Source organism: Phocoena phocoena, chromosome 19, assembly GCF_963924675.1.
Source record: "Phocoena phocoena chromosome 19, mPhoPho1.1, whole genome shotgun sequence".
NCBI classification, from domain to species: domain Eukaryota; kingdom Metazoa; phylum Chordata; class Mammalia; order Artiodactyla; family Phocoenidae; genus Phocoena; species Phocoena phocoena.
The window spans coordinates 21,274,386-21,414,521 of record NC_089237.1 but is presented as its reverse complement, the minus strand read 5'-3'; the positions used below and the strand labels follow the sequence as shown (position 1 = coordinate 21,414,521).

General features: G+C 52.0%; 5 protein-coding genes and 2 non-coding genes across 9 annotated transcripts; 1 reads left to right on the top strand and 6 right to left on the bottom strand.

Annotated features, from left to right (window-relative positions):
• Positions 1–19,293: 19,293 nt before the first annotated feature.
• On the bottom strand, positions 19,294–80,241 carry PLXDC1 (plexin domain containing 1). Its single transcript, XM_065896938.1, has 14 exons — positions 80,166–80,241; positions 71,779–71,960; positions 50,523–50,666; positions 50,193–50,262; positions 49,462–49,584; positions 48,738–48,856; positions 47,701–47,800; positions 38,473–38,568; positions 34,283–34,364; positions 30,964–31,024; positions 29,652–29,787; positions 23,251–23,286; positions 20,959–21,119; positions 19,294–19,413 (listed from the first exon to the last, which is right to left on the bottom strand). Exons 1-14 carry the CDS (start codon positions 80,239–80,241, stop codon positions 19,294–19,296), a joined length of 1,506 nt encoding a protein of 501 aa, XP_065753010.1.
• A 2,010-nt stretch (positions 80,242–82,251) lies between these two features.
• TRNAC-GCA (transfer RNA cysteine (anticodon GCA)) lies at positions 82,252–82,323 on the bottom strand. The gene has a single exon. It is a non-coding gene; the product is annotated as a tRNA-Cys (tRNA).
• A 659-nt stretch (positions 82,324–82,982) lies between these two features.
• On the bottom strand, positions 82,983–83,054 carry TRNAC-GCA (transfer RNA cysteine (anticodon GCA)). Its single transcript has one exon. It is a non-coding gene; the product is annotated as a tRNA-Cys (tRNA).
• Positions 83,055–84,471: 1,417 nt separating this feature from the next.
• ARL5C (ADP ribosylation factor like GTPase 5C) lies at positions 84,472–89,854 on the bottom strand. The gene is given in 7 exon segments (XM_065897751.1): positions 84,472–84,520; positions 86,367–86,410; positions 86,412–86,525; positions 87,045–87,128; positions 87,839–87,986; positions 89,130–89,190; positions 89,809–89,854. Coding segments are annotated over 7 exon segments (546 nt in total).
• A 5,035-nt stretch (positions 89,855–94,889) lies between these two features.
• Positions 94,890–113,831, bottom strand: CACNB1 (calcium voltage-gated channel auxiliary subunit beta 1). Of its 3 annotated transcripts, none has more exons than XM_065896554.1 (14): positions 113,590–113,831; positions 111,067–111,153; positions 107,930–108,049; positions 106,684–106,806; positions 105,978–106,114; positions 105,675–105,751; positions 104,263–104,282; positions 103,926–104,006; positions 103,430–103,488; positions 103,134–103,243; positions 102,833–102,984; positions 99,216–99,311; positions 98,618–98,803; positions 94,890–96,776 (listed from the first exon to the last, which is right to left on the bottom strand). In XM_065896554.1, the coding sequence occupies exons 1-14, from the start codon at positions 113,671–113,673 to the stop codon at positions 96,315–96,317; spliced, it is 1,794 nt and encodes a 597-aa protein (XP_065752626.1). In that variant the 5' UTR covers positions 113,674–113,831; the 3' UTR covers positions 94,890–96,314. The 3 variants fall into 3 exon arrangements, with proteins under 3 accessions (XP_065752626.1, XP_065752625.1, XP_065752627.1); XM_065896553.1 differs by lacking the exon at positions 104,263–104,282 and adding an exon at positions 105,112–105,266 and having other exon boundaries at positions 96,315–96,776; positions 113,590–113,673; XM_065896555.1 differs by lacking the exons at positions 94,890–96,776; positions 104,263–104,282 and adding an exon at positions 105,112–105,266 and having other exon boundaries at positions 98,401–98,803.
• A 2,902-nt stretch (positions 113,832–116,733) lies between these two features.
• On the top strand, positions 116,734–120,909 carry RPL19 (ribosomal protein L19). Its single transcript, XM_065896660.1, has 6 exons — positions 116,734–116,765; positions 117,645–117,751; positions 119,091–119,213; positions 119,836–119,956; positions 120,330–120,440; positions 120,700–120,909. The coding sequence occupies exons 1-6, from the start codon at positions 116,761–116,763 to the stop codon at positions 120,821–120,823; spliced, it is 591 nt and encodes a 196-aa protein (XP_065752732.1). The 5' UTR covers positions 116,734–116,760; the 3' UTR covers positions 120,824–120,909.
• Positions 120,910–126,926: 6,017 nt separating this feature from the next.
• Positions 126,927–138,978, bottom strand: STAC2 (SH3 and cysteine rich domain 2). The gene is made up of 11 exons (XM_065897676.1): positions 138,889–138,978; positions 131,773–132,079; positions 131,338–131,435; positions 131,069–131,159; positions 129,545–129,657; positions 129,378–129,449; positions 129,223–129,294; positions 128,659–128,756; positions 128,219–128,270; positions 127,736–127,873; positions 126,927–127,031 (listed from the first exon to the last, which is right to left on the bottom strand). The coding sequence occupies exons 1-11, from the start codon at positions 138,976–138,978 to the stop codon at positions 126,927–126,929; spliced, it is 1,236 nt and encodes a 411-aa protein (XP_065753748.1).
• Between the last annotated feature and the right edge of the window lie 1,158 nt (positions 138,979–140,136).

Sequence of the window (140,136 nt, the reverse complement as noted above, 5' to 3'; positions counted from 1 at the left end):
GGTTTAAATGAGATCACACTTGCAATGCGCTTGGCTCATAACATATGACACTCAATAAATATTACCTCCTTTTTCTACCCACTCCGGGGCACTCAGAGGTGGAGAAGCTGGGTACTTCCATTAACGGGGCTGCCAGGTAAAATACAGGACACCCAGTTAAATTTTAATTTCAGGTAAATGACAAGTAATTTTTTAGTATGTGTATGTCCCATGCAAAATCTGGGATGTACATACACTAAAAAAGTGTCCGTTTTTGCATGGGACATACTCATACTAAAAATTACTTGTTGTTTATCTGAAATTAAAATTAAACTGGGTATCCTGTATTTTTCTTTGCTAAACCTGGCAGCCCTAATTTTTAAAGGCTTCTGATTTATTACAAAATGAAGAAACACCAAAGCAGTGTTATACAATTAGTGGTAAATTTTAACATATTTACATTTAATAAGTTAGAATGCTAAACCAAGAAATATATTGCAATATAACTGCTAGTCAGAAGATAATGGTGGGACTTATAATAAATATCAACTCACAGGGCACTACAGGAATCATGGTCTGGTATTGGGACATGCACTTCAAACTACATAACAAATGTCTTTTAAAAATCTTTTTTGTGTGCCTTTGTGACTGTATTGTAATCTCATTTGGAGATGAGGTCAAAGATCTAAATTTGGGGTTCTTTGTGGCTATGAGGGCTCTGCCAAACAGCCCTCTGAGCCCCCATAATTAGCCTTACTCACTTTCTAATATAATAGTAGAGATGCTTCGTACTTTATCCTGGAAAAATGTTTCCTTTGTCAAAAATGACAGGATCTTTTATGTGGTTGTATTTTATATATTATTCCTTTGTTGATGCTGGGGAAAAAGGCAGAGAAAGCTAATGGGATGAATGCAGCCAAGGGACATAGTGGCCCAATTTCTACCCTGCAAGGAACTGGAGGAGCTGCAGCAAAATTTTAATATACCCCAAAGGAGGGCACGTTCTCCTGTTAACCACTTGCATAAAGGAGACTTATGGTTTATTATATACTAAAGTTGTCTGTTCAACACATCACAAGTACTTCTTTAGACCACGGAACCACAAAGGTATTAGGAAAGAAGTAGCCTAGACAAATCTAGCTAAGTAGCTGGCCTCGGTGTTTGACACTGTGCCAAACTTACAAATAAAGCCAAAACTCTAAAATATATATTGTTAGGGATCTCGGTAAAAATTACATTTATTAAACACTGAATAAATTTAAAAGAATATTTGAAAAATATGTGTGAGGATAAAAGAATCGTGATGCAACAGACTCCTGTGTATACTTCACCACTCAGTTTTAGGAAACAAAACAAAACATCATCATGACCTCTGAAGTCCCCTAGGGTCCCCTCCCAGATCCCTGTCCTTCCCTCTCCCTCAGAGGGAACCATTATCTTGAATTGGTGTTTATAAATTCCCTTGCTTTTCATTACAGGTTTACCACATACATTTATTTTCCTCATATTTATATGTATATATGCGCTTAAAATTTTAAGAGAAATATGGCATGCATACAAAATCAGGTGTGAAAAGATATATGTGTAGTTTAAACAACAACAATGAATACCTGTGAATCTATTACCAGGCCCAGATAGAACACTGTCAAGACCCATGCCTACTTCTCTCCAACTGCATCTCCTCTCTTCCTCCCAGAGATGAATATTGTCTGGAATTTTAGATTAACCGTTTTTTGTTGCGGTAAAATACACATGATAGTTCCCATTCTAACTACCCTTATGTGTACGGCGCAGTGGCATCAAGGGCGTTACTGTTGTCATGCAACGTCACCACCATCCATCTCCAGAACTCTTTTATCTTCCAACTGAAACTCTGTACTCATTAATACTAACTCTTCATTCCCTCATCCCCCCAAGATCCTGAAAGCCATGATTCCACTTCCTCTGAGAATTTTACTACCCTAGTGCCTTATGTAAGTGGAATCATACATTATTTGTCCTCTTGTGTCTGGCTTATTTAATTTAACATAAAGTCTTTGAGCTTCATCCATGCTGTAACATATGTTACAATTTCCTTCTTCTTAAAAAAAGGTTTAAATTCATCTGTGGAATGGGATTGCATTGAATCTATAGATCTATTTGAGGACATCTGACATTTTTATTAATGCAAATCTTACAGTCTATGAACATAGCAAAGCCCTCTGTTTATTTTGGTATTCTTTAATATCTCTTAATAAAGCTTTATAATTTTTCCCGATAGAGATCTGGTGCACCTTTTGCTAGATTTATTCCTGGGTATTTCATATTTTTAATCTATTAGTAGCTGGTGTATAGAAATGCGCTTGATTTTCATTTATTGATTTGGTTTCTAATACACTTGCTTGCTAAATTCTTTCTTTTTTAAATATAAATTTATTTATTTTTGGCTGCGTTGGGTCTTCATTGCCGCACACAGGCTTTCTCTAGTTGTGGCAAGCTAGGGCTACTCTTCGTTGCGGTACTCGGGCTTTGCATTGTGGTAGCTTCTCTTGTTGCGGAGCATGGGCTGTAGGTGTACGGGCTTCAGTAGTTGTGGCACGCGGGCTCAGTAGTTGTGGCTCGCAGGCTTAGTTGCTCCGCGGCATGTGGGATCTTCCCAAGGGCTTGAACCCATGTATCCTGAATTGGCAAAAGGATTTTTTTTTTTTTTTTTTTTTTTTTGCAGTATGCAGGCCTCTTACTGTTGTGGCCTCTCCCGTTGCGGAACACAGGCTCCGGACGCGCAGGCTCAGCGGCCATGGCTCACGGGCCCAGCCGCTCCGCGGCATGTGGGATCTTCCCGGACCGGGGCACGAACCCGTGTCCCCTGCATCGGCAGGCGGACTCTCAACCACTGCGCCACCAGGGAAGCCCTGTCCTGCCCTTTTATATGTTTGTAGGCAGCCAGCATTTCACAGGCTGTCCTGGGACTTGGGGTTCTGTCTACCTGGGCACATTTTCAGGCTCTGGCTGGCAAAGCAGCCCCATCAATTTTTGCAGAGGGACCTGCGCTGGAAGAAGAAAAGTGAGATCACAAGGAATTCATTAGCATCCCAAATTCTTCTTCTTCTTCCCTCTCTGTGCCTACTCCCACCCCCAACCTCTACCCCAGCAATTTCTTTTCTTCCCTTTAGAGTAGCTGAGGGAAGCTGCCAAAGCCAGGACAGGAGCTTGCCGTTTCTTGTGTCTTTTCTAAAGACCCAGCATTCAGCCCTCACCCGATGAGAACCTGTCACAGCAGCAGGCAGATGATCATCCTTTCAGCGGATGGAGGCTCTACCGTGAATGGAAATTCAGGTGTTCGCTGCATCTGTGGTCCCACATCAGGGAGGCGGTGCACACCAAGCAGGCATGTTTTACCTGGGTCAGTCTGCAGGAAGTGCTGGGCCTCGGAGGTGTGAGGAGGGGTGTAGCCAGGTTTGGGCTCCCTTCCCTGTGAAGCAGTGGGTAACCTGCTGGACCCTTTCCTGAGGTCTCTCCTTAGAGACCAGTGCAAACCAGCCCATCCTTTCAGCCTAGCTCAAGGAGGCCACCTCCACTAAGAGGATCCCAAACTAAAGGACAGAGCTTAGGATGAACAGATTCCTCCTCATTTAATGGAGGAAAATCTTAATAACCATGTAGCCAACAATAGGGCATGCTGCCTAGCAAGGTAATGAACTCCCCATTACTATAGCTATTCAAGCAGGCACTACTTAGCTGCTTTCCAGGAATATTACAGAGAGAAGACCTGTCATGGGTGGGAGTTTAGCTACTCTGCCCTCCAAAGCCTTTTTACCTCTACGAGTTCTCATGGGGATAAGAGCATGAACTTGGAGTCATCCCAGGCCCAGGATTCAAGTCCTGGTCCTGCAATTAGATGGCCATGGGCAAGTCACTTAATGTCTTATTTAAAATAAGTGATATAAGCATATTTTATTTTTCTGATAATGGTTGATCACTGTTTAAAAGAAAAAGCAAACACAATTTATTGTGGACACTTTCCATTGAAATACATTTAGTTTTTTTGTTTTGTTTTAAATATTTATTTATTTAATTCATTTATTTGGCTGTACCGGGTCTTAGTTGCGGCACGCAGGATCTTCGTTGCGCCATGTGGGATTTTTAGTTGCAGCAGTTGCGGCATGCGGGATCTAATTCCTTTTTTTTTTTTTTTTCGGGATCTAATTTCTTGACCAGGGATTGAAGTTGGGCCCCCTGCATTGGGAGCACAGAGTCTTAGCCACTGGACCAGCAGGGAAGTCCCACATTTAGTTTTAACTTACCCTTTTTCATAGTTATATACTTAACTCCTTTAAGCCATGGCTTCCTCCTCTGTAAAATATTCAATAGAATAACAATGAAATTGTGGAGATGATGAAAAGATTAAATAAGGAATGCACATAAAATGCTTAGCATTTAGTTAGGCATCTAAAACATGAGGACTAATCATTGTTTGAAACCAGCGCTGTCCCATAGAATATAATGTGAAGCTCCACACAAAAACTAGTAGAACTGATAAACGAATTCAGTAAGGTAGCAGAATACAAGATTAGCATACAGAAATCTGTTGCATTTCTTTCCACTAACAACGAAATATCAGAAACGGAAAGTATAAAAACAATCCTTTTTTAAATCGCATCAAAAAGAATACAATACTTAGGAATAAGCCTGACCAAAGAGGTGAAAGACTTATATGCTGAGAACTATAAAACATTGATAACAGAAATTGAAGATGATTTAAAGAAATAGAAAGATATACCATGCTCTTGGATTGGAAGAATTAATATCGTTAAAATGGCCATACTACCCAAAGCAATCTACAGATTTAATGTGATCCCTATCAAATTACCCATGACATTTTCAACAGAACTAGAACAAATAATCCTAAAATGTATATGGAACCAAAAAAGACCTAGAATTGCCAAAGCGATCCTGAGGAAAAAAAACCAAAGCTGGAGGCATAACACTCCCAGACTTCAGACAATACTACAAAACTACAGTAATCAAATCAGTGTGGTATTGGCACAAAAACAAACATATGGATCAGAAGAGAGAGCTTGAAAGTAAACCCACACACCAACAGTCAATTAACTTTCAACAAAGGAGGCAAGAATATATTCAATACAATGGAGAAAAGATAGTCTCTTTGGCAAGTGGTGTTGGGAAATCTGGACAGCCTCATGTAAACCAATGAAGTTAAAACACTCCCTCACACCATACACAAAAATAAACTCAAAATGGCTTAACGACTTAAATATAGACAGAACACCATAAAACTCCTGGAAGAGAACATAGGCAAAACACTCTCTGACATAAATTGTAGCAATGTTTTCTTAGGTCAGTCTCCCAAGGCAATAGAAATAAAAGCAAAAATAAACAAATGGGACCTGGGCATATATCCAGAGAAAACTCTAATTCAAAAAGATACAGGCAGGGGCTTCCCTGGTGGCGCAGTGATTGAGAATCTGCCTGCCAATGCAGGGGACACGGGTTCGAGCCCTGGTCTGGGAAGGTCCCACATGCTATGGAGCAACTAGGCCCGTGAGCCACAACTACTGAGCCTGCATGTCAGGGGCTTTCGCTCCACAACAAGAGAGGCCGCGTCAGTGAGAGGCCCGCACACCGTGATGAAGAGTGTTTCCCGCTCGCCACAACTAGAGAAAGCCCTCGCACAGAAACGAAGACCCAACACAGCCAAAAATAAATAAATAAATAAATTTACAAAAAAAAAAAAAAAAAGATACAGGCAGGACTTCCGTGGTGGTACAGTGGTTAAGGATCCACCTGCCAATGTAAGGGACACGGGTTTGATCCCTAGTCCGGGAAGATCCCACATGCCGCAGAGCAACTAAGCCCGTGCACCACAACTACTGAGCCTGCACTAGAGCCTGTGAGCCACAACTACTGAGCCCACGTGCCACAACTACTGAAGCCCAAGTGCCTAGAACCCGTGCTCTGCAACAAGAGAAGCTACCTCAATGAGAAGCACACGCACCACAATGAAGAGTAACCCCTGCTAGCTGTAACTAGAGAAAGCCCACGCACAGCAACAAAGACCCAATGCAGCCAAATATAAATAAATAAAAGATAAATAAATTAATTAAAAAAAAAGATACAGGCACCTCAATGTTTATAACAGCACTGTTTACAATAGCCAAGACACGGAACCTAAGTGTCATTGACATTTAGATAAGTGGATAAAGAAGATGTGGTATATATATATATATATATATATTCTATTGTGTGTGTGTGTATAGCTATACACACACAATGGAATACTACTCAGCCATAAAAAGAATAAAATAATGCTGTTTGCAGCAACATGGATAGACCTAGACATGATCATACTAAGTGAAGTAAGTCAGAGAGAAAGACAAATATCATATGATATCTCTTATATATGGACTCTAAAATATGACACAATGTTACAGAACAGAAACAGACTCACAGACTAGAAAACAAACTTATGGGAGGGATAAATTTGGAGTTTGGGATTAGCAGATACAAACTACTATATATAGAATAGATAAACAGGGCCTTACTATACAGCATTATATTCAATATCTTGTAATAACCTGTAATGGAAAAGAATATGTATATATAATGTATAACTGAATCACTTTGCTGTACACCAGAAGCTAACAGAATGTTGTAAATCAACGCTACTTGAATTAAAAAAAGAGAATATAATGCATGTCTCATATGTAATTTTAAATTTTCTAGTAGTCACATTTAAAAAGTGAAATTAATTTTACTAATTTATTTAATCCAACATACACAAAACATTATAATGTTGATGTGTAATCCTAAAAACTATTAATGCGATATATTTACAATAATTTTTTTGGTACTAAATTTTTAAGATCCAGAGTGCAGACTGAATTTATAGTACATCTCAGTTTGGACCAGCTACATTTTAAGTGCTCAACAGTAGCATGTAGCTAGTGGCTACCAGACTGAATAGTGCAGCTCTAAATCTTCCATCTTAGTTCTCCTTTGAGCTACTGTAACTTTGAGAGTTTAGTCAGCTTACCAATTTAGGTCATAAATATGGATTAGATTTTATTGTTTTCTGTCTGGAAGGATCTTATCTTGTCTGACTGACTCTACCATGGGTACCATAAAGGCAACTATCTCCTATGCTCTGTTTTTTTTTGTGGCTGCACCACACAGCTTGTGGGATCTTAGCTCCCTGACTAGGTATTGAACCCCGGCCCCTGGCAGTGAGAGCACTGAGTCCTAACAACTGGACCTCCAGGGAATTCCCTATATTCTGTATTTCTAAAGCTCCTGCTTTGCTGGGCCCAGGTTGATGCCTAAAAAGTGAAGTTTGATTGATGTCCTTGGGAATCCAGCAGTGAGTGAAGGTCACACTGCCTTCCTTTCCACTTTCTGGCTGAAATGCCTATGAGATGCTTAGTAGTGCTTGGACTACGAAAGATGCTCCATAAACTTTAGCTGTCACTGGTATATTATTAGTGGTGGGTGGAGTTGAAGTTCTGATGTGATCTCCTGGTCCGAGGCAGTGGGGCCTGGGAAAATCACTCAGTGCTCTGAGCTTCAGTTTCCTTTATCCTTAGTATGAGATGTAGGTTTCCACCCTGTTAATCTCAAAGGAGAACTAGTATGCTCAGATGAGATACCATATTGAGAAAGTGTTTTGAACACTAAGAAGATCTATCAATATAAAGTATGGTTATTCTAGTACTGAACTCGGCATCTTGTTTGGCATTGGGCTGGGGGGAGGAATGGCATCAGGAGGTCCCAACGCCCCCGTGGCATGACTTGAACAAGTGAAAGTGTTTTGAGAGCTGTAAAGCCCTAAAGGAGCGATCCTTTCATTACGAGTGAGAGTGGAGGCGGGAGAGGGAGCCCCTTGTATGTCAAACTGGTGAGGAACTTTGTTTTATTAGAGCATAGGGAAATACAAGTGTTGTGAGAGCTGTAGTCATTTAGGTTCTTGTAATTGCTGGTTGTCAAATCTACAGCCTGAAAAGAAGGAACTCATGGAACTAACAGAAATCACTGTGGTGGATATATCTTCAACCATCACTTCCAAGTAGAAGAACTAGGAGAAAACTTATAGAAGGCCCATGGGAGCTTTTCTGCTTCTCTGAGCTCTGAGAGGCAGAATGACTTCCTCAAAGGGACTTTTCAGTAAATCTTCATAAACACAGAAAAGGGGATATTCCTTTGTAGCCCTTCGGTACTTGATTCTGACCCGCCCGGGGCCATGAACCCTTCCATGCCTCCCACTCTGCTAGGGGGTTTCCAAAGCAGAAAGCGATTTTCCCCAGAAATTGAAAATCTGGATTAGGAAGACCTGGGCAGGAAGGAGTTTGTTCCAGAAACGTCTCTGACACTTTGCATTTCCTCATTTTGTGTCCTTTCTTTATGCAGCAGGCTGCCTATGAGTCATATATTTGGGTGCTGAGGTCTGAGAGTTAATGTGTGCCTTTTCCCCCCAAATAACCAGAAACTGGCAGACCCAGCCCTGGGGCCTGTGTGAGTGGGAAATGCTTCCATGTCCACTGACCCATTGTCCTGCTTCCAGGGTTGCCGGGAACTTAACAGTCTCCCCTCGTGAAGGAGAGGAAGCAAGCAAGAGGAGAAATGAGAAGTGTGGGTTTTCTGGTTGTTCCGTGGGCCTAGAGATCAAAGGCTCCCTCTTCAGCCAGGCGTGGGGATTCATCCCACCCTTCCTCAGGCCTGTTACCCATCCGCACGCACAAGCCTGCAGGAGAGCCACATCTGGGCTTGTCTTGGCCTCGTGTGACAAGGCTTTGAAATAATGTGGAAGTCTTTTCACCTTTTTCCTTTCCATCAAAATATCCCTGAGAGGGATTTCTCAGGTGAGGAAAAGAAGAGTTTCCAGATAAGAGCCATGCGTCTTGTTCTACATGTATCTTTTCTACAAATATGCAAAGTACCTGTTAGTATTCATTGTAGGTGCTCTATTAACCTGTTTTTAAAAAGGAATTGCAACAATTAATCTAATTTAAGTTTAAAAGGAAATAGAAAAGTTAAAAAAAAAAAAAAGGAAATGGAAAAGTCAACCCAGTGCCTCAACTGGTCCACTTAAAAAAACAGTCAGCCTTGAGTACTGAGACCTTCCTTCAGAATTAATCGCTGAGGGAAGTTTCCAGGGTTTGATTTCTGCAATACCCCTTTCTCATATTCCTTTTTTCCCTTAAAGGACATAAAAATGAGCTAGTGTTTTTTTTTTTTCAACTTAAAGATGTATGTCTTCTTTGGGTTTTTAAAATTTTATTTATTTATTTATTTATTTTTGGCTGTGTTCGGTCTTCATTTCTGTACAAGGGTTTTCTCTAGTTGCGGCGAGTGGGGGCCACTCTTCATTGCGGTGCGTGGGCCTCTCACTGTCATGGCCTCTCGTAGCGGAGCACAGGCTCCAGACGTGCAGGCTCAGTAGTTGTGGCTCATGGGCCTATTTGCTCCGCAGCATGTGAGATCTTCCCAGACCAGGGCTCAAACCCGTGTCCCCTGCATTGGCAGGCAGATTCTCAACCACTGCACCACCAGGGAAGCCTGAGCTAGTGTTTTGAAGATAATTATAGAAAGCTAAGAATGCAATGCAATCCCTATCAAACTACCAATGGCATTTTTCACAGAACTAGAACAAAAACATTTCACAATTTGTATGGAAACACAAAAGACCCTGAATAGCCAAAGCAAGCAATCTTGAGAAAGAAAAATGGAGCTGGAGGAATCAGGCTCCCTGACTTCAGACTATACTACGAAGCTACAGTAATCAAGACAGTATGGTACTGGCACAGAAACAGAAATATAGCTCAATGGAATAGGATAGAAAGCCCAGAGATAAACCCACGCACGTATGGTCACCTTATCTTTGATAAAGGAGGCAAGAATATACAATGGAGAAAGACATCCTCTTCAATAAGTGGTGCTGGGAAAACTGGACAGCTACATGTAAAAGAATCAAATTAGAACACTTCCTAAAACCATACACAAAAATAAACTCAAAATGGATTAAAGACCTAAGTGTAGGGCAAGACACTATAAAACTCTTAGAGGAAAACATAGGCAGAACACTTTATGAAATAAATCACAGCAAGATCCTTTTTGACCCACCTCCTAGAGAAATGGAAATAAAAACAAAAATAAAAAAATACGACCTAATGAAACTTAAAATCTTTTGCACAGCAAAGGAAACCATAAACAAGATGAAAAGGCAGCCTTCAGAACAGGAGAAAATATTTGCAAAAGAAGCAACTGACAAAGGATTAATCTCCAAAATATACAAGCAGCTCATGCAGCTCAATATCAAAAAAACAAACAACCCAATCCCAAAATGGGCAGAAGACCTAAATAGACATTTCTCCAAAGAAGATACACAGATTGCTAACAAACACATGAAAGGATGCTCAACATCACTAATCATTAGAGAAATGCAAGTCAAAACCACAATGAGGTATCACTTCACACTGGTCAGAATGTCCATCATCAAAAAATCTACAAATAATAATTGCTGGAGAGGGTGTGGAGAAAAGGGAACCCTCTTGCACTGTTGGTGGGAATGTAAATTGATACAGCCACTATGGAGAACAGTATGGTGGTTCCTTAAGAAACTAAAAATAGAACTACCATATGACCCAGCAATACTACTCCTGGGCATATACCCTGAGAAAACCATAATTCAAAAAGCAACATATACCACAATGTTCATAGCAGTACTGTTTACAATAGCCAGGACATGGAAGCAACCTAAGTGTCCATCGACAGATGAATGGATAAAGAAGATGTGGCACATACATACAATGGAATATTACTCAGCCATAAAAAGAAACAAAATTGAGTTATTTGTAGTGAGGTGGATGGACCTAGAGTCTGTCAAACAGAATGAAGTAAGTCAGAAAGAGAAAAACAAATACCATATGCTAACACATATATATGGAATCTAAAAAAAAAATGGTTCTGATGAACCTAGGGGCAGGACAGGAATAAAGACGCAGATGTAGAGAATGGACTTGAGGACACGGGGAGGGGGAACGTAAGCTGGGACGAAGTGAGAGAGCAGCATGGACATATATACACTATCAAATGTAAAATAGATAGCTAGTGGGAAGCAGCCGCATAGCACAGGGGGATCAGCTCAATGCTATGTGTCCACCTAGAGGGGTGGGATAGGGAGGGTGGGAGGGAGATGCAAGAAGGAGGGGATATGGGGATATGTGTACGTATAGCTGATTCACTTTGTTATACAACAGAAACTAACACATTGTAAAGCAATTATACTCCAATAAAGATGTTAAAAAAGAAAAAGAAAGCTAAGAATGAAGAATTTCAGTGCCTTTCTGTTTCTTTCAGAGTACCGAGAGCCACCCCGTTGCAGGGATGTCTGTCGGTGTCTGTCCCCATCCCAGGGAAAGTGGGAGGCATTCTGAGAGGGATGCTTTCTGAGCAGGTCACTCAGCAGAGTGTCTCCTTCTGGTAGATGTGATGCTCAAACATAAAGACAGCAGGAAGCACCAGAAAAGCTGTTCACTGCCCTGGGTAATAGGTGGTGTTGCATTCAGTAACTAACAAGTAAAGAAGAAGCCAAGACTTCCGGAGCACTTAGTGCTATGCTTGGCTAAACACTGGAATATTTCATCCTCATGAAGCTTGAGGAGGCAGGTGCTATTCCTTTCATCACTTCCATTTAACTGAAGTGGAAAGTACATAGGGACATTGAGTAATTTTGTAAGGTCACAGAGGTGGTATGCGGCATCACCAGGAATCAACTCAGGCCTGGTGGCATCAGAGCCCATGCACTTACCCACCACGCATGCTGGAGAAACAGCAGGGGCGGCTCTCTCACTTCCTGTGTGGTCTTGGGCGTGGTTCTTGGCTTTCCTGGGGCTTCCGTTTCCTATCTGTAAAACTAAGGGATTGGGGGACTGGACAAGGGACCGATTCTTTTTTCTTTAATTAATTAATTTATTTTGGCTGTGCCAGGTCTTAGTTGCGGCACGCTGGATCTTCATTGCGGCATGCGGGATCTTTTTTTTTTTCACTTGTGACATGCGGGCTTCTTAGTTGCAGCATGTGGACTCTTAGTTGCAGCACGTATGCGGGATCTAGCTTTCCGATCAGGGGTCAAACTTGGGCTCTCTGCATTGGGAGCGTGGAGTCTTACCCACTGACCACCAGGGAAGTCCCAAGAGAGCCATTCTCATAAACTGGGCTCTTACAGATGAGAAAACATCCGGTAAGAGTCTCTTAAGATGTGTGGCCCAAAGGATGGGAGGAGCACCCCCAAGAAGGTTCATTCCTACAGGGTTAAAGCCTAGTGAACTGGAGGTCACCCCATCTGTGGGGCCTCAGAGATTTAAAACTTCTACTTGAAACTAGGTCAGTGATGCCTCTTCCCACCCAATTTCACTTCCTGGCTGGGAAGTGTGTCTTCCACAGAGGACAGGGTCCATAGTGCCTTTGACAGAAGACGGGTCGAGGTGTTGAGGGTAGGAGAGTGGGCACGCTTTGGCCTCAGGAACCAAAGCTGAGGGCCAAAGTCCATCTGACTTCTAGTTACCTTTGCCGAGTTCTAGTTACATTTCCTGAGTGACCTTGCTGGTGACCTTGAGCAAATTCCCTCTCGCTCTGACCCTCAGTGGCCTCCTCTGTAAAGTAGAGATAACAGTAGCATCTGCCCCATAGGTGATAATACAAATAACTCTCATAAAACAGTGCCTGGAACACAGTCAGCGCTTAGCAAATGTGAGCTGCCACGCCCCCACCGTCATCATGTCAGAGGACAAAAATAAGTAGGTCGGGGCCTTTGTAAGTAAGCATTGCTAATGCCCAAAGTTGTGAGCACAGAGGCCTTGGGGGAGAAGGGCCCTGTATGGTTGGGCCACTTAAGATGGCTGTTCTCTTGCTCTCTGTACATCCCCAGCCCGACCAGTGCCTATGCTTCGCCTATATCTTACACGCATGACTGACCTTCCTAGGTTCTTGGCCCAGGCCCCAGCTAGTGATTGTTCTAGTTAAAGGCATAGTGAGGGGCGTGCCCTTCTACTGGTGACTAATGAGCCCACCTGATGTCAGTTTCCCTGTTAACTGGCAACTCCTTCCCCCTGGGAGCAAAGACTGCCACCATGGCCTGCCCGTCTGCTGTACATGGGGGGATGTCGCTCCAGGACCCTGCTTCAGACGTGTAAGCTCCCACATCCATTAAACCATTGATGTCTCTGCTGCTGACTCCGGGCTCTTTCTTTGGTCTTGAATCTGGGCAAGCACAGGCCTTGTAGGCCTGTGGGGTGCAACCCAACCAAACCCAAGGAACAGAGAGGGGTGTCTGCAGCTCTGGCCACTGGAGACTGTGGGCCCTGGAGCAGGCTGCCCTTTTGACCTTGAGGGAGGCTCTTGGAATTACTTACTGCTCCTTGGGAGAGGGGAGTAAAGGCAAAACAATCACCATTAGGCACTGGACCCACTGCGTCCAAGTTTGTTGAGAGCAGCAAAACTGTGTATTCAAAATGGGGTCTAAACTGAGGGGAATGTAAGGCGGATCCGTGGAGAAGAGATGGGATCTGTTATTTTTATTTATTTATTTATTTATTTTGGGGGGATCTGTTATTTTTTGAGGCTTTTCAGACTTTCTCAGCTGGACACGATGAGACATACATTTTGGCTACTCCATCTGAACCCCTGGTGGTGACAGTCAGTTTCTGAATAGAAAAATTTGAAGAGGAAACACTGAAGCTGGAAGGAAAGGTTCTCACCCAAGCCTGGGAGTGTATGATGAGATTTTATTGGCTTATATTTAGATGTTTCCTTTTCCATGCTTTTAGCTTTGTGGAAAACTGTGGGTATGATTTAGCTATCTCTAGGGACCAAATGTAAAAATGTTTTATGAACATCAGAAAAATCGTCCCCAGAAGAATTTCTCTTTGGTGTTAGCAGTTCAAGTAAGGATTCTCCCTCCCCTCCCCATCTTCCTTCTCTCCAGCCCCATGGGAAAAATGAAGTAATCAGTTGCCGTCCATTCAAGAAAATAAGCACCGAGGGGTGCCTTGGTGTTCTGTAAAGCCTTACGGAGAGTGTTTCCAAATCTTCACGTCGGAGGGTCACTGGAGTGGGGGATCCGGGTGAGAAGGAAGCAGTAAAAATGAGGATATTTTTAAGCTCTTGGGCTGTGTAAATAAATAGGTGATAAGCTCACGGTTTCAGGACCCAAAAGTACATACTGTGCCGCATGGCAGGCAGGATCTTAGTTCCCCAACCAGGGATCGAACCCGTGTCCACTGCTTTGGAAGCGCCAAGTCTTAACCACTTGACCGCCAAGAAAGTCCCTAGAGTATGTATTTGACGTCGTTGTTCTACATCTTCTTGAGACTCTCTACAGGCCTGGAAGGGCTCTGTTTAATCTACAATCAGCTTCCCTGTTACACTGTGGCCACGTGGTTCTGGCGTCACCCCACAGTACCCGGGGAACAACCCCGGATGGGAATCCAAAGTCCTGGGTTTGGGGACTGTCTCAGCTACTCACTAGCCGTGTGACCTTGGGCAAGTCACTTAATGATGCCTGGCACACAGTATGAGCTTAATGAGTATTGATCAAATGAATAAATAAATAAGTAAACCACCTGAGCCTCAGTTTCCTCATCTGAGAAATGGGGGAATAATTCTGCCCCCCCCCCCTCACCTGACAGGCTGTGATCATGTCAGTAAAATTGTTGCCTAGAAATGCTTCTCAAACGTTCATGCATTTCACTTCAGTCACCTGGGGAGTTGCTCAAATGCAGATTCTGACTCAGTAGGTCTGGGTTGGGTGGGCCTGAGTTCTGCATTTCCAGCTGACCCCCAGGGGATTCCTGTGTGGACCACACTTTGAATAGGTAAGTCCAAGACTCTGATGCTCTACAAGTACTTGAGCTTGTTAACATCTCTTCAGCCAATGGGGTCGGGATAGACTCCAAGGATAGACTAACCAATTGTCCCAGCGGGCTCTCGACTAGGGGGTTTCCTGGGACACAGGGCTCTCAGTGTTAGAGCCAGGGAAGTCCCGGGCAGACAAAGTTGATCACTTCACCAAGATAATGGAAGCGAAAGGGATGCTGCCATCTGAGCTGCTTGTGAACTAGAAAAAAACAAAACAAAACAGAAACAGATAGGCGTATTTGCTAAGGAGAGGAAAACATCCCCTCCTTCGATCAATTAGTCCTTCCACTCCCTGATTTCGCAGAGGCCCAGAGAAGTGGGGTGACTTGGCCGACAACACACAGCTCCTCAGGGGCAGGGCTGGGGCTGCAGCTCCGCCTCCTGACGCACTGTGGAGCAGCTGGGGGGCTTTCTCACCAATCCACATGGCCTTCTCCAACACATTCCTCTTTATTTGGCAAACACAGCATGTTTATTTATAAATTGGCTTTTTTTCGGAGCCTGAAATTTGGCATAGCTGATTTTGGCTGTAAGAAGTTCAAATTTTTCCTCTTTTTGTTTTGGTTTGCTTAACCATGTTTTGTGAGCAAAATATGCAAAGTAATAAAAACGACGAGGCTACTAAAGTGGTCCAAATGCAAAGCCTCCAGAAATGTGGCAGTGTCAACTTAGCACATTTATTCTGTATTTCTAGATAGTAGATTAGAAACCCATGAGGTTTACTTCCAGGGACTTACAAACCACGAATAAATAGCTGGAGTCTCTTTCCAGGCTGCTTCTCTTGAGGTGGGACAGGAGTTTGGGAAGAGCACCCCTGGTGGGCAGATTGCTGGAGGCTGTTCCTCTGCTCCTTAGCTCGGTCCTTAGAGAAGCTGGCAGTCATCAGGACTAAAGTCTGTGCGAGGATTTGTAGAATGTCACACAAAATCCTTTGCATTTAATTTTGCACACGGCAGAAGTCGTAAATGAACGTTGCCTTTTATTAACACTGAAATCCGTGCAAGGAATTTTCACGCTAAATATGTGAATACGTTGCATTTAGAACAGCTAGTGTGCCCTCAGATCCCAGATCCTTCGAACTGTGCTGTAAGTTCAGGTGGCTTTTCGTTGGGGGTGGGGTAGGGTGGAGATGGTGAGAGAGAGAGGCTGCTTTTATTTGTGACTCCACCTGGTGTAGGGAGTCTGGGTGTGGCCCCTGATCAGTGCTTCATGCAAATCTCTTATCTGTCCCTGTACCCAGAGAACAGAGTCCTAGCTCTGCCCACAACGAAATAAGCGTTCAGCTCTGGTGGTGAACACTCTTCTTTTCACATAGTGTGGTTGGCTGGCAGCTTTCGCCACTGTCTTAATACAATACAACAAGCTACAGGCTGAGCACAGCTACAAGCCTCATCCAATGTTTTTAGCAATAATCTATCTATCTATCTATAAATATAGATAGACACCTAAATATATACATACAAGAACACATGGCACAGGCAAGCCCTGGCAAAACACACAAATTTTAAAGGTTGTTTCCATAGGCCCACCGAGAACCTCTAACAGGGACAAAAGGACATTTTCAACCTCAGGCTCCAGGCTGAGACCTGAAGAGGCAGTTTCCAGAGTCAGGGGCCAGCTGGGGTGAGTGGCTGGTGATACCTAATTATGGTGGAAGGGAGATGGCCAGTTAGTCAAGCTTGAAAAACCCCATCTGCTCTTCCTGAGGCATTTCTGGGTACTGGGGTTGGTGGCTGGGCTTATATGCACCCATGTTCTAGAATCAGAAACCCCAGGGACCTGACTGGACAGATCCACAAATCTAGGGGCAGCTGATTAAAGGGGAACTAAGTTGTGCTCACAGCCTGATCCAGGGGTCTCCTCTCACACTTGGCCTCTGCATTCTTCTTCTTCTTCTCATTTTCTTGTTGGCTCTCTTAAGAGTTCTGGTGTAAAACAGAGCCTCCCCGAGAGCTTCTGATTTCTGGGTACAACACAGACAGCTGTTTCAAGGGGTTGAAGCTTCCGGTCACAGTAATTGTATCTGCCCGTGGGGTGGAGGGGACCGGAAGTTTGCAAGCTCTCTGTGGTCGATTGTGCTCAGCTGGTTGACCATGAAACCCCTGTCTCCTTCTGGTCACCCACTGTGCAGGTGAGTCACTCTCTATAGTTACCCAAAGAACCCGCTCTAAACCTTGGAGTAAAACTCCTGGGTCTAAGAGATGCTTGATCTTGTGAGAGATCCTAAGGATATCCGGGAACCAGTGTTCACTCTGCGAGTTGCTGGCTGTTTCCTAGGAGCACTTTGTTGTGGCTTGAGGGACTCTTAGTGTCCAGGGACCTCCCTTAGGGACACATCTTTAGTTCTTTTTTGCTGTTAACAAACGAGGCTACCTGCTGCCAAACAGCTCCACTGCCCTCACCACTGTCATCCCAGGCGCCAGCTAGGCTTGCTGTGACTGGTCTGAGCTATCTCATGCTTTCTCTCTCTACCTGCAGTGTTACCGGCAGAGACCTCAGGACATCACCACCCGTTTCTTCACTCTTGTGTTCTTCCCCTCCAGGAATCAGAACAATCGGAAGAGCTCCCATTGGGAAGAAGTGTGCTGGAGTTTGGGAGTGGGATCCATGGAGCTATGCACTGCATTTGGCCACAGTGGGGACTGCCCCACTGGCCATTTTAGACACACAAAGGTCATAGATGCTCTGCTGGTCCGGCAAGGGCAAAAATCACCCTCCTGCCAGCCAGCAGTGCTGGGAGCCTAGAGTATTTCAGTGCCTGGCTGCAGTTTTCCCATTAAGAGAGTTCTGTTTCAGACCTTTCTGTCCTTCAGAAGTTTGAAAAGAATCCTATTCTCTTTGCTGTATTATCTTTTTACTTTTGCAAATTCTGATACGATTTCTCAAAACCATAGCTATTCCTTTGCCTGGTTTATGAAGAATACATATAGATAGCCGAGGTCCAGCATGTTTCCCACTCTGATTGTTACCATCCTCACCAAGGATAAACCACGAAACATCTGGAAAACCTTCAGCCCAGTGTTTGGATGTGCCTGGTTATTGGCAGACTCCCTACCCCCGCCTCAGGAGGCCTTGTATTTAAACTAACTTCTCTCTTTGGCAGCATCCCGGTGACATGCGTAAAAGGATATGACTAAGTGGAGACTGTGATTTAATATTTATTTGCTGATGATGTTTTTTTACTTTGAATGAGGGTAAACTATAGGTTTTCACTTGAAATGCTCTTCAGAAGCAACCCCAACTCATCCCTGGGACAGAACTCCCTTAAAACCAGGTTAAGTTTAGGAGCCTAAACTCTCTGCCCCAAGAACTTCCGGCAGAGTTGGGGAGATGCAAGCAACTTTCCAGGTCAAGGTCTTACGTATAAAGTCCCTCTTTCCCACACCAGCTTCCGCTATCCCAATCCCTCTGGAGGCTTTGCTTTTCAACAGAATCCAACTGAAGCTCCCTGCTGGGTATGTTTCAAGAAGCCCTCTCTCCACCTTGTTTCTCTTTAATGGCTATAAAATTCCAGCTCAGAGGAGGAAAAATATTAATCAGGCAGGCCCTGCCTTTGGAGGTACTTACTGGCACTGACAGAAGACCAGGCCAGTGAATACAGTGGACACCAAACGTACCATTGGAATGAAGAGCCCGCAGGGTAGACGCGGCCGTGCACAGCACGGCTTGCCAGGCCCGGGCTGGGCTGCAGTTGGATAAAGCCCGCAACACAAGCAACACACATGTTTGTTGCAGAAGTACTGGTTCTCAGCAGAAAGGTCAAGCTGGGGTAGTGAAGCCTAAAAATACGATCTTCCCACAAGTTCTTTCTTCTCTCATTTGGCTTTCTTCTGATGCCAGCATGCCGGTCAGTGGCTTGCCAAAAGGGCTGGGAGCAGCCATACCTGTGTTTTAACAGATGGAGAGAACTCCTTCTTCAGACTTCCAGAGCACAGAAGCTGGAGCAAAATATGCTGCATCCGTAGCCTTGAGGACCAGCTCTTGAGTCTATGGACCCTGGAATACAGCGGCCCCAGTCTAGAGCTGGGTTCTCTCGTGTCATATGTAGGGGCGTTAGGTGACCGGAGCAGGGCATCTGGCTGTCTCCAGGTGGGAGGGGACCTCTGAGGCAGCTACAGAGTAGACCATTGAGAGACTCAGAAGGGGAGACCCCTGGCATCAAAACAGGCTGAAATTAGGTTACTGTTCCTTAAAAATTCAATGTGGTTGCTTTTCTGCCTCCTGCTTCAATAGTTGGGGTGTGATGGCCAAACTATAGCTCTGGCACCACAGACCATGGGCTCATCTTCCCAGCCAGGGTGTGTTCACAGGAGGCCAAGGAAAGTCACTTCTCTGCTTTGCTTTGACTCACGTTTGCTGAGGTCCCCGGGTCTTCCTTCCTACCCTTCCAAGGGAGACCTGGCGCTCTCAGCACTGCTCGGCCTCCACGAAGCCCTCCTTCTCGTGGCCTGAGGGCTCAACTTCTGTGTAGGTGGAGTGGTTAAGGTGGCTGCGGAACTTCATGGCCGGCCAGCGGCGAGGTCTCCGCTGCGAGAACACAGGCACAGAGTCAGCGGCGCGATCCCTCCCCTGGGACCCTCCCCCCCTCCCCCTTCCCCCGGGGACGGCTCTGAGCACTTCTCAAAGGTGCTGGCGGAGGGTGAAGTTTAGGGCCCTCTCCCCCAGAAGGCTCCCAGCTGTGATCCTTCGCGCCCCTGGGAAACCTGCTGGGAGCCCCAGGAGTTGGGAAGGAAGAGGTCATTTTATTCCTCGCCGTGTAGACTACAGGACGCAAGGTGAAAAGCTCAGCGGCACAGAGTGGAGTCCTGAGACTGTGGAAAGTGAGGGAGTGGGTAAGAGATGGAATGATCTGGGAGGCTCTGGAAACGCTAAGATAACCCTCCAGACAGTACAGGGCCTGCATCGGAGCTGGGGAGCTGAAGGAAATGCAGATTCCCAGTCCTCCATCAGACCTCTCGTCAGCATCCCTGTGGCTGGGGATCTGCAGGTTCCCCAGGTGAAACAAGGTTGGCCTTAGACTCAGTAGGTCTTAATCTTAACCTAAGAATGACTGGTTAGAATTCATAAGAAACAAGGGGGCATCTAAACAGAGAGGAGGGGGCTTCCCTGGTGGCCCAGTGGTTGGGATTCCGCCTGCCGATGCAGGGGACGCGGGTTCGTGCCCCGGTCCGGGAAGATCCCGCGTGCCGTGGAGCATCTGGGCCCGTGGGCCGTGGCCGCTGGGCCTGTGTGTCCGGAGCTCTGCAGTGGGAGAGGCCACAGCAGTGAGAGGCCCGAGTGCCACACAAAAAAAAAACAAAACAGAGAGGAGGGAAAGACCTAGGCCTCTGGGTGATGAGGTTGGGGGCTTGTGACCCATGTGGAGGATTGCAGTCCCAGAGGCCCCATCACTGTAGGATTCAGAGAGCTGGTCAGATGCCGAGAGTGGGGGGCTGGGGCTGGGGCAGGGGCTGCTGAGCTCTGTGGCCCAGAGTGAAGGGGCGCAGGCCTTACTTCCCATGCTGCACCTCACCTCAGGCTGACTCTTCTGAAGCCTGAGATGTTGCAAACTGCAGCATCCTCAACAAAAGCTCCCAGACAGAGCAACTCTTATGATTACTATGGCCTGTCAAATCTAATCGAAAATCGCACACAGCAGGCCAAGAGGCAGAGACCTCAGTTCCATTATGGCTTTGAATAAGCACCAGGCCTGGAATTTGGGTGTGAGAGACCATAAATCATTAGGGATGGTTGCACAACACTCAAGGGGCATGTGAGGCATTTTTGGCCTCTTTCTTTCTTCTGGGGACTGTTCTGATTTCACAAACGGGAGCGCAAAAGCAGAGGCTGTTCAACAGGACAAGAGGGCCGGAGGAGTCCTGAGGGGTCAAGCCCTGGGGGAGTTAGGGACTCAGAGGGTGGCCGCCAGTGCAAGATGTGCCTGGATGGAGTCAATGAAGTCCCTCAGGTGGAAACAGGAGGCCGGCACGTGGCGGGTGAGGGATGAGATGGGGAGAGGCAGGTATTGAAAGGCTGGGGATACACTGACGCAGATGCAGACGCCAGAGAGAGGCGGCCCAGTCCTGCACTGACCTCGATGAAGAAGAGCGCAGTGTTGGAGGTGGGGTGGCCATTGATATAGATCCCGGCCAGGATGACGGCCGCCAAGAGGAGGACGGCCAGCACGATGCCCACGATGGTGCCCAGGTGCAAGGGGGGGCCCTTTGTCTTGGGGGACAGGTTGTTCTGAAGGCCTGTGGAGAGACCATTAGGTCAGGGGAGCAAGGAAGGTGGGGTCATGGGGTCCTGGGTTCTGACAAAGTCCCAGAGATGAAAGCCGACTGAACCTTCAGGTCTACTTATCAAATACATGAAAAGGTGGAGTCGGTGGAACCATTATGAGTATGACATGAACTTTGTTCTTGGCACGGTTCAGGTCGTTTTCCAAAATCACTTAAAAGTTGCCCAAATGTCTACTAAGGATCATAAAATTTCTCTCCAGTACCCATCCCATATAAGTTCTTTTAAGGAATTCACAAAGGGCATGTGATGGTTAAGACTTGGGATCTGGAGCCTGGCTGCCTGGATTCAAATCCAGGCTCTGCTACTTACGAGCTGTGTGACCTTGGGCAAATTATTTAACTTCTCTGTGTCTCGGTTATCATCTCTGTAGCACAAGGATAATAATGTTAAGTACCTGGTAGGGTTATTGAGAGGGTGAAAATGAGATAAATCGTGTCAACTGCTGAGGATCACGGCAGGTATCTTGGACAACTTTAAAAAGTGTTAGCTATTATGATAGCAAAATGACCACATCTTTACCTGTCACTGTCCACTACCAGATTGTGACCTCCTGTAGGGCAAGGACAGTGTCTTAGTCATCTCTGTGTTTTCAACTCTTAGAAGAATCGGCAGACCCATCAGAGGAACTCAATAAAAGAAATGAACTAGACACTCGGAGGGCTAATAAACCAGCAGACACTCTTTGTGAACATTCCAAGCATTTGAAATACATTCCCCAGGAGAAGACTGGGTATTTTCCATAGACTATCGAACTGGAAGCTCATCCAGTCCAACCCCTTTCTCATATGGCTGAAGGAATGGAAATACAGAGAGATGAAGGGATTTGTCCAAGGACACAGTGCCAGCCACCAAGAAACCTAGTTCCCTGATATTACCTGGGGTGGGCTTTTGCTCCTTCTCTCTACCCTAAAAGGATGTGGAGATAACGACACAGAGAAGACAGATAAGCATGTAAGCAACACAAATGTTGAATCCACTTTACATCGCTGGTGGGTGGAATGGGAGTCAACAGGGTGTAGAGATTTTTAATAAGATATTGTGTGCATCCAAAATCATTATGTTCCCCATCCCCTTTTCTCTGTCAGCAGAAAAAAAAACCCAGGAGAGAAACTATCCTGGGGCACTCCTGTGCGTGGTTCGTGCCTCTATCTGCCAAGAGCTGGGGGAGCTGCGATGACATGCCCCAAGCTGGCCTCTCCTGAGCTGGCCGTCAGACCTCAGCCTTCAGTGACCCTATGATCTGAGGGGCAGAGCTTGGGCTGATGAGCACATGGTGCAGAGTAAGGGGAACGTGGCCCAGGGCCCCCTGCTTCCCCACAGCCCCACAGACACACGTGTACACTCACACCCACAGCCCACAGAGCAGCAATGGGAGACCCCATCAAGATGTGCTGCGTTAACAGCCCCTCCTCTCCTGCTGGAGCCCAGGTAACAGTCTCCCAGCCCCTGGGGCTGGAAGGCTCTTCCATCTCCCCTTTGTGGTAGTTGCAGCAAGGGCTTGAGCTGGCTCTGGGCAAAGGGTGGGGGTGGGGTGGGGTGGGGTCACCCCATGTCCCCAGAGAGGAGGTTATCCCCCAGGCAGTCCTGGGGAAAGGGGACCCCCACCTTCTGGCACCCTGTAAAAGTTGTGGTGGGCAACGTTTATGTACTCTCTGCCAAGCCACTTGAGTGAGAGAAGCTGCTCTCCACCCCTCATTGGCTGGGAGGCCCCTGGGGACAGAAGCCAGGGCCACAGGCCCACACAGCCATGCCTGCCCTAGCTTAGCCCTCACTTCCTCCTCTCACTCCTATCAGGGAAGCGGATACTCAAGGGCACAGAGGCCGGGAGAAGAACCACAGGAGGTTAGCGGCTGAGATGAGAAATGTCTAGATGTAGATTTGCTCCTTCAGTCTAGGGGGTCTGTTCCCAGAAGCCCCCTGCCTTCCCACCCAGCAGGAAGTCTGGGAAGCGCAGGCTGCTGTTGTTTCCCCCTCCCCCACTCAGAGTAAAAGCAAAGAGGCCAGGTGACGGCTGCACCCTCTTCCAGGGTGGGTCCAAGAGGCAGTGGTGTGTTGAAGAGGGGCAGGCAGTTCTGTACTCACCCTCTCCTTCTGCATAGGGATTCAACTTGGTGTCATCTTCAAAGGGAAAGGAGAGAAGGCACAAGATTAGTGGAATCATGATGGCCTCTGTCACTAGGTCTGGATGAGACTTTAGGGAGGTTCAAGTCCAACCCTTCATTTTGAAGGCTGGGAAACTGAAGCACAGAGAGGGGAGGTGACTTGCTCAAAGTCACACAGCAGTGTAAAGGTAGAAGGCCACAGACGAGGCAACTTTTCGTAGTGTTCATACATTCAACAGATATTTACTGAGTGTTTACTAGGAGTTCACTCCGACTGGGGCCCTTGCCCAGACAAAGGGAGTCAAGAAGGAGGGATGAGCTATGGGGCTGGGAGAAAGGGTCCCAGACAAAGGAGGGAGCGGGGGCAAAGGCTGGAGTCAGCAAGAACTTGGCCATCTGAGACAAAAAAAGCAGTTCAGTGCAGCTGGAGGGTAGCGAGGATGTGAATGAAGGGTGGTGAGAGTGAAGCGGGGGCATGGGGGGATCAGCTGTCTGGAAAGCTAAGTTGAGGGCCTAAGGGGCAGTCTCCTAAGGGGCAGCGGGAAGCTGAGGAAGGATTTGAGGAGAGGTGTGTGTGTCACAAGATCAAATCTGCTTGGAGACTTCCCAGGGTACAACACACTCCCTCTACACCTCAAGGAGTGTATCTTGCAGCCTCCTAAATAAGTTCCAGTGGTTGACCCTTCCTGTGGCTCTTCCCCACAGATTCCTATGGGGAAAGGCCAGTAAGAATTCCACGTCAGGAGAATGTTCTAGATGACTGGAGCTTACTGCTTCAAGCATCAAAACGTTAAACCAGCAGAATCTTCCACAATGTAGGGCCTGCAACGTGCACTTCGTTCCTCCTTCCCCTCTAGCACCCCCACCATCCTCCTAATCTTAAAGGATTTCACTGGCTCCCCTTTGTTCATAGATGTTCAAGGCCCTTCTCAGTGTGTCCTAATCTTCTTTTCTCCTACCACTGGCCACAGCTCAACAGCATGTCAGTGTCTGTGACAAGCTACCCAAGGCTCTCCAGACCTTGGAGCCCTCTCAGATCTCTGAGCCGCTGTATGTACTGTTCCTCCTGCAGGGGATGCCCTTCCTCCCCTTCTCTTTCAAAAGTCCCAACCCTGAAATGTCCCCTGCAGGACTGGGGCTAGGGTGGTACATGTGACACAGGGTCTGATCCTGTCTGCTCCGGACGCGCAGGCTCCGCGGCCATGGCTCACGGGCCCAGCCGCTCCGCGGCATGTGGGATCTTCCCGGACCGGGGCACAAACCCGTGCCCCCTGCATCGGCAGGAGGACTCCCAGCCACTGCGCCACCAGGGAAGCCCCTGATCCTGTCTTTTTAGAATTTTTTGAAATTTTGTTTATTATGGAATTTTTGGCATTAATTTTGATTTTTACAAATATTGCAAGAAAAGATTATTATCTTAATTATTGCTTTTTTTTTTTTTTGGTGTCTCCTTAAACTTGATACCTGCACTGAATGCCTCACTTGCCTCACCCTAGTCCTGGTCCAGGCCCGTCACTTCCCAGAGGACAGATGGGTGTGTCCTCCCCTGTGTCCCATTGCATTTGGTATCTGTTTCTGTGGCATCTTGGGTCCCACTGATTCCACAGACTGTGAGCCTCTCAATACCCAGCTGTTTACATTCCCAGTGCCTGGACGTGGCATACTGCTCTGCTATACATTTCCAATAAATCTTCAAATATCAAAAAATCACATTAGATAATGAAAGAATAAACCATAAGAAAAATTTTAAATGGTCCCTCATAGAGGAAAGAGGGAATAGGGCGGAGGGGAGAAAACTAGAAACTAAACTTCTTTGAATATAGCTACTTTTGTAGATTTGACTTTGGAACCATGTTAATTATTATTTAACCGTTGCATAACTTATAAAAAAGTTAAATTTAAAAAGCACCCCTCGGGACTTCCCTGGTGGCGCAGTGGTTAAGCATCCGCCTGCCAATTCAGGGCACACGGGTTCAAGCCCTGGTCTGGGAAGATCCCACATGCTGCGGAGCAACTAACCCCGTGAGCCACAACTACTGAGCCTGCGCTCTAGAGCCCACAAGCCCGCGTGCCACAGCTACTGAAGACGGCGCGCCTAGGGCCCATGCTCTGCAACAAGAGAAGCCACCACAATGAGAAGCCCACGCACCGCAACGTGGAGTAGCCCCTGCTCACTGCAACTAGACAAAGCCTGCACACAGCAGCGAAGACCCAGCACAGCCAAAAATAAAGAAATAAATTAAAAAATAATAATAAAATAAAATGATAAAAAGCACCCCTAAAAATTCAAAGTAAAACAAAACAAATAGAGAGTTGTAGGCGTATAATAGAAAGATACGTTTTCTTCAGGAATTGCAATACACGAGGTATTTATGTATGCCTCGGAGTCTATTTTGTTACTACAAGTTGAAATGATGAATTGGTTACTCAACACTAACCAAAGTAACCCTAAACATCATTGGACAAATTAACTTGATTGGAATCAACTTGTTTTGAATCTAGACCATTGGAAATCCATTGTAGCCCAGTCCACATCTACCCTTGGCAGACAAAAGGACACCCACAGCCAGTCCCTCCCACAAGGTGACTGAAGGTGACCACCCTGTGCTCACAACAGCTTTTCTCCCACTCACCGAGGGCTGGTTACCACCTGCCACCTTGTTGGGGGTCCACAGAACGCAAACTGATTCCCTCATTAATGGACTGTGGCCCAGGCCCATGAAAACTCACAGAGAGAAGAAGTGTGTGTAATGTCTAGTGAATGAGTGGTCATTTTCTGTAGTTAGTGGTCACTTCTGGCTGCTGCCAACATGTTCTGTTCAGCTGCCCATCAGATGAGCCCTTACGTTGCACACAGTTCTTCCGGGTCAGTGCCTGTCTGTCCTTATAATAAAATGCATGGGCTTTGTGGCAGCTGCTTGCCACTCTGAGGTCATTCTGGTTCACATAAGTGGGCAGCATTTAAGCAAGTGAACAACTCCTAAATCCAGCCCTCATACCTCCTGCTCCCCTGGTCCTCTCCATTCCTCTGGATGGCTGGTGACAGAAGGGCTCCACACGCCCTCCGGCAGCTGCTCTCACTAAGTTCTCTGCTCTCCAACTCTGCTCTGACCAGGTGGGTCCCCCTGGCTGAAGTGCTGTATCCCCTTCATTCACAACGTCTTCCTGGACCCCGAGATATACTCTGCCTCCGGTAATTCTCCCTGTGTGGGTTATAATTGCACAGGCAGGGGGTGACCCAAACCTGTCCCTCCAGACACCTTGAGAGTTTGGGGTGGGGGGAAGTCTTTATCAATTTTTCTTTTTTTTTTGGCTGTACCACATGGCTTGCAGGATCTTAGTTCCCTGATAGGGATCGAACCTGCGCCCCCTGCAGTGGAAGCGTGGAGTCCTAACCACTGGACCACCAGGGAAGTCCCCCCAATTTTTTTTCTTATAGAGGTAACCTAACAATCTCTACCACCCGCTTCAGGACTGGAAGGACATATATTTTTCTTTTGGGGACTATTACACAGCAAACAGAAATGACACATTCCTGGGCTGATAGAAGACACACACATGATAAAACTGATAAACAGAACACACTGCCTCTATGTAGGGACGACAGCTCATCAGGGCAATAACCCGGGGGAAATGGAGAATACTTCCAAGTCAGGATTTGAATCCAGCCCCCAGATGCCATGCGCTGGGCTCTCCACGCCCACACAGCCACCCTTCTGGCCTCAGGCACTGGGCCTCACGCAGACGTAAACCTCTGAGGGAAAGGCTGCGTTCTGATCTGGAGGATGGGGTGTGCAGCCCCCAGCCCAGCTCTGGGCTCAGACCGTGCCCTCAGTAGCACACAGGGTTAACTCAGGAGTGACTGGCCATGGGTTCTTCTTTTTAAGTAGAGTTTCCTTTAACTGGAAGGTCACCCCTGGACTCAGTTATTAACTCCCTGAGGGCAAGATCTCCTCCTGTGTCATTTTTCATTTGATTTATTGAATCCCTCACAGCACTAGCACAGTCTCTGCTCTCAATACCTGAGCTTTAACCAGTTACTCGTTATTCCTGGGCAAGTTCAGAGTGTTGGGACCTGTCTGAATCTGCCCACTTGTTCACCCTTCCCTATTTTTCCACCCATTGAATCCATGAAGACCCTTTTCTATTTTTTTTTCAGCACTGAGAAAGGCAGTGGGGTCGAGGGGCAAGATTGCTGCTTTTGGAGCTAGATGAGACCTGACTCCACCTCTTCCTGGCTGTGTGACCTTGGGCAAGCCATCAACCTCTCTGAGCCATACTGTCTCCTCTGTAAAATGGGGATCAAACAGCATCAACATACAGGATTGTTAGGAAGACTAAGTGAGTGCACAATGTTACCACCCTACGTGGCACATGGTCAGTCCCCTTAAATATTTGCTCTTTCTATCAACTGTTCACTTCCCTCCAGCCAGATCCATGGGTTCCTGCTCTCCAGTCCTCTAGGCTGCATTTAAAAAGTCAGGGGGGCACCACGAAAAGAACATTCCACCACTGAGCAAACTACTTTGCTCCTTATGAGCCCATTTCCTTGCCTATAAAATGGGATTGTGGATGAATAATGTTTAAAAATATTGACTTTTTTCTCCTTTCCTGCTTTCCATTTGCCCCTTTCAAACAGGTAATCTCGCTCAGGGGAAGCGGTAAGAGCCCGTAAGTCTTTCAGTCTTAGACTTAGGGCAAGGGGCTAAAACCTAGATGCCACGTATTGAAAAAGGATGAGGGAGGAATTTCTCAGAGATAGCCAAAGAATCCGAGCAGTCTGCACGGGGTTCCCCACAGGGTGGCTGGATCTCTAGCAGCTTCAATAAGACCTCAGGCCTGGGTGAAACGGAGCAGGACCTTACGGTCCTTGCCCCCCATGTCCTCAGCCTACCTTTTGTCTGTGGAAAAACTTTAGCCAAAGAGTAAGTTTAATCAGAGATGTGAGAAGATGCAGAAACAAGGGAAAATAGTCCAATAAGACTGAATAATAATAGTCTAGGCATTAAGCATAGTCAAGGACCTTAGTTCCTCTTCAAGGGCTATAGATAATATTCTGAGCCATATCATTTGAGCTGTCTTATAGATACTGAAACCCCCATCAGGTGGAAGAAGTTAACTACATGATGACCAGACTGTAGCCATGACATAAGCTGCCACAATTCTGAGAACTGGCCTCAAAGAAATGGGAAGAAACGGACCGTGGAACTAAAGACCGTGTTAGGTAGCTAGTCAGACGTGAGTGGGTCCCGCCCCATCCTGGATGGGGTCATCTCTCCCTCCCCACCTGGACACTGGTGACCAGAACATGCCCAGAGATCCTCCCTTTTTGTGGTTAAGGACCGCTAAGTTTCCGGCCTTATGAGGACCAAGCAAGATATTGAAAACCCAACAGGGTTTTCCGAACCATCAGCACCCAGACCTAAGAGGTGACTCAGACTAACCTGGGGCTCATTATGCGGTATTTATAATAAATTAGCATTGTGGTTCCCCACCCCCACCCCCATTTCCGATTGGGTGCTTATGGGTAAGTGCCTGCATACAAGGAGAAAAGTTATATAACCTAAAGCTGTCAATCAACTTGTCAATCCAATGATGCAGGACACAGGGAGGGACTTGCCACGATTTTGAAAACCCAGCCCTACCCTCACTGCGGGGCTGCTTCTGGTGCCCAGACAGCTCACCGTCCTCCCTTCATGAGGGTGCACTTTTGCTTTGCTGAATAAGACTGCTGCTGCTTAAAACTACTCTATGTCTCTCAGTTGAATTCTTTCCCTCGAGAGGACCAGAACCCAGGAGTCACCGTTCCACCGGTAACATGCGGGTGGCAGAGGAGGCCCAGGGACAACCAGGCCTGAAGAAGCAGAGATGGATCAGCAGCAACCCAAGGTGGTCAGAGCTGCCCACCTACCCTCCACCCACTGGACGCCACAGGACCGCGTAGCCAAGCCCCAGGACGGCAGGGGTGGAACTCCCCACCAGGCCAGCTCGGCGAGGGCTGGGAGCCAGAAGGGAAGTCAGAAAAATCAGGCAACCTTTCCCTGACGTCTGAGTGTGCGGACTGAGTTCATACCTGCTACAGGGATGCTAAGACCTCACAGGTTCTCTAAGGATCGCTATTAAGATGAACCGCGATATTATAATAAAATACCTGGCAGTGTGCTGGGACAGTAATTTTCCCCCTCGCCACAGTGAATTCCGTCCCACAGCCCTGATATGGGTGTGGAGTCTACTCCCTCTAAACCTGGCTTCTGCCTCTCACCAGCAAGTGCCCCCACTCTTGGAGCCTCAGGTGTGAAAGGATGGAGCAACCCTCTTCCCTGAGATAATCCCCATCCGGGACAGTGATGCTCCAGGGCGGTGGCTCCGCCCCACTCTTACCTTCCGTGGTGAGGCTGTCGACGAAGACGGAAGAGGAGGTGGTGGTGAGGTCTCCGTCAAAGGGGCTGAAGGAGCTGTCGGGCGAGGACGAGGAGGAGTCCTCGTCCTGGAAGTCCTCACACGTCCCGCCCTCTGCCTGCAAGAGAGAGCCTGTGGGGCTCTGGACAGAGGCCTCGCCGGCGGCCATGCTGCACACAGGAGGATGGTGGGGCGCTCGCATCCCTCAGCGGCCAGAAGATTTAAGATTCCGGTGCGTGGCCCAAGCATGGTAATCTCACCAAAGCTGGGCTCTGAATGCATTTAAGCTTTCCACTTTATCCTGAAAGCGTCTTATCTTACAGGGCAGTTTATCTGTCAGCTGCCTCGAATCCCTCCTGAAAGAAGGAGCTGAGATGCCAATCTTAAATAAAGCGAATCTGTACGTTCACCCACAGCCAGCGTCAGCAGTAGGCTTCTGGATGGACAAAGTTTGTTTTTTTTCTAAGGCCAGAAACGTCTCACCCAGCCTTACTGATAAAACAGATGGTGGTGAGCACATAGCAGTAATCCTGGGGGTTCACATTTAAATGCTGGGCCTGGCACCTTCACCATCTCACCGGCTGTGAGCTGCAGGCCAAATCACTAAACCTCTCTGAGCCTCAGTTTCCCGCTCCGGTAAGTGGGGGCACTGGCCCCCAGCTCCCGGAGACCGTGTTAGGATTAAATCAGGGCAAGTGCGGGGCAGCACGCGGTGAAGTGCTGGGCGCATGCGCTGTGCTTGCACTGCAACGGAGGGAGGAAGGGAGGGGGAAAGGATGCGTGGATGAAAGGGTCTGTGTCAGTATAAGGTGTGAGAAGTGGAGGCTCCCCACCCAAAGTGTTGAGCATTCATGGAAAATTCCAGCAGTGAGAAGGAACCTGCATGGGATTCTAAATGGGAGGTGCCAGGAACAACCCTCCTCGTTCCCAGAACCACTGCCTTCCTCAAATGCCGGAGGGCTGGAGCGGGGTAGTCGCTTTTTGAACATCACCAGGTGCACAGCCTCCCGGAGGATCCCGCTGTGGCCAAGGCCACGCCCAACGTACCCTCTGTAAGGACCAAAAGAGCCCCTGGAGAGCTGCCGCTCCAGGCTAAGTCACCAGAAGTGCTTGTCTCAGGGACCCATCGAGCCCTCGGAAACCTCCCATGTGGGTCTAATTGGCTCAGAGCAGACAGGGAGACAAGCCCCAGGTGGAGGGAAGAATTTCACCAAGAGCCAGAGATGCCTTGAGAAGAGCTACCCGAGCTAGTAGCCCTGCTCCTCCCCACACCTGGCTCACTTAAGCCTCTCACCTCCTGGGCACAGCCATAGGACAGCCACTCCTGGCGGTAGCGGTCAAAGCCACTGGAGCATCTGCAGGGGAAACCAAAAGGCCAGAGGTGTGATGGGATTGACAGAGAAGCCCTCCTCTTCACCTCCCCCTCTGTGGTAACAGCTCTCCAATGATAGCAAGGAGGGGGTGAACCTCCCCAAGACCACTGGGCAGGTGCCGTGGGAGCGAGAGTCAGACCGTCCTGTCCCTCTACTCCTTTCCCCAAAGGAGGGGAAGCTATTTGTGGCATCTTCTCCCTCCTCCTGACCAAGCTCCCCAGGACCAAGGCCACATCTGCCCAGATGTGGTGTGTAGGGAGCTGACAAATTGCATGACCTCTAATGACCTTTAAGGCCCTCCTGACTCTGGGCGGCCACGAAATTGCTGAGAATCCAGGGAATTCACACACATGTTCTCATCTGGGGAAAGTCTTACTCATTCACCGAGCCCCACTTCTTCACGGAGGAGCCTAAACTTGTCAAGGAGGGGCAGGGCTGAGGGTGGCCATCAGCCAATCTGGCCGACACCCCCTGTGTGATCATTGAAGGGCAGAAGTCAGGGTCCTGCCAGAGTCTGGGAGAGATTAAACACTGGTTGACAAGGGTTCCTGGAGGACAATGAGAGCTCAGCTGGGCTGGAAGTTGTCCAGTGCTTCCCTAGGGAGCGGGTGTGGTGCGAGGATGAACCAGAGAATGTTCTTCATGGCGTCATACTCAAAGTTCCGTTCTTCACTCTTTGGTGCTAGGAGAATCCACCAAGCCCTACTTAAGCTCAGGAACCACCGCATGGGAAGATAATATCCCAAGCCACCAGTGCTGCAAAAGGATTCATGGCTGGTTAACTCTGCACCGGCAACTGCCTGCCCATCGACCCGAGACCTGGTGAGGCTGAGGCTTCCAGGCGCTGTCAGCCTTTCCTTCTGAAGATGCCTCTGAGCTGCTCCTCCTGCAGCAGCCGCAGCTGAGCTGAGCCATCCCCACCCCCTCTGTCAGGTCCTCCGTGCCCCCTCCCTTGAGGGATGGAAGATTAAGGGCATTGTTGGGGGCTGGGGACTAAAGTTTCTTTTAGGCCAAACTAACTGGTTCTTTCAAGGACTGAGCCTTTGATAAATGTCTAAGAGCACCCCTTTCCAAGCTCGGGGCCAACCAACCCAGATGCAAAGGAGAAGGGCATGAGAAATGGCCACTGTTCGAGTGCCACGCTGCTCCGGCACTATCTCATGGGACCCTCATGACAACGCTGTAAGACAAGGGTCATGTATGACCCTCATTTTCAGAGCCAAATCCTGGAGTCAAAGTCACCCATTGACTTCAGAGTGGGTCACTGGGGGGGCAATAGGGATGAAAGGAAAATACCTGCATGATAAGTGAAATAATCTAAATCAGATCTGGCCCCAGCATGGGGAGGGGAAGCTCTGGGAGGCTGCAGAGGGCAGAGTAGGTGGAGGGCAAGCCGAGAACCCACGTGACGGTTTCAAGCAGCTGTTGGTGGGAGAGACCATGGTGGCCGGCCCCCTGCACCAGCTCTGACCTCTGGCTTTTTAGGAACCTGGAGTCAGCTCTCAGTTGAAGCTGAGGCTCCAGAGATCTGTCAAGAAGGGGCCGTGCTCAGTGAGCCCAGGCTCACGGACATCCAGGGACAGGATCCCTGATGGAGCTTCTTTGTCCCGTAGTTGACATAACCCAGCAAAGGCAGTATCCACACCCAAGGCCCTGCCCTCCCCCTGACCAACCCTCATTAAACTGTCATAGTTTTCTGGGTTTGGGCGTATGCATTAAGTGGGGGTGTATCAAGCCAGGGTTTTGCTTTCATGTGAGCCATTTTGCAGTTCTCCTGGCTCAGCTGTTGGTGGACACTGAGTCATGCGGTGGCAGCCAGCCCCGGCGTTCCAGGCTCCTCTGCAGTCATCTGGATGATCTCCCTGTGCTCAGACAGTGACTCTCAAACTTGAAAGTGCACAAGATGGACCACACCGCAAAGCTCCACGCCAGGAAGAACCAGCCTGGGGTGTGCCCTGTGTACTCTCTCTGAGGCTCTGTGCCTTTCATGTGAAGGGCCCTGAACACTTTGCAAAAATACTATCTGGTATTTGAGGAGTTAAAATAACAGGCATGTTCCTCACCCACATCCCCCCGAATCACGTAACCCCAGCCCATTTTACAGGGAAAACAAACTGAGGCCCCAAGACAGTGAATAAGAGCACAGCTGTTGGGAAGAACACCTGGGAGGCCAGATGAGCACCCCTTTCTCCTCCCGGCCCAGAGCTGTGTCTTGTGTGCTGGGCCGGCGACCTATAAAGGCAATGGCTTCTATTTCTGCACCAGGATACTGGAAAGGAGCAAAGGAAACACTGACAGATTCAGGACAGCTGCAGAGAACTCAGAGCCTCTATAATTTGCAGTTTTTCAAGATTGCCTTAAAGGCTCTTGTAGTTCATAGCTTTTCCCGCTCTCATGGGAGCCCTAGTCCCCAAAGAAATTCTTTTTTTTCCCCCTGCCATTTATTTCTCTTGGACAGGAGAACAGGGCTCAGATTCTGAGTCTAATCCGTGAGGGAATGATTTCAGAACAAGGAGAGGAAGACGACTTGGATTTAAGAACGTTATGCCTGAGCCTGAATCTCATCCAGAATCTTCCCTGCTTCCAAAACCAAGCAAACACAGCTTGGTCACTTGCTCCAGCTTTCCACAGACGCCTGCAATTTCCACACCCATGGTTTTCAGGAAACCCTTCTGCAGCCTGAGAAAGATCTTGAGGTGCTGATTTGGGGTCATGGGGCTCTCCTCCAATGGCGATGGGTCTTAAGCTCATCCCGTCCCTGAGCCGGCGGATCTCACGCTTGTTTGCAGATGAGGTACCGTGTTAAAATGCAGGTTCTTGGGCTTCTCTCCCAGAGACCTGATGCAGGGGGCCAGGGGTGGGCCCTGAGAATCTGCATGTTTACCGCAAGCCCTAGGTGATTCTGGGATGCTCACAGCTGTGGACCACTCTTTGAGAAGGCCTGCCAGAGGATGAACCAACCCTCCCAGGTGCGAGGAGGGAGCTGCAGTAGCTGGAATCTCTGAATGGTCTTCCAGAAGTCTAGTGTCACCACAGGGTGACATATAGTCACCTTGATGGGTCACAAGCCTCAGGGAGACACTCACTTTCATGATATTCTTGTCCTAAGTGTCACAGGAGCGCTGGCCAGAGATACCCTCATGTTGGTAATGAGGCCCGAGGCAGGGAGTGGGGCCGTGCCACCATCTGCCCCCCTGCACAGTCTGCCTGTGGGAATAAGAGGGTGAGCCTGGTACAAACCTCTGGAGGACATGACACCAGCTGCAGTTGAAGATCAGGTCTGAGGACATGCAGGTGTCGCAGCTCCGATGCTGCAGGCAGGCTGCAAGAGAGAAGGCAGCGGCCCCTCAGTACCAGCCCCTCCACAGGCCTCCAAAAGGTGCAACTTTCCTGAACGCTGGGTCCTTACACAACTCTGGAGGCTCTGACTAGCAGGGACCCTAGAAGTTTTTAATGCCACCCTCACTTGAGTCCAGCCTTGATTCTCTAATTCTCCCTCTCTACCCTCCCTGCCTCCCTCCCTCCCTTCCTTCCTCCTTCCCTCCCTCCCTCCCTCCCTCCCTTCCTTCCTTCCTTCCTTCCTTCCCTCCTTCCTTCCTTCTTTCCTTCCCTCCATCCTTCCTTCCTTTTGTCACCAGGGGGTCAGGCCCTGAGCTGGTACTGGTGATTCAGCAGTAAGACCTGGTATTTCTTGGGCCTTACAGTCATATGGAAAGACAGACCCTAAGCAGATCATCAAACAAAAATAACTACATAATTATCATTGTGATGAGGTTTACGTAGGAAAATTACAGGGCGCCATAAGCACGTACAAAGGGATTGCACCTAGTCTGGAAAGTTATACTTCTGGCCTATTCCCTACAATTACAGGGTTGCAAAGGATTTTTTTAAATCGACGTATATTTGACATATAACGTCATGTAAGTTTAAGGTGTACAACATATGGATTTGATCCATTTATATCGCTGTATGATCGCCACTGTAGCACTTGCTAACGCCACCAGTATCATTTCTTCCAGTGCTGGGAACAATTAAGATCGAGTCTCTCGACAAATTTAGTCTTTACTGTTGTGCTGTCTACAATCACTGGAAAGGATTTAAGATGTCCTGGTTTGACCAGCTAGCACTCCCTGCTCCTAGGGACTGTTTGTGTGGCTGGATTGCCGTCAGAGGCCCGCTCCTCCCAGGGAAGTCTGGGGGCTGAGTTTTTGAGAGTAAACCAGGCCAGGCATACGGAATTCCATTCCCTTCCTCTCCCTCTCCTCTTGGAAGTGAGCTATTCCCAGGGGGTATGCTGACCTCTGCTCATCCAGGCTTAAATCTTCCCGGGAGAGTCACCTGACCTCTTGGTGCCTTGGTACCTCACTTGTAAAAGAGGGATCAGGATGCTGTCTGTGTGGGAGGCCAGCTGTGAGAGGGTTTATAACAGTGCTGGCCACACGGTGAGCCAGTGAATGCTATTTGTTATCGACTCTGGTCCCTCATTCCCCTCAATATACCTATCAGGTGCTCATTCAATCATTTATTCTTTCAACAAATATTTATTGAGCGTCTACCCCAGGCCCGGCACTGTCCCAATGCTGGAGATGCAGCGTGAACAGGAAAAGACAGAAGCACTGCCCACATGGAACCTGCAGTCCAGTGGAGGAGACAGCCAACAAATACACAGACAAATAGATCCACCCTAGGGTTGCCAGTGGTGAGAAGGGCTGGGAGAAAAGCGGATCAGAACAGGGAGGTGGAATGACGGTGGGGGATGTGTTTTACTCAGGGAGGTTGGGGAAGGCCTCTGAGGAGACTGAGAGAGCGAGGAAGCCAGCCTGGCAGCTCTCCTGGGAGAGAAGTCCAAGCAGAGGGGCCTCTGTGTGCAGAGGCCCGGGAGGAACACATCCCAGGGATGCTCCCGACAGCAGCCAGCACGCTGGCCGGCTCAGCAGAGTGGAGAGCTGGAAGGTGGTAGGAATGGGGAGGAGGGGCAGCTGGGGCCTAGCCGGGCAGGGCAAGGGTGGAAAGCAGGCAAGTTCGTGGGAGCAGCTGCTGGAGGGTGCGTGGACCCCCAGCAGAGAGGGCCCAGGGAGCAGGAGGTATGAGGGTTGGATTTAAGAGTTGTTCACTTGCTTAAATGTTGCCCACTTATGTGAACCAGAATGACCTCAGAGTGGCAAGCAGCTGCCACAAAGCCCATGCATTTTATTATAAGGACAGACAGGCACTGACCCGGAAGAACTGTGTGCAACGTAAGGGCTCATCTGATGGGCAGCTGAACAGAACATGTTGGCAGCAGCCAGAAGTGACCACTAACTACAGAAAATGACCACTCATTCACTAGACATTACACACATTTCTTCTCTCTGTGAGTTTTCATGGGCCTGGGCCACAGTCCATTAATGAGGGAATCAGTTTGTGTTCTGTGGACCCCCAACAAGGTGGCAGGTGGTAACCAGCCCTTGGTGAGTGGGAGAAAAGCTGCTGTGGGCACAGCGTGGTCACCTTCAGTCACCTTGTGGGAGGGACGAGCTGTAGGTGGCACTGTGTCCTTTTGTCTACCAGGGCTCTGCAGGCTTTGGAAGGGTGGAGGAAAAGCCATCAGCAGAAAATAAGCAAGGACCGACTTGGCCCAAGAACAAGAGAGCTCTGGCTGTTTTGTTCTCTGGTGCGTCCAGAGGGTCTAGAACAGCGCCCAGCACGTGGTAGGCAGTTAACAAAAGTTTATGGAATAGATGAATAGTTGCTTTTGTTATCCCCATTTTACAGAGGAGGAAACTGAGGCTTGGAGAGAGTCACAGAGCTAAGAGTGGCAGGTCTGGATTTGAACCAAGGTCTGTCTGAGCCGAGAGCCTGAGCTCCTAGTCTCGAGGTCCTGCTGTGGGAATACCCCTCCCCAGCTCCCAACTTCACCCCAGGCCACCTTTTCATGAGTCTCTTCTAGAAGAGGGACCAGCCATGGAGTGCTATGGCTTAAAAACAGTCCAGCCACACCTCTGGAAGAATTTTGGCTAAAAGTCCTCCGCTACCCAAAGGTAAGGGAGAAAGCCTGGGGCTGTGGGGTGCAGAGTTTTCTGAGGACAAAGCAAACCTGCCTCCCAGAGGTTCAAATCACAGCCTTGGTGGCACTGTCCCTTCCCCTACATGGGAGCCCATGATCATTCCCAAGGACTCTGGAGACCCCTTAAATGGCTCCAGTCAAACTGAGAAAAAACCCTGGGAGCCTCGTGGGATATTCATAAAACCCACTGACCTTTATTTCTCATCTGCATTTCAGATGTCCTGTGTGCTATTAAATGCTCACAGAATTCACTGGAGGGGTGGGAATTGGCTTCAATGTACAGAATGTCCCAGAAACGCGTTCCCAGGATGTTTCACGTCTTCCGCCCCAGCAGTTAGCCCTGCCCTTGGATGTCCTTGTTCCCAAATGCAGTGTATTCACTCCTGGGTTTGCTCTCACCAGTCTTTGAGGAAGCCCTGCCTAGGGGGAGGGCCACTAGGGTGGGGGCGGGGCTGGAACCGCAGGTGTCCTTGTCCTGTGACTAGGTGTCAGGGACCGGCCTCTTTTCCAGGGGAGGACACCTGCTGGGACATGGCCTGGCATTCTAGAAGACCCTTCCTCCTCCTCTTCTTTCTTCAACCTCTGCTCCCAGAACCTCCAGGGAAGAGGAAGAGGGGGAAAGAGAGGTAAGAAATGCCCCAGAAGGCAGGGAGAAGGCCGCGGCTTCAGAGGGAAGCTGAGAGGTACCATGAAACAGGAGAGATGAAAACTTTCTTTAAAATTAGAACGAGAGCGCCGTCCTTCCCTCACTCTCCCCTGCCGCCCTGACCACATCCTGAAGAACATCCCATCCCGATCCTGCGGGGTCCGCAGCAGCGGCTGGGGCCCCAGCCATGGTGTGCCTTCAATGGCAGGTGAGTGGGGTACAGAAGAGGGACAGGACCAGGCCCCCTGGATCTTGGGGGGGCTACTGGCTAAATCCCTCTACTGCCTCCTGCCTGTGGATGCCAGCATCACGCCTCCTCTAAGGAAAATACAATGATAAACTTACGGACCCATTCAGTTCCTGGATTATCTTTTCTGGGAGCTCAGTCTAAGTTCTCAGAGGTACCTCTCTCCTGGGTTTCAATTATGTGTTAATAACAATAGCTGTCATGTATCAAGCACAAGCCACGCCCTGGGCCTGGGATGTGCCAGTTAATGTCTGAGCTTTCATTTACAACCTCAGCTCTACCTACTGTAGTTCTAACCCTTACTGTAGCCCTGGGAGGGAGATGGTGTTAGGCCCATGTTACAAATGAGAAATGGAGGCCCAGAGAAGTTAGGTGGTGGTACCCAGACAGGGGACAGTGGTGGGCCTGGGATGGAACTCAGTCTGACTCCAAAGCTCTTTCCAAGATGGTGGAATGCCTCCCCCCCATCAGTGGGAACAACCCCTAATTACTTGGTAATGGGGTGAACTCCACAGCAGATGTGCTGGTGACCTTGCTGGGGTCCAGCTCCACACGGTGGTATTCGAAGATGGTCCTTCGCCGAGATTCTGAAACATAGGCAGAGCCTGTCATCAGGAGCAGCTCATGGCCAGAGGGCTTCAGGGCCTGGACCTGGAGCCTGACAGGTGGGTTAGAGATTGTAGTGAGTGGAACCGGGAGTTAGTATGCAGCCTCTGAGGGCAGGAAGTAAACCCATCATCCTGGGATAATGGTGTTGAAACTGTGGGGAGACAGGAGGACAGGAGTTGGCCTTGAGGGGAGAGCTTTTTGTTATAAGCAGGTTAATAACGCAGAGGCCCGGCTGTTCCTGGGATCAGGACACAGGGGGTCCACACTTTCCCATGCCTCTGTGACTTTACAGCTGCTGTTCCCTTGATCCATAATGCTCTTCCACCCTTTCTCTTCTTCTCCAGCTCACCCCTCCAGATCCAGCTCAGAGCCACTTCCTCTGAGCACCCACTCTAGACCAGCTGCCTCTTACCACCCCCTCTGCCCTGTGCCTTCCTCTCACTGCACTTACATTGTGTGGTCATTAGGGTTGATTTGGAGGGTGGGGACCATTCGACTATGGTCACCTGGTCCCGAACCTGACCCACAGTGAGCACTCTGCAAATGTCTGCAGATGGACAGGCTGACCTTGGAGAACCTCTCCCCTCCTTGATGCAGGGGAGAGCAAGTTTCAGGGCCTGGAGCCAGGCTTATGTCCTGCCTTGCTCCCTGCAGAAACTTCCTACAGGACCTCAGAGTCAAGAGCCCTGAGTTCTGAGTCAAGTTCTGCTCCTGACAAGCAGGATAACCTTAGGGCCTCGGTTTTTTGTCTGTGAAGTGCATCTTCTCTCACGACCCTGCCTCCCTGGCCACACAGTGATTGGTCCAGGGCCGGGCATCTGATGAAGTCAGACCAATCAGAGACCTTCCCTGGGACTTTTAAACTACAACCAGAAGGCCCTTTGCTCTCCAGTAATACAGCTAAGAAGATGCAAGCTCGGCGTCCATGAATGGCCATGGCCCCAGTCTCAAGGGGAAAGCCAGAGGATGAAGCCACTTCGTGGAGAGAAACTGGTGGCATTCCAGGCTCTGGAGTCCCCAGACCTGCCCTGGTCCTATCTTCCCAGTTGTTGGCTCTTCCTTTGGTTCTTTGGGCTACTTTAGTATCCCCAGTGCACTCCTTTTCTCACTCAGCTGAAGGTGATTTGGAGAAAAGTTTCCCGAGGTGGTAGCAACACTCAGTGGGGGCATCCGTGAAAAACAGGGTGTCCTGTGCAACCGCTGGGTGGCCCATCCTGAATGAAGGATCTAGGGGAGCATCCACTGCTCAAAAGAACATCTCAGCTACGTTTCTGTAATTTATTTATCCTCAATTTTGGAACCGTTCCCTCCTACTTAACCCAGGATTGAACCCCAGGTGGTCTGACCCAAAGCGTGCTCTCTTCACACCACACCCCACTGTCCTGCTGCAGAGCCTGGAGACACCTCAGCCCCTGAAGCATCCGCGACCACAAAATACCCTTGAAACATTCTGTGCAATGAAAAGGAAACTGCTCCGGCGCTGGTGGCCGCAGCACTACCCCGGAACTAAACAGGAATCTGTAGTCCACCTCAGAGGCCTGTGCTTGAAATGCAAGCACTACCCACTCACAGGTGCGCGCGCGCACACACACACACACACACACACACACACACAGATTTTCTCTAATACAAGAAAGGCCCTTTGCCAAGCAGGGGTGGGTCTGAAGGAGACTGGGGTGAGGAAGGGCACTTTTCCGTAATTCAGCTGCCCAGAAGAGGCACCAATTTTCAATTCACCAAAGGCCCACATGTGCTGCAGGGCCCTCCCTGTGTGACACCAACTGCTCTGCGAAGGTGGACTGGGCTTTGGGTGAGCCTGCAGGATGTGAGACATTGGGTGGAGGATGGGGAAGTTCCAGGCAGCCTTTCACAGCTCCATCCCACCCACTACCCCCAGAAACCATCTCTCCTAAAGAATTACCCCTTTTAACACTGAAATGAAGTAAGATAAAAAATAAAGGTGAAACTTCAGGTCTTCCGAGGTGCCTGAGGCCATGGGGTCTAGACTCTGCGTAAACATTGCTTTCTTAATCTGCCTCGTCTTTCCAGGCTGAGTTCAAATGACAGGCCCCCCCTTGAAGACGTCCCCCACCCTTGGGTGCAGTTAGTGGCCCCTCCTCTGAGCTCCACAGCCTCCTGTGCACTGTCCAGTGTCACCTGTTTCACAAACATTTACTTTGCTGGCCACCTCCCCCAAGGCTATGAGCTCCCCAAGAGCAGAGCCTATAAGTTATATGTCTCTGTCCCCCAGCCCCTCGCACCTGCACAGAACAGGGTCTCAAGAGATGACTGTGAATGAATGAATGGCTTACAAATAGTCAGGAAAACCCCAGCAACTTATTATAACTTCAGCCCGCAGCACAAAGGAAGAATGCCCTTCCTCCTCGGCCCACCACAGATCATGGCCTTTCTCAAAAGGGCAGCCGCCAACGGGCCACAAAAAGCCAGACCCTCCCGATGTTAGAGCTCAAAGGAGGAGGAGAATTGGCTTTCAGGATTTCTCCACCTGCAAGGATACAGGGGAGAGCCTGCCCTCGGTCAGAAGGCAGGTGAAATAGGAGGACACACGGGGTCAGGGTTGGGGCATGATAGAGACACGGACTTGTCAAGGGAGTTGAATTCATGGATAGAGACACACGAACAGCAGCTGGGGAAGGCGGGTCTCCCAGCAAACCCCACACCAGAATCTCGGAATGGGTCTCCCCACCAGCCTACTGGGGAGCAGAGGTGGGGACGTGCCTCAAGTGAGGGTACGGCCAGAGATGATCAGATATCCTCCAAAAAGCAACACAGCCCTACCAGCAAGGGTGGAGGAGATGTGGGTGGTAGGAAGTGGGAGGAGGGTGGGTGGGCCGAAACATATCTCTGATTAAAAATAGTTGCTCACGGGCTTCCCTGGTGGTGCAGTGGTTAAGAATCCGCCTGCCAATGCAGGGGACATGGGTTCAAGCCCTGGGCCGGGAAGATCCCACATGCCCCGGAGCAACTAAGCCCGTGCGCCACAACTACTGAGCCTGTGCTCTAGAGCCTGAGTGCCACAACTACTGAGCCCACGTGCCACAACTACTGAAGCCTGCACGCCTAGAGCCCGTGCTCTGCAACAAGAGAAGCCACCACAATGAGAAGCCCGCGCACTGCAACGAAGAGTAGCCCCCGCTCGCTACCACTAAAAAGAAAGCCCATATGCAGCAACAAAGACCCAAGGCAGCCAAAAATAAATAAATAGATAAATAAGTTTATTTAAAAAAAATAGTTGCTCACTTCAACTGCCCACCTGTACTTTTTTTTTAAGTGTCTGGTTTGGCAATACTTTTATTTCTTGATAAACAGATCCCTTAATATCCCAGCCTGTGTTATTTGTTTTTGGATTATCTCGCCAACGTCTAGGGCTTGCCCAAGGACGATGACGTCCATCTGCCTGACCAACAGATCCCTGCCGGAACCAAGACGGCGGCCACCCCGGCGCCACAGTTCTGGCAGTTTGAGATGTTTCTGTTTTATCTCTGCTTCCATTCATCAAAGATTCAGAAACACTAAGGTCCAGACACAGAAAGCCCTGTCACGCAATCAAGAGATGTTCACGGCTCAAAAGCGAGGTTGGCATGTCCTGTTCTGTTTCCACACCAGACACCAGCAGGGAGAGGGCTGGTTTGGTCAGAAGAAATCAGACTGACAGGTCCAGCCGCAAACTTCCCTCCAAAACAGTGGTTACGATATACAAAAATCTAAGATGTCACATCTTCCTTTGCTCATTTGGTTATTCTTTTAATAAGCGTCAATTGAGCCCCATCAGGGGACCCCAGAGATAAACACAATGAGGGTCCTATATCCCAAGGAGCTTTCAGCCCAGGAGGGGAGGGAGGAGAGACCTCCTCGGCACAGATGCAACGTAGAAAAGGGCAGAGGGAGGAGAGGAGGTGAGAAACGGCAAGGCTCAGGGAGCAGAGTAGAGGGAAAAACAGAAAAGAAAAAAAAAAAAGAAAAGTGAAAAACGGGGGTGGGGTGGGGGTGGGGATGGGGAGGGGGAGGGGGAGGGGGAGGGGGATGGGGGAGGGGGAGGGCCCCAGGATGGATAAAAAGCTACAGTGACAAGCACTGTAAAGGATCCTTTATCAGGAGCAGGGAGAAGACAAACTGGGCCAGATCTGGTGATGACCTCCCTCCCCCCCACCCCGCACCACCACTTGGCTTCTCCTTCGCACTCCTCTGCAGCCAGTTCTGGGGCCTCCCCGTTCCCCACCCAGCTGCCCAGCACCAAGGTACAGCCCAGGCCTCTGCCACATTTCTCAAGCCTGCTTTTGAAAGGAAAGGAAAGTTCTGGTAAAGGAGAAGGCCCAAGTGTTCACGCCGTCCAAGGCCATTCTGGGGTCAGCCAAGGGGTGGGCTACAATTAATGAATGAATGAATACAATTCCATTAATTCAGAATCTCTATCAGTTTTGACGCTGGCTACCCTAAAGTTGCTTTTATACTGTCCATGAAAGAAAGGGTTTCCTAAACAAATGAATAGAGGAAATTATATTGACTTCTGGGGGCCCCTCCAGTCAAATAAAGAGTGTATCAGCTACCCTCTATGTTTTGCATGCTTCTTCAAACAGACGCTGCTAATCTGAATCTTTTCTCTGCATCAAAGCGTGCTCTGCAGACTCTGCTCCAAAGCCTGCGGAGCAGTTTCTGCGACAAAGTAATGGTAAGAGAAACTCTGGCTGTTTTCAGCATTTCTTCCCTCAACCGCAGGAATGAGACTGTGCAGAATTCCCTCCACCCTCAGACAGACACCCTTTCCTTCGAGTTTTCATCACGAAGGAAAAAAATCTATTTTTTTCTGTCTTTAATTTTGCATCTATATGAGGAAAGTGTTTGGAGCCTGTGGGGAGGAGAGAGTCCCCCAGACAGGGTTCAGGGACTGGGGGATTCTTGAATAGTGGGGAGTAAACTCCACTCCTCACAGGGCCCCAGGCAGGGAGGAACCGAGCTTGGGTACAAGGGCAGTGACATCACTCATTCTGTAGGACAGGTGGGTTGGGACAACGGGAATATTCGAGGTGAATATCCCGGTGATAGGGTCTGTGGACCAGAGGCCTCTACCTGAACTTCTATCATGTTTTTTTGGGATTTATTGTTATTTGCAGCTCAACCAAATTCAAACGAATTCCCTGCTTGCTGGGTTGAATATCAGACCCAGAGGAATCTGATCTCTCAGCCACATAAAAGCCATCACTCCGAAAAGCAGAGGTTGTAGCCCTTTTTTTTTTTTTTTTTTTTTTTTTTTTTTTTTTTTTTTGCGGTACGTGGGCCTCTCACCGCTGCGGCCTCTCCCACCACGGAGCACAGGTGCCGGGCGCGCAGGCCCAGCGGCCACGGCCCACGGGCCCAGCCACTCCGCGGCACGCAAGACCCTCCCGGACCGGGACACGAACCCGCGCCCTCTGCGTGAGCAGGCGGACCCCCAACCACTGCGCCACCAGGGAAGCCCTGTAGCCCATTTTAAAACCCAATGAAGGCCATGGATACTGCCCCAGAAAAATGCATGCACGTGACATGCTCCACCCGTACCTTTATGTTCCTTCTAAAGTCCCTGCCTGCACCCCCAAGCTAAAAAATATCTGACAAAAAGAGATGCGATTATCAAAGCACTCACCCCCCCAAACTCAGATGTCAGGTCCTGTTCTCACTTAGTGTCACCACAGGGCAGGGGACAGGGTCTCTGCTCCACCCATTCCCGTCAGCACTCACTCTCGAGCTGCTACGCGTTTTTTGAGCACCTGCCCTGCTGCAGGCACTGGGCTAAGTGCTGGGGCCACGGCCAGCCCCCAAGGAGCTCACAGCCAGTTGGGGAGAAGATGGATGAGCCGGACAGTGTCATGAGTTCTATATTAAAGCTTTTAACAAAGTGCCGAGGGGATGGAGGAGGAAGCCGTGAATTCTGCTGCATGGAGAAGGCAACATCTGAGCTGGACCAGTGAATGAGTAGGATTTGCCAAGTGGTAAAAAGACTTCGGGCGGGGGGCATTTCATACGAGGAACTGCATCAGAAAGATGCAGATAGCCCTTGGCATGTTTGGGGAACCCAGGGCATGCAGACCAGTGCTGCCTGGACAGAGTGGTGGGTGACAGGAGAGTCTGGAGATGAGCCTATAAAGGTGGGCTGTGACCACAACATACATGAGAAATATAATGAACACTGTTGTCTGTTACATGCAGAAGTTGTTAAGAGAGTAAATCCTAAGAGTTTTCATCGCGAAGGAAAAAATCTATTTTTTTCTGTCTTTAATTTTGCATCTGTATGAGGTGGTGGATGTTAACTAAGCTTATTGTAATCATTCCGGGACTATGTAAGTCAAATCATTATGCTGGACTCCTGAAAGTTACACAGTGCTGTATGTCAATTACATCTCAATAAAACTGAAAGGAAAAAGAAAAAAAAAAGTGGGCTGTGCCCAGAATCAAAGGACTTTGAACTGATGCTTTGGGCAACAAGGAGCCAGAGAATGACGTGACCAGATCTGTCTGGCAGTGACAAGAAGGAATGGGGGACAGAGGGCAGGGAGACTGGAGCCCGGGAGCCGCTGGGCAGAGTTTGGGGTGGACCCAGCACCTCTGAGAACAGCAGCTGGAGTCACCGAATCCAGCGGCTCTCACAACAGAGCCCTTGCGTCTCCTTCTGGTCTCACAGGACAGGCGCAGCTGCCCGCCTGTTATTTCAGGTGGGCTCTGCTTCCTCCTCCACCCCTCGTTACCCCACCTCCTCACATCTCCCTGGCTTGCTCTAAAACAGCCTTTCATTCCAGAATCACAGAGGAGCCTCAGATGCACACACTCCTGGGGGATCTGACTTCCTCTAATCCACCCTCATTCAACAGCTGGATCCAACACAGATTTCCTGAGACTCTCCCACTGGGCACAGAGAGAGCCCTGTGAGCTGTGAGGGAGGCACAGACCCCGCCCTGATGATGCATTAATGCATGGGGAGGAGGGTGGCATGGACACCAAGAATGGTCCTTCCTGCAAAGCAGCCTGGGTGTGTGCACAGCCTGGGTGTGTGTGGGTGTTTGGGGAACTGAGGAGGAAAGGAGTCACCCCTCTGGGTGGAATGGGAGTGGGTCAGATTTACAAAGTTTCAATAGTGGACCCCAGGGTTTAAAAAACAGAAGATGGGTTTCAGTTCTACCTTTCATAGCTGTGTGAAAGCAAGTCATGCCACCTCTCTTAGCCCCCGTGTTCTCATTTAGAAAGAAACAAATGTACAGACTTCATTTACAATGCTGCAAGGATGATCCAATAAGATACTGTAAAGCTCAGTGTCTAGGGATGGGATTGTAATCGTGTGGTAAGCAGCCTCTAAAATGACCCCTAAGGCTTCCCTGGTGGCGCAGTGGTTAAGAACCCACGTGCCAATGCAGGAGACACAGGTTCGAGCCCCAGTCCGGGAAGATCCCACATGCCGCAGAGCAACTAAGCCCGTGCGCCACAACTACTGAGCCTGTGCTCTAGAGCCCGTGAGCCACAACTACTGAAGCCCAGGCGCCTACAGCCCGTGCTCCACGAGAAGAGAAGCCACCGCAATGAGAAGCCCACTCACCGCAACAAAGAGTAGCCCCCGCTCGTCGCAACTAGAGAAAGCCCGTGTGCAGCAACGAAGACCCAACACAGCCAAAAATAAATAAATAAATAATTTTAAAAAATAAAATGGCCCCCAATGATCCCTGCCTCCTGGTGTTCACACCCTGTGTAATCCTATCCTGGGTGTGGGTTGGACCTAGTGACTTGCTTCCAACCAGAAGAATGTGGCAAAAGCAATAGGACCGCACTTCTAAGATGAGGTTACAAAAAGACTCCGGCTTCCATCTTGCTCACACTCTACCGCTGTCTTCCTTGCCTGCTCTGATGGAAGCCAGCTGCCACGTTGTGAGCCGTCCTATGCGGAGGTCCACGTGGCAGGAACTGAAGGGGGACACTGAATCTTGCCACAACCACACAAAAGCTCTTAAAAATGGATCTCCCCCCAGCAGTGGCTGAGGTAACCCTGGGAAACACCTTGAGAACAGCCTGTGAAAGACTCTGAACCAGAGGACCCAGTTAAGTCACGCTTTGCTTCCTGATCCACAGAAACCCTGAGATAATGTGTTTGCTGTTTTAAGCCTCTAAGTTTTGGCATAATTTGTTATGCAGCAGTAGCTAACTAATACAATCAGGGTGATACTGAAACTGTTTAGTAACCAGCTCAGTACAGGCGTTAACCAATCAGAGCAGATGCTGACTGCAGCAACGGAGCAGGGTCTGAGCCACTTGCTAGAGCACTGGGAGTTCAGGGTGGGGACAGTGGAGGGGCAAGTGAAGTGGTGGGAATTAATCTTATGGAAATAGTCACACAAGGGCATAAAAGTAGCTATTTGCAAGAATATTCACTGCAGTTGTTGTAGTGAAAGATTGAAACAACTGAAGTCTATGCACAGGGGACTGGTTCAATTAAGGTACATCCACACAATGGGATATCACACAGCCATTAGGAAGAATGAGACGTGTGGTGATGCAGAATGATGGGCAAGATATACTTTGTTCAGGAGCAGAACAGAGGACGTCATATGACATCTTTGGTGTTAAATATACGTACGTATACTTACCTGAAGGCTTGTAGCCCTAGAAATACCCTGGTAGCCCTGGTTGCCTCCAGGAAGGGGAATTGGAAGATGGGATCAGGGACAGGAGAGAAACCTAATTTTCCTGTCTCCTGAAACCCCCTGGGATGCTCCTTCTATCAACTGGGGGTGGGGAAGCAATTATGGCTATGTTCTGGGAGGACTCATAAACCCTAATTTGGTGTCTTTGGAGATTTTCTAAATAGAGGGTGTGCTGAGTGGAAGGGCCCTGGCTCTCCCCCTCCACCACCAGAGCAGTCCCTCCCCCTGGAGATTTTATTGGAAAAACCGGTTCCTCTCCTTGAACGAAGAAAAGTTGGAACTCATTCTGCCCCTTTCCTTCCCTCAGTTCCCACTCAACTCTCCACCACCCCTCCACTCCCTGCCCCTGCCATTGCCCCTGCCAACCTGGCTCAATCTGAGCTGAGTCCAGCCCCATCCAGGGATCTCTGTGGGTCCCTGGGGACTCACCTGGGATGTCCGGGGATGGATTGAGAATCATGAAGGCATCTGACAGGCCTGCTTTGACGGGGTGCTGGGACGAGCTGATTTCCAGGACGGGCATAGGGATCTGCAGTGGGAAGAAGAGGCTCTGTCTACCCCCCAAACGCTCTTGGGCCAGCCTAGACTTCCCCTCCGAGCTCCAGACCCATCTGCCTGCTGGGCCTTGCCTCTTGGAGGACTCAGACATCTCAAACCCAATGGGGCCCCATACAAATTCTAAGTCTTCCCCACACTGTCTCCAAACACATTTCCTTTTTCTTTTCTCCCTCTTTGTGAATGGTACCTCCATGCAGGCCAGAGACCTGGGAGTCACGCTCAGTTCGCACCCCCCTTCATTTCCCTCCTCCTCCATCTAATACATCTCTAATACATTAGCTTGCTAACTGGCTCTCAAATCTATCCAGTTCTCTCCATCGCCCCTCCCCACCCCAGGCTGGCATCACCTGTCTCCCACATCATCTCCCAGCATCCCCTCTGAGCCCCAGCCCTCTGCTGTCCACTCTGAAACCAGAGCGTCCTTTTCAAAGGCAAATCCGGTTGTCCCCCTGCACCCCCCTTCTTGCCGTCACTCTCTCCCCTCCGGCCAGGCGGCCTTCTTGCAGAGGTTTCTACCGGCCATGCTCTGTCCTGCCACAGAGCCTGTGTTTTCTCGCTCCTGGAGCACACTTCATTTCTTTGCTTCCTTAGCTCCTACACATTCTGCAGATTTCAATTCTTTTCCTCGGGAGAGCTTTCCCTGACCCCTGTTCAGGTAAAGAGCCCCGTGAAAGGCTTTCCTAGCGTCTCCATTTAGGAGCACTTGTCACAGTGGCAATTCCATACTTCTCCCCACAATTAACATCTATCCCTCCAGCCAGACTCTCAGCTCCACAGAGGTAGGGCCATCAGCCATCTTATTAACTGCTGTATCCTCGGCACCACACCCTACGTCTGGCACATTGGAGGATCTCGACAGATAACTGCTGAATGAAAGAAAGGCCATCTCTGCAGCTGGGCCCACTCACCTCTTTGTAGCCGAATACAATGCGGCCATCTTGGTGCAGAGCTGCCTGGAAGGTGAAGCTGCCCCTGTCCTCCCGGTCCTGGAGGTAGACGTGGTCCCACTGAACAACAAAGACTGTCCCTGGTGAGGAGAGCAGAGACCTAGCTGGACAGGGAGACAGTGAGGGGAGCAGGGCCCTGCGGAAACGGTGGCCAGTGTGGATGGGCCACGGCTTGGCTTCCTTAGGGATGATGGGGCAGGAGGCAGGAGCTGGGCAGCCCACAGACAGCCTGACTTCCAAGCTGAAGAGGAACCAGAAAACGCTTCTTCAGCTTCCCCATCCCCAACCAGGTACTGTGATTGACCATCTCCAACCCCAAGCACGCCCCTTCCTTCTTGCCTATCCTGACCCCTTGAGATGAAATAGGAGAAACAACTGTTCTCCCGGGGTGGAAGGTAGGTGTTCAAGGGACAACCTGGTGAGAATAAGAAAGAGTAAAGGTCTCTGATATTTATTTCACCTCTACTAAGAGCCAAGCGCTTTCATTTCATTATCTCATCAGGTAGCAGGCATTTTTGTCCCCATCTTACAGGTGAGGAAAATGAACACAGAAAGTTAGGGTGGCTGTCTTGCTGTGTGACTGTGGGCAAGTCCCTTGCCCTCTCTGGGACTTGGGCTCCTCTAAACGGGCTGGACCAAGGGAGCCCTGGAGCTGGGTGACTTAAACTCTGAGCTCTGATCTCACCATTGTCAAAGTAAGCAACTGTGGAGTTGTCGGAGCGGCCAGGGTTGAAGTTGGCCATCAGAGGAGCCACATACTGAGTAGCCGTGAGCATCCGATGGACCACATCACCCATGAAGATGAAGCCTGGGGTGGGAAGAAGTGTAGACAAATCATCAGAGATGGCCCAGAGGGGTTGCCTCCTCGTGCAGGAAAGAGCAGTGTAGACGGGGCTGGAAGTGAGTCTTGGACCTCTGTCCACCAGCCTCACATAGTGGGCATGGGTCTGGCATGTATGGAGCTAAAGGGTCCCAGACCAGAAGGTTCTCTCTGCCCCTCCCACCTCTCTCTGTCCCTTGGAAAGTGCACAGGAATCAAAGACAGGCTCCTCATATCAACTGGAAGCCTGGTCCCAGGAAGCAGGCTCTCAGTGCAGTCTCCTCCCTCTCATTTACAGACTCAAGCAGCACAGGGGCCAAGGGACTGCCCACAGTGGCCTGCACAGACCCAGAGGGAGAGAAAAACACACACACACAGACATACACACACACACACACACAAGCAAGTCAGTTGATGTGAGGAAGCTGGGCTGAAACACTGATGACCTCTCTCCTGAGAGTGGGGTCCCAAGAAAGCCACATGTGGGACTCTCCCCAGTCCATCTGTAAAACCCTGTCTCCAGGGAGCCTTCCCAGATAGGTCCCGAGTTCTGGCTGAAATCACACCCTCTCCCAGTCCCACAGACAGGGCCTTACCTCCGGTTGCTATGGTGATCTGCCGCAGACGATGCCCGTAGAAAGGGAAATCAAAGGACAAGACCACTCTCTGTGGGGGATGGGAGAGAATCAGCCTGGGCCAACCTGCAGGCCAGAGGGCTGGGCATCCACACTGCCCATGCTTATCTGGATGGGACTGGGGGGGGCACAGGCATGTCCAGGGCAGTACCACAGGAGGGAACTCCAACTCTGGCAAAGCCCCCCAGACCACAGACCTCAGGCCACAAGCCATGCCCACTGACAAGCTGTGGCGGGCTGGCCCCCAGCCTCCCAGCCCGGGGCAGCGCTGCCGGGGACCGGGGCACTCACCGAAGCCTGCCGGTGGGTGTTGGAGAGGATTCGGTGAACTTTCACTTGGCTCTGGTTGGCCTTGGCCACGTCCACCCACAACTCCCGGCTGCGGGGCTCGCTGGGACCATAGAGACGGGACACATAGTAGCTGTGGTTGTCCTCCTGTCGTTATCCAAGACAGAGCCCACAGGAGGCATGAGGAATCAGGATGCCAAGAACCACAGAGTCTGGATACAAGAATTCATGGCCCTCCCAGGGGGGTAGACCGTGGCCCAGAGCTGGTTTAGGCCTGGGAGCCCTTTGGGCCCGGAGAGCTCAGTACCTGCTCCCTAGCCATGCCCCCAACAGCTCTGGCCCCAGCTAAATCCATACCTGCTGTAGCCATGCTCCACCCTGCCATCCCCAAGACAGGCCAGGAGGCTTTTCCTACAGCCCCTGAGTCCCCCGCAGAACACACCCAAGGCACAGCTCAACTTGGGAGGTGAGGGAGCAACAGGCGAGGCAGCCCCAAACAGAGCCCTTGTCTTCGGGGAGCTCCCAGACTGAGGGGGAGACATAGCCCCCTTCCCTGGGGAGCACCCAGTTTAGGGGAGAAGAAAAAACTGGATTCAGAAGCCACCAGTCTAAAGATGTTGATCTTGGGGCATTGCTTGGGGCATTGCTAGTCTGATGGAGCAGGTGGGACTTACACAAACAGAATACACAGACACAGACCCTCCAGCAGAGAGATAAGACAGGGCCCATGTTAGTCACTAAAGGCTTGAGAGACGGGAGAGAAGCAGCAATGATGCCTTCAAGACATATTTTTAAGCTTTACTATGTGCCTGATGGGGACAAAATAAAAGAACAAGCCAGAACCCAGAGGGCTGGGGGTTAACTCTGTAAAGCCTCTCCTGTACAGGAGCATTTAGGGGCAGGATTTAAAGGAGGCTGGACACGGTCAGCAGAAAGTGTGGAAGAGCCCAGGGAGGAGGCAATGTCAAAGCATTTCAGCCCATCCGGGAGTACCAGCCACCAGCTGTAGGAGAAGAAGAGGCAGAGTGGGCAGGTCCACTCGGCCGCGGCCACAGAAGTGGAGCTGCTGACTCGTGCGGAGCCCTGGCGGGTCATTAATCAGGCTGTCAGGCTGCAGTGGCCGCAGACACAGCAGAGCCGACCATGTTCTCCCTGCCAAGCTGGCAGCTGCCCAGCCAGCCCTTGCCCTGGGCCCAGCACGAGCAGGGCCGAGGGATGCCTGCTCTCTCCACCCGCCTGGAGACAGACTCTGCTCTTCTGACAAGTGACACACTCTGGGGACCTGGGGTCAGGGCAGGGCTGGGGGAAGACGAGCAGGAGAAACATGGGGCTGGGGGTAGATTTCCCACTGCCACTGCCTGGTGCCTCCCCTCCAGCCTCTAGACTGCCGGCCCCTCCACCCATCCTTAGCACGGATGTCAGACAAATCTAAACAAATCTAAAACACATACGAGGCCACAGCCCTCTGCTCACAAGCCATCAGGGTCTCCCACTGCCCTCGAGACAAAATGCAAACTGCAGCCTCACATCCGAGGTCTCACTGTGAGCCAGCCCCACCTTCTCTCTAGCTTCACTTCCCTCTCCCTCTCTCCTTCGCCTGTGCATCCTTGTGCACCTACTCACCAGACTGACTCCCCAACAGTCTGAGGCCACCAGTGGTCACTCATGCCTTTGCACACGCTGGTCCTCCTGCCTAGAATGACCTTGTTTTCTCCCCCTGGCAGATTCCTGCTTCTTCAATGCACAGCTTAAACATCACCTTCTTATTGATCTCCTCCCCCAACTTGCCCAGTGAGGACCTCCACCGTCCACAGGAGTCCTCCAGGGCTGACTCATGGGTACAGTTTGTGAGAGTCACATGGGCCCATGCTTGCTGGCTTTCTGATTTTACTCATGAAGCCACCTGAGGGGGTCACCCTGATGCCACCACCTCTGGGGTGCCCATGCCAAGGATGCTGCCTCCCATTGCTGTGACAGTCACTTACCCTGGGGTCCCAGAAGATGCCCAGAGGAGGAACCGCTGCCCCCCAGTTTGCCCGTGGGCACCGGGGCAGCTGTGCTTATGCCCTGAGCTCACAGCTTCCCTCAGGAAAGCGGCCCCTTCACCTTCTGCTTCTCCCCCGCCCCACAAGAGACCAGATGCCACGTCTTTTCTCCCTGGGTCTCCATCTCTCCTATCTCCATCCATCTCTGCTGGGGTCCCCACCTTGACCAAAAAAAAAAACAACCAAAAAAATTACCTGCCACCACTATGGAAAACAGTGTGGAGGTCCCTCAGAAAACTAAAAACAGAATTACCGTATGATCCAGCAATCCCATTCCTGGGCATATATCCAGACGAAACTATACCTCAAAAAGATACACGCACCCCTATGTTCATAGCAGCACTATTTACAACAGCCAAGACATGGAAACAACCTAAATGTCCATCAACAGATGAATGGATAAAGAAGATGTGGTCCATATATACAATGGAATACTACTCGGCCATAAAAAAGAACGAAATATTGCCATTTGTAGCAACATGGATGCAACTAGAGATTATCATGCCAAGTGAAGTAAGTCAGAAAGAGAAAGACAGGGCTTCCCGGGTGGCGCAGTGGTTAAAAATCTGCCTGCCAATGCAGGGGACACGGGTTCGAGCCCTGGTCCGGGAAGATCCCACATGACACGGAGCAACAAAGCCCGCGAGCCACAACTACTGAAGCCTGCACGCCTAGAGTCCATGCTCTGCAACAAGGGAAGCCACTGCAATGAGAAGCCCGCGCACCGCGATGAAGAGTAGCCCCCGCTCGTCACAACTAGAGAAAGCCAGTGCGCAGCAGTGAAGACCCGACGCAGCCCAAAATAAGTAAATATATTTTTAAAAAAGAGAAAGACAAATACCACATGATATCACTAATATATGGAATCTAAAATATGACACAAACGAACCTGTCTACAAAACAGAAACAGACTCACAGACATAGAGAACAGATTTGTGGTTGCCATATATCACTAATATATGGAATCTAAAATATGACACAAATGAACCTGTCTACAAAACAGAAACAGACTCACAGACATAGAGAACAGATTTGTGGTTGCCAAGGGGGAGGGGAGGTGTGGGAGGGATGTGGGTTTGTGATTAGCAGATACAAACTATTATATATAGAATGGATAAACAACAAGGTCCTACTGTATAGCACAGGAAACTCTATTCAATATCCTGAGATAAACTGTAATGCAAAAGAATACAAAAAAGAATGTACATGTGTGTATAACTGAATCACTTTCCTGCACAGCAGATATTAACACGACATTGTAAATCAACTGTACTTCAATAAAAAAAAAAATCACCAGCCAAGAAACAAAGCCCCTTGCACACAAACTCACGCAAAGACATGTGAACAAAGGTGCCCAAGAGAAGAGTCTGAGGGCCCACAGCCTGCTTCCTGGGAGTCACATGGGGAGCAGTTTTTAATCCACCTCAAAGCAAAAACAACAGGGAGCCCTGACCAACACAGTGCGTCTGACAGTCCGCAGGACTCCAGCGCGGAAGCCAGTTTAGGTTCAGCTGCAACCACTTGCCACGGCCATGGCTACAGCTCAACTCTTCTCTCCGCTAGCTCCAACAAAGGAGTGGTTTATTAAAGGGCATCGTCAGCCTAAACTTTTGCCTGAAGAAAGGAAACCAAGTTTAGATGCTATTCAGCCCATCATTTAAATGTCTACTCCCACCGCCACCCCCAACTCTGAGCCCCTGCCACACAGGGACAGGCAAGATCACCTCTGCACCCATGGCTCGAGGTCCCTGAATCCTTGATGCCTGAGTAGTGTTTGCCAAGGTGAGGCGAGGCCTGTTCTGGGAGTCCAGAACCTTCCTTTTGCCCTTTTATAGGAGAAGAAAGAGGGACCGGTGCCTGGCACAGTCAAAATTTTGAAAGTAAAGCTGCCTCTCTAATTCCTAGGCTGTCTTATTATGACCTGTCGGGGAGGGGGACGTGAGTGGCCAACAGAGCAAAGTAGCGTCTAGGTGGCACTCTAGTCCTTTTGAACGCACAGAAGGTTTAACTGTGTCCTGCATAAAGCTTTGTTCAAGTCCTAACCCCCGTACCTCGAATGTGACCTTATACGGAAAGAGAGTCTTTGCAAATGTAATTAAGATGAGGTCATCCTGGATTAGGGTGGGCCCGACTACAGGTGTCCTAGTAAAAGAAAGGAGAGGGAGATTTAGATACAGAGACACAGAGGGGACACAGGGAAGAAGGCCACGTGACAATAGAGGCAGCGATTGGAGTGATGCAGTTTACAAACCATGAAACACCAAGGATGGCCAGGGACCACCAGAAACTAGGAATAGTCAAGGAAGGATTCTTCCCTAGCCTTCAGCGTGAGCGTGGCCTTGCTGACACCTTGATTCAGACTTCTGGCCTCCAAAACTGTGAGACAATAAATTTCGATTGTCTTAAGCCACCAAGTTTGTGATATTTTGTCATGGCAGCCCCAGGAGGCTAATACACAGGTGTGTGTTGCTCTGCCTCAAGTGGGGCAACGCTGAATGTTTCCCCTTTCACGTCACCGCCATGTTTAGAACATTCTGCGGCTTCCCAGCTGCACTCGGATTGAAGGCCATGCTTCTCACCATGACCTACAAGGCTCTGTGGGTCAAACTCTAGACACTGCTTACCCAATATTCATTACCCCTCTTTTTTATTAATAGCACATTGATTTTGTAGCAAGCAAATTTGACTGCTTGTCCCTCTTGCCCTTGCCCTTCTCCTTATTCCTGCCTGGAATGCAGATGTGATGACTGCAGCTTCAACAGCCATCTTGTGAGCATAAGGACAAGAGGCACATCCTAAGGCTAGTGGAGTGGAGAGTTAGACAGAACCTAGGTCCCTGGAGGGATGCTTGTTAAGTCCTCGGATTCAGCACCCTGTTATACGCAAACATGAATTCTTCCTGATGCATAGTATTCTGGCCCCAACCCACCACCTCTACCTTCCCCCTTGCTCTCCATGCTCCAGCCCTGTTGGGCTTCTCTCAATTCCTGAAATCACCAAGTGCTTGTCTGTCTCAGGACCTTGGTACTTCCTGTATCTCCAGACCTCTTTCTCATTCAGTTCTGAAGCTGATTCTTCTCTGTCCTTCAGACCTCAGCTCAGTGGTCCTTCCTGATGCCCCCGTTACACTCTCACTGCACCTCAGGCTTCTCCCTCTCAATGTGTTGTACACTTGTGAGGACTGACTTGACTTTTTTTTTTTTTTTTTGGCTGAGCTGTGCAGCTTGTAGGATCTTAATTCCCCAACCAGGGATTGAACCCAGGCCCTCGGCAGTGAAGGCGCAGAGTCCTAACCGCTGGACCGCCAGGGAATTCCCTTGACTTGACTTTTAGATTTGTTATCTCCACACTTGCCTTTCCTGTAAGACCATAACTTCCCCACGGGTAAGGTCAGCTTTTACCTATGGTGTTTAAATGATAATAAATGAATGACCTTTCATAGTTTCAGAGCAGGACCGTTCAAAGCATAGTTTGTTGAAAGCCTTCTCATCCTTTGTTTTATTGCTACCACCATGCATTCTAGTGACCAGGATGGGATGGTATTACCAAACAAAGCAGGACAGCAGCTCATGGGGAACAGGTACTGTCAGGTACAGTGGGAGTCAATACAGCTCCCACCTAGGAACCTGAGAGGAGGCCTATGTTTAAAACTGCTGCTTGGAGGCTTGGAAAGCGGTCCTGTTTCCATCACCTGATTCCTGGGACTCGCCTGGTCAGAGCGTCCACCAAACCTCCAAGCGCCGGAAATGAGGGGCCCTGCACAGAAGCCACGCTCTGCAGTTGTGAAGCCCAAACAGACGTTAACACGTCTCTTGCTGCCTCATCTAAGAGGCAAAGGGTGGGGTGACTGGGGACGTTTACCCATTGCTCTGAGTCCTTGGTCCATGAAGGACAAACAGTCCACAGCCCCAGCCGGTGCCGCTCCACTGAGGAGCCAGGCTGTGTGCTGTTGGGGGATCCTGGGACAGACCTGTCTCATTCTTTGAGTTCCCAAGGAGCCCTCCAACGGCACCTCCTAACTGACAAAAAGTCTTCAACCGTGCTGACTCAAGGAGAGTCAGAAACTAAACGAGTTGCTGCCTCTAACTCCCAGGCACACACTCTCTCCAATGTGTCAGCAGTTCCCCGGGTGAGCACGGGCCTCCGTACCTATGGGTCCCCTGCTCAGGCCAGGTGGGTGAGGCTGAGGCTCTGCTTCTGGCCTCAAAAGTGCCAGGTGCAGCTGGCCTGCCAGGGGAAGGACTGCCTCAGGGGGCAGCGCCATGCAGAATTGGCCACAGGTCTCCAACAGGCCCCAACAGACCACCTCTCCTGGCACGGGGTGACTGATTATCCCCAGGACAGTGAAGCCGGGAGCGGTATCTATTCGAAGCCCTGGCCTAGGGAGGCTTCATGGTGATGGGTGAGGCCAAACTGCAGCTTAGAGAGGAGGGGACAACTTGGAGCTGGGGTCACTCCTCGGCAGGGTGAAGAACGAAGCCCTCAGGGGTTGCGGGGGGAGGTGCTTGGGAAAATGGGAGGAAAGAGAAGGGAACTTGGCCTTTGCAGATCTGCGACCGTTGTATGTGACAACCCTGGGAGATAAGCGCCACAATGAGTCCCATTTTATAAGTGGGGAAACCGAGGCCCACATAACTCTCTGAAACCAGGTCAGTCTCCCTCAAAGGCAGTGACTTCTCCTCTGTCCGCTGCTTCTCGGGTCTTCAAGTGACCGCCCCACTGGAAGGCGACTTGGGCCGCTTATCAGTGATTAGTTAAAACGTCTCACATCAGAAGAACCAGAGTGGATCCTTTCTGGAGCACAGAGTTCAGGGACCGTGTCCCAATCCCCTCCTCACCCCTAACACCTTCCCAGCACAGGGCTGGCACCTGGCACATGGTAGGTATTAGGGATCTGCTTGTTGAATAAGCGCAATCACCAGGACCCCACGGCTGATGGTGCTGGAGACTGTGCTGAGAATGTACGGTGTGACGCCAATAAGGACAGCATCCTCCCCCAGCACTGATGGCAGGTGACACAAAAGCCATGTGTGAAGGAAGCAGCTGCCGCCTCTGGGAATCCAAGTCCGTGGAAATCATTCCCATAGCTGGGACATCCTGCCCAAAGGAATGCACCTCCAACTCCCCGTCTTCTTTTCCTGAAATGCCCGTATCATCACCTTAGGAGGTCCTTCCAGTCAGAAGACCTGAATTGCCGCGCTGGAGGCTTGAAGCATGTCAGTTGGGCTGTATTCCTGTCCCAAGTGGGGCAGAGTAGGAGGAGTCTGGGATGCAGGGAAGGGGATAGAAAAACAGTTCTCTGTCAAAGGAGGAAGGAAGGAAGCAGGGAGGGAGGGAAGGAGGAGGAAGAAGGAGGAAGTGTTAGCTTCACTTCTCCGAGGAAGCGAAGCTAACACGGGAGATGCTCTCAGGCCATGGAAGGAAACCCTGGCTCCACCTCCTCAAACTCGATCATGTGACTGAGAGTCCAGCAGGGCAGCAAGTGTGGAACACGGGGCCTCTGGTGTCATCAGGGCCTTGTCCTGAGTGTGACTGCTGGTCCACAGAAACGAGAAGGAAGCCAGCCCTCACACCCGGCTTCAATAAATATATGCTGGGGTCTTCCCTGGTGGCACAGTGGTTAAAAATCCGCCTGCCAATACAGGGGACACGGGTTCGAGCCCTGGTCCGGGAAGATCCCACATACCACGGAGCAACTAAGCCCATGCGCTACATCTACTGAGCCTGCACTCTAGAGCCCACAAGCCACAACTACTGAAGCCTGCGTGCCTAGAGCCTGTGCTCCGCAACAAGAGAAGCCACCGCAACGAGAAGCCCATGCACCCCATCGAAGAGCAGCCACCACCCCCCGCTTGCTGCAACTAGAGAAAGCCCACGCGCAGCAACGAAGACCCAACGCGGCCAAAAATAAATAAATAAATTTATAATAAATAAATGCTGGTGAGTAATAAAGAGACAGAATTGAGGAGGGTGTCGAAAGACAGAGAAAGCAGCCCTGGTTCCTGACAGCTTTCCAGGTCCCTGAGGTCAGGCTGTCCTTCATCTCCAGCCCTTCGATCCCATGACAGGTCTCTGCACCCTCTCTATAAATCTGTTCCCTGAGACAGCTGGCATGGCTTCTTGGAACCAAAAGAGCCCTAATGAGTCTTTCTCACGGGGTGATCAGAGGAAGTACCTCCAGGGATACCACAGATAATCCTTCACCAGCACAGACAGTGAGAATCTGCATGGGAAGAGAGAAATGAGAAACCAAATTTCTGGGAGAATTTTTCCCTGGCAACACACTAGCCACCATGGTTCTTCTTCTACAAAGTCAATCACCACTGGCTTCTTGACTTGGTGGTGGCTTGGAATTCAACAACCTTGGGGGTGCTTCCCGTCTGCCACTGCACGTCCCTGATCATGCTGCCACCGGCACCCGCAGTTTTGAAGGCGAAGTCCACACACAGCAGAGACTGATAACTGTCTCCCAATAACCACTCTCCCCTTCTTCCTTTAGTAGCAGAATCTTCCAGCTTTAGTCAGGCACGTGGGCACCGAGCTAGACTACGTTTCCCAGCCCTCCTTACAGCTAGGAGACATGACTATGTCTGGCCAGTGGAAGATGAGAAGAATGACTGTCCTCAGTAGGAACTGGGGGACTCTCACCTTGCCCAGTTCTCACTGTTTGGGACGCAAATGTGATGGTAGGAGCAGAAGCAGCCATTTTGGACCACAACATGCGAGGCACATGTTGTAGAGGGAAGCTGGCTCCCTAACACCATAGAGACACTACATCAACTCCTGCTTACTTAGGCTCACACTATTACACGTGAGAGAGGAATAAACCTCCTTCACGTCTAAGTACCTTGTCAGTTGGCCATTTTTTTACAACAGCTGAAACTGTATCCTAAGCCCAGTCAATCCGAAGCCTTCTTCACACATTCCATACAGATATGTCTCTTGAAAAGGATTTCGAGGCCGTGCCCGGCAGTGAACTTGCCTGAGGAATTCACCCAATTCACAGATGTCACCGCATCTGACCTGCTGTCTGTGGGGCAGTCCTGATAACCCAGAGGGCAGCCCTCCAGGCACTGTGGACTGGAGGCTAGAAGCTGAGATGGGGTGACCTGACATTACAGAGGGTCAGGGAGCTTAGCACGAGCCAGACCATTTGGCAAGTCCGCCAAAGGGAACTATGTTTCCTTGAAATGCCTGCAAGAAACCCCAGTCGATAAACCACATTCATTTTGGTAGGCAGCAGGATATGGCTTTCAAACATGTTTGACCATGAAATCCTTTCTTCCAACTAAACTTCCATGGAGGAGCAATACATAAATCACATCAAAGTAAGGCCACTCGGGGGGAAGGAAAGGGAAGGGCCTGGAGCCCAGCCTGCTGTGCCACTGCCTTCCCCACCACCCTCCATCCTACAGCAGCCCATGAAGCACCTCTGGGAACCCTTAGGGTTCCGTGGAGTGCAACTTGAAAACCACTGCTATAGGATCAAGGGCAGGGGCTGTGGAGTTAGCAGACCCAAGTTCAAAAACTAGCTCCGCTACATAATAGCTGGTGCAAAACATCCCTCTCCTCTCCGAGCACCAGTTCCCTCATCGGTAACCTTTCTTGCAGAGCTCTTGAAAGGATTAGACAAAACATAGCAACATAAAGCTCTTAGCCCAGTGCCTGGTCCGCAGTAGGTGTTTGAGAAGTGGGAGCTATTAGCATGATTCTGTTGGACCTTTCCAGGAAAGGTCTTGATTGTGGAGGCTGCCTCCTCAAAACCATCCCCAGCCCCCTCTTCAGCACCTGCTGTTACAAGGTCTTCTCTGCCTCAATTATTCATGCCCAGAGCCTGCCAGGCGCTTCATTTCTGACAGCAGGGCAGCATTTACCTTGGCTGGGCTCAAGACGTTTCTGGACAGGAACTCTGGCTAAGCTGTCACCATCAGCCCATCACCTGCCAGCCAACTGGCAAGTGGAAATGCTGGGGCAAGCAACCAAGGGCATCCTGCAGGGCCTATTGGAGAGGTCTGGCCAGCCATGCTGGTTGGAATGGCATGCCAGGAAGCTGAATCCAACCCAGGACATGCTGAGGGGAATACTGGGGGAACGGGCATCCTATTCCCCGCCTCCACCGTTCTAGGAGGCTTTACAAGACCAGTAGGAATGTTTCCTAGATCCCTGCTACTCAAAGTCTGGCCCAGAGACCGGCAGCATCAGCATCACCTGGGAGCTCGGCAGAAATGCAGAATCCAGGGCCCAGCCCGAAACCTGCTGGATCAAAATCCGCATTTGAACAAGCTTCGTAGGGGATTATTTTGCATAGTAAAGCTTGAAGAGCGCTGGTTAAGAAGCACCCTCTGTCTGGACCAACGCATCACTCATTTTTGTTTCTGAGGACTCCAAGGACAGAAAGACCTGGGTTCTTGTCCTGGCTCTGCCACTCACTAGCTGTGCAACCTTGGGCAAGCACTTCACCTCTCTGTTCCCAGATAGTATTAGAAACACCTGCCTCCTGGGGTAGTTGGGTGGATGAAATATACGGCCACAGAGTGAGGCCAGCGCTCAGGGAGGGCTCCTTTAGTTCCCTTACCTCATTCATCCACATGATGACCTCCATCTACCCTCTGGAGGTATTTACGCCTCAGGCTGAAATAAACCACCTGGACCACTTGTCATCACAGAAGTGCGGAGAACAGGTCCCCTGGACTAACCCGGGAAGGAAGGGACCCAGCCTAGACAAAGGGGTGTTTGCATGGTGCTGAGGGCCTGGGGTAAAGAGGTGTCAGGGTGGGTGAGGCTGACCTGAGAAGGTCCTGGAAGTGGGGATTTGGACCAGGCTTGGAAAGAGGGTGTGTGCTGGCTTTCTAGACAAAGCATTTTTTAATACCCCTCACGCTTCATGGAAAGGAAAGAAGCATCTTATCCTGACACTGATTCTACATGTGGGCTTTTGGAGGATATCAGTCAACCAGAGATTCTGATAGCATCAATATATATCATATAACCACAGAGAATTAGGAAATAAGGAGAAACAAAAGCAGGCCTCCCCCATCTCTCACCTTGTCCTGTTCTGCCATATTTCCTTCTAGTCTTTTTCATATGAATGTAATTTCACATGGTTATAATCCTGCCGACTATCCAGTTGTGTGGACTGCTTCTGTCATGTTTCATGATATCTGAAGCAGTTTTTGATGTTGAATATGGTCTTTTAACCATCATTTGTAAAGGCGTTCATGGCTATCTACTCAGAAGAAAACCCACAATTTTATTAACTTTTTCATTTCTGCTGGGCACTTAGGTAGTTTCCAGTTTTTATGCTCTATTTTCCTATTTTTAAATACTACTGTGATAAATTTGTTGATACATTTTCCATGTCCCGGATTATTGCCCCTGCTTCAAAGCCTCGGATATAAAGCAGAACTTCTCAAACTTTAATGTGTGTACAAATCACCTGGGAATTAGATTCTGATGCTTTAGATTCTGATGCTGCAGGTCTGAGGGGCCTGACCTGCATTTCTAACAAGCTCCCACCATACGTTGAGGAGTCGCGAGGATATGAAGGGTAGCCCCTGAAGCTTCAAGGCCAGGAAATCCTCTTTTGTTGCTGGGATCCCATTTTTGTACTTCCAGCGAAGATCTGGGGGAAAAAGCACTACCCTTTTTTTCCGAGACCTTTCTGGTTAACTTTTCAACCAATTAGTTCAACCGATTTTTATAACAACTCTATGAGGCATTGTCAGTCCCACCTTACAGATGAGGAAACTGAGGTTTAGAGTGATGATATGACAAAGATACACACTATCTACCATATTGGGACCAGAGCAAGATGACCAACTGTCCCGAGGTACTTGAGACTGAGGGGTTCAGTGCCAAAATCAGGACCATCCTGGGAAAACCGAGATGGTTGGTCACCTTGACCAGAGCCTAATTCAGAGTCAGCTAATGTTTATCATTTCCAACCCTGGGCGCCTTTATGTCGATTACTGTATGACACCTTTGCAAGAACACTTAGGCAATATAGCTTCTCCATTTGACAATGAAGAAATGAGCTCAGAGGGGTTAAGAAATTTTCCCAAGACAAGGGAAGTCCCTGGCGGTCTAGTAGTTAGGACTCCATGCTTCCACTGTAAGGAGGCACGTGTTTGACACCTGGTCGGGGAACTAAGATCCTGCAAACAGCGTGGTGTGGGCAAAACATTTAAAAAGAAAGAAAAGAAAATTTCCCGGGACTTCCCTGGTAGTCCAGTGGTAAAGAATCCACCTTCCAATGCAGGGGATGAGGGTTCAATCCCTGGTCGGGAACTAAGATCCCACATGCTGCGGGGCAACTAACCCACGCACCACAACTAGGGAGAAGCCCGAGTGCCTCAACGAAGATCCCGCATGCCTCAACGAAGGAAGATGCCGTGTGCTGCAACTAAGACCCGACGCAGGCAAAAAAATAAGGGAAAAAAAATTATAAAAAAAAAAGAAAGAAAGAAATTTTCCCAAGACAAACAGCCCAATTTTTTAAATGGGCAAAGGACTTAGGTAGACATTTCTCCAAAGAAGATATACAAATGGCCGACAAGCACATGAAAAGATGCTCAACATCATTAGTGATTAGGGAAACTACAAAGCAAAACCACAATGAGATACCAGCTCACATCCACCAGGATGCTATAATTTTTTAAAAAAGAAAAGGAAAATAACAAGTGTTGGCAAGGATGTGGCAAAATGGGAACCCTCATACATTGCTGGTGGGAATGTAATATGTTTCAGTCACTGTGGAATAAAGTTTGGCAGTTCCTCCGAGTTAAACATAGAATTACCCTATGACTCAGCAATTCCACTCCTAGGTATAGCCCCAAAGAGCTGAAAATAGGTACTCAAACACATACACATACACATGTTCACAGTAGCACTATTCACAAGAACCAAAAGGAAGAAACCCAGATGTCTATCAACAAATGAATAGATGAACATAGCTGTGGTATATCCGTATAATGGAAAATACTACTCAGCCATAAAATGGATGAGCCTTGAAAACATTATACCAGGTGAAAGAAACCAGACACAAAAGATCATATATGATATTTCATTTATATATGAACTATCCAGAACAGGTAAATTCATAGAAATAGAACACAGATTGGTGATAACCGGGGACTGAAGGGGGTGAGGGATGGGGTGCAACAGCCTAAAAGGTCCAAGATTTCCTTTTGAGGTGGTGAAAATATTTTGGAACTCGATAGAGGTGATGGTTGCACAACATTGTGGGTATATTAAATACACTTCACTTTAAAATGGTTAATTTTTTGTTACGTGACTCTCACCTCAACAAGAAAGAAAATCAACCAACCAACCAACCAACCAACCAGCCTGCGGAAGGAAAAGGAAAAGGTCAACCAAAGGGACCTGCGTGGGAGACAGACCGCCTGGGCCTGAGCAGCCAGCAGAGGGCGCTGTGGCACTCTTACCGAGCCGGGCAAAGGAGACCACCGGGACTGAGAACCCATCACATGCCTCGCATTTTGCTCTCGAGTCTCAACCCAGGAAGATCAGTACCTACCCTCCCCTATTTGGGAAATCTGAAGCTAGTAGGGGCTTGAAACGCCAGGTTCATTAACTGAGGGTTTAAGTGTCCAGCCCAAGGTCTGCAGCTGGTACGTGCCAGATGGAAGACCAAGACTGCGGGACCCTTTCCACAGTGCTGAAGACTGGATGTCTGGACTCCACCTCCCACCTCCCTGGACACCCATTCTTCTCACAAAATCTCTTATCGTCTGTCGCTTCAAAATTCAGCTCACGACTTTCCCTCCATCCATCTCACCCTCAACCCCCAGAAGTCTTCCCCTAACAGCCTCATCACCTCATCCTTTCCCCTCAGCGCCCGCACTGCCATGGCCGGGTTCTTCCATGAGCAGCGCCGGGGGCTCTTCATGTGTCCATGCTACAAGTCTGTCTGTCCCGTCTCCCCTAGGCCCTTCTGAAGGTCTCCTTTTGGGAACTGCCTCCTTTGGGAGGGCGTAGAAACCAGGAGGGTATTGCACTCACTTGTTCCTCTCGCTGCCCAACTGTCTTGGATGATGTAGTTCCTATCCCACTGTGTGGTCCCTCAGCATTCCTGGGCCTGCCATGGTGGTTGGATGAGCTGGGAAGTTTTGCTTGGGCCAGAGAGGAGAGGAATTCAGGGAAGCTGGGCCAGGAGGAAGACTGGGGTAAGAGGAGGGGAGTCAGAATTTTCTATTAGGGTGTGAACCTGTTCTATTAGGGTGTGAACCTCCAAATCTGACTGCTCTTAAACTTGGTTCCTCCCAAACTGTGACCCAGACATGAACCACAGAACCAAGAAAACCTTTAATTTGGATTTGGAAGTCCCCAGGCTTGAAGACATCCCCCTTCAGCCTCTTGGAGAATAAACTGTGGTTCTTCCCAGATTTCTAACTTAGCACTATGGCTCTCCCCAATCCCTCCCTCGCCCACAAAATTTCCAGTGTCCCCAGGGCCTCAGGATTGGTCTTGGTGGAAAAATCTCTGGAAAGCTTAAGTCCGGACAAGAATCCTATTTCCACAGGGATGTGGTGGTAGAGTGAGCGTGGGAATAAAATCCAAGGAGATGGCTCTGACCAGGGGCCTGCCAGCTCATCCTGGGAGCGCAGCCTGGATGCCTCAAGGCCTCCAAAGCAAGAGGGTCTGGGTTAGAAGGAGCATTGTGGCGAGGTCGCCAGGCAGGAAGTGCTGGGCAGAAGGGACTAGGAAGATGGGGTTGGGCCAGAGGGGCGAGAAGGGAAGATGGTCAGAGGGGCCTGGGCCAGAGAAGGCCTGGGATGGGGGCTGGGCAGAGGGGCTGAGGTGAGGGAGCTGGGCCAGAAGGGAAGCTGGGGCCAGGAGGCTGGACTGAGGAACAAAGAAGGGAGATGATGGGGCTCCGGGGTGGGCAGGGGGGAGGCAAAGGGGATGGCAGCCTACCTGCCAGGCCCGAAGCCCCTCGATAACGGCCCCAGAGCAGAGGGAACTAAAGCCTGGTTCCTGTTGGCAGAGATTAGACTGTGATATGGATAAACCGTTGAAAGCCAAGAAAACTTTATGAAACAGACCAAATCAAACTTGCTGAAACGTCCCCTTCCTTCCACTTCCCTCTTGCTCAGCCCTCTGCTGCCAAGATCGGGTTTCCTTCGGCCAGAGAGACCCCAGCTCTCAGAGACGCTGACCAGAGACACAGGAGAAGCAGCAGTCTCTGGGCCCCTTCCCGGGGCACCTGCAGGGACCAAGGGGGCCCACCATCCAGGGGAGGGTGAGCACACAGCCCAGGTGGTGTGGAGGTCTGGCTGTGCTGAAGGGGGCGATCGTCACCATGCCCCATTGACTGCTGCTCAGCGCAAGGCCTAATGGGTTCAAGGCGGGGTAGGAATGGAGCACAGGCCCCTCTGAGGATTCTGGTACGAGACCCCCCCGGGTCGCAGTGTGTGCACACATGTTCCGGCATCTATGGCACGTATAAGCACTGACATTCTCTTATGTGTGTGAGAACCCGGGAGTCGGTAGAGTTTGGTCCTTTGAGGCCACTAAGTCCAACAACTCACCCCAGGCACAACCTCTTCTCTTCAACAACCCTGTCTTTCAAGGCCTCTGGAGATGGAGAAATCCCTACTTCCTGTGTTCCTTCAAAAGAGGAACACCCATCATGCACCAGGCACTGGCTACAGAGTGCTAAGACAGTCTTGGGTCTCATGGTGCCTCGGTTTCAGGGAAAGACAGGCAATAAAAACAAATAAATAGATAACTCAGGGCAGGAAGGGATAAGAGCTGTGGAGGAAAATAGTCTATTCCCTCTGCCCCAGTCACAGCCCTGCAGCTATTAGGAAACAGCCACATCTAGAAGCTTCTCTATACCAGGTTAAATACCCCAAACTCCTTCAACCATGTTGGACTACTCTGGTTTCTAGAAAGCCATTTGAAAGGGGGTTCAAACCCCTCAGCTGTGGTCAGGACAAGAAAAACCCCACAGGATCCCCAGAGCCCCAACCGTGGTCCCTGGGTTTCTGTGGGTTTTCGTGGGTTTCCATGAACACAGCTGGCTTTCCCACCTCTGTCCTTGGCAGCCACTCCACACTCCTGACTCATCCCAGCCCACAGGCAGTGAGGAGCCCCAAGTCTTTTCCTCACGAACTGCTGCTAAGTCACATCTCTCCCACCTTATTCTAAACGGAAGTGCCAGGATTTCTAATTATCCCAATAGTTTCATCTGGCCTGAGGCCAGCTATCCACCAGCCTGCCAAGGAAGCCTTCCGGTTCCCAATCTGACATTCTGAACTCTCTTCCAGCTAAGGCAGAAGCCTGGTCTAGAAGTCTGATCCTCCAATCTTCTGGGCAGGGCTGGGGACACCCCTAGCGCAGTCAGAGGGGCCTCCTGCCGGGGTGGCCTTGCTTCTTCACGTGCGCTCTTAATGTGTGGCTACTGAGGGGGCCACAAAGCCCCCAGGATGGTGGAAGTCTTGTGGTCAAGTCCAGCCACATGGTGCCTGAGAAAGCCTCAGCTTCCAGTGTTCAGTTTGGCAACCGATTTTAAAATTGGTTTGAAATGTTACAGCTCCGAAGTTCCCAAACCTAGAGAGCCATCAGGATCCCATGGGGGGACTTTTAAAGAAACAGATTCCCAGGCTCCAGTGTTTCTCAGTCAGTCCAGGGTGGAGCCCGAGAATTTGAGCTGGTTTTTTTTTTTTTTTGCGGTACGCGGGCCTCTCACTGTTGTGGCCTCTCCCGTTGCGGAGCAACAGGCTCCGGACGCGCAGGCTCAGCGGCCATGACTCACGGGCCCAGCCGCTCCGCGGCACGTGGGATCTTCCTGGACCGGGGCACAAACCCATGTCCCCTGCATCAGCAGGCGGACTCTCAACCACTGCGCCACCAGGGAAGCCCTGAGCTGTTTTTTAAGCTCTGGGGTTATTGAATCCATACTGGCTCTTAACGATCCCCACTGCCCTTTCTGAACACCCACAGATAATTGCTTCCAGAAGGCCACGTCTCTGTGGCTCTCTTCTGCAGTGGCCTCTCTGCACAGACTGGACCGTGGCCCTCTGACCATGGTGTCTGGCCCAGAGCAAATACCAGTTCTTTAACCAGTATTCCAGCAAAGCTGGGGGTTGGGGACAGGGTGAGTTTCCAAGTGTTCCCTTACTTGGGGTACCTCTCCTGCCCTGGCCCTCCATTCCATCATCCCACCATGGCTCCTTGGTTCTGCAGGATGGAGAAGACAGGGCAGCATGGGAAGTGAATGGCTCCACTTCAGGGCCGGGATTAGGGTGAGGCGAGGGCGGCACTGACCTCGGGTGTAACATTTAAAGTGGCACCAACAAAAAGAACTTATTTATAAAACAGAAACAGACTCACAGATTTCCAAAACAAGTTTATGGTGACCAAAGGGGAAATGTGGAGGGGAGGGATAAATTAGGAGGTTGGGATTAACATACACACACTACTACATATAAAATAGATAACCAACAAGGACCTACTGTATAGTACTCAATATTCTGTAATAACCTATATAGGAAACGAATCTGAAAAAGAATGAATATAGGTATATGTATAACTGAATCCTTATGTTGTACACCTAAAACTAACACAACATTGTAAATCAACTATACTCCAATAAAATTTTTTTTAATAAAAACATTTTAAAAGCGGCACCTACAAACTCAGTCATCAAGAGAATATTTTAATGCCATATATTTTTAAATCAAATTAGTTAAACTGATGCAGAAAAATCCATGATGAACAAAAGATCAACATTTTAAATAAAGACAGGATCAGTAATGGGGCCAAACCATGTCTGAGGACGAGGTAAAAGGAAAGATAAGTCACAGAAATGATGCAGAAAGAGAGAGAGTTCAGAGAATGTATTACCTTGCTCCCTCCGCACCAGGCTGCAGGCTGGCCCCGGTCCGTCTCCCACCCGCACTGGTACAGCCCCTGTCCAGCACCCCTCCTGCAGAGGCATCACAGCTCTTGCTGCTTTGGGGACCCACCCTCCCTGCCAGCTCAGGCTCACGTGTAGAGGTCTTAGCTGCCCCCTGCTGCAGCTTTTCCTAACGTCTTCTCTTCCTTCACCCTGCCCACACCTGACCCTCCTGTGTATACTGTCCCTGCATTAAATGGAAAGAAAGAAAGAGAAAGAGAGAGAGAGAGAGAGAGAGAGAGAAAGGAAGGAAGGAAGGGAGGAAGGAAGGAAGGAAGGAAATAAGGAAGGAAGGAAGGAAGGAAGGAAGGGAGGAAGCGAGGGAGGAAGAAAAGAAATGATGCAGGAAAAAATATTAAAATTCTAAAAATATCCTTAGAGAGAGAAGCTATTACATCCATGACACAAGAACAATGGGAGAGTATGTTTTTAAGAAATGATCAGAAAAGAATAAACAGCTCTTGGAAATGAAAAATATGATAGTAGAAAAGAAATCGGTAACATTAAGAAAATAAGGTTGAGAATATCTACCAGAAAGTGGATCAACGACAACAATTACAAGCAAACTAACAAATAGACAACAAAAAAATGCAAAGGGACAGAAACAGAAGAGAGAAGAAAGTTTGGGGATCAATCCCCGAGATGGACATCTAATTGAGGGGTCTGGTAGAAAGAGGAGAGTACGTAGAGAAAAGATGATCAAAGCAATAAAACAAGAAGACTTTCCAGAACTGGTGAATATAAGTCTCTGGGTTGAAACAGTCCATCAAGTGTCCAGCTCAGTGAGAGAGAAAGAGCCCAAACAGGCACTTTCAGAATGCTGGGGTTAAGGGAACACCCCTGAAAGCTTCCAGAGGCGGAGAAAGCAGGCATCTACAGAGATCGGGCATAAGTGCATCAGACCTCTCAACGGTGACATCAGAAGCCAGAAGACCATGTGAGATGCCTGCAAACTTGGGAAGGAAAATTATTTTTAATATAGAATTCTATATTCAGCCAAACCATCAATAGAGTGTGAGGATACAATAAAGGCATTTTCAGATGTGCAAGTTCTCCTCTTCTGTAACCTTTCTCAGAAAGCTAAACAAACAAGGGAATGAAGTGGGAAAGAAAAGACACAGGGTCAAGAGAACAGGGTGCCCAGCAAGGAGAGAGATAAGGGAGTTCCAGGATGAAGGAGAGGGAGGTCCCGGGATGGCTGTGGGCAGGCAGGAGAGCACCCGGCCAGGTTGGAGAAGGATGACGATGGCTGAGAGGTTTCCCAAAAAAACCCCCAAAAACCAAAAACTGACAGGTTTGACCACACCAAAAATTATATTTAAGGTCAATGGATGTTTAAGAATATATAGCGGTGGACTTCCCTGGTGGCTCAGTGGTTAAGAATCCGCCTGCCAACGCAAGGGACACAGGTTCGAGCCCTGGTCCAGGAAGATCCCACATGCCGCAGAGCATCTAAGCCTGTGCGCCACAACTACTGAGCCTGCGCTCTAGAGCCCACGAGCCACAGCTACTAAACCTGCGTGCCACAACTACTGAAGCTCGCATGCCTCGAGCCTGTGCTTCGCAACAAGAGAAGCCACTGCAATGAGAAGCCCTCACACCACAACGAAGGGTAGCCCCCGCTCGCCGCAACTAGATAAAGCCTGCACGCAGCAACGGAGACCCAGTGCAGCCAAGAATTCATTAATTAAGAAAAAAAAAGAATATATAGCCATGGTAAGTACAAAAAACTAAGAAAGTAGGTGGGGACTGGGGGCAAGAAAAGCAAAAATGATGCAAGAAAGTAAACAGTGATATTACCCTGATTGGATTAGTGGTGAACAATATTTACCTGATTACGATAAAAAGCAGAGCATATGGATTTAACAGTTGTATTGAGAGCATTAAACCATGCTTGGGGGAGTAGATAAAAGGCATATAAAAGGCACTCTTCATCTACACAACAGGCAACCAACAGATAATGTCTAAATGGATTTATCGACAGGTAGCAGTGTAAGAAAATTACTTAGAAATATGGAGATGACCTCCAGGAGAAGGTGCCCAAAGTGACACCTTCTGAGAGAGGGGTGGGCAGGTCCGGAGGAGAGGGGCGGACTGATGTGTTTTGTTTTCTGATTTTAGCGCTATTTGGCCTTTTTTTTTTTTTTTTTTTTTTTTTTGCTGTACGCGGGCCTCTCACTGTTGTGGCCTCTCCCATTGCGGAGCACAGGCTCCAGACGCGCGGGCCCAGCCACTCCGCGGCACGTGGGATCTTCCCGGACCCGGGCACGAACCCGTGTCCCCTGCATCCGGAGGCGGACTCTCAACCACTGCGCCACCAGGGAAGCCCTATTTGGCCTTTTTGACTGCATGCACTTCTTGGATTAAAAAAATTAGTTACTAAACATAAAATAAAGAAATGCCAAGAAGCCCATCCTCTTGTTGTTTCTCTTTTCATAGTTTTTCTGCATCCTGAGAATCCATCCTCTTCACCGGCAGCCACGCGCGCCTCCACACACAGCCATGGGCACATTCACACTCACATGGTCTCTCACACACACACACACATACACACACACACACACACACACACACACTCCTCTCAGACACAGCAGCTCATGGTGACAGACACACAGGCAAATGTACATAATACACAATAACCCTCAGACACACACACGATTACAGGTTCTCCCACAGACACAGAGGCCCCCATGAGCCTCCCAGGTAGCCAGCTGGGGAGCAGGGCCAGCTCTACAAGGCGCCAGTTCCTCCCTGCATTGCCACCCCCAGAACTGCCCCAGGCAGAGGACGTTTTCTCCTGCAGCATCCCCCTAATTGCTTCCTCCACTCAGAGTGCCCTCCCCGGAGGCTGAGCAACCAGAGCCTCTGTACCATTAACCCTCTGGAGCCACATGGTCTGTAGATGGTGCAGAAATGAGGTCGGGGTGGGGCCAGAGCTGGCAGCCGGATGTGACTAATAATGCCACCTTCATTCAGCTTCTAGTGGAGGCCCTAAGAAGTGGAAGAGTCCAGTGTCAGGAACCCTGTGGACATGCTGTGCATCCTTGAGCAATTCACTTCACCTCTCTGGGTCCACAAGGAGGTAGGCAAGCCTATGAAGCCCTGAGATGCCAAGATTTTATGACCCAGGCTTGACCCCGCTTCCATCCCCTCTCCCGGGAGCCCTCTCTCCACACCGACGTCCAGGGCCAACCCCAAAGGATACACTTGTGTGTCTGACAAGTGTACATGGGGCACCTGGGGGACCCCCCACTGCCAATGCCCTCCCGCTCCATGTCCCTCCAGCACTTACCACCACCCTGGTCCCGTTATCCGGCAGTGTGTCAATGGCCAGGGTGCCCCCACCCAGGTCCTGGCTCAGCTGAGTCCTGTCCGGCTCCGACACCTGGCCAGGGATCTCTCGGGCTCTCCGATTCCAGCCCTGCACAGTGGTCCCCTGGACGGCCCCTCCAGAGCCTCGGCCTGCATCCTGACCTGGGAGAACGGGACAGAAAGTTGAGTCCTGACAGTCAGAGTGAAGGCCCTGGAGGGGGACCAGCCTGCTTACTCTGCAGAAGCCCTGATTCCCATGCCGTCATTGACTCTGGGGACACTGACATTCAGGGCAGGAGATACCCAGCATGCACTGAGCTCCACCCACACACTTTGCACAGGAAACACTTTAGCCCTCACTCCAGCCCTCCACCGTAGGTATGATGCTCTCCATTTTGCAGACAGGAATCAGCAGCTCACAGAGGTTAATGAAGGTCATACAGCAGGTAGGGATGGAGATAAGTTTCCCTTATCTGCCCCCAAAGGGGTGATTATTCTCAACTTCACTGGAATCATCTGGGGAGTTTTAAAAATTCCTGCTGTCTGAGTTCCACCCCAGAGATTCTGATATAATTGGTCTGCGGTGTGGCCTGTGCATGTGGATCCTTAAATGACCCCCCGGGGAGCTTTTGAGAAGACCTGGACCTTACACGGCAGACAAGGGTGAGAACAATTGCTCTGGAACATTCCAAACCAGTTCCCTATTTCTCTACCACAAGTGGCACATAATCTCACCTTCCAGGGACTAGAAGCCAGAGAGCAGAGTTCTTTTAGTTCAGGGCTTCTCATCCTTGGTACTACTGACATTTTGGACTGGATAATTCTTTGTTGTGGAGGACTGTCCTATGCATTGCAGGATTTTTTAGCAGCATCCCTGGCCTCTACCCTCTAGATGCCAGTAGCACCTCCTCCCAGGTTGTGACAGTTGAAGATGTCTCCATAGCGGGGACCACTGTTTAGTCTCATCACGACCTTCAAACACCTTGGGCAAGTCACTTTCTCCATGAAACAAGGAGCTTAGACACCATCAATGATGGCAAATAGATTTCATCTCAAAAGCCATCTCCAATCGATTAGTGACAGCCAGGAGCACTCTAATTGTGAAGAATTCTGAGGTTCCACTTGTGTTTAGCAGGAAAGGTTGCCATGATCAATTAGCAATGTCTGCTGCGGGCACAGGATTGGAGAGAGGCTGCACACAGGCCATCTAGCAGCCGTTCCTCGACTTGATGCTCTCTCCACTTCCCTCTAGGTCATTAAATTTTTTCCAAATGACACAGAAACCATGCTTTTCCATTTCAGAAAGATTTATGCCCCCAAAGATATGTCTTATACGGTCTCTCCAATTGCCACACCTACTATGGACGTGTATATGGGACACAGACCACCAGACGGGTGGAGGTAACATTACCTGTGATCTCCATCAGTTTCAGGCCTGCACTGTGTCAGATGCCCTTCTCCACCTCGACCTGCCCCACCCCCTCCCCAGAGCCCTGGATGTAGCCCTCTCTCCTAGAGCATCTGCTGGTGGTCTAACTGTGCCTGTCTCCCTGGTAGACTTGAGTTCCCACAGGACCCTCCCACCTTCCGTAAATGTGTATCCTCGGTGCCTCGCAAACAGTAGGTGCTCGATCACCGCATAATTGAGGACACTTTACTGGAGGTAACTTGGGAGCCATCAAGAACAGAGGTTGAGAAAAGGCTTGCCCAGGACCAGGCCTGGGACTGGGGCCAGGACCCTGCTGTGGGGCTCTGATTTGTCATTAGACATTTTATCCAATTAAGTCATTCTTGGCTGCTGGCGCCTGCTGGATCCTTGCCGGCTCCCTCTCACTCCCCTGCCCCTAATCGCAACCAGATGCTCTGGAAAAGATGGAGAGAGGGTGGTCTCCAGACCCCTTCCCCAAGATGTCCACTGGCTGAGATGGACCTGAGCCCAGTGCTGGGAAGGCAGCCTGCCTGTGGCCCAGACCCCAGGCCAGGGCTGTCTTGCCGCTCTCGGGTGGGGCCCACAGCTGCCCCTGGTGGCAGAACTATTTATGCTGGGCTGCTCTGCCCAGCTCCCTGGGTCCTCCTGCAAGCAGCCCTCAGGCCTGGGCAGGAACCAGAACAGGAAAGGAGCATGTGCAGAGCAAGCAGAGGAGCTCAGCTGGCCCAGAAAGGGATGCTGGGGATCTGCAGGCATCACAGTCCTGCAACCGAGAGAGGAGGGAGCCTGGATGGTGGGGGCCTGAGGCCTGGGGAGAGGGCAGGGAGAGGGGCCTAGCCAGAGCTGGGGCCAGGGAGGGCACACCTGCCACCACAACCTGTGTGACCTTGGACCCATCAGTTTACCTCTCTGAGCCTCAGTTTCCTCATCACGAACATGGGGATGACAATCATGCCTGTGGCACAGGCCACCACGAGCATCAAGGAAGAAAAATAAACGAGAAGGTTTTGTAAACAAGGAGGGGCTTCCCTGGTGGCGCAGTGGTTAAGAATCCGCCTGCCAATGCAGGGGACACGGGTTCGAGCCCTGGTCCGGGAAGATCCCACGTGCCACAGAGCATGCGCCACAACTACTTGAGCCTGCGCTCTAGAGCCCGCGTGCCACAACTACGGAAGCCCACGTGCCTAGAGCTCGTGCTCCACAATAAGAGAAGCCACCGCACGTGGACCACAGGGAAGAATAGCCCCTGCTCACCTCAACTAGAGAAAGCCTGCATGCAGCAAAGAAGACCCAACGCAGTCAAAAATAAATAAATTAATTAATTGATTTTTTAAAAAAAGTTAATGGTATAAACAGGGATGCTCAGGGTCAGGACCAAAGGCAAAGCGTCCAGGAAGGAGACAGGGGCGCAGGACAGAGGGAGGTTGCCGAGGAGCCTTGGCCTACTCTGTCCTAACCCTGAATCTTGCCCTCCCAACCCCCGACACCCTGCCCCCTCCCAGTTGGCTAGGATGGGACACCACCCCTTCCGCCTGCAGAAGGGGCCAACATGGCTGGTTGCTCACGTGTGTGTGTTGGGGCCCACATGCACACACACACTTGCCTGAAGGCCTGGGCCCTCCTCCTGCAGGCTCACACACATGTTACACACCTATCCAACCCTCAGCCACCCCCTGCTCTGCCTTCTGCCTTGCACTGGAGAGCTCCCTCTTCCCAGCAAGAAGCTTCCGGAGCATACGCTAGTCATGTATTCATCCATTCCACCACCCATGGCCCTAAGTGGCATACAGTCTAGTGGGATGTCACAATAGTGACAGTAATGATAAAAACAACAGCTGACTTTTAGAGAATGGTTACTCTGTGCTGGTACTATTCCAAGGGCTTTAAACCCACTAACTCATTTAACCCTCACAGTCACCCTATGAGAGAGGTGCTAGTTTTAGATCTATTTTACAAATTGGGAAACCTAGGCACGAGGACATTAAGGAATCTCCCCAGGTCACACAACTAGTCCAGGACAGGAATTGCACTCAGGCACAGAAAAAGTGCAGGCTCTGCTCAGACCACAGAAAGTACAAGAGGTGACCGGCAATGCCAGGCTGTGTCCCAAGGTGCAGGGGCAGCCCCAGGGCAGAATGCACTGGGTGCCATTGGGTCCGAACCTGGGAGCTTCTCTGGCAGACTGTAGCCCCTGGAATGCAGGGGGACGGCCCAGTGGTAGGGCCCCAACCCTCTTCTGGTGCCCCTGCCCTGCTCCAGGGCAAAAAGCAACAGGCTGACTTCACAAGGCCTGGTCACGCAATCCCAGCGCCTGGGCCAAGCCACCTTCATCCCATGCATCACACAAGCTTGCCACTCCAGCCTCATGGCCACCACTCAGTCCTGGCCACCGTCACCTCTTTCCTGGTGGCAACTTCAGCCCCCACCCTTAATGCCCTTGGGCCAGTATCCCACACGCCAGCCAGAGCATCCTGTCCAGAGGACAAACTTCATTCCATCTCTCCCATGCTCCCCTCTCGCCATGACCCTTCGGCTGAAAGCCCAGCTCCTCCACTCAGCACTTGAGCCCCTTCATGACGGGATCCCTGCTGGCTTCTCCAGCCTCCCATCTTCCTAAAGCCCTTTGCAGGACGCAGCCCTACTCTCCCTGGCCACGAGGCTTCACACATGCAATTTTCTCATCCTAGATCACTCTGCTCCATAAATAAATCTTTCTCCTGATGAGCTCTTGCTCATCCTTCAAGTCTCATGAGATGTCACTTCTTCCCAGTGCCTCCTCTGACATTTCTGCCCCTCACCCCAAATGCTACATGCACCATCCCAGCCCTGATCCTGACATACTGCTGCTACCTGTGCCACCACAGGCTCTAGGTGCCTGACACAGAGCAGATGCTCATCAAGCACACATGGATGATGGAAGGAAGGAGGGAGGGAGGGAGGGAGGGAGAGAGGGAGGGAGGGAGGAAGGGAGGGAGGGACGGAGGGAGGGAGGGACGGAGGGAGGAAGGGAAGGAGGGAGGAAGGGAGGAAGGAAGGAAGGAAAGGAGGGAGGGAGGAAGGAAGGAAAGGAGGGAGGGAGGGAGGGAGGAAGGAAGGGAGGAAGGGAGGGAAGGAGGGAGGGAGGGAGGGAGGAAGGAAGGGAGGGAGGGAGGAAGGGAGGGAGGGAGGGAGGGAAGGAGGCATCCTTAAATGTCCTGAGTACCTGCAACCCACAGGGTTGAAAAGACTCTTCCCTCGTGGCACAGCCTCACCAGAAACCCTCCCTGTAGTATCAGAGCAATAAAAGCACAGGTTTGGGGGCTTCCCTGGTGGCGCAGTGGTTGGGAGTCCGCCTGCCGATGCAGGGGACACGGGTTCGTGCCCCGGTCCGGGAGGATCCCACATGCCGCAGAGTGGCTGGGCCCGTGAGCCATGGCCGCTGGGCCTGCGCGTCCAGAGCCTGTGCTCCACAGCGGGAAGTTATAAAAGAAAAGCACAGGTTTGGAATCGGACAAGCTTGAGACTGAACTTTGAATCTATCGCTTACTGACTATGACTTTGGACAAACTGCATAATCTCTCTGAGCCTCAGTTTCCTCCTCTGGAAAATGGAAATGATAAAACCTACATCGGGCTAGTCATTTTGAGACTTAAATAAAATAATGTGCACAAAGCACCCAGCAGAGTCCTCCTGCTTTCCTGGGATTCACATGAGGACCAACTTTCTGAGGGGCCCGGGGAAGGCTCCAGACCCTGAGCTGAAATCCTGCCCCTCAGTTACAAAGTCCCCAACTGCATCCTCTCCCCTCCTGCTGGCAGGCAGAAACCCACTGAGGACCCTGATCTGGGGAGAGAGAGGGAGGCATGAGGAAGGGGCAGGGAGAGATGGCCAGTAGCTCAGAAGAAAAGGGGGGAGGAGAGGAGAAAAGAAGAGTTTGCCTCTCTGAGTTTCTCTCAAAGGGACAGACTGGGGTCTGTGACCCCCTCTGATTCATTCACTCACTCAGTACATGTTTATTGAGACCCTACTGTGTGCCAGGCACCGTGCTGGGTGCTGGGGCAATAACAGGGAACAGGCAGACACAACCCCCATGCCCATGAAGATTCTAGTTGGGAAAGACACACAAAATGAGTAATTCAGCAAATGAGACAACGTGAGGTAGTGAGAAGGGCTGTGAGGGAAACAGAAAGACGAGAGGGCTGGGGATTGTTGCTACTCTGGACAGAGCCCTCAGGGTGAGCCTCTCTGAGAGGTGGCCCTTGAGCTGATGGAGACCTGGATGAAGAGAAGCCAGGGGACAGATCCCAGGGGACAGCAGCCTGAGGGTTTTGGGGGATGGCCGCCGGCAGAGTGAGAGCAGGGGTGGAGGTGGGGAGGGGTTGTTCGACGGCCACTGTGAGAAATCTGGATTTCAGTCTCACTCTGCTTGGAGGTCCCTGGTGAGCAAGGAGGAGGCCGGAAGCAGAGTCATAGCTTCAAGGGGCCCTAGAGGCAATCTGGTCCAAACCTCATTTTATGGATGGGGAAACCAAGGGTCAGAGAAAGGAGGAAGTTGCCAGGGTCACCAGGGGTCGGTGCTGGCCCTGGTCTCCTGACAGCCAGGAAGTCACGTCCAGCTGCCTTTTCCTTCTCTGTCTGCTGTAGGCACTTCCGGTTTCCCCTGGACCAGACCCTGAGTGCCACCACCCCCACGCTCCCCCTGTGCACCCCAGTATCTTCCTGTCTGTCCATCTGTCTGTCTATCAGCCTCTGCTGGTCTCGCCACCTGACTATACCTTTGGGTCCCTCATCTTTCTCCTGCTCCCATTTTAATGATAGACGAAGTTTCAAAGCTCCACTAACCAAGCCAATTCATCAAGTGGGAGGGGAGATCTCAGCTCCCTCCTGAGCCCATCCCCACCGCAGCGCGGAAGACTTGGAGCCTTGGGGCTGGATGGCAGCACCCCTCAGGTCCAGCTCCCAGCTGCCCTTTCATCATCACCAGGGCTCCACCACCATTTGGAGCAACCCTCCCCCAGAATGTCCCACCGCACACCTCTTCTCCCCAGAAGACATCCCTCTGCCTCCACACAGGGCCCCCCTCAAATCCAGCCTTCCCTTGTGAAAAAAGCACAGCACTGGGAGTAACAGCTGCCCCCGCTGGCTTCTTAGAGCTTCCTTAGGTCTAACCAATCTCTCCTGCTGCAGAGAAAGTCCATTTCTCCTGGCTGAATGTCTGTCAAAGCCGAGGAGACAGGGTGTCCTCTACTGAGAGATGTGATTCAAATCTCCGTCTGCCCCCTCTTTTTGACCTCCCAGGGTATCTACTCTTCCAACCCAACTCTGAAGAGGCAGCCCTCAGCCAGGCCTGGGTCTGGCCCCCATGGCCCAGCACATCCTTGTCTCCTCCCAATGCCCCCTTCCCCAGCCCTCTCCATGGTTCTCCCAACTCAGTCAGGTTCAGAGCCGTCTCTCACCCACCCAGTCACATCCTAAGTTCAGAAGATCCCACCAGGTCGGGTTTGCAAAGGACCTCAAAAATTGACCTGTCCAACCCATTCCTTTTTATATTGAGATTAAAAAATTGTTTTCAATTACCCCATCCACATCCTAACAAATCTGAAAAGGAAAGACAAACATTAAAAAAGAAAAAAGATCTCTCATAATCCCACCACCAAGAGTTAAAAATTTTGCCCACAGCCTCACTTTATAAGGGAGGAAATAGGCCCAGAGAAGGAAAGTAACTTGCTCGAGGTCACACAGCAAGTGAGATGCTGGGACTAGAAACCAAGTCTCTCTGCGTGGTCTCTCTGAAAACTGGTGGCTCTTCACCAGCAGCTTCTTGCCATATCAGCCTCCACTGTCCTCTGCCCACACCCTCCTTCTCAACAGGGACCCAGGCCTGCCTCACCTACGTTCAGGGATCATTAAAGTCAAGCACACTGTCACTGACGCTTTGCCTGATGACAGCACACCCCTGAGACACAGCAGCCCAACTACAGCATCACCCTCGCCAAACCCTCCACCTGCTCCATCCATCTGGGGGACATGCATGCCAGTGAGGCATGGAGTACTATCTTCCCAATTCTCTCTGTCAAGAGGCTTGACTGCAATTACCCACCTCCCCAGCCCCAGAGAAGTTCTATGTACATGAGGAGGAAAGAGGAGAATGTAAAACTACTTGTTGAAAAATGGTTCTCCTTTTATAACAGCAGGGACTCAAGGTAGGTCTCAGAAAGGACTTCCACGTGAGAGCGATGATCGTAGAGAACTGCTGTGTGCAAGATAGGACACCCCCACCCCCCGGTCTAGAGCCAGAGAAGCTAAAGGACCACCAGGGCAGAGCAGAGCAGGAGTGACAGGAGGACCCTGGAGGCTGGGGGTGGGGTAGCGGCAAGTTGCTTCTTTCTGGGCCCTGCTCTCCAAGTACCAAACGGAGAGAGGAAGGCGTCAGGCCCCTAGTGCCCTTGTTGGAGGAAAGATGCTGGGTCTCCTCCATCCTCCTGGCTGCTCCCACCCAGCCCCCAGCCTGGGTCAGCTTGGGAGTGGGGGCAGGGAAAAGAAAAAGGAGGCAAAACTGGGACAGGAGGCACCCCAGACTCCGCATCTCATCAGAATTCAGCCTCATCCGGTGTGACCAGGGGTCCCTATGTCTCGCCCACTGCCCCCTTTGGGGCCAGAGCCCACTGCCTTATAGATCCCACTCTACTAGGGTCCCTCCAGTGTCCTTCCAGGAGGGAAGGAGAGCTCGGGGCATCAGTGTCTGACGCTTCCTCCCTCACTCATACATCCTGTGTGTTTAGAAAAGTGGGGTCCCTGTCCACCTGCCACAGTCCACAGGGCACCCGGCCTCCCGCAGACACGACCCCCCGGCGCCCCAAACATCGCCAGCATGCCGGTACCTTCCCATGCCCACGCCCGCCTACCTGCCCCCCGACCCCCCGCCCCGATCCACCTCAGCCAACTCCGGCCAGTCCTACCTGCTCCGGGCTGGGGGCTCAGCCCCCGGGCAGCCTCTCTGAGCACCAACACGAGGAGCCAGAGCTCGGCCCGCATGGTGGGGGCCAGGGCCCGCCCCCGGCCCGCAGCTGCCCCGGCCGGGCTCTGGCGGCGCGGTCTCCCGGGCTGGCAGGCGGAGGAGTGGGCGGCGGAGCGGCGGCGGAGCGGCGGCGGAGCGCGGGGCCGGCGAGCGGCGAGAGCGGCGAGAGCGGCGAAGCGCCAGCGGGCGGCGAGCGAGCAGCGCGGCCTCCCGGAGCCGGGACCGGGGAGGGGGCGGGGCGGGGCGGGGGGGCGCGGCGCTTCCAGAGCTCTCCCTGAGGCTTCCCCAGCCCTCCCAGCCCTGCGCGAGCGCTCCCCGAGAGCTCCCGCGGCCGCTCCCTAGGCGGGGGGAGGGGGGGCAGCGGACGCAGGAGGGGGACAGGGCGGGGGACCCTCGGGCTGGAAGAACCCCCGAAGAGTACCAGCTACCCCCACACCGCACCTTAGCTCCTGCCTCCCTTCCCCTTCTGACTCCCCGGGGGAAAGCGGTGGAGAAAAGGCTCGAGAGGCCAGACCTCTTCCTCGGACCATGAGCTCCTACCACCCACCCCCCGACCCAGCTCCACCAGGCTTCCCGACTTTCTGGGCTGTTCCACGGAGTTGTGTGGGTTTCTGATGCCCACCCCCACCCCAGAATCTCCCCTTGCAGCAGAGGCCTGAATTCCACGCCCTCCCGTGGCTCCTCTCCACTTTATCCCACCCCCATCACCCACTGCCAGCAGACAATTGCCTTGTCCCCATTGTCTTGCCCCCCAGCCCAGCAGACATGGAGGTGGAGGGGGCCTGGCTCACCCCTACTTTGAAATAACCTGGACCCCTTCCCACCCCCAGGAGGTAACCGAGGCCTGCCTCCTCTCCGGGGACCGCAGGCCTCCTCAGGGCCCGACCCAGTCAATCTTCAAAGCCAGTCCCAGAGCAAGGAAATGTCTCAGCCCAACTGCCACCACGTTGTAGCAGGCTCTGGGGATAGATCCCCCCCCCCCGCCTTTTTTTCCTACCACAACAGAATAAAATACCTGCAATTCAGGATATTTAGTAGACGGCAGGGAATCAGGTCAGGACACGGAGGTGCCTCTTCCCTCCCCGACCTACCTCGTACGACAGCAAGAAACTCGAGCGCTGGATGGAGGGAGATAGAGGGGCGAGGGGGGCGCCCTGACATATACGGGGCTGGGGTCCTAAAGACTCTCTAATCTTTCAGAATCCCAGTTCCTCCTTCCTCAGGACCCAGGGTCCCAGAAGCGACCTCCTCCAGTCCTAAGGCCTCTATTCAATTACGATGGGACAAGACAAGGCCTATCTGTAAGTTCTTCTTGTTGTCTCATTTAAATTGCTATTTTGCCGATTCTCAGGATCAAAAAGACTGCTGCTTCCAGCTGCAGCTTCTTGCTGCCCTCTAGTGGGCATATGACGAGCCGCAACGCGCCTGTTCTGCGGTTTTCCTCACTTTTCTGGTCCTGGCCTGGAGCTGCCCGCGACCTCCTACTCCAGACGGGCAGGTTCACAAGTCTTTGCCCCTACCTTCCGAGAGGTCAAAGTGAAAGGTTCCCAGGACGAAATTCCAGCTCCGGCACTGATTTATTTGTACATTCCCCCGTCCGGGATGTCCCGCGGTCTGTTTTAAAAGGTCTCTTAATAAGAACTCAGGCTGAAATAGCAACTTGGAAATAATTAGAAGCAAACGACCTGTAATTTTTTTTAATGTAAGCTTCTAGAACTTGAGTGTACATCAGAATCACCTGGAGGGCTTATTAAAACATAGATTTCTGGGGCCACCCCCAAGCTCAATAGAGATAGGGACGAGAATCCGCATTTCTAACACGTTCCCAGGTGGTGGTGCTGTTCTCCGTACCACATTTCGAGAGCCACTGCTCTAGAATTCCTGTATTTCGTACTCTCGCCGCTCCTCATCTGCCCAAAATAAAGGTGGCGAAGGAAATGTCAACGCAAAATTGTGGAAGGAAAAAAAAAGCTGTAAAGAAAATTGTTGCTAGAGAATCGGGGTCCGGTGCCTTTAAAAAGGCACTGAGGGGGCACCCGGATTTGAACCGGGGACCTCTTGATCTGCAGTCAAATGCTCTACCACTGAGCTATACCCCCTCTGCTGGCAACGGTAGGCAGATGACTTGTTAGTGCTTCTCTAGCGCAGGCGCTGTGCTGGACGCGAGAACAGAGGTGAGGTCCAATGTTTACATGAGATGGAGAGAAAATGAATCTCAAGAGATTACTCATCTGGGTGCAGGGTTTGTTTCCTGAAGCTCTGAACTAAAGAATTCTAATGATGTAAGAAACTTGCTGTTTGAGAATGTGGGAGGGGAAGTCCCTAGAGATCCCCCATTTCAGGGGCCTTCCTTTGGGCCTGGGTCCCCCTTTCCTGCCCTGCTAGAGTTCCCTTAGCGTTTCTCTTGGCGCCCACTTCTCCATCCTACACGCTCTCGTAGACTCCTCTCGGCCTTCCTTCCCTAGCCCGAGCCCGGCCCTTAGAGACTCAGCTTCTCTTGTTCCCAACAGCAACTGGGGTCCCCGGGCAGGGCCACCTGCGGGTGCTCCCGCTTCCACCCTACCATTACGAGAGTGGGCCTTTGTACAATCTACCAGCAGACTGAGGACGTGATCTGGCAGGGCCGGGGACTCCACTCCACCCACGCCCGACTGCAAAACGGGTCAGCAGTGCTGGAGGATCCTTCCCCTCGCGTTTGTAAGTAAACTTCAACGTGTGCAATGCAAGACCAAGAAAACGCGAAAAGTCTTGCATAGAGAGGGGGCACCCGGATTTGAACCGGGGACCTCTTGATCTGCAGTCAAATGCTCTGCCACTGAGCTATACCCCCATCCTCCCACTACCCTCCAGTGAGAATGAATTTCCGTGGAATACGGGGATGATATTACCTTTGAACTATTGTGTTTCTCTTTGAAAATAATCTAGTGAAAGGAAAATAGAATCTGAACGGCAATGTTTAGAATTCCTGAGTTCTTTCTCCACAATCACGCCTTATGTAAACCACAAGGTTAAAAAGATCCTGAGCCCTCTATATCTGTGTCCAGCCTCTCACAGAGATGTCACTACCTGACTTGGGAAGGGAAGAGACCCCACTGATCTCAGGACCATCCCAGGTCTTCTGGGGTAATAGCACTGCTCCCTGTACACAGATGGGTAGCCTGGGTTTCCATCCTGTTTCCAGCTCTGCTTTGATAGGACCCCTAGGCTTTTCCAACCCTGAAGGGCCCCTCCTCCCCTCCTCCATGAGTTAGCATCAAACCACTCTTTCCCCTAGGCCCAGGTAGAGCCCAGAGCTCTGAGTCCTGGCAAGTGCGGTATCAGTCACCTGGCAGAGGGCTGTACAGCCCAGGACCAAAGAGCCAGTCCCCTAGCCAGACAGACCCTTGAGGCAGCCCCCCTCTACTTCCAAGGTGGATTTCCCCTGCCTGAGAGCTTTGTATGAAAACCAAAAGCCAGTCTGAGGCACAAGCAGAAGAAGAAATAAGAGGTGAGCAGTTTTCAATGACATTTATTACACCTTCATAAAATTCCTACTACAGTGTGAAAAAAATCACTACAAAAAGACAAGAAAAGCAAATGCTCTAGGAGGAATCTGAGATATTTGGGAGGAGTAGGATTCACACTGGAAGGACACTGGGAGTGAAGGTGTGGTCGGAGGGAATGGGAGGGTGAGGGAGGAGTAGAAGTCCCTGCAGTGTGAGGGACTGTCCCTGGCCCGAAGGTCCTGTCCTCTGCCCTCTCCCCTCCCAGCCTTTGGTTCTGCCCTCCTTCCCCTGAGCCGACCCCTTCACCTTTCTGGAATCTCCTCTGATCAAAGGGTAGGAGACAAAGATGGCTAAGGGGCCAGAAAGCTGGAGTAGGGGGTGAGGGGCTTAGGGTTAGGGTTCTAGGAAATAAAGAAAAATTCCAGGGTTTCTTACTCTGTCCTCCATTTTTCCTACAGAGAGGTTGAGGGCTGAGGGGAGGGGGCTCCACTTCCTAATCCCCCAGCACATCCAACAGCTTCCCTGGTGTCTCCAAGAAGGATGGAGTGAAGGGCAGCTTTTACAGTTGTCCTGTCTGCAGCAATTCAGGGTGCTCAGTCTGGCTCCTCAGTGGGGGTTGGGTGGATAGTGGCAATCTCCCTGTCCATAGCTGCCCCTGGTCCCACCGGAGAATCACAGAAAAATAACAAATAGTCATTTGGGTTTTCCACCCATATCGTCCATGCAAAACCCTCAAAGATTCTGGTTGGCCTCAGGCTGACATCAGTTGACAGTGGCCCAAGACTGCAGCCACTGAAGCCCGGCAGGCAGCCTGCAGAGACAGAGGAACAGGCAAGGGTCAACATATCCCGTGAGGGTGATGGCCTCCCCAGCCCCCAGCCCCTGCTGACTGATGGAACGACCAAATTTATATCCAGTTTTGTGTGCGGTTAACAAATATAAACGGACTGTGTACCTACCATGTATCAGGTACTGTGCTAGGTTACTGGTGAAAAAACAGACGTCCCTCTAGGGCTTACAGTCTAGCAGAGGAGAGAGATATTAAACAAATGATCAAACAATTCTGTAACTACGTACTGTGACAAAGGTTAGAAAGGAGATGTACAGAGGCCTCCGGATGTCTGGGAGTCAGGGAGGGCTTCTTTGAGGAAGAGGCCTGGAGACCCACCTTAGCAATGTCTTTGCGCAAGGCTCCAGTGCCCCCTTCCCACTCGCTCCATCACTGGGTCAGTACCAGGGTGGCCTCAAAGGCCTGGGAAGAGGCTCCATAAGCAAGTTCTTCCATTATACTGTGAGCAACCCCAGAGAAGGAGTAGACTCTTGGTCATGTCTGTATCACTTGGCACAGTGCCTGGCACATGGGGGTTACTTAGAAAATGCCGATTGAATTGAACCAACTGTGGTTTGGGGGAGGGGGTCCTCCTGACCCAGGAGTCGGCAAGGACACTGCCAGAAATGTGTGGTTCCTTGGGCTGGCCTGCCTAAAGTCTCCCCTTCTTCAACTGGGCATCCATGCCCCCAGCCTGCTGTGACTCCACTTGAGAGGGAAGAGGAAGGGGAGTTCTCCAGGCCTGATTCGAGGTCCTTTCTGTAGGACCATGACCCAGCTCTCACACATCCTTCAGGTGTTTAAGCAGCTACCTTCTTAGCAGCCCCTCCCTGGGCACCTTATCTAAAACTGCAACATTCCCCACAACAGACATCCAACTTCCCTTTCCTATGCATTTTTCCCCTTTACACTTATCACTTTTTAACTTACTGTATATTTTTCTTATTTTTATTGCCTATTGTCTGTTTCCCACCCCACCCCCACTGGAAAATAAGCTCCACAAGGGCAGGGATTTTTGTCTGTTTTGTTCACTGCTGTTTCTCAGGTGCCTAGAACAGTGCTTGGCACAAAGTACAGTCATTTCTCCATATCCATGGGGGATTGGTTCCAGGATCCTCGCAGACACCGAAATTCTCGGATACTCAAGTCCCTTATATAAAGTGGCATATAACCTAGGCATATCCTCCTATATACTATAAATCAACTCTAGATTACTTATAATACCTAATATAATGTAAATGCTATGTAAATAGTTGTAAATACAATACAAATGCTACGTAAATCATTGCTGGAACACGGCAAATTCAAATTTTGCTTTTTGGAATTTTCTGGCATTTTCTTTTTCGAATATTTTCAATCTGCAGTTGGTTGAGGATGTGGAACCCATGGATATGGAGGATGGACTGTAGGTGCCCAATGAATGTTAAATGAATGATATCATTTATTCTCTATAGGAACTCTGGGAGGGAACAGGTATAATCACCCTCGTCTTTACAGACAAGGAAACTCAAGGCCAAAAGGACTCAGAGATTCCTGCCTGGAAGGCTTGTCCCCCAGGTCTTCCCATGGCTGTCTTTTCATTCAGGTCTCAGCTCAGAAGTCACCTCCTAGTAGAGATGGTCCCTGACGACCAGAGCCAAAGCAAACCCATCCCTATTATTCAATTTCACTTTCTTCAAGCACTTCTCAGTACTTAAAATGTTTGTGTTCAGGTGGAGTGTCACCTCTATCCCCACTAGAACAAACCCCTAGAGAGCAGGGACCCTGTCCTGTCTTGCTCACTGCTTACCCGCCAAGCCCTGGAGGTCCAGGTGGGACAGCCATTAACCTTTCCCCGGTGAGGGCACAGCAGCCCTGTATGTGCCATGTGCCACGGGTGGTCTTTCATGGCACTAAGGGTGAGGAATTGGGAGATCTCCACGGTGGTCACGGAGTCCTTCACGTCCTGCTTATTGGCAAAGATCAGGACGGAAGCATCTCATAGAGCCTGTGGACAGAGGGACCCAGCCCCAGTCAGCCTGCCAGGATCCAGCCCCCCTTCCCATGGCCCCATGAGTCCTCCCTACCTCCCCTGCTTTCCCAGGTGGGGTGGGGATGGAGGTCCTGCCCAACACTAACAACCACATCCAGTGACACCGACAGCTCCTGGAATGCCTCTCAGCCAGCTCACAGTATCCTTACAATGATCTCGGGAGGTAGGAATTTGATGATCCTCTCCGTTTATACTTGGGGAAATTGACGATTAGAGAGGTGAAGTAACTTGTCTGGGGTCCCACAATGCGTGAGAAGTGGGGTCAGAACCTGAACTTGCAACTCTGGCTTCTGTGATCAGTTGTGCTGAGGGTGTTATTGCCCTTCATCTGGGATAATCTCGCCCCGCCCAAGCTGCTGGGATGGAGGTTCTCAGAGACTGGGGCATTAGGAATAACGCTCAGAGAGGCTAAGTGAGTAGAATGAGGTCACAGAGCTAGTACACCGGGTCCTCTCCCGACTGCAGGGGTCTTACCTCATGGGCCAGCATCTTACACAGCTCCTACAGAGCGGTCAGCAGTCGATCCCGGGCCGTGCTGTCAATCACAAGGATGATGAACTGACCAGCAAGGGTGAGTTGTGAGTGATGGGCTTTCCCTTCAATGAACGTGTCTCCTTGCTCACTGCAGTCTGCCCTGATGTGAGTCCCACAGAAAACAAACTGTGCATCCTCAAGACCCCACTGCCCTAGTCCCATTTGAATTTCCTTTTCTATCCAGACCCAGGGTGGACTGAGCACAACTTCTGATTGTGTGCCAGAGGTTATGCAAAGCACTGGGCCTTCATGACTCCATTTAGGCCTCATCACAACCCCATGGAACTGGAACTGTTACTATGCCCATTTACAAACTACGAGACTGAGGGTCAGGGAGGTGATGTATCTTGCCCGTGTGCACACAGCCTGTGAGTAGCAGTACTGGAGCTTGAAATCAGCTCTCACTCCAGGAATGAAACCACTGGATTCTGCTGCTGCTGGAATGAGAAAGTAAGGCCCCCAGAGACAAAGGGCCTGCCCCATCCAAGGCAACAAACAGAAAGCTGCCAGCAAGCAGACAAAGCTGCCAGGAAGTATTCAAAAATTTTAACGGGCTTTGCGCTGCCTTAAGTATTTGACACATCTGAATTAGCTCTTGTTTTATTATTTAATTTTCACGACCCAGGGAGGTCATTATTATGGTCTCCATCTCACAATGGGGCAACCAAGGCTCAGAGAGGTTAAGTGACTGGCTAATATCACACAGCTCCTCCAAGCCCAGGCACCCCCCTCACGTCAGCATTGGAGTAGTATGTGTTCCAAGCGGAGCACAGAGCCTCCTCTCCTCGTATGTCCCACATGAAGAAGTGGGTCTTTTGCAAAACAATCTTCTCCACGTTGCTACGGATGGTGGGACATGTAGGGACCGCCTCATTCTTCAGGCTGGGGAGGCAGGAGAGGGTACCAAGTGCTCAGCCCAGTCCTCTCCCAGCTCTGGTCCCCCACCTGAAGTCAGGCTGAATCTAACTTAGAACAATTCAGCCCAGGTTGACGGAGCCTCTGCTGGGCATGAGGGAATGCAGACAGGAGTGAGACCAAGTCCTGCCTGGCTTGGACCCCAGAGAGGGGAGACTTATTAGAGCAGTCTCCCCAAGCTTTAATATGCAGCTGAATCACCTGGGAGTCTTGCTAAAGTGCAGACTGTGATCCAGTGGGTCTGGGCTACGGCCCAGCATTTTGCATTTCTAACAAGCTTCCAGATGATGCCAACACTGCCGGTCTGTGGACCACACTTTGAGCAGCAAGGGATCGGAAAAAGGAGACAGACATAAGTGAGGGCCATCAGAAAGGGGCTTTGTTTAAAGTGACTTAGAAAACACACACGTTTTTATACGTAGGGAATGCCTCTGGAAAATCTGGGAAGTGAAACTGGGAGTTAGGGGTGAGAGGGAAACTTACTTTTCACTATATATGCTTGTATTGTTTGAATTTCCCTTTTCTTCTAATTAAAAAATATATATATATTACTTTTTCAGGGGAAAATTTTCCTAAGTAAATAGGTTCCAAACAGGAAGAGATGCCATCCAGAGTAAATATCGGGAAAAGCTCCGATGGATAATTACTCAGCACGTGTGCCAGACTCTGCTAGACCAGGAGCTACAGAGACCAGGCAGACCCAAAGCTGGCCCTACCTTCTGGGTTTGAAGAAGGGGGAGAAAATGAAGACATAAGACTGGGGTGCAGGAGTTAGAAGGAGAGACCTGACGCTAGGGGGAGCGAAGAGCACGGAGACCATCGGGCAGGTTCGGACAGCTTCAAGCCCGCAACCAGGTTTGGCAGGGGTAGGGGGTAGACGGAGGGGAGCAGTGGGGTTGCTCATACCGAGCAGGATTCAAAGGCCTGGCCGAGAAGTCATTGAACTGAGCGGCCACTTTACCAGGAAGGTCACACCAGGTTCCGCCGCCAGTCAATCCTCCTGGCTACAGGGGAACCCGAGGACGCAGGGAAGGGCTCCGGTGATTGGTCCAAATGCTTGTCAGTCTGGTGGGAAGGCCCAGCCCCGCCCCCCATCCGAGAGTCCCTTACAACGGGTAGGGAATGGAGGTCTTTCCTGCATTGTCCAGTCCTACGATGATAACCCTGTGTTCTGGACGCATCCGGGGGAAGGGCAGGGTCAGGGCCAAACCCGATGACCAAGGGACTGTGTGCTCCACCAGGCCTCCCAGGAAGGAGACAAGTGTTCCCAGCAGGCTGGGGGGCCTGTCCCCACCTTACTACTTCTGCTCCCCCGCCCCCTTCCCCCACAAAAAACAACAGGGCAGGTTTCTTTCCCACCGGGCCGAGACACCTGCGCCACTCCTGAACAGTGGAAATGGGAGCTGAGCCCCACATTCCCTGCTCCACATTTCCAGAAAAGCGATTGTGCCAAAGGTCGGGGGCGCTCAGGGCTTGCCAAGAGAAGGGGTCTGAGGAAAGAGCCGAGCGAGCGTGTAGTCATAATCGCAGGAAACCGGCGACAGCGTTGAGCCGGAGGAACGAGGCTCGCCCAACCCTGCGCCCCTGGGCGCACCGAAGCGCGCGACCGCCGAAGAGTGGGCGGGGAGGGGCAGGGGAGACTGCGGAGCAGGCGGGGAGACCCCACTCAGGACCCTCCGAGCCCGAGGTCCCCCATCACATCCGCCCAGACGACCCCAGATCGGGGGGATGGGCGGACAGGTAGGAGCCGGATCAAAAAGGTCGCTCGGATGCCCTGTGCGCCCCTTACCCTGTTTCCCGAAGATGCTCATCAACTTGCCGATCAGTTGTCCCATGGCACGTCCCGGGTCAGACAGGGATAGGACTCGGGGGCCTTCGGGTGCCCGGGTCGAGTCCCGGCGCTTGGAGCCCCGCCCACACACACACACCTCCGGAGGGCCGGGCAAGCTTTACCTACGGGGTTGCGGACGCCCCATGAGTCCGTCCCCTAAGGGGCTTGGGAACCCCCTGGGACGCTGGCCCCTCGAGGGCGCTATGAACCTCACAGTGACAATGAGCTACATGTCCAGAGCCCTGGAGGTGTAAGGAAAATGGGGTCCAGACTTCACATCCTCCCCCTCGCCCTGAGAAAAGCCCAGAGTTCTCTGGGTGGACTACTCCCCACTGCAAATCAAAGAGACCTAGCACAGGGGCCCACATCGGATACCAGCTCTCCCTTCTCCGAGTGCCATGTCTGAGGCACTAGACAAACAAAACCCTAGGCCACCCGCCTTCTGTACTTCTGTGTGAAGCAGACAGAGCCCACCCATCCTCTCTGAGCTGCGAGAACATTCCAACCCTCTACAGGTCTCTAGTTGTTTCACCGGTGTGGGTCCTGTAGGCCTACTCAGAGTGAGTTCCCTTGGGGAAGGGCAAGGTGTCCCCTCCTTTTGCAGGCCCCTTGGTGATGAGCAACTTCTAGGTGTAGAGCCGTACTGCTTCTATGGTTCACTGATAAAACTACTGCCCCAGCACAGCTTTCTGATTCCCGAGGGTGGGCATCTGAAGACAGTGACGGAGCAAAAAGAGAGATCTCTCAGCCGGAGACCCTGCAAAGGGGGCCAGGATACCAAGACCCAGCCAAGCAAAGCCTGGGCCAAGAGAGAGCCAGGCTGGAAGAGGGAGAGGAAGGGGGAGCTGCTTGTGGCTGTTTGTGAATTTCCTTCTTCGCTTAAACTGGGAAAAACCAGAAGACAAAAGGAGACATGGGGAAAAGGCAAACCGAACTCAGGCTGAGGGGGTGGTTAAGAGAGACCAGTCACCACACAGGAGACTCGACTCCTAGCCCACTGCCACTGCCCCTGAATGCGCCCCTTCCCCGAGGGAACAACGCTTTAACTGGTCTCCCTGCCTCCCCTTTACTCAGAGCATCCTCCACACATCCCTATTAACCTTCCTGAAGCACAGCTCAGAGTCTGCTACGCCACAGCTCATAAACCTTCAATGGCTCCCACTGGAGTCACATCAGTCTCCTCACCTGACATTGAAGAGCCACCATGAGCAACCCCCACCTGCGTCTGCAGGTTATCCCCCCCCATGCTCTGCATCCATGGTCCTTGCCCACACAGGCCCAACTATGATTTTGCTTCTCTATTTCCTCCACCTGAATGTCCTTCACCACCTCAGAAAGGTGGGTTCCTCTGTCCCTTTAGGTGCCCGCCATAAAAGCCACCTACTTCCCAAGCCCTGGCCTGGTTCTCCAACTAAATGGGGCTTCTTTCTACCCTGAGATGATAACTGGCATGTCTGCTTTCTCCAGTCAACTGTGAGTCCTAGGGAATTCCCTGGCAGTCCGGCGGTTAGGGATCCACACTCTCACTGCCAAGGGCCTGGGTTCGATCCCTGGTCGGGGAACTAAAATCCCATGAGGTGTGGCCAAAAAACCCCCAAAACTGTGAGTCTCAGAGGGCGGGGTCATGTCATGCTCATCTGTGTACCCCACCCCCATTCCCTGCCCGAGCCAGCGCCTAGCACACAGTGAGGATGTGTTGTTATTGGACTGAAGGGCCGTAAGTTAAGTTACAGCCTGAGAAATGGCCTTTGGAGTATTAAAAAAAAGGAGTATGAGCACAAGTTGAAGAGGATTGAGGAAGGCTGGGAAGTTTGTGGAGAGAAGAGGGAACAGCTCACTAAATACAGAAATTTCATCCCACCCATGGTGGTGCCCAGAGTTAGAAGGAAGGAGAACTGACTACCAGAGCCCATCTGGGCTGATTCCGTTTCAGCCCTCATTAAAAAGGAGCTGGGGCTGCATCTGGGTGGAGTAGGATAGGGGCGCAGAGGGTGCTAGGGGAAGCAGCAATGTTTAAAGCATTTTTACCATCTGTTTCCTGGAGGGGAGGCATGAAGGAACCTCTTAGTGCACCCTGACCCCACCATCAATAGCAGAATTGAAAGTGACGTTCTGCTGGCTGGAGCACATTCAGTAAACAGACGAGAGCTGTCTCTGCTGTGAGGCCCAGAGCCTGGATCCTAGGCGGTACTCATTCATTTATTCATTCATTCGACAAACGTGAGTCAGGAATTAGGAACATGCCAAGCAGGCAAAACAGACCGTGTCCGGGTCTTATGGAGCTTGCCGTCTAGTTCGGGAGACAAATACACGCACCAAAAAACAACCCTGAGAGACAGTAGGCTGGAAGGCCTGACTTAGAAGGGAGCTGAGGCACACGTCTCTGAGGATGTGATTACCGGGGCTAAGACAAGATTTCTGTCAAGGGTACTGGGCTGGGGACCACACTCCTTTCCACCCTGCTCCCAGGCCCTGGTGGCCTCACCTCGCTCACTTTTACAATGGTGGCAACCTTCAGTCTCTCCGACCTCAGCTCACTCTAGGGTAGAGCCTACTCAAAAGACAGAAGCAGCTGGTCAGGGAGGAAGATAGGAGGGGTCCCCAGCATCTCCGTTCCTGAGTCCCTGAGGTGGCTGCGGTCATAGCACCAGCCTCTCTGGGCCTAGTCCCAGCCGACTTCACGGTTGTGGAAATCCTCACCAGTTGACAACCACCAACGTGCTTATTGTGTGCTGGTTGAGGGCTTATGGTTACTAGGAGACAAGAGTCTCTCTCTTCAGGGACTTCCCTGGTGGTCCAGCGGCCAAGACTCTGCGCTCCCAATGCAGGGGGCCTGGGTTCGATCCCTGGTCGGGGAACTAGATCCCATATGCCACCACTGAAGATCCCACATGCCACAGCTAAGACCCAGTGCGGCCAAGTAAATAAATAAATATTTTTTTAAAAAAGTCTCTCCTCATCTCTCAATATCTCTAAGCCACCTAGAAATGCCTCTGCTGGCAAGTTCTGGGCAAATGTAATTTCAGGCAGAAGGCACGTGGAGAGAAGACAGAAACATACTCAGACACATGCCTCCTCTTCCCCTGCACCCCTTCCCTTGCAGAAGCTAGGGCATCCTGGGTCAGGGGAATTAGCACGAGACTTGGGGGTCACGGACACCACAGAACTTGAAATCCGATCTCAGTTCCTGTCCTTGCTTGATGGCTGTGTTACTATGGACAGACTGCTTAACCTCACTGAGCTTTATCTGTAAACTGAAACTAATGAGCCCTGCCTTTGATTTTAAAGTACCATGAGCCCTGCCTTTGATTTTAAAGTACCAGGGTCCACTGCAGATGGAGTTCCTCTGTGCAGCCCCAGACCAAGCCTGTTTTCTGCTCTCCTCCTCTTGGACGTTCTCCCACATGCACCTTAAACCCACCTTGTCCAAAGCTAAGTATCATTTCTGCCTCTGACCTGTTTTTTCACCTGCTTCCTCTATGTCTGGGAAGACCCTCACCCACAGTCACCCCAGATGCCTCCCTTTTTTCTCACTAGCTGCCTCCAATCACTTTCCAAGAGCTCTCAATCGTAACTGCTAGATGTCTCTGGCAGCCACCGCCTCCTTCCCCATTCCACTGAAAACCCTCCTCATTTTCCACCTGGAGCATTGCAGCTGTTTCCAAGCTAGGCCCCCCCGCCTCCGATCTATGCTCCAAACTGCACCCGAGACAATCTGACCATCACTGCTTACAGTCCTTCAGTTTCTGCACACCAGCTTGAGGACAAAGCCCAAACTCCCTAATGTGACTCAAGGCCCCTGTGACTTACTCCCGATGACCCCTCTCTTACCACCACCTTGAGAGCACACTTTGCTAGCAAAGTGCCAAGAACGTGTCATGTGTGTCACCTATTTCCTCTGCCTTGAACCCTTCCCCTCCTTCTCTGCCCAGGTTAATTCCTAACCAGGCTTCTAGACTCCACTCAAGCCTCACCTCCTCCACGAAGCACCCCCTGATCTCCCCAGGTTAAGGCAGGGACCCCTCTTCCAGGTTCCCTCAGGACCCACTGCTTCCCACATCAGAGAGCTCGTTGTGCTGTCCTGAATTGTCTGTAGCTCCCACTTAGACTTGTGCCTGGTACATAGTAAATGCTCAATAAATGTTTGCTCAATGAATAAACACAGGAAAGAAAGATCGATTCCATTGAAAGGCAATGGGAGGAGCACTACGATGGCAGGCAGACTGGGCTCCAGTCCCAGCAGTGCTGGCTTTGCCGTCACCTCCCTGTTGACCATGGGCCAGTCACTCGACCTGTGGGCCTTCCCAATTCCTCTTTCCTTGGGTTTGCTAACCCCTCATCTGGAGGGTCCTGACGTCTGTTGCCCTCTACACACACACTTCGCGCAGGAGCATTCAGGTCCACCACCCCAAAAACAAGAACCATGAGAGTGGAGAAATGGTTTGTGCGTGCTGGGTGAGGCAGGATACAGGCGACAGCAGGAAGGATCAACCATCACAAGTCCACATCCGGCCAGCTGATGGTGGCAGGAACGGGCACTGTCACGTGCTGACTTTCCTCCTGGCTTTTGATCTCTCAGTCTGGGACTGGGATGGGGGTTCCTGATTCTCTGCCCTTCCCCACAAACAGACCTCTTCCCCTCCCACCAGGTTGGTTAGCAGGGCCTGGGGTGGGTAGTTGTGGAGGCATCAGTGGAGGGAGCCGGAAGCTCAGCCCAACCCTCCCTGGGAAGCTGGGGAGCAGCTGAGGCCACAGGAGCAGAGAAGCAAGCACGGGCCTCTAAGACAGTGTGCCAGTGGCTCTGGATCTGACCCCCTGAACAAAACCCGGGGCACCCCACTTCCCGTCTCAGCTTCCAGTTTTCCCTGGCTCTACTTATGGGGAGACAGACCGGACAGGCATGGGGCTTGGGGCTGAGCAGAGCCAAGACTGGCCACGGCTTTATTCCTGCACCCACCCCTTCACTCTCCCTCCCTGCACGTCGGCAGCTCCCACACACCTAGGCTGGCAACCACGCGGCAGGAACAAAGAAGCAGGCTCAGGAGGTGGCCGCAAAGGACAGGATGGCGGTTTTATATGTGGCAAAATACTTCTCCTAGGGGAGTACAGACGAACAGACAGACAGATGGGGGCACAGGACACCAGACAGGAAGGGGAAAGGTTGGGCAGTGGTCTCTTCTAACCAGTAAGTGGAAGCTGCACCCCCCCCCCCGGGCGGGGGTGGGGGGTGGGACAACATTGGCACAGGAGGTGGCGAGACAGGCATGAGGCACCCATCCCTGAGGCGGGCAGCCGGGCAGGGCCCAGTCCTCGTTGGCACAATCGGCTCTCTCTGGCCCAGCTGGGTGCTGGTGGGGGTGGGGGACGGGGCTGCTGGGCTACGGGATGCTAGGCAGAGGGACGATCCAGGGCAGAGGGGGTACCAAGGCCTCTCCTGGGGGGCGTGGACATGGATAAAGGACGGGATCACAAGAGGCAGATACAGAGCAGCAGCAGCAGCAGCTAAGCCCCCCGGGGGGATCCGAGGTCCTGAGGCCCCAGGGGTGACGATTACCTCTGGGGCACCAACCCACAGGGCCTCTCCCCTGGGGCCTCAGGGTGACAGTGAAGCAGTTTTTTTGGTTTCAAAATGAGCTGGACCAGAGTGCTCCATGGGCTCCACACCCAGGTGACAAGGGGATGGGGGGGCTCAGATGCAGAGGGGCCCCCTCTTCTGATGGCTGCAGGCAAGGGATGTTGTAGGCAAAGCTCATTCCTGGGGTAGGCAAAGACTTGAGGCATGGAGGTGGTGGTGGGGGTAGCAGCATCTCGGGTTGCCCCTTCCTCAGGGTTCTAGGTCCTGGGCGGGCACAGGGCACTACATCTGATGCCTGCCAGCTTCTACCCAGACCACTCCCGAAGACGAGATCCCGGTGGGGTTTCCAATGCTGTAACTTTCACCTCCCAGACAATGCTGCCAGGAAGCTAGGGGGAGGGGTGGGCATGGTAAAGGACCCTGGATCTGGGGCTTGGGGAAGACAGCCCTCATGGGAAAGAGTCTGTGGTCTCCCTCTCCAGGAAAAGCCCCCCTACCCTTCCCAAATACTCCAGGTTGGAAAAAGAAAGCGCCACCCCATTTTAGGACACTCATTTAGAGCCTGGAGTAGAAGGAGTTAAGGAGCTGCACCTTTTCTCTGGGCGAGGGGAGAGAGCCCCCTGAGGTGGGGAAGGGGATACTGCAGGAAGGTTGTCATCCCCCCATGCACCCACAGCATGTAGGTAAAAACCTACCGCTGAGACTTAAAGGAGTCTCAGGAGCTGGTTGGAATGCTACCACCAAAGAAACCCCAAACGTTGAGCAAAGGCATCTGAAAGGAGGGAGACAGCGCCCCCTGGAGGCAAGATACATCCGCAGTGGTGAGCCCCTCTGTCCCGCCCCTCCCCTGGGCTCAGAGCCCTTCCTCCCACTGTGTGGCCCCCGCCTCTCAGCGGATGTAGACGCCCCGCCCCCAACCCTGCAGCTCATTCTTGTTGCGTCCCAGGACTGGAGCCCCGCCCTCCGCGCAATAGCGCGCCTTATTCCGGCCGCGGTTCCGGTTGTTGGTCAGCTCCTCTTCATAGTCTTCCTCATCCTCCCAGGATCCCTGTCGGGCTGGTGGGGTGCTGCCCCCTGCAGGGTCTCCAAGCCCTGGCCCCTCGGAGGGGTCAGTCTCCATGTCCACACACGAGTCTCCCAGCTCCGTGTAGGCAGAGTTTCGGTTGCCAGGGGTGTCGGCATCAAACGTGTCTTGGTGGGACAGTGCGCGCAGGGTGCCCGCCCGGCCTGGCGGCTGGCTGCCGGGGTAAAGGCCTGGGGGCTGGCCCAGCTCTCCCGGGTACTCGTGCACGCTGGCGTGCTCCCCGGTGGCCCGTTCCAGCGACTGGTCCCCGGAAGCAAGGTATGGTCCCTGGTTAGCAGGCAGACGGCACACACCATGCAGATCAGGCAGGAGTGAGAGAAACACAACAGAGCAAGGCAGGTTAGTGAGGGCACCAAGACACCCAGCCTGGCTGAAGGAGAGGAGGGTGCTGACCCTAGGGGATGGGCAGCCGGCAGACGGCTCTGGAGCCCAGCCAGAGAGCCAGAGGACAGAATTTAAGGCATTTGCTCCTCCACTAGGAGAGGGGGCACCGGACCTTCCTAAGGTGGGTGAAGGCATGAACTCTCCTGGTAACCATGGTAGAGGGCCCACGAACAATTAGTCATCAATTCCTCAAGGCACACATTAATGTTGTCTTGGGCTAAGTCATCATTAACAGCTCATTAGTATTGCCACTTGTTAGTGGTTGATTGGGTTAGTCATTGCCCCCGTTTCCCAAATATACTAAGGGGGGGATTTCAGCCAGCTCCTTCAGCCCAACCAGACCCTAATCACAGGCTTCCGGAACCCCACACTTCCCCCCACCCCATTGCCTAGTCAGATGACAGAGTCTCCAAGGTTGATAGGATTCCTCCCCTGCCCCCAACAAAGACTCAAAGCTGCAGGCTGGGGAAGGCTGATGGGTCTCTATCCCCCACTGGCAACAATGAGATGGCCCAATGTCCTCAGCATCAGATGCCACATGAAGACGGCCGTAGAGGCTGCTGGGTAGAGTGCAAAGAGACCTGGGTTCTAGCCCCATTCCCTGCTACTTCAAGCTGTGTGACCCTGAGCAAGTGACTCCCGTCTCAGTGGCCCAGTGTCTCTGTGGTGGTGTGATGGGGATTAGACTAGAGCAGCAATTTCCAAACTGTTCCCTGGAGATCTGGGGTGGGTGGACAGGGCAGAGTGCTTCAGGGGTCCCCGTGGAAGTGAAATGGAGGCCAAGCCACTAGCTCCCTCTGAGCAGAGCAAGGACGCCTTGTCTACATACTGAGCTTCCACATAAAATTCAGTGAACAAGTGGGCTCTGGTGCTGAAAACAAATTTGAAAAGCAGTGGTCTAGAATGACTTCATGGGTTTCTTCTGGTTCTAATCTGGAACCCAATACTTAATGGTTTGACCTCAGAGACAGGCCTTGGCTCCCATGGGAGGAGATCAAGAATGATTAGCAATGGTCTAGAATGACTTCATGGGTTTCTTCTGGTTCTAATCTGGAACCCAATACTTAATGGTTTGACCTCAGAGACAGGCCTTGGCTCCCATGGGGGGAGAACAAGGCAGGGTGGAGAACCCACAGGAGGGTCTTTCCTGGAATCTGTTTAACTGGGAGAAGGATGGAAGGTTCAACTCATGGAAGATGCTTCACTTTGGGTCCCTACTGAGAAGTCCCCTGAGATTAGGGCTCTGGAGGAGGGGGCAGTTTCTCTGGTTTGAACAGCCCTGCTCTGTGGGATTCCCTGCGTCTCAGGGCCCTTGGTCTGTTGGGTCTAAAATGGGTGTAGAGTCCAGCAAACATATTGATTTTCCTCTGTTTCTTCCTAGTCACTTATCCTACAAGGCCCCCAAGGCAAAAGCCCCCAGGGCCGCAGATATGGTCCTTTGAGACCAGGCCCAGGGAGGCCCCACCAGCCAGCCCCAATCCCATCAAAAACCACAGACACCAGAAGCTGCCACTCACCACATTTTTTACAAAATAAAAGTCTTCCCTTCCTTGCCCACGTTCACTGTGCTCAGTTCCTCAGTTCCGAGCCCTGGGCGGGAGGGGACATGGGCGGGGCACCTACACCGTGTGCTCCTGCTGCTGGGGCACCGCCCTGGCCCTCTGCGAGGCCTCCAGCCCTCCCCAGAAGCTGAGATTTCTCCTGAGTGAGGTGAGCACCTGTACCTGGAGGTTGGAGACAGGGGCAGGGCTGGCAGCAAGGGCTGCAGTAGCCATGGTGCGGTTCAGCAGCGGATTGGGTGGAGTGCTGCTGGGCGGGTGTGTGGCCTTCCAATAGGCTTCCAAGTACTCGGCCAAATGCTCGCAGGCGTCCTCCAGTTGGTTCTCATCCAGGATGATGTCAAACATTTCCTGTGGAGGCGGGGTTAAGGGCAGGGCTGGGATGAGCTGGGCCTGACCAAGGGGTGAGGGTGTGGCCTGGGGCAGTGGGTGGAGTCAAGGGGTTGATGGACAAAGTTAAAAAGAAACCTCTGGATGTCCAGGAAGAGGAGGGCTCTTAGACATATAAATCGACAGAACTACAAGAGGTCTTGGTACCCCGATACTCCAACTCCCTCATTCTAAATATAAGGCAACCAAGGCGTGGAGAGGGGCTTAACTCCCCACAGAGAAGTGGTGCTTCTGGGACTTGAACATCCAGCACTCTTTTCCCTGCATCTCTGGACCCCGCCCAGGCATTCCCGGTCACTCTCTCATGCAGGCCAGAGGACACGTGGAGAACCCAAACGTTGCCCCTTCCCTTCCCCTGGGTCTGAGCACTCACGGGGGGACACTGCGCGAGCTTCTCCGAGGCTGCTATTTGCACATTGAGGTGTTTGGACTGAGACTTCCCTCGAGACTTGATGAGCCTCTGAAGAACCTGGTTTGTGGGGGGAGAAGAGGAGCTAGAGGGACCCTGCAATGCACCAAGCCGGAGAGGCAGGTCCTGGCTGGAGCCAGTGTGGAGAGACAGTATCGGGGCCAGGGGATGTTCCATGACTCTCAGCCCTGGCCGCCTCTTCAGAAATGACCTCACCAGTCCTGTGTCCATCCTACACAGTGCTCAGGCTCTCTCCTGGGTCTCATGCCAGCCTGTCCTGGGAAGTTCCAGCAGTGGCTGTAATGAAGGGCAGTGATTCTCCTTCCCAACCCCTGTAACCTTTATAGGCTTCATTCTCTGGGCCAACTTCCCCTCCACGTTAACAGCAGTAGCCATCCTTTATAGGAACATGTGCTATGTACTGGCACTATTCTGTGCTTTTTACACAATCAATTCATTTCGTCCTGACAATAATGCCATCATGCAGCCACTATTATTATTCTCATCTCAATGATAACAGTAATAATGATGATAATAGCTAAACATAAAGCTACAACCTTAACTAAGTGATCAAAGTTAACAGCACCAATGATACAGCAAACCGACATCCTGTGCTTCCTGATGCAACGCACTCAGGACACATCGCTTTGGTGATGTTCCTACCTGAAACGTAAAACCTAAATCTACTCATGGGGAAACATCAGACAAACCCACGCCGAGGAACAATCTACAAAATAAGTGATCTGTACTCTTAAAAAATGTCAGTGCATGGGGCTTCCCTGGTGGCGCAGTGGTTGAGAGCCCGCCTGCCGACGCAGGGGACACGGGTTCGTGCCCCGGTCCGGGAAGATCCCACATGCCGCGGAGCGGCTGGGCCCGTGAGCCATGGCCGCTGAGCCTGCGCGTCCGGAGCCTGTGCTCCGCAACGGGAGAGGCCACAACAGTGAGAGGCCCGCGTACCACAAAAAAAAAAAAAAAAAAAAAAATGTCAGTGTCATGAAAATCCAAGAAAGGCTGAGGAAATTTTTCAGCTTAAAGACTATAAAGAGATATAACAACTACATGCAACACATGATCCTGGATTGAAGGGGAAATTGCTATAAGGGGCATTATTGGGACAACTGGTGAAAACTGAAGATGGACAGTATTTTAGATAAGATTTCTTAAATTTGACAATTGTACTGTGGTTATGTAAGTTAATATCCTTGTTCTTAAGAAATACATGTTGAAATATTTAGGGATAAAGGCATACAATATCTACAACTTACTCTCTAATAGTTCAGGAAAAAAGATACACATATATAAGCGCACATATACATAATGCATACATACATAAAGTAGTGGCAAAGCGTTCAAAATTAGTGAGTCTGAAAATTAAATTGTATACTTTAAATGGCTAAATTGAATGGCATGTGAATTTTATTTCAATAAAGCTGTTAAAAAAGTAGTGAATGTGAGTGAAGTGAATTCAAAGATAGTCCTACTATTCTTACAACTCTTCCGTAAATTTGAAATTATTTCAAGATAAAAATCTAAAGAAAAAAAAAATCTAAAGAAAAAAAATAGAATAGATACAGTGCTTAGTAGGTACCAGGCACTTTGCACGGTTAATTTGTTTATTTAATCTTCACAAGCACCATTTGAGTATTCCTATTTTGCAGGTGAGGAAACTGAAACATAGAGAAGTTAGGTGACTTGCCAGAAGAGCACAGAGCCGGTAACTGGTGGCACTGGTACCTAAACTCAGGCAGTCTGATTCCAGAGTCCCCACCCTTAACCTCAGTCAGTGCTCAGTGGGGGCAATGGAAGTGTCTGTTAACTTTCTAGTTCACAAAGTGTTTTTGCAGCCACTGTCTCATTTGATCCTTTCAACCACCCCAGGAAGTACTTAAATCCCATCACCCCCTTTATGCTCATTAGAAACTTAGGACTCAGAAAGCTTAAGAAACTGGGTGCTCAGGGACTTCCCTGGTGGTCCAGTGGTTAAGACTCTCAACACGGGGGACCAGGGTTCGATCCCTGGCTGGGGAACTAGATCCCGCGTGCCGCAACTAAAAGATCCCGTGTGCTGCAACGAAGATCCCGCAGGTGGCAATGACGATTCCGTGTGCCACAACTAAGATCCAGAGCAGCCAAATAAATAAATATTAAAAAAAAAAGAAAAAAAGAAACTGGGTGCTAGCATGAGATGTTAACAGTTACCACCTCTGGTTGCCTTCATCAGTCAGACAGAACTCTGGGCTCTTTACATCATTACCTCCAACCCTCTCAATAATAACATATGAGAATGATTATAATTCCCATTTTGTAGGTAAAGAAATTGAGGTGCAGGGGCTTCCCTGGTGGCGCAGTGGTTGAGAGTCCACCTGCCGATGCAGGGGACATGGGTTCGTGCCCCGGTCCGGGAAGATCCCACGTGCCGCGGAGCGGCTGGGCCCGTGAGCCATGGCCGCTGAGCCTGCGCGTCCGGAGCCTGTGCTCCGCAACGGGAGAGGCCACAGCAGTGAGAGGCCCGCGTACCGCAAAAAAAGAAATTGAGGTGCAAATCTCCCCGAGATCACAAGCTCAATAAAATACAACCCAAAAAACCAAAACCAAGATTTAATTAATTAAATAAAAATAAGCCAATCAGAGCTAGGATTTGAACCCCATGCTGTCTTCTCATTTCAAATCCTTCACCTAAGCTCACCTTCCCTGTTTCTCAAACCGCTACGAATGTCTAGGAGGGAAAACTAACGGAGCCACTATATGACCAGGAAGTAAATCAGCCTTCCTACCAATTTCCTGTCTATCGAGGCCTTCATGGAGGCGGTGCAGCAAAAAGGGCTGAAATAGAAGACAGGAAAGGTCTTTTCCCAGCCGCCAAGTAGCTGTGTGACACTGGGACAGAAAGCACAGAATTCTTTCTGTTTTCTGGACTCAGGAGAAGTCAACAAAGTAGAGACAGGGGACTGGCCTGCATGACCCTAATAATATTTCAAATAGTTAATACATGACAAGGAGGACTTCCCTGGTGGCGCAGTGGTTAAGAGTCCGCCTGCCAATGCAGGGGACACGGGTTCTATCCCTGGTCTGGGAAGCTCCCACATGCCGCGGAGCAACTAAGCCCGTGCGCCACAACTACTGAGGCTGCGCTCTAGAGCCCGCGAGCCACAACTACTGAGCCCACATGCCACAACTACTGAAGCCCGTGCGCCTAGAGCCCGTGCTCCGCAACAAGAGAAGCCACTGCAATGAGAAGCCTGTGCAACACAACGAAGAGTAGCCCCCATCGCCACAACTAGAGAAAGCCCACGCGCAGCAACGAAGACCCAACGCAGCCAAAAATAAATAAATAAATAAATGCTTTAAAAAACAAAACAAAAAACATGGCCAGGTATATTATACCAGACCCTTTGCTAAGTGCTAAGTATTCGCAGTAGGTCGAATCTTCACAATATCCAGACAATGGAGTTCGACAGCAGGGAATCTGGGCTCGAGGAGATTAAGCCACACAATTAGTAAGCAGTACCTGGGGTTTAAACACAGGCAGCCCAACCAGAGCACTCCTGTCTCCGATAGGGTCAGACTCCTGCACCCACCTTGGGAGAGGTGATCTTGATGTAAACAATGATGGGGGCCAGTGAGGTCTTGGAGAGCTGGGCTGGGTGGTTGATGGTGTCGGCATCCAGGGCAACCAACTGAAGGGTCCGGGCCAGCTCGAAGATTCGCTCGATCTCGCTCTGAACCTCAGCTGGGGGAATGGAGTCATGGGGCAGGCGGAAATGTAAGGGGGCCTCCCAGGAGGCCGGGGGCAAATAGAGCATTTCCGGAGATGCCCCCCTCCCCCTCCACATCTGGCCCCAGAGCAGGGGTGCGGGTGGGGTTAAGGGGTGGGCTCACCCAGGCTGGAGCGTGTGTTTGAACGCTCGATGATGATGTGTTTGCTGGGGTTGTTGAGGACTGAGCGCTTAGCCAGGGAGATGTCCGCTGTCACACGAGTGATGGAGATCCTGGGGGATGGGACAAGAGGAGCCAGGGGTCAGGGTGGCCTAGAATGCCCTGCCTACTCCCCAGGCTCCAGGACAGCCTCTTATCCCTCAGTCCAAGAGTTCCAGGATTGTCATTCAAGCCATCCTGCCCATCCCCAGCAGCAGAGAACCACGGTGGGAGTGGACAGCCAGCTCCCAGGGTCTTACCTGCCATCAAACCGATGCTTCAAGAAGTCAAATAAAGCTTTCTGCATCATGTCTGTAACCTGAGGTTGGGGGGTGGGGTGGGGGGAGGAGAAGTCAGGTGTTTAAAGCCCCTCAGGGAAGGTGGACCGCTAGGTATTTGCCCCCTGACATTCCATTTCCTTCTTAAATCCCTGAGATGAGTAAGTCCCTGTTGGGGGGAGGGGGCAGTCCTTTTGAGTCTGAGGGGCCTCCACTGGGGTCTCTGATTGCAAAGATCCTTTTAGGTGGGATCTCTGGGAGGACTTCTCTGGCTTTTGAGAGGACTAGACCCTTCTGGGGTCTCCCTGGGGGTTGGACCCCCCATGGAGGGGGGTGTCTCTGAAGGTATGTAGCCCTCTGGGGAAGAAACCCTGGGAGGGCCCTGCTGGGGGATCTCTCTGGGGTCTGAAGACCTTTCTATGGAGTCTTTCTGGAGGTCTGGGCCCCTCTGGGTCCACTCGCCTCTAGGGGCTCCTACCTCATAGCCCTTGAGCGACGGTCCCACCAGGATGATGGGCCTCATGGAAGGTACCACGTCATAGGGGGGCACATGCTCTGTCTGGGGGGGGAAGCAGGGAGGGGAAACCCCAGAGTGGAGATGGCATTAGCCCCTCTTCCCCCACCTCCAGGCTCCCCCATGCATCCTTTCCTCCCCCTGGTCCCAAAGTCCAGATGTGGGGATCGGGGCGGGGGTGGGGAGGTATGGCGAGGAAGGGTTGGGGAAAAGGGGGGCAGATATGGGAATGGGTGTTAGAAGGTCCCCCTAGCTCATCCCAGGGGGTGGGGAGGGGGACACAGAAAGCTGTGATACTCACCAACTTCTGCTTCTGTTTGGCTGGATCCAGAGATTGCCAAGAGGAGGGCGGGGGAGGAGAAAGGGGAAGGTACCCAGGCAGGGGCAGAGGGCAAGGGAGGAGCCAGGACAAGAGAGGGAGGGAGAGTGGGCAGACGAGGAGAGATAACAAGGCATGCGTGTTAGTGACAGACAGAGCCAGAGAGAGGGGACGGGACCCCGTGCCAAGGGGGAGCCAGAGGTGGCCCTGGATCAGGGCTGGGCGCAGGACTGACAGCCAGTCCGGTGAACTTGGGAATATTCAGACATCCTGTAACCCCTTTCTGGGTCTTGGAAAAGAGCTGGGAAGAGTGACAGCCTCTAATTTGGTGCCCATCTCCTGGCCCCAGTGCGGGCCAAACTGCCCATTTTAAGGGTACGTTAACTGTCCTGCTCTGCAGCCAGGAGATCCCCGTGTGCCCACCCTAGCCCCGTGGAGTCCGAAAAGGGCCAAGAAGGTCACCATTCCACTTTCCCCTTCACATGTGGCAGTGGGGGCAAACACGGCCTAACCCACTGGCAGTGAGGGGGAAAAGTCAGGTCTCATTACCCAGACCCTGCTTTCAGTCGAGGGGCGGGGGCAGCCTTCCAAGAGAAAGGGTGCTTCCACTGCAAGAACCATCCCTTCCGGGGAAGTGGGCCGGGGTGGAGTTGTGTGTGGAGACAGACGTGCCCATTCTCGGTGTCATTCCACCCTTCCCTCCTCCTTGGCAGGAAGGCCTGATTCCCACAGAATCAGGCTGAGACCACATCGGAATCCATTCCAGCCCCCCTCCCCCGCCAAAGCACTGGGCTCTGACCTCCCCTATCACGAGAACCCAGCAAGAATTACCTTCTTGAAGAAGGGGATGCGCTTGCCGTGGGGTGGCGGGGTGGTGACACTGCTAACGCTAGTCTTGGCAGAGCCACTATGCTCACCGAGCTCTGCCTCCTCATCCTCTAACTCCAGGGGGTCTAGTTCAAAGGCTAAGTTAGTCATTTCATTACCTGGACCGGAGAGTCAGGATGAGGGAGGAAGGAGGCGAGGTGGGGAGGAGTGAGATGGACATGGAGACACAAGTACAAAACGCAGGGATGGGATGGGGAAAAAAGAAAGAAGAAGAGGTGAATGGAACAGGGCTGGGAGAAATGAATGGGGGGTAGGGGGCAGGGCAGTCAGGCAGAGAGATGGAGCTACCAAAGAAATGGGAGAGTAGAGACATGACAGAATGGGCGCTGAGGGACAGGCCCAGCTTGTGGGGTGTCCTGCTCTTCATGGAGGGGGTACCACCGGAGGTGTCTGGAGGACTCAGGATTGGGGTACCCCCAACTGCAGGGAAAGGAGGGGACAGGCAGTGGGGAGACCACCCCGCCCAGGAGCTCCACCCGACCCCGTGGGGTGGCGGCAGCTCTTACCACTGGCAGGGGGCGTGGGGCGGCGGGTGCCAGTCACCACGTCTCCCAGACTGGAGCTGGAGTTGTCACCTGATTTGCTGTGTGGGCAGAGAGGCAAATGGAGCCGTGAGCAAAGGAGGTGGGCGTGAGGGTGGGGGATCTGTTCTCTCACAGGCTGCCCCCCGCGCCCCGCCCTCATTTGCCAGCCCCACTGGTGATGCCACAGACAGTTTTGTGTCCTCAGGGCAACGCGTCAACCCTCAGGGCCTACTCCTGGCTGGCTGGCTGGCCTCTCCCGGAGGTGCCCCGGCCCCAGCCAAACACCTGGAGCTGAGGCGGTTCTGGCGCAGCTTCTGTTCCTGCAGCAGGCGCAGGCTGTCCAGTTTGACAGGGCTGGGGATGAAGCCAACCTCACAGCCCTCCTTCACCAGTCGCCCAATCCACCAGTCATTATTGTATTTCTGCAAACGACAACGGCAGGTGGGGTGGGGGAGACCAAGAGGGAGATTAGAGGTACAAGCCAGCAGCCAGCTCCAGGGGACACCACCCCCAGACTTGCCTACCCCGCCCAGGGGGCGGCACCCTCAAACAGCCCTGGTATCAGCCTCTGATTACAGCCCCCAATTCTCAGGACTCTCCGGAACCAGCATCCTCTTGTGCCATGGACCACCCACACCCCCAAGCACATCCCTGTTCTGAGAGTCCTTCCTCCCCCATGTGCCAGCTCTACCCCCGGAAAGGCAGGGAGAGAAGTAAATGCTGACACCTCCATGTGCCTGGCACACTGCCACCCCACTGACAGGCCTCATCACAAACCCTCCCAACAGCCTTGTGACCTAGGCATTACCATCCCATTTTACCAATGAAAAATGCAAAGCTCAGAGAGGTGGAAAGATTTGCCTAAGGTCACACAGCAGATTTAGCCCAGCTCTGCTTGGCTCAGAAGTCTTTTTCCACTAGAGGTCTGACAGCCCCTCTCCTGGCACCCACTACCCTGCCCTCCCTCCAGATGCCAACACAGCCTCCCCACCTCTTTGATGTGCAGGAAGTCCTTGGGCTCGAAGGTGATGGCCACTCCCTGAACAGGCACCTCATCCCCTAGAGATGGGTTATAGCCGACATTTGTCCGCACAGCAAATGCCACTGGCTTGGTCTAGAGGAAGATGACAACCAGAGGGTTAAATCACAATGGGATGTACAACTTCCTGACTGTGGTGGTGATTATGGAGAGGTTTGTTTTGTAAATTGTTTATTAAAGCATATACTGTACACCGTACTATACATAAGACAGATAAACAACAAGGACCTACTGTACAGCACAGGGAACTATATTCAAAATCTTGTAATAACCTATAATGAAAAAGTCTGAAAAAGAATATACAGATATATGTATAACTGAATCACTTTGCTGTACACCTGAAACTACACAACATTGTAAATAAACTCGACTTCAAAAAAAATTTTTTTAATTTTATGCAGTTTTTTACTGCATATATTAAATTTCACACACACACAAAAAAGCAAACCATAGAACTCAGTCCTCTCAGGGTGGAGGGGGGCATCAGGGAACGCTAAGTATAGGTGGTGGGAGAGCCTAGAATAACACCAAGAAGGAATAATAATAATAGTAACAATAAGAACAAATAATAGTAATAATAGTAATAATGTAATAATGATAATAACGACAGCAGCTACTGTGTAGTGTGACAGGTACTGTGTTGTATGTTTCACACCCATTATCTCATTTATTTATTACAAAAACCCTATGAAGTTAAGTACTATTACCCATTCATTTTATGGGTTTTTTTCTTTTCTTTTCTTTTTTTTTTGCTGTGCCATGTGGCTTGTGGGACCATAGTTCCCCAACGACCAGGGATTGAACCCGGGGCCACGGCAGTGAAAGTGCTGAGTCCTGACCACTGGACTGCCGGGGAACTCCCAGCATATTCATTTTTAATGAATGAGAAGACTAAAGTTCAGAAAGGTTAACTGACTTGCCTAATATCACACAGCTAATAAGAGCCCAGAAAATTTGACTCTAGAAATGAGTGGAAATGTTGAGCTCCTATTATGTGTAGAAATTAGGCACTTATTATACTTTATAAGGAGGCAGGTATTACAGCTTACACTTTACAGGTGAAAGTCAGAGGCACCTCAGAGGGGTACATGAGCTTGGAAGTGGCTAGGCCAAGACTTGACCCTGGGTCTGTCCAGGCTGTCTCTGAGGCCTGGGGTAAGGGAAATAATGCCAGCACAGCCCTTCCCATCTTTCTCACCTTGGCTTTCTCGAGCTGGGCTAATGCCTGGCGCTCTGCCTCCTTCCTTAAGGCTTCTCGGTCCTCCTCCAGAGACACATCGGAGTCTGACGGACGGCTGGTATAGGACTCTGCTGATCCCTGAAAACAGACAGGGTCAGCTCAGGGCCACCGCTGCCTCCCCAGCTCCTGGGCCTCGGAAGGCACCCGTCGTGGTTGCCTCAAGCCCCAGCCAGCCCAGCGTGATACCACAAGGGCTAGGAGGAGGTGGTATTAGATGGGAAGAGCCAGAGAATGAGGTCTGCAGGCCCCTGGAAAGAGTGTGGCCCTAGGAAGGGTGACAGCAGCAAACAGGGGATTACGGCAGGTCCAAGGACAGCTGCTTGGGGCCCAGGGAGGGGTAGGAACCTGATAGGGGCACAGCGCAGGGGTGGAGTGCCACGGGACAGTCTCCACTCCCTGCTACTCCTTCCCTCCCCTGCCCCCAGCACCGGCTGAGACAGACTCAGCACAGGCCCAGTGAGTCCTTCCAGGGGCTGTAGCCACCAGCTTAGGCCTGAGCTCTCGGCACTGGTGGCAACGGGCAGCCTGCTCCATGGGCTAGGGCCACACAAAAATTTGCCATTTTCTGCTCAAGGGTGAGGAAAGATAGAATCCTACCTCCTCTTCCAGAAGCTGGGGAGCCCCAGCCCTCAGGCTCTCATAAGATACAAAAAAGAACCCAAGATTCCTGGGGTGGCGCAAGAAGAGGCAAGTTAAGAGAAGGACACGAGCAGGCCTTTCCTCAGTACTAGGGCTGCCGGCTGCCAGGGTTAAGGCAGCCTCAGAAGTCTGGGTGTGCCAGGAAGCAGGCCCTGATCACACCGACCATCCCAGAGCACAAGGAACTCCCTCAGTGATGCAGGCACACGTGTAAGACACGCACAGCCTGTCCAGACCCAGGGCGTGAATGAACATGCTAATTCACGGATGTGCTTGGATGTGCAACGTCAAGGGTATGTTCTATGGTATGTCCTGCTGTGTATGACTGAATGCATACAGGTACACGTGTATGCATACGGGGCGGAACGGGTGGACGCCTTCAGTGTCTGTGTCCCTGAGGGCACGTGAGGGCAAGAGCCAGGAGGTGTGGATTTGTGTGACTGTGCAGCGGTGGTGTTGCTACAAAGGGCAGGAGGGGACCTGAAGAAAGAACACGACTGCAGAGGTGAGGGGGTTCTTTCCTGAAGACAGAAAAGGGTCACCTGGCCAGGAATGCCTATTAGCTTCGTATGGAGGGAACCTGGGAAAGAGAGAAGACCAATTCCCACCTCCCCAGAGCGCCCTGGTGCACCAGTGAATGCAGCTGCCCATCACATCATGAAAATGGGAGAGTGGAGAGGGGAAAGGTGGGGGATGGGTGGGGTACTAAAAGAAGCTGGAAAAGAGATGCAAAGGAAAGAGAGTGAAACCAGTTAATCTACCACTCTCCACCCCTCCTGACGGGAGCACTCAGAGTCAGAAAGACAGATGCCAGGAGAGCCAGGGCAACAGACCCAGAGATGGAGTGGCAGAGAGACACTTACTGACCCCAACACACACGCAAACACACATACACACACACACACACACACACACACCCCCAAGAATGGCGGGAGACAAGGAAACAGTGAGGCAAGGAGACAGGCTGGAGTGAAGGCCTTCCACCAGCTTTCCTGAGGGGCTGCTCCCACCTCCCCCCACCTTCACTCCATCCCCAGCTCACCACTACGAGGGTCCGGTTGGGCGCCTCCATCCCGGCGCCCTCAGTGCCTGCCCCTGCTGGCCTAGGGGGTGGCCCAAACTGCCCGTTCCCCCAAGGGGCTCAGGTTACAAGCAGAGTTGCTACATGTGCAAACTGCTAGGGTATATTTAGCTCAGAGACGTGGCAAGGACTGCCCCCCCCCCCCACTCCCTGCCACCTACAGGGGGTCAGAGCTGGGGAGCTAAGAGGAGGAAGGATTGGAGACTGGGGTCTGATCCCCTGGGTCAGCAAACACTGAAGGAATGAGGCCCTTTTCTGTCAAGAGGGGCTCCACTGAGCACAGTGTCATTCTTCCTAGCCTCGGCCCTGGCCCAGTCCTACAACACGGGGGATGAGGGAAAGATCAAAGAAAGGACTTCGTGTTTGTATGGAGATGCTGGGATGAAGAGCCCCTTTCCTGACCCTCTCAAGTCAGGCCCGGGCTCACATGTGCCAAGTGTCGTGGAGACAGAAGAAGTGAAGAGAAGGGCCTCTCTCCAATCTGTAGTGGATCTGCCTGGCATCACCCTCTCTCTCCTGGCCTGGGGGTGGGGGTGGGCGGCTGACTTCCCTACGGTCCTCTGCCCTCATATGCTGCCCATTTTTTCTTCAACGTACTCCTTTCCTTGTCTGATCCTAAGCCCCTCTTGCCTTTTTTGGGTACCAGGCTTTGTTGAGATGCTCTGTAGTCATAGCAACTACATGGCTCTCTCACTGCTTCTCCCTGAGCCTGAGATGGCCTGGGGTTGACAGAACAGAGATGAGAACAGCATCTTCCTGATGGGAGAACAGGAAACCCCAGAAAGCCATTCAGCTACACTACCCCCCTTCATTCAGGGATGCTGGGCTAAAGTCCTCTCTAATATCAACTTCCTCCTGCCTCTCCTCCACCTCCCTCAACACACTTTCTCTCTCTGCGTATTAAAGAACAGTCACATCTGGATGTGAGGAGGGTGTTTCCCTGACCCATACCTAATCAGGGCTCCAGGGACCCAAATGTCCTGGTTCCTCATATCTTAGGACCTGCCTCTACCCCATGCTGTCACAGATTCTGGGGGAGGACATGGAAGGAGACAGCCGGCAGGGGGAGTGGGTGACAGCCTGAAGCCAGCTAGAAGGAGGCAGGCCAGGCTGTCCCTGAATGAGATGACGCAGGCAGGCAGGCAGCAGGGGCTGGTGTCTGGTGCTGGGAGATGGATTGGGTGGGGGCTGAGGGAGTGGGTACAGCTGACAGTATATGCAGAGGAGGTCATGGGGTGTAAGGGTATGGGGTGGTTGTGGGCAGGTGACAAATGACACGGGGGAGGGTGCCTGGAGAAAGCCTCAGACCCAGCTCACCAATCCTGGTCTCCACCAACCAGCCACCTCCCTCCTCTCAGCCCAGCCTACCCATTACCTGGCGGACAAAGCTGTTGGATGTTGTATCCGAGGATGTGCTCCCATCCGACCTTTTGAACCGCCCTTTCCTCTTGCTGTATTTGCCCTGGAGAAGCCAGGAAGGGACAAGAGTAGAATCAAAAAGGCCCTTTCCCAACCCTCATCCCATCAGGCCCAGAACCACAGCAAAGCCTTGGAAATATCATTCCCTGATCTCAACAGCCCGCCCCTCTAGCTTCTTCCTGAGATGGTACAGCCCAAGCGGGAGGGAGAACCCAGACCACAGCCATGGGGTGGGGGACAGTGAAAGAGAGGCCTAGGAAGCACACACAGAAACCCCCAAACCAAGACAGAGAGGTTGGGAAGGGGGAGGCACTGAGAAGCTGGAGACTCATTAGGCAGCAAAGCTAATTGAGACGCCAGGCAGGCTGCAGAGGCCTCAGGGGGAAGGGAGAGGCTGCCTGCAGCGCTGGGGGCGCGGAGAGAGCCCCTGGGAAAGTTCCCCTCCCTCTCTACCTCAGCTGGAGCAGAGCGGGGCTGAGTGTGCCTGTGGCCCCCAGAGAGAAGAGGATTCGCCAACCCAGGCCCAGCTTGGCTTTCCCCATGCCCAACTCCTGCCTTGTTTTTCGCAGAGTGGGGAGGGGAGTTGCAGCTCTCAGCTCTTGGAGACCTGAAACTAGATTCCCAGGGAAGGGTAGGGGGCGTGGAACTGTATTTGGAAAGTAAACATCTAACCCCAACCCTGACCCATGGGGGCAGATTTAGCACCCTGCCTCCAACCTGGTAGGACTTCTTCTCAGCCCGTCCTCACAGTCACAGTGATCAAACTTCTCCCCAAGGGGGCAAGAGGGATCAAGCCCTCTAACCCTCAGCTGCCAATGCCCACGTCCTGTCCCCATGATATCCATCAGGCTGCATCAATCTAAGTGTCCCTTGGCCCTGCCCCAAGATGAGTCTAGGACACAGCCCCACGCAGGGCCTTGGAGAAGAGTTGCTCAGTCCCACAGGCTGGGCTCCTGGCTTCGGTGGCGTGGACACTGCCCGACCTCTCACGCAGCCACCCATTCAGGTATTTCCAGGCCTCCTGTAAAGGGGGCTACTTCTTTCCTCTCCCCAACTCAAATATACACATTGGCCTCCAGCCTGTCTAGAGTGGGGTGGGGGGGAATCATTGAGGGCTCAGGCCCTCCAAGCCCCTGCCCCCAGCCTCCATCCTAGAGTTTCTTTGCCAAAGAAGCTAGGTAAGCCATGACCAGGCTAGAGGCTCTGGTTCCTTGGGCCTGAGTACAAGGAGGAGGGTGGATACATGGGAGAGAAGGGCACCTGGGAACCCTTTGAGAATCCTCCCTCCCATCACCTTCTCTCCAGCAAGACATATCTCCAACCTCAAGGACTGAGGATCTCTATGAACTTAAGAGGATTCCCCCAGTGAGCCCCAGACTCTTTCAGACCACGACCACTATCCCAGGCAAGGAAAAGGGAGTGGCACCCAGAGGGACAAGGGACAGCTGAAAGGAAGGCCCCAGTCAGCTGCCTCCCAGGCTCCAAGGGGCCTGGGGTGGAGAAGGGAGGTATTTTTAGGTCTGACCTGACCCCCACACCCCACGTGCCCACATTATCATGGTGGTTACAGTTGCTCCAGGCTGACCACAGCAAGAAAAGAGTTAATGCTATCCTAGCCTTGGGGTGTTGCCAGGTTGGATAAGGACACGCCCCAGAGAAATCCCCTGGCACGACCACCCCAGACCTTGCTGGTCACTCCATGGGCACCCTCCCTACCCAAATATACCCCTTTCTGGGGGTAACCTGGGGGCACAGGAGAAGTGTGAGTGAGGGGGGCGGCAGACCACCCCCATCCCCACGCCCCCCAGGTAACACAGTTTCTTCCCCTCCAGGACAGTGAGTTGGCATCCATTCAACTTTCCAAACTTTGGAGGCATTTTCTGGGGCTGGGGGGCTGGGGTGGAGGAGGGACAACGTGGGTGTTTGTTGGGGGAGGGGAGGTGGTCCAATATAGGGGTGGAGCTGAAGTGGCTGGGACGGGGGCCTGGCCCGGAGCTGGCCCCTTCTCCGCCCTCGAAGGCCAGTGTCCGCAGCTCTGAAGGCCTGCTGGCACCGCCCGCTGACCACCGCCTCGGCCACCCTCGCCCCACCCATACCCGCCCGGCGCCCCTGAGCGTGCTCTGTGTCCCCCCTTTGCCTGAGCTCTTTCTCTAGCTTCCTTCAACCCCCGGGTCCCCCCGCCAGCACCCACACTCTCAACCCACTGGAGCCGGTACCCGAGCAGCAGAGACCCTGACGCGTGGGAGAGAAGGAGGCGAGGGTGACAGGCGGCCCGACCGCCTCCTCCCCGCTCTGCCAAACCGCAGCACAACTCCCGGCCAAGCGCCCATCAATCATTCACCGGCAGAGCTGGGGGGCGCACAGCCCTCTCCCCTGGGCGCCGGGCATATAACCCCTTTTTCCCCGGCCCCCCTCGATCCGACCCCACAGGGTCCGCGGGACAGGCCCCCTTCCCTCGATCCCGGCCACCACGCCTCACCTGTGGGCTGGGGTCGAAGACCTCCATGGGGATCTCCTGGGATGATGGGTAAGGGCCCCGGGACATGCTGGTCTTCTGGACCATGGAGAGGAGCCTCCCCTCCGGCCGCCGGTCCGGCCCAGCCGGGCGCCCTCAACGCATGAGAGAGGCCGTCGGAACCAAGAGCAGCGCAGCCAGCACCCGGTCGAGCCACCTGGCCCGGCCTTCGGTTGCCCTCTTCCTGCCTTCCCTCCCTCCTCCCGCTCTCTCCTCTGCTGCCGCCGCCTCCTCGGCCCCTGAAGGCTCAACATCTCCCCCCGCCCCCTCCGCTCCCACCCGCCCCTCCCTCCCTCCCTCCCTCTCTCCCTCCCTCCCTCTCTCCCTCCCTCCCTTCTCTGGCCCCGGCCCCGCCCCTCGCAGCCCCTCCGCTGGCTCCGCGCAGACAATGGGAGGACGGCGGAAAGGACGCATGTGTTTCCCGGCGGGCGCTAGCCTCCGACTGGCCTAGGGTGAGGGTGGCCCATTATGGGGGAGATTAGAAACCCGCCAAGGGGCTGAGAGCAGGGTGGGGTGGGGGGGTGCCGTATACCAGTGGATGCCAGGCGCGGATGGAACTGAAGCGCGGAATAGCATGGCTGGCACCGCCCCCCTCTTCCGTCCCAAACCGCTCTTCCTAGCTGGTCTCCCCATTCCACTCCAGCTTGGGCCACCGGAACTTCACGGCCCTGGTGATCCTGGGACCCGGCTTTAACTCTTTTCGCCCCACTGTGGTCCCAGGGCGACTTGAACCAAACGGAAAGTCCCCTCCCTCGCCAGTATGGTGGTGCTGGCCGGCTGGGGGCTGAAGCTGTGGTGGGGAGGGTGTCCAAAAGGAGTCTCAGCAGAGACAGCAACAAGAAATCCTAGGGACTCAGGAGTCCTATTGCCCTCGTGCTAATATCCCCCAAGCCCTTCCAAAACGCCAGGGGTAGGCCTGGGTGAGGTCTGTGTTCCTCGAAAGAAAGGAAAAAGGAAGAAATGTGGAGTTGAGGCAGGAGAGACTGGCAAAAATCAGATCTATGACCTCTTTTTTTTTTTTTCTTTTCCCTGTATTTTGGCCGCGCCGTTCGGCATGCAGGACGGTTCCCTGACCAGGGATCAAACACGGGCCTCCGCAGTGAAAGCTCTGAATCCTAACCACTAGGCCACCAGGAAACTCCCAGATCTAATGACTTTTGACCTAGAATTGCTCCCGCTTCATCCTTGAATTGGGGAAAGATACCCAAGGCCTGAACCCCACCCACCATGATCTATGGAGAGAAAAAGAGTAAGGGATTCTGGCAAGAGACCTTAGTGCCAACTTGGTTCAGGCTCTTTGTGGTGGTGGCCCTGGACGGATCAGCACACCTCTCCTGTAAGATGGGTTTGCCGGTACTGTGGTGTCTTTGTCACCTGGGAATACTGGGAAGAAGAGGGAAATGAAATTAAATGATGGATTGCTGGGGCTTTTGGAGATGCTGTAAGGTGCTGTGCAGGGGTCAATCATGACAAGAAAAACTTACCTCCTTGTTTGACCCCTTCCAGGGCCCCACAAAGAGGAGACATGAGAAGTAGAATGAAGAAGATTTGTGCAGGTTCAAAGACCCTAAAGTAAGCCAACCTGGGAATTCCCTGGCAGTCCAGTGGTTAGGACTCCACCCTTTCACTGCCTAGGGCCTGGGTTCAATCCATGGTCTGGGGAACTAAAATCCCGTTAAGCCAGTGCGGCCAAAAGTAAAAAAAAAAGGCAACCTGCTATGTTCTGCTGGAGGGGAGTCTGTGGAACACACTGACTCCTTTTCACCCTGGGTTTTGCAACAAGTGATGGCCAGCCCCAAGAGCCAATACTGAGCTGGGCTCCCATCTTCCCCTTGGGCACAGGAGAGCCTGGCATGACAGAGAAGGCATGGGTTTTGTAGTCAGAAAGACCTAGATTTTCAATTTCTGCTACCTCAGCTGTAAAATGGCGATGACACTACTTGTGAGGAAGTGGCATAAATTTTGCATCCCTTCCTCTTCTTAATTTTATTTTGGGGGGTGGGCGCGCACCGCGCGACTTGTGGGATGTTAGTTCCCCCGAGCAGAGATCAAACCCGGGCCATTGGCAGTGAAAGCACGGAGTCCTAGTCATTGGACCGCCAGGGAATTCCCTTCCCTTCCTCTTTTTGACCTTCTCAGCTCTATTTAGCAGCCAGGAAAAGTTCAAATGATAGATACAGGATTACCAGCCGGAGCGAAGCAAGGAGTTGGAGCCAGAACTCAGATCAATGTTTCTTGGACCCTGGAATGTTCTCCTTGGTTGCTCCTTGGAGCCTTGGATGCTCCAGAGCAAGAGGAAATAACTATGAGAGGGCCTGTCATTCGATTTTTCTTTTTTAGACTTTCGCAACTATTCATTCACTCACTCGCTATTTCTCAAGTGCTTACTACGTGCACAGCTCCATGGCCGCTGGAATACAGTGTGAGCCAAACCAAAGACTGGTTCTCGCCATCAAGGAGCTTGTCTTAATGCCTTCTTTTGCAAGTTGCAAACGTTAACTCATGTGATTTTCACAACTAGACGACGGATATATTAGAACTAGGTACACTATACACAAGAGAAAACTGAGGCACTGATTTAGAGCCGCAGTGGCTCAAAAACATACACTAATGTCTTTGGTGATCTATTCTGCACTCCAGGGGCTGCCAATTACCGGGAGAGTGAATAAAAGGTTGCTTTTGTCTGATATCTGCCCTTATTACTCTCTCTTGCTTCATTTTTTTTCCCGCTGACAAATCATCCTTCCGTAGAACCCAGTATGCCTGGGAGGAATGGGCCGCTCTAGTAAAACTACTTTACCCCGCCTGCGCAATCCAGCTGACTTCCGGCTTCCACTGCCCACGTGATCAGGTACCCTTGCTGCGCATGCTTAATAGGAAGTCGGACTATACCACTTTGCCATACCGAAGGGAGATATTTTCTATGTTTTAAAGTTTAAAACCGATTCCTGATATTAGACTTCTATTAACCCGGGTATTAACAGAATATATAAATAAGTTTAGGGTGGCGGAAGATTAAAGGACCAGAGGGGAATACGGGCGAAAGCGAAGCGGGGGGTGGGCTCTCCCCTTCACAGATAATGGGAGGAGCCTGGGGAGAGCAAGTTCCTTCCTTTGGCCCCTGCGGTCGCAGCCATGAGGTAAGGGCGCTCGGGTCTCTGATATTGATTGATTCTGGCTGCGGCCGCACTGCGGGCCTCGGTGCCGCAGCCCGTGCTGGAAGAGACGGGGTGAAGGCGGCCCTGAAGCGGCGCGTCCCGGAGCTTGGGATAGGCCGGAGCACACTAGCTCCCAGCCTTGAGAGGAGGGGGTGGGGGGGAGTTCCCGGAACTCTAGGACGGGGGAAAGGTGGGCTTCGCGCCCCACACGTGTCTGAGGAGACCCACGCGGGCAGAGGAAAGGCGGCGGCGGGGACTGGGCTGTGGCCCCCTTACTCACTGGGCCGATCTATGGCTCCGAGCCGATCTCTGCTTCCATGTGACGTAAGACAGGTCGCGAGTAGGCCCCAAGCCTCCGACTTTATTACTGGGATAAGAAAGGGAAAAAGAGCCCAAGAAGCAAAGGACTAGATTAACTAGCAAATCAGGCCCACTGGCCTCGGATTCTTCACGTTAAACACTTGTTTTTAGTGTTGGGTACCAGAAAGGGCATAAGCCCCATCTTCATTCCAGTTGTATCCGTTAGTCTCATTTTCCAGAGGAGAAAACTGAGACACAGAATAAGACATAACCTAGAGGTTGTCGACATCCCAGGGTGGGCTGTTCCCCTACAGGAACGCACAGGCAAAGCTTTACAAAGGTCTTGGTATAGGGAAGATTATTAACCTGGGGCTGCGTCGTGGGCGGCAAAAGTCTGGGGGCACATGTTTGTCTTTAGTACCAAGTGCATATACACATGCACCTCCCCCCCCACCATGTTTCTCAACATTAGAAGACTTGGAAGGGCAGGTCTTGTTGAGGATGCGCATTCTTGCCCAGGAATGTTTTCCAGGACCTGATAGTGTTTTCTGTTTGTTGCAGTATGCTCAGGCTTCAGAAGAGGCTTGCCTCCAGTGTCCTCCGCTGTGGCAAAAAGAAGGTCTGGTTGGACCCCAATGAGACTAATGAAATCGCCAATGCCAACTCCCGTGAGTTCTTGGGGTCTAAGTTCCTTCGTCATCCTACCCCTTTCTCATCCTTTGTGCAATGAAAGTTGACACGGTTGTGTTGACTGTTAACAAACCTAGGAGAGCTCATAGTTTGGGGGGCGGTTTATAAAATGGAGGAGTCACAGAAGTATGGAATGCCAGATGTTCTCTTCCTGCCACTTGCCAGAATGACAGGATGGAAGTTAATGGAACCACCCGATGTTATATTAATAAACATCGCTAGAGTGGATGTTCTGTTTTATAGCTGTGAGAAGGATTTGTGAAGAGACAATACAAGGACTGGGGCAGGCCGATGAAATGATGAATTGGAAAGACCTGGGGCCTCAGACTTTATTAGAGGTCTGTTTGCATATAATTCAAAGTAGTAAGACAGTGTCAGTCCTGCAGATAACATCAACATGCCCACATTACTTCAACATAATATTGTTACAGGGAAAAAGTATTCAATGACATTGTTTAAAATTGTAAGGCAGACTTTATTCGGAATAATTGCAGTAGTTACAGAGACCAATGGGATTTTACTTTGGGGGAGAGAGATTGAGCTCAAGTCAGAATCTAGCGTGGGCAAGTAGGAATTTATAGCCAAGGAGCATGGTTTAGGGGATCCGTGGATGGAAAATTAATAAGAGGGCGATAAACTATAATGGAAAAGAATATATAAATATATAAAGAATGTATATATGTGTATAACTGAATCACTCAGCAGAAATTAACACAACATTGTCTTAATTGTTTCTTTTTAAAAAAAGAAAATTACTAAGGAAACAGGGGTAAGGGGGATTCTGGCCTGGGTGGTCAGTTATCAAGGGTAGGGGCTTCTGCTTAACTAACTTAAGCAGAGTTTTTTACTAAAACTAGAATTTACAAGGAAGCGTACAGATGGGCCTAAGAGAAGCTTCAGGAACCTGATGAAAGTTTGGTCAAGCAGGAATCTTTGTGAATATCAGGGAAATCCTTTACCTGTTTGGGTTTGTGGTATTGTAATGTGTGCTCAAAAAATCCTCATTTTAGACGGGTAGCTAATAGGTGAAACAGGATCTGAAGGACTAGGCTGTATTTGTATGCTATTTTGATCACATATCCCCAAATATGTATATTTGGAGTGTGCTGTAAAACATCTAAAAGGGTAGAGGTTTTCTGTCGTTGCTGTTGTGTTTTGTTATTTAAGAAAGAAATAGAAGTTCCCCAATTCCCAACATTTTTGAAAACCAGGGATGTGGGCAGCATCTCTGGCATGTCCTGTTTGGACTCTGCGTTGTGACTGGTATACTTGGGGCTAGGCCCCACCTGACTGACCAGGTGCATTGTGGTTTCCCAGGTCAGCAGATCCGGAAACTGATCAAAGATGGGCTGATTATCCGGAAGCCTGTGACAGTCCATTCCCGGGCTCGATGCCGAAAAAACACCTTGGCTCGCCGGAAGGGCAGGCATATGGGCATAGGTAAGTACATTCTTCCCTTTTCTCCAAGACTTAGGGAATGATAAATGATTAAGTCTAGACTAGGTTATATTCAGAAACCTTTCCCATTCTGACTCATTTTGAGCCCTTCTTGGTGTGTTTTTCTCTCTGCAAATCAGAAAGTTGGCACTGGTGTTGGAGTTGAAGGTCTTGGTAGAAAGAGGTCACATTTATTGAGCACCTGTACCCCCGTACCCTACCCATCCATTCTACTGGATGCTTGGGAAATGTCCAATAAATCCTAAAACCGCTTTCTAGGTTCAGGATGACCTAGGGAGATGACGGTCACATCACCTTTTTAAAGGCCTTTCAGCTTACCATGCTGCCTTGGTGCATGCCCTGTCATATCCACGTTCTGTGGAGTGAATGGGGAATAATTGCCTTGTTTGTGCTTCCTTGAAAATTGAGTAAATGAAAGAAATTAAATACTTGGGATCATCATCTGTAAAGTGGAAATAAAGCTACTTACTGTGAGGTACAACTCTTGGCACATGACCCAAAGAGTTACAAAGTGTTTCAGAAAGTGGTAGCTGTCGTGGTGACCAGTCAGCTGGCTCTAGTAACCCAGCTGCACTACAGGGAGCCTGACTCACCTTGCTCGTAGGTAAGCGAAAGGGCACTGCCAATGCTCGAATGCCCGAGAAGGTAACCTGGATGAGGAGGATGAGAATTCTGCGCCGGCTGCTCAGAAGATACCGTGAATCTAAGAAGATTGACCGCCATATGTAAGTACCTTCTCTCGGGCCCACCAAGACCCATTGCTGTTTGGATGGCTTGTTCTTTGCACAGATATAAGCTCTGTCTCATTGGCCTTGGGGAGAGAGCCATGTGTCTTGGTATTTTCTAAGAAAGTTCTTCCGTTCTGTCCTGTTCTGCTCACATACACCATCAGGACAGCCCAAGAATTATCTGCCAGGTGAGCTCTTCTGTCTAGAAATTGCGCAAAAAGTCCGAGTTTGGGGGAAAGAAGTCCCTGCAGCAAGAAGAGAGGAAAGGAACCCTACATGCTTAGGGGCCTTGTGTAGAGGAGCAGATCACAGGCCAACCTCTGTGTTGGTCCCATTGCTGACCAGAACCTCTAATCCTTGTACGCTACAGGTATCACAGCCTGTACCTGAAAGTGAAGGGTAATGTGTTCAAAAACAAGAGGATTCTCATGGAACATATCCACAAGCTGAAGGCAGACAAGGCTCGCAAGAAGCTTCTGGCGTAAGTTTCTTTAGGAATTGGTGTCTGTCACAGGGGCAAGTTCTGAGACATTTAAAATGTGCTGATGTCTAATCTCGACTTACATGCAGTCTGTCCAGAATATAATTGTTGTGTTAGAGGTATATGCTGCTCTGTCCTGTACATAGCCACATACCACCTACCATCAATGTCAGGGTAGTGTGGGGACTTACTGCCTAGTTGAAGCAGGAGCTCTTGGTGTCCCCAGCAGCTCACCCATCTTCTCTCTTCCATTACCCAGGGACCAGGCTGAGGCCCGCAGGTCTAAGACCAAGGAAGCCCGCAAGCGCCGTGAGGAGCGGCTCCAGGCCAAGAAGGAGGAAATCATCAAGACTCTGTCCAAGGAGGAAGAGACCAAGAAATGAAGTTCTCCTTTTCTTCTCTGTACATAGTGGCCTCAGCAGTTGCATAGATCGCTCATTCAATAAAAAACAAGGCTTTATCTGCCTACCTCTCTGCTTCCAGTTTCTGGCTGCTTGGTGGGTCTTCACTGTTTACAGGGCCAGAACTGAGGAATGAGATACACGCCCTTCCCTGGGTTCCTGCTTCATTTCTTCCTTGGCTCCTGGCCTCTGGTCAGGCTCATGCCCCCTCCGTCCATGGGGTGTGGGGCCTACTTTGAAGGGAGGAGAGGAATGGCTTCTACCCAAGGCTCAAAGACTGTGCCTCAAAACTGCTCTTTTCAGCAGAGCATGAGTGGCACCTCAGACATGGTCTCAAATGTTGGTTGGGAACCAGTATTCAGTTGTGACATGAGTTGTCACATTATTTTAAAACAACAGAAAATATATGCTTGCACTGCTCAACTGCACTGAGGTTCAAGGTTGTGGTCTACTGCCTTGGAACTCCAGGACGGTGGGAATTTGAACCACCACCAGTCCAGAAGGTATGGTCTGGACTGGAACTGCTGACGACTGCCTAAGCTGTCTTTAGACAGCCTTATTGAGATAGAACTGAAGCTGTCATCTTGGGCATCCCAATTTCTATTTCTAAACATTTTTCTTTCCTGTCCTTAAAAGGATTGTTTCCTGTTTTGTTTTCTGGTTTATAACCATCAAAAATGTCCCAAAGAAAAAAAGGCTTTCTCAGCAGAAATTGGAATAAAGGCACATAACATACAAACTTGTCACAGCAATTTTGAGTTACTTAATTCATATCCCTTTTTACAAATGAGAAGTAGGTTTTATTTTGCCTATTAACTGGTAGTAGTAACCACCAGTGAATTTTTCAGTAAAGTATCTGCTCTGTGAGCCAAGTACTGAGGCACTTTACACTGACTTGTATTGATTCTATAATTTTCACAACATTGTAAAGTAGGGTATTAGCTTCTCCATTTTGCAGATGAGAAAAGAGGTGAAGCCAGGTGTTGGATTCACCTGTTAAGACGACCTGAATGGGAAAAATGGATTCAAGATGAAGTAAGATAGGACTTTGTAGACTTACTACGGAGGCCTCAGGAAGAAGGCTAGCTTGGTCCCCAGGCCTCGAGCTTTGGAGGACTGGGCAGAAGATGCCTTTGGTGATCAGGAGAAAAAACAAGCTGTGGTGGGGAGGATGCCTGGAAGAGCCAAGTTGAACATTTTGAGTGGGTGGCAGTTAGAGTGACAGGTGTCCAGGTGGAAGGGGTCAGTCAGCCAGTTAAATACAGGAGGGTCAGCTCAGGTGAGAAGTCGGGGGAGGAAAGTTGGGCACAGCTATGGCTGGTGTGCCCGTCCTGGTTACCTCTGCGGTCTACCGGTCTCTGAGGAACTCTTGTGGGCAGTAATGCGAAGGCCAGTGAGGGGTCTTAAGGATGTGTACTGGGCACGTTTCCATCTGCACTTGGTGTGGGAAAGGCAGGGCTAAAGCGATCCTGGGGGCAGCAGACCTATCCCCAGCTCTGCCTGCAGTGTCCTCGTCCAGCCTGGACAGGTGGGGATGTGGGTAGCCCAAGCCAGGGAGGCCCGGACGGAATAGTCCAGACAACCTCCATCACCACCCATGTGCATCAGAGCCCCAGCTGAGAGGACACTGCTTTTTGGTTTCCCTGTTGCCGCCATAGCAGCCTGTGCGTAATGTATCCTTAGGCTTGCTCTAAGCCTGTTATTCCATATGGGGAAGCTGTGGCCTGGAAGAAGGGCCTCGGCTAAGCTACTTGGAGCATGAGATGCCTTCCTCCCAGAGGAGGAAGGGCATTGAAGGCCGCCCACCTCCACTTCCTCCAGGCAGTAGAGGGATGACAGGAAGGAGATAAGGACCTTTACTGAGGCTCGTGAGCCTGTAGCACAGAAAAGGTTTCCACCATGGACCAGGAGATGGTGCTGTTCTCTCACAGGTCACTGAAGATGTAGGAAACTACCTCACTTTCGGCGGAGTGGCGGGGGGGGGGGGAGGGAGAATCAGGTTGTAGGAGCCTATCTCTTGGGAAACCTTGCATGTAGAAGACACTTCTTTCTGAAGCTCACCTCAGGCCTAAGCTTACCTCTTTCCACCACAGGCCTCTAGGCCCTTCCCGGGGCAGGGCCTAGGAGGGCCCTCTTAGCAGGCAGACCCCTTAAAGTAACCGCTGGGTCTCTTCCAGGTCCTGGAGCCTTGTGAAATTCTGATGAAAAGACATGTCCATTCTCTCAAGAGTTTGCAACTGGTCCCATCATATAATTTTACCCTTTAAAGGGGCTCATGGCCTTGAGGTAAAGACTCCATGAGCAAGTCCAACTCCATTTCTGGAGGAGGAAACTGAGTCCTGGAGGGGCCAATGACTCCCCAGAATACCAGTGTGGCTTAAACACTAGCACCCACCTTTGAGTCCTCCAGACCAGACGTGGGAGGGGGTGACTCGGAGTGGGCTGCAGCCGAGAGGTATGGAGCACAGCTGCTGCTGCAGGGCCACAAGCTGGAGGAGGGGTACAGGGCACAGTGGGTGCACTCTCTGAGGCTGAGATGGACCACCTAGGCTGGCTCCCCAAAGCACATGGAGGGCCGAGGCCGGAGGTACACTGGCTGGTCGCACTCTCCAGCAGATGCCTCCAATGTCCTAAGCACTGGGGAGGGGGTGTTAAGAATGGGGGGGGGGGTAAAAAAAAGGCTGAAGGGGCCAAAGAGAGTGGTGCTAGCAAAATGGGTGGGGTTGCACAGAGGGGACCTGTGTCCCCACCCACTGCCTCGTATCCATCTCTCTGCCCTTCGAGGCCTCTTGTCTCTTGCCCCCAGACTCCCCCTCTTTTTGTGTCTCCCCTAAACCTTAATCCCCACAGGATACATGCCAGCTTAAGCTCAGGCTGAGGTGGGGGGATGGAGGGCACGTGTGGGTCAGACAATAGAGCCAAACGGTGGGTTGGCACCACCACAGTTTGCTTGACATCCTCTGCCCCAGGCCAATGGTGTTGCTGGTCCTGCCACCCCCAGAGTGGGCACGGAGGAGGGCAGAGGCTACAGTGGGGGGCACCAGCTGTTCCCAGCCCCAGGCTGTGAGCATGCTGTTAGTGGTCCAGCCACCAGCGGAAGAAGCTGCTGTACTCAGCAGTGCGTCAGATGAGCTGGGGAGGAGGCAGGGGTCCAGGCCAGCTGCTGGCCGGTGCAGACACAAGTTGGTGTGCAGAAGGTTTGGCTGAAAGGCTCTGACCCTCTCCAGTGGAGTAGGGTCTTGATCCCTGGAGCCCCCGGCCCAGCATTTCAAGGTGTCTCTGTTTCCATCGTGCTGGTTTAAGCCACTGAGGAACCCAGGGTCAGGTGGGGGAAGAGCTGAACTGAGAGGCAAGAGATAGAATTTCTGAGACCAGTTTGACCGTTAATTTGGGTGACCTTGGGCAAGTTTCTAGTCTGCTCTGGGCCTTAGTCGCTCCAAGTATAAAAGGGGAAAGGTTGGGCTGGCTAATTTGTATGACCATGGACAAGCCACCTAATATCTCTGGGTCTCAGTTTCATCATCTGTGAAAAGGGGACACCACCACTTTCCTCACTGGGTCCTCAGAGGATAAAATAAAATTAAGTTCCTGGCATAGTTTCCCCGGTACAGTAGGTGCCTGTTTGTGTGAGTTCCCCTCTTTTTAAGACTCTGGACTGGGTTTGTGACCCCTTTATCCAGTCCCATCATCAGGGGTCCTAGGAAGGGGGTCACCCTCCTTCTGCTCCCCCTACCACCTCCAAGCTCTAGAGTCATCTCTGAAGCAGCCCAAGGAAAGCGGTTGGGGACCCAGGGTCTGGCCCCACGGGGCCTACCTTGATTTGGGGGGGCTGGAAGGCAAAGCCGGATGCATTCTGGCAGCACGGCGTTGCCCTGGCACCGCCGCAGCCCGCCTCTCTCTCTCTCTCTCTCTCTCTCTCTCTCTCTCTCTCTCTCTCTCTCTCTCTCTCTCTCTCTCTCTCTCTCGGCGCTCCCCATAAATAGCACAGGACGTGCTCGCCTGGGCGATGACGCGGCCGGCCGTGCGGACGGGAAAGGGGCGGCTCAGCCGGAGCAGGTGGGCGGCGGGCACCGCTGGGGGCGGGGCGCCACCGCGGCCCCCTGGCGCCAGGCTCCCGATGAGTCATCTCAGGGCCCCACCATCCGCGGCAGTCCTCGCCGCCAACGTATCTGCCTCGGGTTTAGGGGGCTGCGGGGGCAAGTCTAATCTCGGGTGGGTATGGAGCCCCCCCGCCCCCGACCCTGGGTACGGAGACTGCTGGTCTCCGAGGGCATCTCTGCCTGGGCAGGAACGGTCCAGACGCAGAGGTGTATGCCCGCCCCCTGCGCGAGGCAGGAGCGCCTCGAACCCGAAAGTGGCCGCAGCCCCACCCTCTCTCTTTCCGGCGTCCCCCAAACCTCCTGCCCCACTTCCTCAGATCCCGCCTGGCTCAGGCTGCTTGGGTGGAAGGGAATGAGAAGGCTTGGGGACCCTCACTGTCAGGGCCAGCTGTCCCCATACCCCTCTTCTCGGAGATGAGCGCATTCTCCGATCTTCAGGCTGTCCCCTTTCCGTACCTCCACCACCCCCCGACCCCTTCCCCCTTCCCTTCCTCTAGCCCAAGCAGATAGAGCAGACAGGTTGGGACAAGAAACATTTAATTAGGAGTCTGGGGGCTCAGCGATGCCCCAGCAGACGCCTCATGCAGCCTCATGTACAGTGGGCATTGGGCCCGCCCCTGGGACATTGCTGGAGGTGGGGGGGCCCTCATGGCAGCAAACAGGGCAGTGTGGCTTGAGTACCCCTCTCTGCGAGGGAGAGGTGGGGCAGGGGCCAGTGGGTAGGAGGATGTGTCCCTCCCACTGCATGGGAGGGTGTGACTGTGCCTAGGATGGGGGGTGGCATTGGCTGGCACGATCAAGGGCACAAGAGGAGGCTCTGAGCTTGGGGGGAGAGGGAAGTTGGTACCAGAGAGAAGCAACCTGCAAGGGAGGGGTCCTCTTTGCGTGTCCCCCACCCCCAGGATGCCTACCCCCTTCCCCTCCTGGTGCTCCCACAGAATTCTTTGTCTGTCTCCCACTCCCTCTTCCTCCCAGGGCTCTGTGTCCTGGACAAGGGAGCAGATGCAACCAGAAAAGGGACCCCTGCAAAGGCAGCCCTGTCCCCTGCAGAGCCTGGAGAGAGGGGGTGAGGGAGGGTCACTGCGGGGTCAGCCCTGAAGGTTGGGTTCCTGGGGTGGGCCTGGAGAGGACTGGGACAGGAACTGAGCTTTTAGAGTCCTGACAGTGAACTGGGGGTTATTTTGAGCAGGCGTGGGCCAGTCTTTTGTTCTTAATCGGGTTTCTGTGTTCAGGCCGCTCTTGGGTGTCCTTTCCCAGTGCACAAGGGTAAGATGAGGCTGCTCTGTGGTGACTGTGCTACTTGAGGGGACAGTCTCTGATTTACCACAGCTTCCCCAGACCTCAGCCCTCCCCTCCTCTGTCCACCCAGGTTTCAAGTAATGGGAGAGATAACCGCAGAACTTTCCTGAGAATTAATGGAGTGACAGAGGTGGTGAGACCAGGATCCTCCTGCAGCCCTGAATTCCCTCCCTACCCAGAGCTGGGGCTAAGGGACCCGGGAAGGCACCTTCCCAAGGCCCCACTTCCAAAGGGGCAGCTGCAGGGTCACACACACAAAGACCCAAGCAGAGGCTCTGTGAGGAGAGGGGAGCTGTCAGGCAGGCAAAGATGCTGTGGGCAGGGGAAGGTCTCTGGAAGAGGCAGCAGGGAAGTTCCCCAGGAACTTCCTCTCAGGGCTGGACTCAGCATGGCAACGGGCTTTGGGAGTGCATGGGCACCAGGGGGTCCCACCTGGAGCTTTCCCATCCCCTCCCGCTTTCTCCTCCTCCCCACCTCCAAGTCTCAAAGCAGCAGCCTCCTCAGGGCACCTCAGGACCCATGAAATAAAACCCTCCTCAGTGCAGAAGCCTCCCAAGCCATGGTGACTGGCCCCTAGGAGAAGGGCAGAGGGAGAGAGAGTGTGGGCAGATGCCTGCTCCCCTCCTGGGGCCAGAAGCAAGGGCTGGGCACAGGCAGGGGTGGCTTCCGGGTTCTCTTGGCTCTTCTCAGATCTCGGTCAGGACGTTGGCTGGCACCAGACCCCGCTTCTTGCCGCTGCTGACGCGGATGAAGCCATCAGCATCCTTGCTCCTGCCCACGCCCACACAGATCTGAGCGGAAGAGACATGAAGCTGAGGCTTGGCACTGCCTGCATCCCTGGCCCCAAGTCCTGCTGGTGGCTCCCAGGCGGTCCATCCCAGGGGATGACGGGACCAGCATCAGATGTGGTTGGAGCCCGGGTGATGATGGGAGCAGATCCCAGGAGAGTACAGGGTACAAAACCAGGCAGTCAGCAGACACAGAGCATCACTTTGGGTCTGACCTTTGAGATCAGCTGGTCTAATGCCCCTGACAAACTACCATATCACAGAGGAGGTAACAGGGGGAAAAGGACTTGCCCACGGTTAACAAGAACCCAAAGGCAGAGCCAGCATTCAAACCCGAGCCTCTAGACTCCTAATCCAGTGTTCCTGCCCCGACTCTCTAACATAACTCAGCCCTCTGCCTGTGTTAGCTGCCAGCCCCAGTTCCCAGAGGGGAGGACAGGAGAGCCCTGCAGTCCCACTGCTGCATTTTTTTTTTTTTTTTAAACGGGAATTTCAGTTCCCGGACTAGGGATTGAACCCGGCCACGGTAGTGAAAGCCCAGACTCCTAATCACTAGGCCACCAGGGAACTTCCCAGTCCCACTGCTTCTAGCCTGCCTTCCCTCCTGCTGCCAGGCTGCAAGCATCTTCCTCCAGGGCCCTCGCCCACACCCTTGCCGCCTCTCTCCCACGCCCACCTCTCCAGCCATGCAGGGCCCAGGCCCTCACCTGGCTCTCCTTGAGGCTCATGTAGCCCTGTTCCTTGTTCCCGGAGAAGGGTTGGCAGCAGCGCCAAACGTTCTCGCCTGGCCTCACCCGCTGCACAAAATTGGCTGGGAAGAAGCCAACCCGGTCGCCGATCTTGCCCTGGGGATGAGGCTGGCAATAAACACTCGTGCCACCCCCGACCCCCACTGCTTTCTCTAGACCTAATGCCCACTCAGAGCCAATGCTGTCATCCTCCAGATTTGGCTTCTCTGTATTTGAGCCCCTAGTCGGGTGGCTTCTGGGCTGGAAAGGGCACAAGGTGGATGGAGGAACAAGGCTGGGGCGGGGAGGGGCAAAGCGAGAGTAAGACCTGAGGGTGGGCCTAGGCCTGGCTAGGGCCGGTGGAGGAAGGAGAGGAGGTCTTTGGGGCTGTGTTCTCTGAGGGTGCGGGCTAGTGATGTACCTACCACCCCCCACCCTCCGCTCCCCACCCTGCCAAGTCACCTTCCACCAGTCCTCGTTAGAGTCATCCACCAGCACGATCCGGTCTCCAGGCCTGGGATGAGAGAGTGGAGGTAGCACACGGGGCAGGAGGGACCCTCCCACTCTGCATCCCAACAGTCCTAGGCCCCCAGATTCCCTGCATGCCCCCTCAGCTGGAGGAGAGTTCTCGATGCCCTTGGAGGACCCTGAGTGACTACAGGTATGGCAGACACTCTCCAGGACAGAGGCCGGGCAGGGGGCAGGAAACATGACATTAGCACCAATCCCTCTTGGACTCTGGCACCTCTGTCTCCTCTTTGGGCTCAGTAGCCTCAAGTGTGCCAGGAGGAGGTTCCTGAAGGTCTCCCTCACACTCATGTTCCAAGGTCTGGGAGCACAGAGCCCTGAGGTTGGAGCCAGGCAGCTGCCCGGGGCGGGGACTGGGCCACTGGAGGACTTACTGCAAAGCCAGGTCGTTGTTTTCCTGGGGCAGAAACTTGTAGAGCGCGACGTAGGAGTACATGGGCCCCACATCCTTCCGTAGAAGGGGCCTGGGGGCCTGTGGAAAAGCTCTGGGTCATTGTGGGGGGGACACCTTTCTTATTCCACTACTCTCCCCTTGCCCTGACCTTGCCTACCCTGGGGGCTAGGAGATGGGGCACAGCGCTCCTGGGTCAATGACAGGGGAGGTGAAGACTGTCCTATCTGCCATGCTTACACACCCCTGAAGGGACTGGGCCAGGGATGGAGAAGGGGGATGCTCCTCTACCTGCTGCACCCTAGAACTGCCCACCCTTGGGGCAGTAGGAGTGGACACAGTAGGCATTGGGTCAGTGGAGTGGTAACACCCCTGCCTCCCGGGCCTACTCACCCCGGCATTGCCCATCCCTGTAGACTGAGGATAAATGATGGAACAGGGATACTCCCACTCAGCACGCTGTCACCCACCTAGGGATCAGTGACAAGGAGAAGAAGAGCCCCTTCCCACCTGGCCTGCCGGGGGCGCACTGCCAGCCCAGCCTCACCTGCTGTCCAGGGCTCTTCTCCTCTGGTCCTGACCCTTCGCTCTCGGCTGGGGCTGTGAATACTGGAAATGCCAGGGTGGGGCGAGGGTGTGAGGCAGCAGGCAGCGGCCCGCACTGTGCTCCATTCCTGCCCCTGGTCCCCAGTCCCACTCACCGCTGTCGCCAGGGCCCTCCTCTGAGCTGCGGATGCTGCCCTCCCCGTCCTCAATCAGCTCATCCCGCTCGCTCTAGGGACACAGAGAGGGGAGGGCTCAACCCCTGGACCCCCCACCCTCTGAGACCTCTGCCCCCGAGGCTCCCCTTTGGTGCTCCCCATACCTACCAAGCTCCGTGTGGGGGACTCAGAGGTGCTGCTGAAGCTGGAGCGGTTCATCAGGGCCAAGGAGGTTCCATAGCGCAGGGTCTCATAGACGGGGTCCACCATCCCGCTGGCCCCTACTGAGGACTCACCATCAAGGCCGGGCACCCTGCTGCCAGCCTCGCTCTGCCCTGAAGTTCTGCATCTCAGCCCTGGCTGCCCTGCTGGCTGTCCCGCTCAGCCAGCCCTAAACTGAAATCTGCACTCCTCTCACCTGCCCCTCCCAGGTCTCCCTCACTGTATGAGAGCTCCGTGTCCTCCCACGGTGCCCAGGCACAAACCTGGAGCATCCTGGACCCCTTGCCCGCCTCACTGCCTGTGTTCACTCCATCACCTCGTCCTACCTCCCAAACATTTCTAGAATCTGCTCACTTCTCTCCATCTCCACTGCTACCAGCCTGGTCCAAGCTACCAAACTCTTTCCTGGCAACCATCATGGCCTCCCAACTGGTCTCCCTGCTCCCAGTCCAGCCTCTCCAACCCACACAGTAGCCAGAATGCTCTTGTAAAAACACAAAAATTGACCTTATAATAAAGTCCAAAGACCTGTGGTTACCAAGGGGGAGGCAGGGTGGGGGAGGGATGGATTGGGAGTTTGGGATTAGCAGATGCAAACTGTTTATACACAGAATGGATAAACACCAAGGTCCTACTGTAGAGCACAGGGAACTATATTCAATATCCTGTGATAAACCATAATGGAAAAGAATATGAAAAATAATATATATATATGTATAAGTGAATCACTTTGCTGTACAGCAGAAATTAACACAACATTGTAAGTCAACTATACTTCAATTAAAAAAAAATAAAGAGTAAAGTCCAAAGAACACTCTTAAAATGGACCCCGAGGCCCTGCACCCAGGGTCCCATCTCACCCTTTTACTCTGACTCCCTCAGTCCCATCCTCATTATCCTTTCTTTAACTCTCTGCCTCTCCCTACCTCTGGCCTGCCTCCTGTCCACACTGGTCTTCCCCAGATCCTCAGACTAATTCCCTATCTTTCAAGTCTCCCGGATGCCTTCTTTGCCTCTGTGGATGAGGTCGGTGCCGACTTTATCCTCTCTTTATTCCCTATCCTTCTGTTTCAGGCATTCACCAAATGATGGTTAATTGATGATTTATGTGATTATTTATTTCATGTCTAGCTCCCTTACTAGACCATGAGCTCCACCTTCTTCAGGGCTGTGTTCCCATGTCTAGCACAGTGCCTGGCACTTAGTAGGTGTTCAATAAAGTGTTTGTTGAAGGATGGGTGAATGAATGAATGAACTCTACATTCGGGACAGCGGCATTCAAAGAAGGGAAGTGGGGAAGAAAACCAAAACAAACAAACAAAAAGAAGAAGAAGAAGTCTAAAAACAAAAGAAGGGAGTGGTAGTAGTGCCAAGAACGGGCAGTGCCAGTGTGACTCAGGTGCTCATCTGAGGAGTGCATGGGTCTCTCATCACACCACAGTGGGATCAGGGGCAACAGTGGACACTCACCAGTGGGTGGGGACTCCTTGCTCATGGCACAGGCTGGTGGCGGCTCATGCACCAGGAGCGGGGAGCTGAAGTTGCGGCGGAAGGAGGAGGACTGTGGCGGGGGGGTGGGGCAGAGAGAGGGCACAGGGAGGTCACAGCCCCTTGAGAGTTTGGCCTTCCCCAAGCCCAAGCACCATCCCACACGAGGAACCAGCCCTGCGGGGCACTCATTCCCCCACATGCCAGGCCTGGGAGCATCAGCCAGCCATCTCTGTGTGGTTCCCACTCACCGTCTTGCCTGGGCATTGCTGGTGGGAGATCTCCTCGGAGCACCAGAGGTGGACGCTGACTTTGCATGTCTTACACCGCAAACCCTGCTTGGAGTTTCCTGGGAAGAATGTGGGTTTGGCAAGAGGGGGTGGTCAAGAGAGGCTACATCGAAGGGCAAGGAGCAAAGGAGGCAGGTTAGGGCATGAGGGAGCAAGGGACTGGGCATCCTCATGCCAGCCTGGGGCCTAGCTCCGACCTCCACACAGTCAGGGTGGAACCTGAGCTGTTAGTAAACACAGCAACACTGGGTCCCCACCCACCCCCAAGGGTGCTTATGTGTCCTCCCAGAGGGAGGGACACAGTTAGGTTTAGCAGCAGCCCAGCATCAGGCAGTCAGGTCCATGGGCCACACCCACACTCACCCCGACCCCTTCTGTTGCCACCCAGGCACCTACCCACAATGAACTGTTGGCACAGCTCACAGGGGCTGGCTCGCTTGAAGACGTGTTCCTGGAAGCTGTGCAGCCTCACTGGTTTGAGTGGTGCCAGGGGGCGTGAGATCGGGCAGGGGGACAGGGCTGGGGTATGTAGGCCCCAGTCTGCAGACGCTGGTGGTGGGGAGGGAGGTGGCAGCGGGGTCGGGGGCGTCAGCAGCACCTCGGTGGGGCATTTGGGCTCAGACCCCGAGCGAAAGAAGAAGTTTTCCATGCTCTTACTTCGGAGGATGTTCTTGAGGGAAAGTGAGCGCTTGAACCTCTGGAGCTGAGAGGGGAAAAGGGGCTGTGAGCCTGGAGGCGACTGGCTCCCCGGGATCTCTCCTTGGCCAGCAGCAGCCTGAAGGCTGAGAGCCAGAGGTGAGACGAAGTACTGAGAAAGAGGCTGCCAAGTCCCAGAAGGCAGGTCACCATCCCAGGCACCCACAAGAGCCAGGCAGGGAAACTCCTCGAGCAAAGGAGCTCTGGCTGGGCAGGCACCTAATTAGGAGTGGTGGGGACTGGACAGTCAGCGAGTAGCTGCTGGTCTCCTTCAGCCAGCTGAGCTAGTCTGTAGGGGCAGCCCAGTGTTGCCAGGTTTCTCAATTTTCAAAAAGAAATCTAGACTTTGTTTTTTAAAAATATTTATGGGGCTTCCCTGGTGGCACAGTGGTTGAGAGTCCGCCTGCCGATGCAGGGGACACAGGTTCGTGCCCCGGTCCGGGAGGATCCCACATGCCGTGGAGCAGCTGGGCCCGTGAAACATGGCTGCTGAGACTGCGCGTCTGGAGCCTGTGCTCCACAACGGGAGAGGCCACAACAGTGAGAGGTCCACGTACCGCAAAAAAAAAAAATGTATTTATTTATTTGGTTGCATTGGGTCTTAGTTGTGGCAGGCGGTTTCCTTAGTTGCAGCTCACCAGCTCCTTAGTTGTGGCACATGGGCTCCTTAGTTGCAGCATGTGAACTCTTAGTTGCAGCATGCATGTGGGATCTAGTTCCCTGACCAGGGATCGAACCCGGGCCCCCTGCATTGGGAGTGTGGAATCTCAACCACTGAGCCACGTGGGAAGTCCCTAGACTTTTTTTTTTTTAACATCTTTATTGGAATATAATTGCTTTACAATGGTGTGTTAGTTTCTGCTGTATAACAAAGTGAATCAGCTATACATATACGTATATCCCCATATCTCCTCCCTCTTGCATCTCCCTCCCACCCTCCCTACCCCACCCCTAGACTTTTTGTTTATAAAAGTAATTTTTTAATAAAAAATATTAATCCATTTCATGAACTTATGAAATTTAAAGTCAGTTAAGAGGGACTTGCTGGTGGTTCAGTGGTTAAGACTCTGTGCTTCCATTGCAGGGGGCACAGGAAGATCTGCACGCTGCATGCAGCCAAAAAAAAAAAAGTCAGTTAAGAAATCTAGAACTTTATGTGAAATTGGATAGAAACAAATTCAAGAGGTTTTATTTCCTTTTTAATTTGCAGAAATGGTAGTATACTATTTCTCCCGTGCCTTGCGTTTTTCTTGGAAATCATTCCATACAAATACACAGAGTTTCACTATTCTTTTTGTACGGCTGCACAGGAATTTCACTGAATGGATGTACCATTTACTCGACTTAACAAAATAATACTTTGGGGGCCAAAACACACCAGGTCCTCGGTCCTTGAACAGGGAGTGGGGGAGTGGTCACCCTGGACCCTCATCCTCAGGGCTGATTCTCCCTCCAAAACACCTCTCCAGTTCATCCCCCTGTAACACCTCAGCACCCCAGAGCCCTGCCCTGGTTCAGGTTCCAGCACCCTGTTGGGTCAGGGCCATAGCTCTTTGCCTCCACCTTGCCCATCCCCACCTGTTCTCCATGCACCTGCCAGGGAGGTGATCCCTGACTCCGCAAAAAACCTTTCATGGCTCCTCAGGACCCAGCCAAGGCCCCTGTCCCAGCCATGAAACTGCAACTTGGACAAACCTGCCCTTCCACCCCAGGCCCTCCACCTGAGCCCAAATGTGAGGACTTGAACTCAACCGTGTTTCATGCCTCTGAGCTTTTTACATGTTTGTCCTCTTTGCCTTATCCAGTTATTTCCCGCTTTCTTCTTCAGGGTTTCCTGTGATTCTTCCTTCTCTGGGAAGCTGTCTCTTCTTCTGCAGGAATTCCTTTCAGTGGGACCACTCCCTCCTCTGGTTGGCTGCATCTGGATGGGCTTCCATGATAGCTCCGATCAGGTTTATGTTGTCATTTACTTCTCACTCCTCCGGGAGGCTGTGAGCCCCTGGAGGGCGGGGAAAGTTGCTTCAAATCCCCAGAATGGGCCTCAGCACATAGTGGGTGCTCAGTCAATGTTTGTGGAATAAATGATGAGCAAGTGGAATCCTAAACAGAGCACGTGCTCTGGAGCGCACGGTGGATTCTGTGGTGAGGCCAGAGTTATTCCCATGGCTCACCCAAACACACCCTTATTCTACCCGGAGTGAGATCTGGACCTCTCTAGTCAGACCCCTGCCCTACTGCCCTCCTGTTGAAAGCCCTTACCCCTCCCATCCCTTTCTACCAGTTGAAAAGAGAAACGGGTGGAGGTGGGGGGCAGAGGCCTGGCTCTAGGCAGGGAGACTTGGCCAGGGTTCCCAGCTGGGACACCAGGCAGCCTGTGGGCCAAGGGAATGGAAGTGGTGGCCCCTCTAGCCCTAGGGAAGCCAGCAGGCCACGTGACAGAGGGGAAGGCAGAGGGGGAAATGTTTGGGCAAAAGGCGGGCCCCGGTATGCCAGCTGAAAGGCCAGAGCCCTAGGGGGACTGGCATGCTGAGTTGCTCAGCTCCTTCCAAATCCAGCTTCCTGGCCAGCACCGTGGGCTTCTTTGTGTGTCTCTGAGAAGCAGGGCCCCGGGCCCCAGCTGCCTGGGCATTGGGGCAGAGGTCGAGGCCCAGAGGGACAATTAATTAGAACACGAATATGTTCTATGTGGCTCTCGGGGCTCTGACAGGCCCAGAGGGGCGGGTGAACCACCCACTGCTCTGCACAGGGGCCGTGGGCACAGAGCACAGGAGGTCTCTGGGAGGATGTGCTGGGGGGGTGGGGGCAGAACGCAATCTGCTGCCTGAAGGCAAGTTACTTCACTTCCTCTCTCTCTAAGCTTCAGTTTCCCCACCTCCAAGTCAGGGTTAGATGCTCTCTAAGCAGTACAGGCTCAAGTCCCCAAAGCAAAACCTACACTTATGAACATAATGAGGGACCGTCATTGTCAGGGTCCTGGAATTGATAGCGGAATCTCATTAACCCTGGCACTACCCACTGAGGTGGTGACGATTATTGGCCCAGATGAGGAGCTGAGGGGGTTAAATCACTCACTCATCGTGAGTCCGCAGCTGCTAAGTGGCAGAGCCGGGACTCGAACCAGTGGCTTTGGCTATTGAGCCCAAGTGACCAGGAGCACCCTGCCTTGGCCCTCAGCTCCGGCCCTCAGTTGTGCCATGGGCTTGTCATGAAATGTAGGGTTCGAAGGGACTTGAAAGACTGGGCACATAGAGCAGTCCCCACCCCGCACTGCTCTGGCCACGTCCCCTCTGAATTATTGTCTGACTCTGTTGGTCACCTCTTGTGACGGCAAGCCCATCCTCTCTTGGGACAGTCATTCCATCTTTGGGCAGCTGCAATCGCTGGAAAGTGCTTCCCTATTTAGAGCTGAAACCTGCCTCCCTGCCTATCGGCCCTTGTCCCTCCCTTGGCTCCAGGAAGGGATACTCCCGCTTACACACATCAGTTCTTCAAATATTTGAAGACATCAATAATGTTCCCCCCTCCTGAGGCCATTACTTCCAAAGTAATCCTCACAGGATGAGATTTCAAGCCTCCCTACTCTCCAGCCTGTGCCTTTTCCTGGTCCCCGCCTGGCCTCAGTGCCAAGAGCCACCTCTGCAGGGTACCAAAAGCCTCTGGAACAGAATGTTCCCTACCACCAGGGCAGCCCCAACTCTGCCCCAGATCCCAGGAGGGTGGAGAAGTGGGAAGGAATGCCACCTGGGGTGGCTGGCAGATGTCAAGGGCTGTGGCTGGAGGGCAGATGACGGCATCTCTGCCAAATGGCTTAATGCCTGCCCACACCAGAGACATCTGGCTTGGCCACCCAAGCCTCATTTGGGCTCAGCCTGGCCAGGTATTTCCGTTCCTGGGACTCCTAGTTCCCAGAGAAGACCTTTCTCTACCTCCCCACCCTCTATCTTTTTGGTGCCCCCACTGTCCCAGGACCCATTCCCTGGCGTGAGAAGAAGTCACCATATACCCTGGCAAGCTGGCCCACCTGGACCCCATTCCCTCCCAAAGCACCAGGAGCTTGTCTGGCTTGGAGCCTGGACCATCAGACCTGTTATTCTGAATCCCCTCCTGGAGGCAGGACCTGGCCTGCCTGCCTCCTCCCCACCTCTCCACACCCTGGACAGTCCTTTCCTTCCTCAGTTCCTGCCAGCTCCTGAAATGGCACTAGGCAGCTGGCAGAGGGTGGTGGCAGATGTGACACAAGCTGACTCAGATGGCAGAGCTGGCATGGCAGGGTCTTTCCAAAGATGGCACCAAAGGGGGTGATGGCAGGCCCTATGTAGTAGGATGGGATGGGGACCCAGAGAGGGCGATGCTGACACTAGGAGGGTGGCTGAGTAGCTTGGGTGCCGGAGTGATACCCGACTTTAGGGTGAGCAGGAGGCTGGACTTGGGCTGGCAAGAAATCCCCAGGGAGCCCCAAACACTGATGAATAGGTCTGGAATGTTGACTTCACTGCCTAATGAAGACAAGTACACCAGCCACCTCTGTTGTACCTGCCTCAAACTGAGCTGGGTGGGCAGCACCGACCCTCTCCCTTCCTCTTCTCCACCTCTACAGTCTGAAGACAGAAGCTACTTTAGGACAAGTTGAGGTGGCGGAATGGAAGGAGGCTGGCAAGTGTTCTGAATCCTCTCTCTGCCCACCTCTGCCCTCCTGAGTACCTTCCCCCAGACCTGCAATCCAGCCTGTGTTGTTATTACTGAGTCCTTCATAAATGAGGTACAGGGGAGGGCGGCAAAGGGGCAGGGCTCCAACTGGCCTGGCACAGAGGGACCAGGTCAGGTGTACACTCCCATTCCTTCCCTGCTCCTCAGATCTCCATGGCTCAGACCCAGAGGTGATGGCATGGGACAGTCCTTGGGCTGGGAGGAAGGAGGTACAGACCTGCCAGGCCCTGACCACCCCTCCCCACACAGCTGAGCCTGCAGCCTGCTGACGGCTGAGGCAGCACTGCCCAGCCCTCCTGCCTGCTCTGGAGAACTCTTAAGGAGGGGGCTGAGTGGCCAGGCCGTGGTGTGGGAATCAGGGAAGGACCTGGGAGGCCCTCAATCCCCTGGGAAGCAAGCAAGGAGTTTGTATGTGTCTGTCCCGGGTGACTAGAAGGCAGCTGTGAAGCTCAGGGGCGCTGGAACTCAGGATGGGGCTCAGTTCCCTCAGGATGGGGATCTTCTGCTTGAAAGAAGCTGTCACAAATATTCCAAGCAATATTCTGCCCCCCAACACCTCATTCCTTTCCCAGTAGACTTGGCTCTCTGAGGGGGAGGTAACTCTGTGGTCTGAGAGCCCAAGGTCTAGTTCTCAGAAGGGAGCAGGAGAAGGTCAAGTGTGAATCTGAAGACTTGGCTGTGGAGACCCACTGGGTCGCTTTGGTTTAGGCATGGGGAGCCTATCTGGGGTGCCTCAGCCAGACACCAGCCACCCTGGTCCTACTCATCTTCCCTTGGTCACTCCCTTGAAGACCTTGACCTTGAATTAACCTCATATCCTGGGGGCGGTCAAGACAGAATTAGGAGGAAGATGGGCATTGGAAAGAGCTATAGATGAGCCAGTGATACCAGGGGGGGCCAAAGACCCCACCCATTTCTGGTCCTGGCTGCCCCCCTCCTCATCTGGGTAACAGAAGCCGGGTGGGAACAATTTACCAGGGTGGAAAGGGAGAGAGTAGTCTGGGCCTGAAATCTGGGGCCGTGGCGGGTGGGCAGAGAGAGCACTGCCCCTTCTTCTCTCCCCATCCCCAGGTCCCCAGCTCAGGTCGCTTCCTGCAGAACTTCTTGCGGGTCAGCACCTAGAACTCGGGGAGGGAGCAGGCAGAATAGAGGCGTGGGGGTGGGGTTGAATGTGAGCAGTGTTCTCCCCCACCCCACCGCCTTCAGCGCCAGGAGTCTGGGCTCCGCCTGACTTCCTTGGGGAATAATTTATTCACTGTGACTCCCGCAGGAGTAGCAATCATACATAATTAGGGTTAATTATGACATTCATTAATTATGATGACTTCCCTTTTCGTTTCTATCAGCTCCCCGCCCCCCTCCCCGGCACACGGCCCGCTGGCGTGGGCTGCCTGTCTTTCTCATCCGGAGCCGCAACAACAGTCCCCGGGTCCCCGCCAGTGATGGCCCGCGCCGCAGCAGCCCCCAGCGCGAACTCAGAAGCTGCGCAGCCCCCGGCCGCGGCCTCACGTCCCCGAGCCTAACCCGGTTGGGAGGGGGCGAATGCAGGACTGCGGCGGGTCAGAGAGAGACATCTAGAGAGACTCTGAAATAAACACACTGAGACGCCGAGAGGACCCGAGAGACGCACACAGAGAGATAGCAAGACAGAGACAAACAGGTTGTAGAGACATTTTCAGAGAGACACAGGCAAAGAGAGAGGGACAGACAGAGACCTGGCGGACACGGGAGGGGTGCGCCTCGCACGCACACGCGGGCGAGTATACCAGCCCACACCCGCTACACACCGCTACACACTGCCTCCGCCTTCGCTGCGCCGACTCCCTCCAACAACCCCGAGTTACATACAATCTCCCTGGAGGGTCGCGGTGGAGCGTCCGCTCATCACGCGCGCAAGGGCGGGTCGTGCTTGTGTGATGGGGGCTCCTTGTGGCCCCTCGTCACGAACCCACTGCCCCCGGGTCGCCGCGCGGAGCGTTAGGGACCACACGGGCCCCGCTACTGTGACCCCAGGGCACCCGAGGCCACAGTGGCAACCGCATCGGGAGGAGGGCGCCCGGGCTGGGGGCACACTGGGCAGGGGTCCAGGCCTCGCGCCTCCCGAGTTACCTTGGTTTCCTGGAGGGCAGAGACGGTCCCCGGGGGGGTGTGGGTGGCCGCGTCATCCGGTTCGTTCTCCTTCTCGCTCATTTCGGTCATGGTTAGGCGAGAGGGTGCCGAGACCCGACGGCAGCCCGGCTGGAGGCAGGCTGAGGGTCGCAGGCGTCTCTGTGGGACCCTGAAGCCCTTCTCTAGAGACTGCCCCCCAACGAACCCCAGGAGAAACCCGCCCAGGCAAAGCACCCCCCCACACACACTCCCGGGTGCTGGCGGAGAAAGTTCCCGGGTTCGTGGGTGAGAGGAGGTAATTACACGGAGCCGCGGGAGCAGGACGACCCCAGAAGTGAGGACCAAGGATGCTGCTCCGAGCGAGGGGAGGAGGGAAATGGGGACTCGGGGATGAGCCGAGGGAGGGAGCGATGGAGCTTGTCAGTGTCCGGCAGGCTTCGCTGTCCTCTACGTCCGCCCCGCCACCCCCTCCCCTTCCCCTCCCCCCGCCGGCCCCAGCCGGGCACCCCCTCCGCCCAGTCCTAGCCTCCCAACTTTGATTTAGGAGGTCGCCTGGTCCCTCCCCTTTCCCTCCGCAGCTCCCCAGCGCCTCTATGCAAATAAGGTTCTCAGCTATTGGCAGCCGCGGTGGCCAGGAGGGCGAGCTGGGCGGAGCCTGGGGGGGGGCTTGACAAGATGGGGAGGGGATTGGAGGGTAAAGAAGTGGAGGGAGCAGTTTCACCTGAAAAACCCGGAATTGGGGGCGTGACAAGGTTGAAGGAAGCCTCAGGAGATCACATTCGAGTCTGGAAGGGTTGGGGGGGAATAGAAATAGGTTGGATCTGCAGAAGGATAGCTGAAAGTGAGATAAAGGTAGGACTTCCTGATAGCGACGTGAAGAATGGGGACACTTCCGCCCAATTAACTGGATGTCTCTCTGCCCTGGAGACACTCTCCCCAAATGTGTCTCTCCTCGGACTACGTAGGGGTTTCCTCAGCAGGGAATGGACAAATGAACGTCATGTGTCAAAGGCCAGCCCTGTCCTGGAAAGCAGGACAACTATATTGTTTTCCAGTCTTGTTGCCTGGACTTCAGCAGAGAAGAGGCCTCAGTCCCCACACTTGAGGTCCCCAAACCTCTCCAAGACATGCCCCCTCCTAAAGATCCTACCACAAATGGAGTTAGATGGGGGTAGGGAGAGGTGAGGGGGAAGAGGTTTCTTACCCTCCAAGGTGTCCTCTGTCCACTTGGCCTGAAGCTAATGCATG

What these genes read in the sequence shown, in the direction of transcription:
- STAC2 (XM_065897676.1), bottom strand. Translation starts at nt 138,978, where the DNA reads ATGACCGAAATGAGCGAGAAGGAGAACGAACCGGATGACGCGGCCACC. An exon ending in CAAGGAGTCCCCACCCACTG is followed by an intron (nt 129,658 to 131,068) that starts GTGAGTGTCCAC and finishes AGTCCTCAGTAG; the next exon opens with GGGCCAGCGGGATGGTGGAC. An exon ending in CTAACGAGGACTGGTGGAAG is followed by an intron (nt 127,874 to 128,218) that starts GTGACTTGGCAG and finishes CCTCATCCCCAG; the next exon opens with GGCAAGATCGGCGACCGGGT.
- CACNB1 (XM_065896553.1), bottom strand. Translation starts at nt 113,673, where the DNA reads ATGGTCCAGAAGACCAGCATGTCCCGGGGCCCTTACCCATCATCCCAG. An exon ending in TCTTCGACCCCAGCCCACAG is followed by an intron (nt 111,154 to 113,589) that starts GTGAGGCGTGGT and finishes TGGCTTCTCCAG; the next exon opens with GGCAAATACAGCAAGAGGAA. An exon ending in ACTTCCTGCACATCAAAGAG is followed by an intron (nt 106,115 to 106,683) that starts GTGGGGAGGCTG and finishes TGTCGTTTGCAG; the next exon opens with AAATACAATAATGACTGGTG.
- PLXDC1 (XM_065896938.1), bottom strand. Translation starts at nt 80,241, where the DNA reads ATGCGGGCCGAGCTCTGGCTCCTCGTGTTGGTGCTCAGAGAGGCTGCC. An exon ending in GAGCCCCCAGCCCGGAGCAG is followed by an intron (nt 71,961 to 80,165) that starts GTAGGACTGGCC and finishes CCGTTCTCCCAG; the next exon opens with GTCAGGATGCAGGCCGAGGC. An exon ending in GATCACCATAGCAACCGGAG is followed by an intron (nt 49,585 to 50,192) that starts GTAAGGCCCTGT and finishes TTCCCACCCCAG; the next exon opens with GCTTCATCTTCATGGGTGAT.
- RPL19 (XM_065896660.1), top strand. An exon ending in GGGCAGGCATATGGGCATAG is followed by an intron (nt 119,214 to 119,835) that starts GTAAGTACATTC and finishes CCTTGCTCGTAG; the next exon opens with GTAAGCGAAAGGGCACTGCC. An exon ending in GCTCGCAAGAAGCTTCTGGC is followed by an intron (nt 120,441 to 120,699) that starts GTAAGTTTCTTT and finishes TCCATTACCCAG; the next exon opens with GGACCAGGCTGAGGCCCGCA.